At 48.7% G+C, this 140,318-nt stretch overlaps 12 protein-coding genes and 2 long non-coding RNA genes across 17 annotated transcripts in view; 10 read left to right on the top strand and 4 right to left on the bottom strand.

Annotated features, from left to right (window-relative positions):
- Positions 1-2,747, bottom strand: part of LOC120702487 (arginine decarboxylase 1-like) — a 3,131-nt gene extending 384 nt beyond the window's left edge. The window contains exon 1 of the mRNA XM_039986304.1: positions 1-2,747. This exon is cut by the window's left edge and continues 384 nt beyond it. Coding sequence (XP_039842238.1) covers positions 1-2,066 — 2,066 coding nt within the window. The 5' untranslated portion in view covers positions 2,067-2,747.
- A 9,853-nt stretch (positions 2,748-12,600) lies between these two features.
- On the top strand, positions 12,601-15,009 carry LOC120702488. Of its 2 annotated transcripts, XM_039986305.1 has the most exons (8): positions 12,601-12,801; positions 12,892-12,981; positions 13,088-13,242; positions 13,674-13,794; positions 13,890-14,009; positions 14,090-14,160; positions 14,237-14,373; positions 14,717-15,009. In XM_039986305.1, the coding sequence occupies exons 1-8, from the start codon at positions 12,688-12,690 to the stop codon at positions 14,929-14,931; spliced, it is 1,023 nt and encodes a 340-aa protein (XP_039842239.1). In that variant the 5' UTR covers positions 12,601-12,687; the 3' UTR covers positions 14,932-15,009. The 2 variants fall into 2 exon arrangements, with proteins under 2 accessions (XP_039842239.1, XP_039842240.1); XM_039986306.1 differs by lacking the exon at positions 14,717-15,009 and having other exon boundaries at positions 14,237-14,711.
- Positions 15,010-27,888: 12,879 nt separating this feature from the next.
- On the bottom strand, positions 27,889-28,892 carry LOC120702489. The gene is made up of 2 exons (XR_005686418.1): positions 28,851-28,892; positions 27,889-28,331 (listed from the first exon to the last, which is right to left on the bottom strand). It is a non-coding gene; the product is annotated as an uncharacterized LOC120702489 (long non-coding RNA).
- Positions 28,893-35,331: 6,439 nt separating this feature from the next.
- LOC120702490 (probable lysophospholipase BODYGUARD 3) lies at positions 35,332-39,256 on the top strand. Of its 3 annotated transcripts, none has more exons than XM_039986308.1 (4): positions 35,332-36,613; positions 36,869-37,074; positions 38,580-38,946; positions 39,021-39,256. In XM_039986308.1, the coding sequence occupies exons 1-3, from the start codon at positions 35,657-35,659 to the stop codon at positions 38,905-38,907; spliced, it is 1,491 nt and encodes a 496-aa protein (XP_039842242.1). In that variant the 5' UTR covers positions 35,332-35,656; the 3' UTR covers positions 38,908-38,946; positions 39,021-39,256. The 3 variants fall into 3 exon arrangements, with proteins under 3 accessions (XP_039842242.1, XP_039842243.1, XP_039842241.1); XM_039986309.1 differs by having other exon boundaries at positions 38,580-38,910; XM_039986307.1 differs by having other exon boundaries at positions 38,580-39,256.
- A 2,315-nt stretch (positions 39,257-41,571) lies between these two features.
- LOC120702491 (magnesium protoporphyrin IX methyltransferase, chloroplastic-like) lies at positions 41,572-42,893 on the top strand. The gene has a single exon (XM_039986310.1). It carries the CDS (start codon positions 41,639-41,641, stop codon positions 42,617-42,619), a length of 981 nt encoding a protein of 326 aa, XP_039842244.1. The 5' UTR covers positions 41,572-41,638; the 3' UTR covers positions 42,620-42,893.
- Positions 42,894-43,001: 108 nt separating this feature from the next.
- On the top strand, positions 43,002-43,801 carry LOC120702493. Its single transcript, XM_039986311.1, has one exon. It carries the CDS (start codon positions 43,029-43,031, stop codon positions 43,569-43,571), a length of 543 nt encoding a protein of 180 aa, XP_039842245.1. The 5' UTR covers positions 43,002-43,028; the 3' UTR covers positions 43,572-43,801.
- Positions 43,802-46,969: 3,168 nt separating this feature from the next.
- On the top strand, positions 46,970-48,879 carry LOC120702494 (protein CANDIDATE G-PROTEIN COUPLED RECEPTOR 7-like). Its single transcript, XM_039986312.1, has one exon. It carries the CDS (start codon positions 47,145-47,147, stop codon positions 48,522-48,524), a length of 1,380 nt encoding a protein of 459 aa, XP_039842246.1. The 5' UTR covers positions 46,970-47,144; the 3' UTR covers positions 48,525-48,879.
- A 2,542-nt stretch (positions 48,880-51,421) lies between these two features.
- Positions 51,422-53,480, top strand: LOC120702495. Its single transcript, XR_005686419.1, has 3 exons — positions 51,422-51,510; positions 51,841-52,816; positions 52,933-53,480. It is a non-coding gene; the product is annotated as an uncharacterized LOC120702495 (long non-coding RNA).
- A 7,911-nt stretch (positions 53,481-61,391) lies between these two features.
- On the top strand, positions 61,392-65,048 carry LOC120702496 (NAC domain-containing protein 43-like). The gene is made up of 3 exons (XM_039986313.1): positions 61,392-62,040; positions 62,173-62,492; positions 63,822-65,048. The coding sequence occupies exons 1-3, from the start codon at positions 61,869-61,871 to the stop codon at positions 64,551-64,553; spliced, it is 1,224 nt and encodes a 407-aa protein (XP_039842247.1). The 5' UTR covers positions 61,392-61,868; the 3' UTR covers positions 64,554-65,048.
- Positions 65,049-70,470: 5,422 nt separating this feature from the next.
- Positions 70,471-72,449, bottom strand: LOC120702497 (glucan endo-1,3-beta-glucosidase 14-like). The gene is made up of 2 exons (XM_039986314.1): positions 71,095-72,449; positions 70,471-70,735 (listed from the first exon to the last, which is right to left on the bottom strand). The coding sequence occupies exons 1-2, from the start codon at positions 72,337-72,339 to the stop codon at positions 70,655-70,657; spliced, it is 1,326 nt and encodes a 441-aa protein (XP_039842248.1). The 5' UTR covers positions 72,340-72,449; the 3' UTR covers positions 70,471-70,654.
- A 3,762-nt stretch (positions 72,450-76,211) lies between these two features.
- Positions 76,212-80,770, top strand: LOC120702498 (granule-bound starch synthase 1, chloroplastic/amyloplastic). The gene is made up of 14 exons (XM_039986315.1): positions 76,212-76,406; positions 77,412-77,777; positions 77,913-77,993; positions 78,088-78,186; positions 78,301-78,390; positions 78,500-78,563; positions 78,653-78,753; positions 78,841-78,950; positions 79,054-79,297; positions 79,399-79,575; positions 79,685-79,876; positions 80,004-80,090; positions 80,218-80,346; positions 80,453-80,770. The coding sequence occupies exons 2-14, from the start codon at positions 77,451-77,453 to the stop codon at positions 80,567-80,569; spliced, it is 1,818 nt and encodes a 605-aa protein (XP_039842249.1). The 5' UTR covers positions 76,212-76,406; positions 77,412-77,450; the 3' UTR covers positions 80,570-80,770.
- Positions 80,771-84,319: 3,549 nt separating this feature from the next.
- On the top strand, positions 84,320-85,004 carry LOC120702499. Its single transcript, XM_039986316.1, has one exon. It carries the CDS (start codon positions 84,571-84,573, stop codon positions 84,823-84,825), a length of 255 nt encoding a protein of 84 aa, XP_039842250.1. The 5' UTR covers positions 84,320-84,570; the 3' UTR covers positions 84,826-85,004.
- Positions 85,005-87,933: 2,929 nt separating this feature from the next.
- On the bottom strand, positions 87,934-89,068 carry LOC120704986. Its single transcript, XM_039989536.1, has one exon. The coding sequence runs from the start codon at positions 88,672-88,674 to the stop codon at positions 88,210-88,212; it is 465 nt and encodes a 154-aa protein (XP_039845470.1). The 5' UTR covers positions 88,675-89,068; the 3' UTR covers positions 87,934-88,209.
- Positions 89,069-93,207: 4,139 nt separating this feature from the next.
- LOC120702500 (protein EXORDIUM-like 3) lies at positions 93,208-94,913 on the top strand. The gene has a single exon (XM_039986317.1). The coding sequence runs from the start codon at positions 93,475-93,477 to the stop codon at positions 94,507-94,509; it is 1,035 nt and encodes a 344-aa protein (XP_039842251.1). The 5' UTR covers positions 93,208-93,474; the 3' UTR covers positions 94,510-94,913.
- The last annotated feature ends 45,405 nt before the right edge of the window (positions 94,914-140,318 follow it).

Raw genomic sequence — 140,318 nt, forward strand, 5'->3', positions numbered from 1 at the left:
AACTCCCACTCCTCATCATCTTCCTCGGCGGCGCCGGCGGCCGACCCCTCCGAGTCGCTGCTCATGCCGCTGCTCTCCCCGCTGGACATCACCGCGGCCTCGGGGTCGAACACCAGGTACGGCATTGCGCCGAACGCCCTGGCGAGCGACGCGGCCGTGGCGTCGTCGGTCCTCCGCTTGAGCACCTCGAACATCACCTCGGGCTCGTGCTGCATCGCGCGGAGCACGTCGGCGCACGACGGCCCCGCCGCCGCGCGCGTCACCGCGAAGCAGTGCGGCCCGTCGCTCTGCGACACGCGCACCACGCTCGGCCCGCCGAAGAGGTTGTGCAGCCCGCCGAGGGCCTCCTGGTAGGCGCCCCCGAGGAACATGCCCAGGTAGTAGCCGCGGGTCGCGTGGGTGGGCAGCTCGTGCAGCGGCAGGCTGTGCCTCCCGCCGATGAACTCGCACACCTTGCCGTCGCTGTCGCAGGTGAGGTCCGAGAGCACGCCGTCGACGGCCGGGCGCTCCTGCAGGCGCTGGATCGGGAGGATGGGGAACTGCTGCCCGATGGCCCACATGTCCGGCAGGGAGGTGAAGACGGACAGGTTGATGTGGTAGGTGCGCGGCGGCTCGGGCGCGCCCATGCCGCGGGCCACGAACTCGCACAGGGCGTCCACCGCGGCGAGGTGCTCCAGGCCCAGGACCCCCTCCTTGAACTGCTCGGCGGAGCGCCGCTTCAGCTGGTCGGCGTAGAGGCCGCAGGTGTCGGAGTCGCCGCGCACGGCGGCGGCCATGACGTTGCGGTAGTCGGCGCGGCAGTCGTCGGTGAGCTCGTCGAGCAGGTAGGCCGCGGCGGCGTCAAGCTGCCCTGGCGCCGTGGCCGAGAAGGCCTCGAACACCAGGACGGAGTGGTGCGACACGAGCGCGCGGCCGCTCTCGCTGCAGACGATGGGGTGCGGCACCCCCTTGCGGTCGCAGACGCGGCCGACGGCGGCCACCACGGCCACCGCGTACTCCTCGAGGCTGTAGGCCACGGACATGTCGGTCTGCGCCGAGTGGGTCCCGTCGTAGTCGATACCGAGGCCGCCGCCGACGTCGATGACGCGCATGCCGGCGCCGAGGCGGGCGAGCTCGCAGTAGATCTGCGCGGCCTCGCCGACGCCGTCGGAGAGCAGGGCGGTGGTGGGGACCTGGGAGCCAATGTGGAAGTGCAGGAGCTGGAGGCAGTCGAGCATGCCGATGGCCTTGAGCTTGGTGACCACGGACAGTATCTGGGCGGCGTTGAGGCCGAACTTGCCCTTCTCCCCGGACGTGGAGCCGAAGTGGCCGGCGTGCTTGGTGCGCAGCTTGGCGCGCAAGCCGACGACGGGGCGCACGCCGAGGCGGCGGCTGGCGTCGATGACAATGTCGAGCTCCTCCTCCTGCTCGAGCACGATGACGGTGTTGAGGCCCATGGTGCGCGCCATGAGCGCGAGGGAGACGTAGCCGTCGTCCTTGTAGCCGTTGCAGACGAGGAGGGCGTCGGGGTTGCCACGCGCGACGAGGCAGCTCATGGCGAGCAGCAGCTCGGGCTTGGAGCCGGCCTCGAGGCCGAAGCGGAAGGGCTCGCCGAACTCGACAATGTCCTCGACGACGTACCTGTCCTGGTTGCACTTGACCGGGTACACGCCCTGGTACCTGGAGCCGTAGCCGGTGGAGCGGACGGCGTAGTCGAAGGCGGCGTTGAGGGTCTCGACGCGGTGGCGCAGCACGTCGGGGAAGCGCACGAGCAGGGGCATGGGCAGGCCGAGGCCGCCGGCCTCGCGCGGGCCCGCGGCCTTGGCGACGACCTTGGCCAGGTCGATCTCCTGGCCGGGCAGCGTGGCGGCGCCGTGCGGGCGCACGGCGACGTCGCCGTCGTCGTTGACGAAGAAGTAGGGGGCGCCCCAGCCGTCGACGTTGTAGAGCGCGGCGGAGAGGTCGGGCGACCACGCGGCCGCCTCGGGCTTGTCGGCCATGAGCGGGGCGGCCGGGAAGCGCGCCGCGTCGCAGGACGCGAAGGCGTGCGCCACAGGTGTCGCGGCGTCGACGGCGAGCGCAGGCATCTCGTCAAATCAAATCAAACAACCGGAGAGTCCACTGGGGGGAAAAATTAGCCTTTTCTTTTTGGGAGATTTTGGTTGGCTGGTTGGTTTTATGTGCTGTAAAATTGTTATCTGGATGGTGGTGGTGTTAGCTGCGAATGAAGAGAAATCGGATGAACAAAAGGAAATGGAACTGGAAATGGATGAGGGGTCGATCGACGAGCTAGCGAGATAAGGTTAGGAAAATGAATGAATCAAAGAAGAAGAAGAAAGCAATCGAAATCGAAGGGGATCGAGATCGATTGTGGGGGATGCCAAAAGAGGAAGTTCTGGAAGGGGAGGTAGAAGAAGTCTAGGACGGGATTTTGGATCCTGTTGTGAGGAAGGGGGCTTTGCAAGCCGCCGAGGCCGGAGCCCCGGCTACCCCCGCAAACGGAGCAGGTGGTGGGTGCGCGCGCGGCGGGGAGGGTGGCGTCGCCGGTGGTGGAGCCCGGGCACCCCACGCCGGCGGTCAGGAGGCGGCGGAGGACGGGGGCGGGACGGCGAGGTGCTCCCGGCGGCGAGGGCCCGCGGGTTCGTCGGGGGGTGGTGCGGCGGCCTGGCCTGGCGCTGCGACGAGGAGGCGGAGGCGGGGGCGGCGGCCAATCGGAGGCCGGGAGGGCGAGATGCGGAATGGGCGGGCGACTGCGCGTCGTGACCGAGGCGAGGGTTACGGCCGGGCGCGGAGGCCCCTTTTATAGCGGGCCGCGCCTCCCGTGGGCCCACCCGCCCCCTGCGCCGTTCGCTGTTGCTGGTGGTGGCCTGGTTGCCCTGGCTCCGTGGCTGGCTGGCGTCTGCGCAGCAGAGGCGTGCGAGACCTCGCGTCGTCCCTCCTCCCTCTACTGCCGGGGTAGGTGCGTCGCGTAGGTGCGTCGCGGTGAGGTTGGCCCGGACGTCAGTGACCGTGAACCAGCGAGGGTTCGAGCCTTCAGGGGGAGGGAGGAAGCCTCGTGGCTGGGCGCTGGCTTGACTGGGGGAGGGTGGTTGCGCCCGTGAAATGCGACCGGGCCGCTTGGGTGGCTGGCTCGGTCCGGTCCGGTCCCCGGTCGCGGCGGCCGAGCGAGCGCGAGGCGCAGCAGCCACATGCCGCCCAGCTCCGTCCGTCAGTGGCGGTTGTTGGACTGGACGCGGGTGGGTGCGCGCGGCTCGCCGGCTCGGGGGGGTCACGTTCTTTGATCCCTCCCTTGTTCAGTTGCGTGCCGGGCGAGGGACACGTGAGCGGCAGGGTTTTTATTCTTTCTTTTTTCTCAGATCGGTCTACCGAGGAACATTCCATCTTTTGGTTGGTGGACGGATGGCAATTTTGATGAAGAGGGGAGGCGGGGTGGAACAACAAGGGGTGTAGTGCTGCTCATGTGGAGTACAGTATACCATTCCAACTAAAATCAAGGGGTCGAAACAAGATATTTTGTTTGCAAAAAAAGATAGCATTGCTGCCAAACAAGATTATTGGCTCACGTTTGGCACGATATTGTTCTCACGATGCCATTTGCCTCAAATGCGAAGTTGCTTGGATATTCCAAAAATATGCCTTATCCAACAACTTTGGTGGTGTCACCGGTCTTTAGCACCTTACTTTTGCACCAACTCTCATGTCATACCACCCTACAATGCATAGCAACTCCCACCATCGATCAACCGATCTCATGACCATCATGTTTGTCGCTCCGTTCTTTCGCTAAGGTGGGCATGCGTGTAGACATACTACCTTATTCATAATCTTTTGGTAGTGTCATGGGCCTTCACCACCTCAACACCATTGTTCCTCATTGCCACGACACCCTCCATGATCGCTTTACTGACGTTGGACACCGCTCTCCGCCATCGGCCAGATCACGCCATGAACTGCACTCCACCACCGATCAACCAACGCAGTGAACCACGAGGGAATAAATTTGCTCAACGATCGCATCATTATCCATTTATCCATTCAGAAAAGTGAATTGAAGAGCACACGCGACGAGATTCAGTGCCTTGACGAAGCCCCACCGCATGAGATTGAAGCTTATGTAATACAAGTCCATTCGACTACGTTATCGATCTTTAATTTGTCGCTAGGCATAATATCATCAATACACGCCATAATACCTTACTCATGAACTTTGGTGGTGTCACCGCTCTCTGCCACCTCACGTGCATTCATCCTCTCGTCGCCACGCCACGCCATGCCATGGCACCCTCTACCGCTCGACAATCCTCGCATGTCTGCGCACGACGTGGCGTGGTGTTGCGTTGCTCGGACGCGCCAAAAATACCTACCGTCCACTCGCCATTGTCATCCTACCGCCGATCGGCTTATGTTTGCGTACTGACACGTGTTCTACCACTACCTTCTTCTAGGAACTAGCAAGGTGGCCCGCGCTAATAGCACGGGTAGCTAGTTTTTTATTTAATTCTTTAAAAATATTTACATTGACAGAAGAGATGTATTTTGTAATTTATTTACCTCTCATTTGTTTTTGTTGAATATTATACTACTTGCAGCTTTCTATGCATAGGAGTTCATATCAATCATCACTTTTTATGTTGCTTTATTCTATATTATAGTTGCATATTTTAATACTTAAACCTGCAAAATCTAAATTTGAGGATTGAATTCAATTTTGGATCACCTTGAATACGGAGCAAATTGTACATAATTGTATTCATATAAAGTTTTTTATAATTATGAAATATATTTATATGTATTTGATAGTTATGTTTGCCAACAATCTGTAACTTAGATGTTGGAGTTCGATTTGTATCTTGCAATATTTTGATTAATATTTAGCAAAAATATATCTAGTGTAGATGTTAGAGCACTTAAGTAGCATCTAGCAGATCTAGACCTGACTCATCATCGGAGCGAAATTAAAATAATCATGGATTAGACAAAAAAAAGTTATGTTAAAAAATAAGTTGAGGCCTCCTGCTGGTTTTGGTAAATAAATGTTATGCAAAACTTATATATATGCGTGATATGTTAATGCATATATGTTTTAATTTTTTTATTTAACCAAACCTATTATTATTTTCCCCACTTTGCTTACTGCACAATTTATTTGTTTTTAGCCCATATGACTGCATATATTGGTCTACTTTAGAGTTTTGTCATCTCGGTGATAGATAGTTCCATATATATATCTTTGATGTTGTTTCTAACTCTTTTCTTTATTTTTCATTTTATCTAGCAATTTTTATTGATTTCTCTATCTTCTATTTTGTTCCTCGGTATATTTGAAATCGATTAGTGTGTATCGCATCTGATGCATATAATGGAGAAGTTTCCTGTTTAGTATTGTGCCTCAGGGTTTTTTTTTCTGAGCGAAGAGGAGCATCGACAACGTATATTTGTTTGAATCATTTAATTTTGTACTGTAGGCAATCGATTTTGAGATAGATTAGCAGGGTTTCAGGCCTGTATCTGTGGCTAAAATAACTTCAGTTGTGGCTTCTTTGATGGAGCAGTTTTTTTATGGTTATAGAGCCGTTTTGAAAATCATTCGGCAGAACCGCTTCTTCTATTTTTTCATGAATATATGAAAGATGTCAAATGTCCAACATGACATGGCTATAATTTAATATTTTTCTCATTCTAATGATATTATTTATAGACTAAACCAATAAATTTACTTTTGTCCTTTTCTTTTGCCCTCATTTTCTCATTTTTTCTGCCTTCTTTTTCTATTCTCTTTTTTCTACTTTCCTTACCCGTTCAATCTTGGTGCTTCTTTATCTTTTTCTCTTCTCTTTCTCTATACTTCTTTAGAGGTATCGATCACATTTGTGTTCCATGCCTAGTGTGTACTTATAGAAGATTAGATGGGGATAACAGTGTTAATAATTATCTATGCTATTTGATTCCTCACATGACTAACTCCCTGATTTTTCCCATGCATCTATTTAGATTGAGCTAATAATAGTCACATTTATTTGTAGGTTTCGGTGCTTTACCCTTTATCCCAGTGATTATTACTTGTATGGAACTATTTATATGCCCATAGAATCATAATTATTTGTTGACCACCATCAGATTAGTTTGTATAACTAAAGTTGTTCAAGAATATGCAATATTTATGATGATAATCCTTGTTTGGAGAAAACATTGATTCTTTAGCGGATATTTCTCTCACATTAATTCGTCTGCGTATTCATTGGCCCACACTTACAATCATAAGTTGCCAATGGTCTTGCAATAGATTGCAATATGTGAAACTCTGCGCATCATCATTATTTTTTGTCCCTATCTTGACGTTTGGTTGCTCCAGAAGAAATGGATTGATTGAGTTCGGCAATGATTTTGAGTAGAATCCAGTGTGCTTCATGCAGCTGCATGTACTGCAGGACGTTCTTGAGACTCAAAAAGTTGTGATTCGGAATCTCGGGCAAAGACTATGGTCGCGTCGTAGTGCAGGGCGTTCCAAAGATTTTTCAAAGCAATTATCTCTTTCAATAGTACCAATACATACAACTATGGTCGTGTTGTCACGCTTATGCTGCTGCCATTTTTTTGCATATTTAAGGAAGGTTAATGCGAGACATAGATGATAACATGAGTTTTTATGTCATGCGGACCCTGTATTTAACTTTAATTGGATACAGACACTTTTTGGTAGTTTAAAATATTGCATCGCATTAAATTGGACATAGACTCTTTTGTCCAGTTTAGATCGTTAGATCTTCATTAAATCAAATGGTGTAAATCCTATACACAAATACTATTTAGATCTTTGTTAATTTGGAGTATTTATTAACTTTATTTGCCATGAAACTCAAACTTGGATTTTTATTATTGCATTTGATACTATTTATTTAGCTATTTTTCTTCTTAATATGATTCATAATCACTACACATATCAACAATAATTTTTTTATTCTAGTTCTTGCATTTATCTATTTATTAATCATATTTGATGCCAATTTTTTTATACTTTTAATTTTTAATTTAGCTATTTGGCTAATGCTAATTTTTTTTTATTTTATAATTCCGAATTTTCCTATTTAGTAATTGTATTCAATATGTACTCCTTGGTTAAGTCCTAATTTCCTTATTTTTTTAATTCCAAATTAAGCTATATTTACTAATCGTATTTGGTATGGACTTTTTGTCATGTCCTTTTTTTAAATTTTTTAAATTCGAAATTAGCTATTTATTAATCACGTTTCTTTACTCCATCATCATCACGGAATTGTCCGTCCATCCATCTTCAACATCTCTTCAGTGCCACGACACCGGGGGCACATCGCATCAGAGGCTCCCTCTGCCAGCCTGGTTGCCTCCAGTAGTTGCTAGGAATTCAAGTCAATATTATCTCTTTGCAAAGAGGTATTAACAGTCCAGATTAATTCTAAAACATATGTTTTTCCATCAAGCTCGCATATTACCCATGCCCCCCTCTTCTTCAATAGTACATAACGCATAATTCGTTTGCAAAAATTTTAACAGGTACTAACAATATGACATACTAAAAAATTAGTCAACTGACAATAGTTGGACAGGTACTAACAATATGACATACTAAAAAAATTAGTCAACTGACAATAGTTGGACAGTCATAGAATAACGTAGGAATTTCTAGACCCTCTCGACGAACATAGTGGCTTGTTTTAACACTCCCTTAATAATATAATAGAATTTATACTTTTAATTTTAAATTTAGCTATTCAGCTAATATTAATTTTTATGTAGTGGTAATGCTATTTTTTTAATTTGATAATTCAGAATTTTCCTATTTAATAATTGTATTCAACATGGACTCTTTAATTAAGCCCTAATTTCCTTATTTTTTTAATTCCGAATTAAACTATTTACTAATAGTATTCAACATGGACTCTTTGCCATGTCTTAATTTTCCTTAATTTTTTAAATCCGAAATTAGCTATTTATTTATTGTATTTGATATGAACTCTTGAGTTAGTTTGAACCGTTAGATCTTCATAAAATCCAACGGTGCAAATTCTTCTTTTTTTAGATTAATGTGGGAATTTCTAGACCCCCTCGACGAATGTGGTGGCTTCTTTTAACACTCCTTTAATAATATAATAGATGGGCATGCGTGGAGAGCGTAAACCGAACTGTTTCGTAAAGAGAAATAAGAGAAATTCAAGCCAACCACAAAAATTATTTTTCTTTGTTATAGGAATTCACATGCATCTTGAAAAATACTCTATCCGTTCTAAATTGTAGGTTATTTTGGCAAATTTAGATACATAACTTTTATCATGTATTTAGACATAGTGTTTATCTAGATGCATAGCAGAAATTATACATCTAGATTTGCTAAAACGACTTATAATTTAGAACGAAGGGAGTATAGTTTTGCTAAAACTAAACAATGACGCGCGGACGCCTTGGCCCTGGGAGGAGGTAAGGAACGTGCAATCCGCATGGCATGGGAGAGGCATGCGGGTTGCGCATGAGCAAGGGAAAACAAAAAGGGCCCCGGATTGAAATAGTAGTGGTGCCGAAAGTGTCGAAGCGAAGGGAGGGCCCCGGCAGGCAGAGAGGCCTAGGCAGGTGGTGGCTAGGCGGGGGCCCAAAGGCCCGCCGGGCCCCTGCGGCTGGCCCCTGATCCTGAAGCCTGTACGCATGGGCTCGCGCGCGCGTCATTGGAATGGGGGGAATTGGAATCCACGCGGGATCCGCGGCCGGACCGCGTCGGGTAGCCGCGTGGCTGCAGGTGGGGCCGGGCCCCACCGCCCGATCTCGTCCGGTGGTCCGTCTCTTTGCTCGCGTGCCGTGCCGTCGTTCTAGCCGAGGAGGCGAGATGCGTCGGCCCTGACCTCACCTCACCCCGGGTGTGTGTGTGGTGGGTCATCAGGCAGGAGGACTCGAAACATTTCCCCCCTTCCTTTTGATAGCGCGGCGACGCGTCCGGAAATATCGAGCCAGACAGAGTCGGGGCCGTCGGCGAGCCCGTGCCCGGTGTCATGTGTGGCGTACGTCCTCGAGAGATTCTGCGCCGCGCTAGGGAACGTCCTGGATCCTGCTGCCGAACTGATGGGGTCGGTCGATAGCCCGCCCAATCCCATGCAGGACACAGGAGCGTGGTCCTTGGCCGGGATCGGGGAATCTAGTCATGGGGCCCGGCCGGACAGGTGGATGGACCAGGCCGGGGAGCACGGAGCCAGACACCTCGCCTGCCTGGCCGGCCGGGTCGTCGAGCGTGCCGTGGCGTGCCGGCCGCGGCTAGGCCTGGCCGGGGGAGGCCGCAACCCACCCGGGGCGGGGGAGGAAGATGCGCGCGCCCACGGGCAGATGCGATCTCATCTGGGGCAGGCCGGCCGGGCCTGGCACCGGCAGCAAAGTCCCGCGAGTCCACACGCGCGTGCGCACGGGGTCTCTCCACGTACGTTATCCCGTGGACTGGAGGAGGTTGCCGGCCTCGATCGCGCCCGCCATTTTCTTTGCTTGGCGGCGTCTCGGCGCTTGCATTGGTTTCTCTTCCCTCCTCCTCATAGATCTCCACGCACGCAGGGGCGTCATCCCTTACCTCGCCCGGGACCACGTTGCACCACGGCCTCCTTGTTCCTCCCGTTCGTTGTCCACGACCGAGCTAGGTCCTTCTCCGTCCATCCTCTCAAAAAAAAAAAAAAACTCATCCTGCTACTGCAGGTGCTGTCCGGTAGATCAGATCATCAGCACGCACCCCTATCGCTCACTCGATCGATCAAGCCAAAGTTTTTGGCGAAATAAAGTACCCGTCGGTGGCTAGCGGCGCGGCTAAGTACCTCTTTTCCCAATAATGTTGACAGCGACATGCTTTGCTCGGTGAACGAAAGATCTCCTCAAGCAAAATTAACGTACAGTGCCGACGCTAGCTAGCTCTTTTCCTCGTTGCGAGATGCATGCTCTGTACAAGGTTTTTTTTTCGCGAATCTAATGGACTACTCCCTCCGTTCCAAATTATAAAACATTCCAACAATTTTGAAGAGTTAAATTTTTTTTAAGGAAGATGGAGACACGCAAGTAGTGCATAGGTATGTTGGCGGGGGTACTTTTAATTGTTACGCGCTACCGATGGTTAAGATTATTATGAGTATAACAAGTTAAGCAAGCAGGACAATGCGCAGCCGCTCGATGCTATTAGTATTTCAAACCAAATTAAACCATTTCTCTCGTAAAACCAGACCAAATCGGATTGATTGATAGAGCAACTATTTCCACCAAATTGAAGTAAGACCAATGCGAAATCTAAATCACTGCAACCGATTTCCTTCCAAACCGTTGGGAGCTTGAGTGGTCGGGACACGACGGCTACTAGCTAGCGCGCCGTTGTGGGCCGGGGTCATGGCACAGCAGGTATACGACACGAGGCAGGAAGACATGATGGGAACGAAGAAGACGGACACGTGCAGCCAGAGACACGGGGCCGTGCCCTCTGCATCGTCTCCGCCCCGCGGCATCACACACACACACAAACACAGATGCGTGATTCACTGAACATGCCATGTGCCCACGCGGGCCTCGAGCATGCATGAACCACGCGTAGGGTAGGAGAGGGGACAGACGACAGGGCGCCGTCCGTTGTGGCCGTTACAGGAATCTTTGGCGCTCTGAATCTCTGATAGATGGAGCCCTCGACAGGACACGAGAATAGATTCGTTTCAGCGACCGGTTCGTCGCGCCCGGCGCCGGCAGCGGCCGGACTGCACGTTGCCATGTTGCGATGGCATGGCACCAGGCCAGGCAGGGTGACGGCCAGGAGCGCCCCGCCCCGCGTGCCTCCAACGAACCGCGCGGCAAGGCCAGCGCGGGCTAGTACGTAGTAGCCTCTCTTTCTTTTCTCCTTTTTGTGTGGCGAGGCGAGGTGTTCCGATCCGTTGGTGTTGGACCTGATGATGAATCTCTGCGGAACTGTTGCTGTCTGATTCTGTGATTCCGATTATTAATCCAAGAGACGATGATTGCGAGCCCCAGGGCCGCTGCGCCATCGACAGGGTTTTTTTATTATAAATAAACAGATTTGCAAAGAGCAGTAGCGAACGATGACGACACGATGCACACAAGCAAGCTTATGGAGACGATGGAGGTTGCTGTCTTTCAAAAAAAAATCAATTTGGTTTGGACACATGGAGCTCCATTATCTGCTGTAATTTTCCAGGAAGGTCCTTGGAAAAGAAAAAGGGTAAGTACTATACTTATCAGCACGATCGCAGCCCTAATTAAATCTGGTCGCGGTTACAGACGTACTATGTACCTAAACTAATCCGGCCAGACGGGGGGAGGCATGCATCTAGCCCGGCGGCTTGCTGAGTGACTGTGCTCTCGGCCGGTAGACACATAGAGACTTGGCTTGCATTGGGTGCATGCTTGCTTAATGCTAGCTTGTGGAGGAGGTGTGCCAAGTGGCGAATTATCGTTTCGTCCTTTTCAATTTGGCATCCCAAGTGGCGATTGGTGTGCCATCTGATCTTTTGGCGATGATATAGATATAGAACAAGTAACGCCAAAAAGAGCGTCCAGAGTGACCTACTCCATAGATAGTCCTCGATACCTAATTCCAATCAACGAACACAGCTCCTTTTCCTTTCCCTGTACATACCGAACTTGTTGGCTCATCAGAAAGCTCTGATGAAAAAGAGGCGATTGATACAAGTGACCGGCCGAGGATGCTAGCTAGCTGGTGTGACGCAGTCATAAACAACCGATCCGTGTAAAGGTCAGTGACGTCGCCGGAAGAAGGGAATCCTTTGGGACGCGCGGCCGCAAATCTCAACGTGTCGAATCATGGACGCGCGGCCGTTACCACGACGCCTCCGCTGGTCTGGCCACGAAGCGAGCAGCGCTGGCAACGACGTGTACGTACGTTGTCCTGGGCTTCTGCGCTGCCGAGTGCCGACGACGTGCGGCGCGGCGCGCGTGGAGGTTCAGGTGAAGCCCGCCCGTTCACCGGCCGGCGTGCGTGGGCGTGCAGTAGCTGCCATTGAGAACGGCGACGAGACGAGCTCTGGAGGCTGGGCCGGCGAGTCGTCGGAGCAGGCAAGCGACCGGGCCGACGAGCTAGCGGTCCAGCTCCAGCGCCGCGTATGCCGGCCCCACCCAGATCCGCGGGTCCCGGAGCGCAGTGCTGTGTGCTCGGCCTCACATGCACCGGACCGGAGCCCCCCGGTCCCACGAGAAACATCGCGTACGGTACCAACGTCCCTGTCAGCTGTGACACACAGGCACCGTGTCTCACGCCAAGAATTCGACCAAAAGAGAAAAAAAAACGCTGCAAAAACCTGCGCTGAGCCCATGCCGCTACTGTAGTACAAACAACAAGCGTGACGAGTTGCTAGTAGTACTGTAGTAGTAGGCTACAACAAAAAAATGCACCAAGGTTTTTGCTGCTGTCCAGTAGCGCTACGCTAGGCCCCCGTCCGAAACCGACGAGACAGCTCGCGGCAAATTTGTTGGGCCCATGCACCGGCACCTCGATCCAAAAGGAAAAGAAAATCGTCGGCCAATGAACCGTCGACAGGCGCGCGCGTGTTTGGGCCCAACAAAGAAGCCCGGGGCCCGGGACTTTTTTTTTTTTTACTTCGCTCGCGCGGGAGAAGTGAGAACCGAGCGGGAGGGCAGGCGACAAGCCGCGCGAAAAGCAAACTGGGACGGCGCGCCGCAACTCGGTCGGTGCCGGGGATGAGCTCGTCGACGTCCGCCCGCGACGATGACGCGCCGGACCTCGTGTGCCAGATCGACTGCGTCCACGGCATGGTCGACGCGCTCTCCTCCGTCCGCTGGAAGCGCCACCAGGTCAGCCCATGCCCATCGATCGCTCGCTTCGCTTCCGCCCCCTTCCCGCCTGCTCCGCCGCTAAACGCAGACCCCTCCCATTCCCCCCAGGACGCGGTGATGGAGCTGTCGGCGCACGGGATCGTGCTCACCGTCGAGGAGAGCGGCTGCCTCCAGGCCAAGGTCTTCCTCAAGCGCGAGGTGACCCACCCTCGTTACGACGCCTCAGGTGTTTGCGTTTATGCCTAGGCGCGCCCGGGGTCTGCCTGACTTGTTTGGAGATTTTTATTTCCTGTTCTTATTGCAGCTGTTCGTGGAGTACGAGTATGCGGGGGAAGGGCGGGAGCGCTTCGGGCTTAGCTTGGGGCTCTTCGTCGACTGCCTCAACATCTTCTCAGCACCGGGGCATGCGTCCGCGGTCGAGATCCGGTACCCTGGACCTGACATGCAGCTTCTCCTCAAGTACGTATCACGCCCTCTGCTGCTGATGTTGTGCTCGTATACCTGACCAAAGTTGTTGCACGCGTGGCCCGACCTAGTCCCATTTAGGCCTGATGAAGTGAGCCTGTTTAGATTCCAGAATTGATCACATGGAACATTAGTCATGGAAATTCTTAGGATAACTGAGTAGCTGGTTCTCCACGCTTGTAACATTTAAGAGCTCGCATGTTTGTTCAGACGAACTGCTGAAAGTTATCGGTGTGTAACTCGCTCTGTGGCAGATGAATGACTCAATTTTTCAGTTTTTATCTTATGGCCATCTTAACTTCAACGCAAATCAGAACTCCTCTGTTCACTTTAAGATGTTTTATTTGCTGCAGAGATGACAACTTAAGCAGATTAGTACATTTTTAATTTTACTCATTTGAGGGACTCTGGTAATGATAATGCAGATCAGTGGATTCCCAAGATGCATGTCTATATGCAGAAATCAGAACCCGAATTCCAGATACAATCTCCTGGGATTACAATTTTGAGCATGAGGGAAATACTCCAGTCACCTTTACCGTTAAGGTAGCTCAATGCATCCCTATTTATTTGTTCACAGTATGCACAAACTGTTTGTTTCAGCTCACCAGGAATATATGATTAACTGCCTGAAATTGCAGTCTGCTGTCCTGAAAGAAGCGCTCGATGATCTTGAGTGGCCAGGTTCCAGCATTCAGATTCGAATGCAACCAGATCCTCCAACAGTTGTATTCAAAGGTGAAGGTCATGGTGACTTGCAGGTTTGCTACAAGTTGGTCTGTATCATTCAATTTGCTTCCAATTGTTCTTATAACTCAGTGTCACTTTCGCCATTTGGCAGGTCGAATTCCCCTATTATGCAAACACCGACCTTCTAATTGTGTTCCAATGTGACCGTGAAGTGTCATACAGGTAAATTTCTTGTTTCTAGAGGCTCAGATGGTATGCTGTTTTGTGCTAATTTGCAGACCGTACTGTTTTCTTCAAGGTACAAATACAAATTTCTTCGAGCAACTACCTCGAATATCCCCAGTAGTGTCATGAAGGAGAATCGTAGGACTAAGGTCACAATTGGGAGGGGAGGGATGCTGAAAATCCAACACCTGGTTTCACTTGCCAGGCCAGGTATGCCATACTTCCGTAATATTGGTGGAGGAACTGAACAGACAAGCCGAATCGCTCATATAGAATTCTTTGTGAAGCCAGAAGAAAATGATAATGATGCCTAGCATTTGTAGAGTGTGTTATTGGTCTGTATCATCTAGTAGAGCTAGTTTGTCGTCACATTAATTACTAATTTCAGCTCTTGTTTGAGAAACACCTTGTTTGAGTGTGAGGTCTTAGTTTCTGAACTTGCTACTGTCAGACAGGCATCCTGTTACTAGTCATGTGAATCCTGTTACAATCAGACATACAACATGTTGTTCCGAATCATGTGAATCACAAGTTTCTGTTTTTTGATTCGCAGAGATATCCTTTTATCCTGAAGTTTTTTTTAACAAAATGGAGCAAAATCTTCAGCAATCAATAACGGTTAGAATCGTATTTTTACTAGAAATGCTCGCGGCGTTGCCGCGCATGACCATCGTTAGCTTTTCTTTCTTTTATTTTTCTTTATACTTGGATGAGTATGAACAAATGCTTTGGAGTCTACGGCGATGGCGACGGGTGGTCTTTTTTTGAGAGAGATAGGGGCGACGGGTGGATTTGCTACCGGACTGACCTCGATGTAATTTATATTTCTTATAGGGTCCTTTATGCAAAAGGGGATGAACTGTGCTTTATTAATATAGTATAATCTACCCTATTTTGCAAAAAAGAAAAAAGATGAATTGCTCTTTGTACAGTTATTGAACTTTTTTTTAGGATGAGTAGCGGAAATGTACAAGAGTTTTTAATATTTTGAGCAGAGTATGTAACAACGGATGTTATTGATATGTATTTTGAAAAACCTTTAGGTTGTGCCGTTGTGGCACGAACAGTTGAAAATTATCATCTGTGCCTCTCGCAGTATATCTTGTATCTCACAACATTGGGCATATTCAGTTCCACAGATATGTACGAGGATACCTGAGTTGCATTCAGTTCCACAAATATGTAGAAGGATATCAGAGTTTCAGTGCCTTTGGAAAACATAGCTTGCAAGAAATCTGCGCACCTGGTTGCAAGAACAGTAGGGTCAATGCCTATAGATCACACATTTGAGAAACAGGATCCCAAAATTGAAAGGCGCGGCAGAGCAAGGAGGAGTAACCCATAGAGTGGCCAAAGACATGCGCTTTCTTCCACTGCAGATGTACAAGTTGTATTGTGCTATGACTCGAGTGAATGTGAATCTTCATACAAGCCTGAAGCCATGTAAAAGATAGGAAAACTTGGCATATGATCAACAAACACAATTAGTTGTTGGGCGTTTTAGTTGTGTTATCCATTAGTATATCAGAAATAAGCAACTTGAAAGGAAATCACTGAAAACAACGAATTTGTCTATTTTTTAAGGGAAGAACAGTTAGGTTACCCGAAGGTTTCTCTAAATCAAACACACGCACATCACACAACTCTTCTACATAACCAGGAAGAAATGTCTATCTGACATTTGATCGAGCACTTAGTGAGCACAGAAAGAAGAGCTTACAGCACCAACCAGTGTAGTGCATTACCTTAGTTGCTTTGTCAAACTGAAGATAGAAATTGATGCTAGCAGGGAGGAGCCCCGTTGTGTTCTCCCCAAACCAACCATGGCTGGCTCCTAATCGTTCCCTTGTCCTTCACGTGGCTGCATCCTTCTGAGCTCATCAACGTGAGGGTCTGAAGCCGCTGCAGCAGCCTCACGTCCCCGTCGCCAGTCAGTGTGGCTTCTCGTGCAATCGCGTTAGGCCGTGGAAATGCCTTCTTGCTGCTCCTCTTCATCCTTGGTACCACGGGGGAGGACGCAACCGTGTAGGCGAAAACGCAGCAAGCAAAGTTGCCTCTGCTACCTGTTGCCTCTCTATTCCTCATCTCTTCATTTGGTCAAGCATAGAGCAGAGGAAGCGGCAGTGGCGCTGCAGTCTGCAGAAACAGAATGGAAGCTGCAAAAATTTAGGTTGCTAGAGAAACCATTTTGATGTTGTCAAGAACTGAACTTGCGACATGCGAACTCTGTTTTTGACATCTTATTAGAATCAATTTGGGTTGGAAAAAATAAATGCTCCTAAAATTGAATCAAATGGAAAGCTTACAATATTATCTCAGTAATTGATTCTTCTTCGAAGCAAAAGACCTTACTTTGCAGATATTGGGATTTGCTAAACCACATTCATGCTCAGGACTCAGAGAGCTGGTTTGCCTGCGGGCAAGGCATTCCGTCGAGCGAGCCCTGGGCGGGAGAGGTTACAGGTGTGCAGCGTCTGTTCACCACCAGGGCGTCCATGCAGCTCTTGGAGTCCGTCGTCGTAGTTGTAGCCGTGATCTGATGCTGAGGCGCGCGGGCATGGTCTCCCTTTGGTGCTCGCCTCCTTCAACACGGGTAGTGGGTGGCCGGCTTGCCACGCAGGGCCAGTCGCGCGTGGCGCAGCGGCCAGGGCGCAGTTGACGGCCAAGTGGAGGGCGAGTCGCGCCCCAGTCGCCCAAGCGCGGCAGCCTCCGGCGGCGCATCGCGGCCGAGGGAGGCCCAATCGGCTCTTGTGGCTGTTTGAGGTCCAGCAGGCGTCCATCGAAGTGGCGAGGCAGAGGGGACGAAGATCGTGTAGGCAGTCCCACTTCAGGATGCGGCGATGGCAGAAGGGTTCCAGAAGCCGTGCGGTACCACGAGCATCTGCGCGGGCTCTGGTTGGAGAGCGACTCGCAGGACGGGCCGAGGTGGCCGCCGGGGACGTGTCGGCGAGCGGGAAGGCGTCGGCCCCGCAGTGGCGAATGAAGCCGGCATTGAAGCGAGGGTGCATGTGGTGGATGTGGATCCGACGGTCCGGGCAAGGGCGGCCCCGTTGAAGAGGAAGAGGAAGAGAGGACTGCAGGTTGATTTCGGTAAAGATTGAGGGCTCTTTTGTAAAACGACTGGAATTTGTTTGATCTGGACCGTCTGTCTGCCCGATCGGACGACCGGGAAAAGCGAGTGGCGTGGCCACGCTAGCTGGCCAATTTTGGTGCAAGAATAGTGTTGCGGCCCATAAATACATGGATCAGCAAGCCTAGTGATATCAATATGGGCCTGAACCACTGGTGATCCACCTATGAAAGTAAATGCCTCTGTTATGGCATGCCATATTTTCCAAAGTAAGCCCGTACTTTAGTAGAAGGAGTTCTGCTCTTGTCTCTGTCTTGTCATAATTACCTCCCATTGCCATCAACGGGCCCTCAATTAATCTAGCTCTGTACTACAAAAGCCCTGTCTTTAAATGTCCTGTAGAGCAATTTTAACCCATTCTAGAACTGTGCACCGTCTTCCTGGGTCCCCTTGCCAATGCTGCCTGCATTTGTTTTTTTAGAGAAAGCCTGCGTTTGTTTTGCCGCTCATATGGCATGCTACTTGCTCAAGTCATTCTTGCACAGTTGCACATCGTAACAACTGCTTAAACAACAAGCACTTAACTATGCAAAACGTGTGGACTAGAAATTGTTAACCATGAGAACAATGACAAATAAGATTTATTATAGCCAAAATCTCAAAGCAAAAGTCGGCAGCATGGCTTGCTTGTATCACTGAACAATCTTTTTTAACCGGTGAAAGGTCCATGGAAAACGACTGCTCCTTTCTGTTGGAATCCTGTTTCTTGTAGCTTGTTAGAGGAAATATGTATCTAGTCCTTGTTACCTTAACTTGGCAACAAAGGAGAAGTGGCAGCTCCAGCAAACCGAATTTATCAATGCCACAAGTGCGAAAACTCCACCTTCCGAGAGTGGAAGTCTGGTTGCGGTCTGCGCCAATCAATCTCCTTTGCTTCTCAGCTTGCCAGTCTCAATGCCAGTCTCAATCCATTCAAGGTAAAGAAAACAAACCTTCTCCTGGCATCTACTCTTCCTGCCATGTGACAACCCACACTTGTTTCTCTGCACTCTGATGCTAGAAGATTGCCAGTAGCTGCCTGAGGTAAGAGCTGATTGGATCCATAAGATTGTTTTTTTTTGTGTGTGTGTGTGACTGGATCTATAAGACAGTTAAGGCAGCAGAGGGTACATGCTCTTGTGCTTTCTTGTGAAACGGCCGTCCCAGTTGAGTGACCCAACCGAAGAGATGAATCTTTCAGAGGGCTGCGCTGTGACGCATGTTCCTGTTTGAGCATTGAGTTGGATGTACCTTTCGTTTTAGATTATTAAGGAGTTGGACAGGGGCGGATCTAGCGTGGGGGCTGGGGGTGCGCCAGCTCTCCCTACGTGCTTGCACATCAAGAAAAAATAGGGGAGGAATGAGGGGAAGAAGAAGAGAAGAAAGAAGGAGAGGGGGTGCTGGAGGAGGAAGAAGGATGTCAGCCCCCTGTCCATGAATTCTGGATCCGCCACTGGAGTTGGATGTACTACCTAATGGCCTTTGCCCATTCCTGTGACCGCGAAATGGCATCTGATGTCATACAAGGTATCCACCCAACCTTGAGGAGCATATTAGATATTAGGAAAGGTCCCCAATTCTGTCGAGCGAATGAGCACATCGCGGTCGTGGGGCGCCTTAAATCCAAGTAATGTGACATGCCTCCCCCGTGCAGAACCTTTGAGCTAGCACAACAGTGTCATCAAAAACAAAAAGAGAAAACCTTTGAGCATAGTAAGCTCATTTCCCCTCTGGTTTGGATTGCTTGACGCTTCCAACAGTAAGATGTACTGAGCACTGATTCTCTTCTGAACAATAGATACATTGGCAGGGGTATTTTTGACCATGATCAAGGTAGGCACTTTTCAGCAGTGGGCAAGTAGAAGTGTACATACAGCAGGTCGGTCCAGGGTCCACATCATCATCATGGGCATGAAGAAGGCCAGGTGCCGGTACCATCTTGGTCTTTGGATGCAACCAAGCGCTAGGAATAGTAAACTTTGACCACTAATTACGGTGTAAAACAAAGTCAGTTTACAAAACCAACTTCATAACCCCCGCGCTAGTGACCCTGAAGAATCTAATGAGGCTTTTGACCGCGCGATTATATGATGGTTACTGTAGCATCACTGTAGCAATCATCGATTAATTACCGTCATTAGATTCGCCACGAAAAGTTACACCCATCCCTAAAAAAATTTTGCAAATAGACTTCATTTAGTGCTTCAATGCATGTGAGATTCTTTTTTCGAGATGCGTGCGTGCTAGTTTTCTAGCACAGCCACCTTTGTGTCCCGGTGTTCCTGCGGGCATGACGTTGTAGCAGCTAGCAGCAGGTGCCCGGCCGGCGTACTTCCTCGGCTGAAGATGGAGGAGAGGGGAGTCAGAACAGCGGCAGGCAGGCCCCAACCTCTTCGGGTGCCATTAATGGCCGCCCCGTGCGAGCGCAATCATCGCGCGCGCTCGATCGCACTCGCAGCAGCCTCCGATGGATCCTCCTCCAATGGCGTCGCGTCGACCGGCGGAGGAACGTAACAGCTCGGCAGGCGCTTCGCCTCGCCTGCCCGGCCGGCTAGGGCCCATCGCCGACGATCGATCCATAGATGCATGATGGCCTCTCGTCGCTCATTCGACGGGCCGGCTGTAATGTTGTCATGTCGATTCTGCTGGACGTCTTGTCAGAACTATTCCATGTTATTGTTATCTTGCCGCCAGTTTTCTAGGTGGCAACAACAAGCTGCAGCGGCGCGCTTGTGGGTTGTGCTTGTGCCTGCCCTTCCCTAGACACACAGTGCACGCTTCTAATAACAATTTCACCTGCTCTGCTCCCCCGTATTTTTTCTGCACATCTTTTGTTAAGGAACTTTCTATTCTTCATCGCAAATCTAATGGTTAGACCTAGTATGTACAGACAATTCAAGTAGTGAGGTTTGTGGTTAATGTACACGATGAGCAGTCCAGCATGGTACTTAATCCAAACAGTAGCAGCAGAAACGGAACAGTCATCTCCACCAACCACCACACTTGGAGGAAATTGAACAGCAACAGTACCAGAAGTGCAAGCAACAAGGAACGCGATCCGAGCTACTTGCTAGGAGCAGGTCGATGATCGATATGACGACGCAAAAAATGGGAGCAACCTTGGAACCCTAACCACACCCCACTCTACGATTCATTCATCCGAGACGGGACGTGACACAATATATAGATGGTGCAATTCATAGGCTTGCTACCTCATTGCTGTAGAGCAACTCCGGCTATAATATAGCCTTTAATTCATGTCCCTACTTTATTGAGTAATGGCTCCTACTACTTTATAGTTCCTTGATTTCTGCTATCAACTCCAGCAACAAGCCTCTACAACCAAACCTCTACTTTATTCTAATAGATGGGGCCCATCAGTCGGTGTCTATTTTTTCTCTTATGACTTGTGGGCCTGCACTCCCCCCTTCTTTTTCCCAACCGATGGCTAGAGATCAGGGCGACAGTAGTAAGGAGCCTGAGCTCCAGCTCCCGCGTGGCGGCGCTGAGGAGTAGAGACGGCGCTGCCAGCCTCAACCCCCTACCACGGCGCGGAGGTGTAGGAGCACAGGGGGTGGCTCCGATGGCGGCCAGTGCGGCGGAGTGAAGAAGCAGTGGCCCGATGGCGCGGCGGCATGAAAGAGCAGCTGGCTCCACTGCGTACGTGCAGCTCCGGCCGGTCGTGCGGGCAGGAGCTCCGCCGCATGTGAGCATCTCCGACCGGCCGTGCGGGCGGGAGCTCCGCCGTGGGTGGTCAAGCGAGTGCACATGGCTTGCAAGCGGAGGCGGGAGACAGAGCTATGTTGGGATGGAGGAGGAGCTGTGTGAGAGGAGTAGGGGCCTCCCTACCGGTCTGTGAGAGAAAGGGCTCCGGAGCGGGAAGTAGGGGCCTCCCTACAGTAGGGATCGGAGTAGGATCTCTGCTAGAGCAAGTTTTTTCATATCTGACCCTACGTTTTGAGTAGAAACTTAATTATGGGCTTTGCCGGAGACGTTCTTAGAGTCATTATTCAGTGTGTTTAATATAATAATCATGGTATCGATACAAACAAAGTGATCTTAAAATTTACGAAATGCCCCTGTAAAATCTATCGGTCTCGCTGTCAAGAGCTACGACGCCACATATATATCGCCAGAAGAACATACTGTATATATTTTTGTTGAGGCATTGATGCGGTTAATTGCGGGGGATGATCAGTTGGCCGGGGCATAATGCATGGTGAAATTAGCGTAAACGTCGCTATGATCCAAAGAGTGGCGACACCGGCCGGCAGGCCAGTACGCTAGCTTGCCAATAATTGTACTTGGCACCTACAGATGCAGCCCTCACTCACATATCGATCATGCTGTCACGTGTACTAGTAGTGTGCGCACCACAGCAGCCGGCACTAATGGCGCTTCAATTCGCCGGCCGGCCGGCAGGCAGCCAGTGCCCTCGCGCCACCGCGCGGCGGACCCTCAGCTCGTCGGCGAGAGGCGGCGCCCACTGCGTCGTCCGCTGTACGAGAGATCCAAGAGAGATGACGCACAAGGCGTCGGTGCAAAAAGCTAAGGACGGCGATGGCTTCTCCTCTCCTTGTTTGTGAGGAACTTATATTAGGCCTTCTGCAGTGGTGAGTGCGATATCGTGGTAAAAAGCGTGCCACATTTTTTTTTTTGAAAAGGACCAGGTCCTGCTTTTATAGAAAGCAATAAAACGTTTTGCGCGACAAGAAAATGCTGGGATTACCAGCTTACACGTCAACTCAGACAAAGTAAATACATAAAACACTTCCAGCTCCCAGAATAAGCAAAACTAGGCGTATAGCCCGCTTATTTGCGCGGCTAGTATTGAAATTCAAAAATTTACATGTCGTTGTATTCTTACTTAAAAGTTATACTATTTTTTTTACCATACATCATCATGTTCATTATCGTAAATTATGTCTTATTGTTGATTAAAACAATTCAACTATGATCTACCTATAGTAATAATTTGATTTGTTGAGCTTTAATAATATTATGCAGATAATTATTTTTATTTTTATTTTATTTTGATTGATTGTTGTTAGCTTTAAGTTTTATTGATAGTATATATTTGTAACTGATACATAGCTAAATGATATTTTATATTTAATTTTCATAATGGCATTGGTGGGTGATTTTTAATTAGACACAGGGGTATTTTAGGCTAATTTTTATCGTAATGGCAGTGGTGGGTAATTTTATTTTATTTTTATTTTTCTCCGATTAACGTGGGAATTTCTATGCCTTGAGAGTGAACGTGGAGGCTCCGTTTGTTGGCCATTTTATTTTGATTGATTGTTGTTAGCTTTAGTTTTTATTAATAGTATATATTTGTAACTGATACATAGCTAAATGATATTTTATATTTAATTTTTCATAATGGCATTGGTGAGTGATTTTTAATTAAGCACAGGGGTATTTTAGGCTAATTTTTATCGTAATGGCAGTGGTGGGTAATTTTTATTTTTCTCCGATTAATGTGGGAATTTTTAGGCCTTGAAAGCGAATGTGGAGGCTCCGTTTATTGGTCAAATAATAAGATAACTAGCAAGGTGGCCCGCGCTAATAGTGCGGGTAGCTAGTTTCTTATTTAATTCTTTAAAAATATTTACATTGACAGAAGAGATGTATTTTACAATTTATTTACCTCTCATTTGCTCTTGTTGAATATTATAATACTTGCAGCTTTCTATGCATAGGAGTTCATATCAATCATCACTTTTTATGTTGCTTTATTCTATATTATAGTTGCATATTTTAGTACTTAAACCTGCAAAATCTAAATTTGAGGATTGAATTCAATTTTGGATCACCTTGAATACGGAGCAAATTGTACATAATTGTATTCATATAAAGTTTTTTATAATTATGAAATATATTTATATGTATTTGATAGTTATGTTTGCCAACAATCTGTAACTTAGATGTTGGAGTTCGATTTGTATCTTGCAATATTTTGATTAATATTTAGCGAAAATATATCTAGTGTAGTTGTTAGAGCACTTAAGTAGCATCTAGCAGATCTAGACCTGACTCATCATCGGAGTGAAATAAAAATGATCATGGATTAGACAAAAAAAAGTTATGTTAAAAAATAAGTTGAGGCCTCCTGCTGGCTTTGGTAAATAAATGTTATACAAAACTTATATATATGCGTGCTATGTTAATGCATATATGTTTCAAATTTTTTATTTAATCGAACCTATTATTATTTTTCCCACTTTGGTTACTGCACAATTTATTTGTTTTTAGCCCATATGACTGTATATATTGGTCTACTTTAGAGTTTTGTCATCTCGGTGATAGATAGTTCCATATATATCTTTGTTGTTGTTTCTAACTCTTTTCTTTATTTTTCATTTTCTCTAGCAATTTTTATTGATTTCTCTGTCTTCTATTTTGTTCCTCGGTATATTTGAAATCGATTAGTGTGTATCGCATCCGATGCATCTAATGGAGAAGTTTCCTGTTTAGTATTGTGCCTCAGGGTTTTTTTTTTCTGAGCGAAGAGGAGCATCGATAACGTACATTTGTTTGAATCATTTGATTTTGTACTGTAGACAATCGACTTTGAGATAGATTAGCAGGGCTTCAGGCCTGTATCTGTGGCTAAAATAATTTCAGTTGTGGCTTTTTTGATGGAGCAGCTTTTTTTATGGATATAGAGCTGTTTTGAAAACCGTTCGGTAGAACCGCTTCTTCTATTTTTTCATGAATATATGAAAAATGTCAAATGTCCAACAGGACATGGCTATAATTTAATATTTTTCTCATTCTAATGATATTATTTATAGACTAAACCAATAAATTCACTTTTGTCCTTTTCTTTTGCCCTCATTTTCTCATTTTTCCTGCCTTCTTTTTCTATTCTCCTTTTTCTACTTTCCTTACCCGTTCAATCTTGGTGCTTCTTTATCTTTTTCTCTTCTCTTTCTCTATACTTCTTTAGAGGTATCGATCACATTTGTGTTCCATGCCTAGTGTGTACTTATAGAAGATTAGATGGGGGAAATAATGTTAATAATTATCTATGCTATTTGATTCCTCACATGACTAACTCCCTGATTTTTCCCATGCATCTATTTAGATTGAGCTAATAATAGTCACATTTATTTGTAGGTTTTGGTGTTTTACCCTTTATCCCAGTGATTATTACTTGTATGTAACTATTATATGCCCATAGAATCATAATTCTTTGTTGACCACCATCAGATTAGTTTGTATAACTAAAGTTGTTCAAGAATATACAATATTTATGATGATAATTCTTGTTTGGAGAAAGCATTGGTTCTTTAGCGGATATTTCTCTCACATTAATTCGTCTGCGTATTCATTGGCCCACACTTACAATCATAAGGTGCCAATGGTCTTGCAATAGATTGCAATATGTGAAACTCTGCGCATCATCATTATTTTTTCGTCCCTATCTTGACGTTTGGTTGCTCCAGAAGAAATGGATTGATTGAGTTCGGCAATGATTTTGAGTAGAATCCAGTGTGCTTCATGCAGCTGCATGTACTGCATGACGTTCTTGAGACTCAAAAAGTTGTGATTCGGAATCTCGGGCAAAGACTATGGTCGCGTCGTAGTGCAGGGCGTTCCAAAGATTTTTCAAAGCAATTATCTCTTTCAATAGTACCAATACAATACAACTATGGTCGTGTTGTCACGCTTATGCTGCTGCCATTTTTTTTGCATCTTTAAGGAAGGTTAATGCGAGACATAGATGGTAACATGAGTTTTTATGTCATGCGGACCCTGTATTTAACTTTAATTGGATAAAGACACTTTTTGGTAGTTTAAAATATTGCATCTCATTAAATTGGACATGGACTCTTTTGTCCAATTTAGATCATTAGATCATCATTAAATCGAATGCTGTAAATCCTATACACAAATATTATTTAGATCTTTGTTAATTTGGAGTATTTATTAACTTTATTTGCCATGAAACTCAAACTTGGATTTTTATTATTGCATTTGATACTATTTATTTAGCTATTTTTCTTTTTAATATGATTCATAATCACTACACGTATCAACAATAATTTTTTTATTCTAGTTCTTGCATTTATCTATTTATTAATCATATTTGATGCCAATTTTTTTATACTTTTAATTTTTAATTTAGCTATTTGGCTAATAATAATTTTTTGTCGTGTGCCAATGCTAATTTTTATAATTTTATAATTCCGAATTTGCTTATTTAGTAATTGTATTCAACATGGACTCTTTGGTTAAGTCCTAATTTCCTTATTTTTTTAATTACAAATTAAGCTATATTTACTAATCGTATTTGGTATGGACTCTTTGTCATGTCTTTTTTTTTTAATTTTTTTAATTCGAAATTAGCTATTTATTAATCGTATTTGACATCTCATCGCGTTTATTTACTCCATCATCATCACGAAATTGTTCGTCCATCCATCTTCGACATCCCTTCACGTCGGGGCAGTGCCACGACACCGGGGGCACATCGCGTCGGAGGCTCCCTCTGCCAGCCTGTTGCCTGCGACCACCGTGCTGCTAGCTACCAGTAGTTGCTAGGAATTCAAGTCAACATTATCTCTTTGCAAAGAGGTATTAACAGTCCAGATTAATTCTAAAACATATGTTTTTCCATCAAGCTCACGTATTACCCATGCCCCCCTCTTCTTCAATCGTCCAGAACGCATAATCCGTTTCCAAACTTTTAACAGGTACTAACAATATGACATACTAAAAAATTAGTCAACTGACAACAGTTGGACAGTCATAGAATAACGTAGGAATTTCTAGACCCTCTCTACGAACGTGGTGGTTTGTTTTAACACTCCCTTAATAATATAATAGAATTTATATTTTTAATTTTAAATTTAGCTATTCAGCTATTATTAATTTTTATCTAGTGGTAATGCTATTTTTTAATCTGATAATTCAGAATTTTCCTATTTAGTAATTGTATTCAACATGGACTCTTTGATTAAGCCCTAATTTCCTTATTTTTTTAATTCCGAATTAAACTATTTACTAATAGTATTCAGCATGTACTCTTTGCCATGTCTTAATTTTCCTTAATTTTTTAAATCTGAAATTAGCTATTTATTAATCGTATTTGATATGAACTCTTGAGTTAGTTTGAATCGTTAGATCTTCATAAAATCCAACGGTGCAAATTTTTCTCTTTTTTAGATTAATGTGGGAATTTCTAGACCCTCTCGGCGAACGTGGTGGCTTCTTTTAACACTCCTTTAATAATTTAATAATATAATAGATAGATTAGAAAAAAGCTCTTGCAGCATGTTGACTTGTCTTGAGAGCGAAGTCCTGCGTCCAGCTCGCCAAAAGCTCTCTTATTTCACCCAGCTTCCGTCGATCTTGTTCATGTAGTATCCCCCATTTCTGCAAGAGCATATTAGATTATTTGTACATAATGTCAATAGCAGAAGAAGGGAACTTTTTTCTATGGACATCTTGTTTCTACACACCTACATAGCCCAAGTAGCAATGGCAAACATGAACAATTTTAAGTCGTAGTCAGCACCGCCTAGAGGGAGCCAGCCTCGTAGAAAGTCGTTCATATTATTAGGAGTCCTATCTCAACCCAAAGCCTCTTTGAAGCAGCTCCAAATGCATGAGGAGATTGCACATCCAAAGAAAATGTGGTCGACCGTTTCCTCTACCCCGCACAAGATGCATCTGCTGTCTCCCTTCCATCCCCTCTTTTTCAGAGCCTCGCCAGTTCGCAGTCTGTTCCGTAGGGCTAGCCATAGGAACACCTTCAGTTTCAGTGGCATTCTGTTCTTCCAGAGCTTCTTCAATCGACTATCAATGAGCCCCTCGAAGGCCTCGAATCCAAAATGAGCTTCGGTTCTTCTCTCCTCTCCAGTGGGCAGTGGTTGCTCCGGTTCCTGGTAGTGACACATGGGATGAGGAGGGTGGGGGTCACCGGAGAAGGCCATGTGCGTGCGAGTCGCCGTCCGTGGACCAGAAAAGGCCGGCTAAAGCCAAGCCATCCGGACACCGGTGGATGACTGACCAGTGACCACGACCAGAGCTCCTTTGCTGTGCAGAGGAAACAAAAGTCCCAGGGGCCTGGCCATTGGGCGGCATGGTGGGCGCCACCAGAGGCCACCCATTGGGCGGCATAGGGCAGAAGAAAGGCGCGCTTCGCCGCGGCCGCGTGTGCTGTTCTTGCCAGTCCCTTTTCAGTATTCAGTAGTAGCGTTGTTTCGTTGTGGTTGCAGTAAATGGAAAGGCTTAATGTTACAACACAACTCATGACATTAGCGTTTGGCTGGTTAATAACAAATAATTAACGTCGCTAGCTGCTCTCGTGTCCAAATCCAAATTAGTGGTGATAGCTGCTATGTTTAGAGAACACATGCAATTATCTTCAGTCCCACTTTTTCTTTAAAATATCCTTTTTCATCTCCTATTTCTCTGCTGCAAAGAGACATGATACTCAGGTACATATAGAAACATTTGGTACTTTACTGGAAAGATGACATTAGTAAGACATGGTTGTTCAGGTTTACTAACTTGGTTCACTTCAAAAGGGAGGCACCCCACAAATCATGAGAACTATATTTTCTCTAATCAAAGTGTGCAATAGATGGAGGCAGCAAGAATTGAACAAAAAACACAGAAGACTTGAGATAAATATGCCTAGGCCGCATTACAAATGAGTACAACTTTCATTGCCAAACATAAACCAATTATCTTTCGACTGTGCATTTGGTACACCAGCCATAAGGGCAACCGAATGCGCAGAAAATTTAGCATGTTTACACAAAAGCTGAATGAGAAGCACCATGAAGAAAGTAAACATCCAGATTACTACAATTTGCACCCTAAAGTTGAATGCTTGTTTGCTCTACACTACTACAGATAAAGTAAATCACCATCAATTTTAAAGGTAAATTTTAGATTGTTCCTATCATTCTAACATGTGGAAAATAGAATCCATAGCAAAACATCATCCAATTAGATCTGGCGAGTGACTCACAGAGCACTCTGACAGAAGCTGAGCTTACAATGCAAGAACTCAAAAGTGAAGCCTTGGAGTCACATTCTACAACCAAAGAAGTATATGTTAATACATTGTGTGCATACTTTGACATTTATGCTTTGGGGTGTGGACCTATAGACGTGCGTGGATATGTCTTTTTAATTTTGTTTTTGCTATATTGTAAGCAACCATACATTAATGCACAAAAGATGGCCCTGAAAGTATGATGATGCAAGAAAACCATCCATATTGTTAGGAATTAAGAATTTAAGATACAAGTAATGTTGTATCATAAAAGATTGACAAAATGGACGACAGAATCTTTGCAGGGAGTTTGTAGGGAGAATTTTTCAGAAAGGCTATATTGTTTCCTATCTCATCTGTTTGAACAGGGCTTGCTTGGTACGATTAACATGAAACTCGAACCTAAGGCAAAAATAGTAGCCTGTAACTCAAATCTGAATGGGACCAAAAAGTGGTGCCATGAATATTATATGATTGTGTACCCGTTTTACTATGGTTTGTAAATGGAACAGTCCAAGTTGGGAGCAGGACATCTATTTAAGCATCAGATATTCTTACCATCCTAGAATGCCTTATCAATCTTCTCACTTCTCAGTGGATCCTACATTCCTACTGTCATCTATAGTAGCAGAAGTTCCGAAATTACTTGAAAAACAAACATGCAAAGTAATGACAAAACTCAAAAAATTGTAAAGTGCTAATTTTCACAATAATTAAAGATAATACAGGGTGCTGCAATTAATAGAGAAGGCACACAGAATGTGGGCACGAAGACTTCTGACACATGAATTCTATTTGCCCAAAAATCATTCACGGAACTACGAAGATACTGCACATATGAATTGCGTTGTTAGAAACCTGTCCCAACTTTCAAAACAATGGCTCAGATTGTCCCAACTTTCACCACCAGAGAGGAATGTTGCCCTTCCACACGCACAAATCTATTGCTAGCTCCATGACGGGCTACACGCTGCACAACTGCAGGCATGGCGTATTGGAAATGTGGTGGACGCGAATGGACATCGTGCGGTGACGCCAACTTGAAACAGCGGCCCAAAGCCGGAAGACCGACGGAGGACCGTCGCTGTATCGCCATCATGGAATACGGCAGGCCTTGCTGTGGCAGCATCTAGACCAGAAGCAGGTAAACCAACAGAAAAAATGGACAGATTGGAGATTACTTGAAGCAGAGCTCCAGCGCCGGGGCAGGGCAGCGGGGATTAAGGCGGTCATTTCTCAGAGGGAGGGAGGAGGCGAACCTGGAGGTGTGGCTACGACGGTGGAAGAGGTCGTCTAGGAGGCTGATGGTTTGGTGCTTGAGCTAGGTGAATACAACGGTTGGGGTTTTATCGAAGGCCGTCGTCTATTGCATCTCCATCTTAACCGGCGACGACATCGAGGAGGAACCGAGCGTCGACGTCAGCTCTCCTCCGCATAGAGGGAGCTGATGCGCAAGGGCAACAACGCTCGGCGCCGGCGTCAGCTCTCCCCCCTCGACACCTTCGGCGTGCAGCCCGCAAAGCGCAAATGCTATGTCAGCGCGCCACCAGACCCGGTCAACAGGTTGCGGCGGAGGATTGCTGCAGGAGGAGGAGACATCCATTGCCGCGCCTTCCAGGACATGGACAGAGAAGAAGACAGGATAGCAAGGGAGGGGGGGGGGGGGAGGAGGTGGGCCAGGCGGTGGCGGTGAGCCGGTGAGCATGCGATGCAGGAAAAAATCGCTAGGCAAGGACGCTCGAGCTACCTCTTGCGTACGAAGAACGCGACCTTGTCCAAAGCACGACGGTTTTGCCACGCGCCATGCCTCAGGTGGTGACCTTTTTTTTTTATCTCTCTCGCCACAAGAGGTACACCGTACACGCGTTGCAATCGTACAGGCGGAATAGGCCAGAGGCTCCCACAGGCCTCCGTTTGGTGCGGCCATATAGATGTACATATTTGTATATATGAATGTATATGTATTATATATAAAGAAAACTCTGATGCATGCAATGCAATCTCTCTCTCTCTCTCTCTCTCTCTCTCTCTCTCTCTCTCTCTCTCTCTCTCTCTCTCATCAGAGCTCAAAGTTCATCTGCAATGTCGGCATCTTTAATGGGAGGGGAGGTGTTAAGCATGTGGCAATGAGAATGAAGAGAGACACGGAAGAAGGTTGAAAGCTAATGGTCAATCGTCCCGGAGACACGGGTGGTTAAGCAGCACATCAGGCCGACCTTGCTTTCGGCGCTCATGCCGGCATCGCTAGCCTCTCTCTAGTCTGTACTCCTCGCTAACCCTCTGTCCCTGTGCCCTACCGGCATTCCACCATGCCTGCCCAGGCAACAGCTAGCTGCGCTCTGCCGCCCGGGCCGGCTACTTCAACCAAACACTAGCCTCTTGTTACCCCTCATCTCGGCAACCGAATCACAACTCTGCAGGAAAGCATTGGATTTTCAATTTTGGGGGAAAATCATAGATAGGGTCATAGGGAGATGCAGTGTTTATAGCCTTTACAGGAGTGTAGCCGACAATGTGGCAGGTTCTAACCTCGCCGCCGGTGAACAGCAGCATACGGAGTACACTCATACAGGAGATCATGGCACTTGTTCTAACGTGTAGGTAAGGTAACTGCCGCCACCTCTCCCGGTTTCCCCACTTGGGCATAGCCATGGCCAATGGATGTGTGGATATTAGGTGTATTCGGTTCACTTTTTTGTATGCAGAGGAATCTTGTAGGATTTTGATTCTTGTATCCTGCAAACTGAGATCGTCTTCAAGCATGCATGTTGCTCTGCTCTTTGGTTTGGCGGAAAGCCCTGCAGCAGCATGGCGGGCATGCCAATGCATCTAAAAACCTCCTTTTGTTTGGTTCTACACATCATTATACTCGAGCAGCTCTGTTCAGCACTTCAGCCTGTTGGGCTTTTTTTTTTAAAAAAAAAGAAGAGACCTGATGAACATAATAACTTTCTATTGAGTTTTGCATCAGTTTATTGGTTGTATAGTTGGACAGCTAATGATGGCGTGCTTACAATAAACAGAGGCATGGATGATGCTTTGCTGAAAAGATATGATCATGCTGGTGATCGGCGATACCCAGTGACCCAAATTAAATGCCGCCACCAACGAACAAGAACCCGTTACGACATGCTACTGCTGCTGCTATACATGGTTGATAATTGGTTTCCCTTTCGAGATTAATCTGAACGCAAGGTCTACCTGATCTGGCTGCTCTTGATGAATATAATTGCAAGGAGATGTCAGCATCAGTGAGTGAGCTGAGCACCCCAAGTAACAGTGCTGCCAATAAATGGCCCAGATTATCATCAGCACGGGAACAATTCAAAGATGCCATTTTTATTCTTTACTTGCACCGGAAAGTCAGACCATCTTCCATCACAAGATACTACTACTGTAGAGTTAGCAAATAAAAACAATATTTTTCCTTCTTTAAGAAACTACTACTTTTTTTTCTGAACAATTTTAGTTGGTGAAGCTGGGGGGAAAACAGGACAATGAGAAGAAAAGTGCATATAAATAGTGGTGTGCTGCTTTTTCAGTCACCAACAAGTTCACCGGATGCCTCTGCTGCTGCCTCAATTTTGGTTCAAGAAGCCCTGCTGGCCACCGGACATGATAATGTTCTTCCACCGTTCTGTGCTATCTCACACCAGCAACAATCTTGATTATCCTTCTCGTACTATTCCGAATAGTCTAATGAGCACAAACATCATCCCTAACAGTGTCCTAACAGTTTGCAGTTATGCAAAGCGAGGATCTCACAAGACGACACCGGTCAGCAGTCGCAACATTTATCCATGCATGGCGCTACATGATGTTTGAATTCAAGGCGTGGATCGATCAGACTGCTCGTGGCAACGGGAAGCACCGGATCAATGCAGCCGATTAAGTCTGACGAAGAGATGAAGAGTACCTTGCAGCCATGCTCATGCTATTAATCCGCTCATGGGTTTCAGCAGGGAGGAGCAGAGCTTCTTCTCCACACGCCCATGCCGTGTCAACGACGTCGATCTACCCCCATCATCTTCAGAATCTCCGAGACACGGCGTCCTCTTCAGAACTGCTGTAGCTTTCGGATAACAGCGTCTTAGTCTGCTTTCATCGATTGATTGTTGCGTATTATTCCTGATCATCCTGTTCGGCCGACCACGCTCTCTTCTTCCATCCACAGATACGGATCCAGAAAATGGTTCCGGCAATCAGGTCGGTCTCTGTGGACCATCAAAGTTTCTGGCAGCACTCGATCGGTCGGCTGCCCCATGCTAGCTGAAGATGGCATCGGCCCACGGCTCAGTTGCTGTCAAGCATGCTTCCAGATTCTTTCTAGCAATGTTTTTCGAACGAGAAGGTTTCAGCAATGTATCTGTCTGTCAGTAGTTTATCTTCTGCTTTCTGTTTCTGGCTTCTGAGCGGTGGATATGCTCCGTGTGCAGTTGCAGCTCAAATCCTTTCTAGCACAGAGGGAACACTTCCTGCCTGCCTGCAGCTGAGGCCTCAGAATCAGCCCCATCTCCGAAACGCATGTGGCGTACCAACTTTTATCGGCGAACAGGTGGCCGTGGCCGCATCAAGCATAAAGGCAGCAGGCAAAACTCTGGAGTCTAGTAGGCATGGACACGACGGCCGTGTCAGAACGGTGAACAGGGCGAGAGTACAAACTCGAGAGTTCGGTTCTTCAATCAGCAGCAGCAACTCCTCAGGCAGGACGGAGCTCACAACCTTCCCGTCCTGTCACTAGCTAGGAAGCTTCAATGCCGGTCCACATTTTTTTTCTCCCCCCAAATCAACCGACGGCCCGATGTTGAACCAAAAACAAACGACTAGAAATCAAAGAAACCTGCTGCGTGGCCATTTCTTCAGTGATCGCATTCCTATTTCCTTCTCGATCGACAGGAGAAAGACTAGCTGAATTTCCATGGCGCCGTACGTACCATCTGATAGTTCATCCGTCCTACTAGCAGCCGGCCATGGCGTGGTCCTTTGACCGAGCCGGAGATCATACTAGCAAGTCTAACACCAATACCATGAGATAGATCAACCTTACCGACAGCGACTAACCGAGGCCCCCCGTACGTAGCCGTGGCGATTTCTTCTTCCACGGCGGGCCAACCACCGGTTCTCCGTGCTCGATCAACCCCGGCGTCGTGCCCAACCCGATCGACGGAAGGTCCAGGTCCCCGCCGGCGGCTGCGTGCGCCGGATGCCACTCGATCGCCGCCGGGCGCGGCGCCCTTAATTGGAATTATTATGAAGAGAGCCGAGACGATCACAACTAGTCATAACGATGGCAGTTCCCAGATCGGAACGGAGTCGCGACTTCCCAAATCTGGCCACTTGCATTGTGTTCCGTTAGGACGCTGCCACCGGATCCCCAAGTGATGAGTGACCACGCGAGCTGCTGACCTCCTCTCTGCACGATCTTGAACGTTCAGAACTGACGCACATTGCTACGAGGTTCCTCTCGCTCATTCAATTCTCTCTGCTTTCGTTGTTGTCCCGTCCTGTGTGTCGATCGTCATCTTCCCCGTCGTCCCTGGTGGCTGCTTCCTGCTTGTGGTAGGACTTGGGGGAGTGACTAACTCGTCAACCGTCTCCGGCCGGCGGCTCCTCGTCATCCACCGCCTGCAACTCATCAACCCAACAGTGATCGCATGACCTGCACAGACTGCGCTACCATTACCTCGTGCCACCACGATCAAACAGGCCGGGTTGGTCAACCTGCATTGCCTGCGAGGCACGGCGCGCCGGCAAGATAGTGCGAGCAGGCTGCACGCCACGGCGATTCAAGGTTGCCATGGCGACGCGGTGTTGGTTCGCAGGGGAGGCCATGCTACGCCCGGCCGACGCCGGCGACGACGGCATTGGCCGAGACCGCCAGGTCAACCTGCTGGTCGACGGGGAACGGGAAGACCCGGTCCACCTACCATGCGAATGCCCCGACTAGCCTGCAGCTGCATCAGGAGCTCACTCTCCCGCCTCCGGCACGGCGGCTCAACGGCCACCCGCCGCTCGCTCTGACGCGGCCGGAGTAACTTCACTTGGTCGTCGTCTCCGGTTAGGTACGGTGCTGCAGCCAAGATCCTCATCCATCCAACCCTGACAAAAAGAAAAGTTCCCAAAATGTCAACGGTGACCCTCCGGCAGTTCAGTCCACCTGCATTGGTCACATGAACTCCACTCATCAGCAGATGAAAAGGGGGCGCCGCTTGCAAGTGCATCTACACATGAAAAACAAGGAGGAGCGCAGTAAACAGCAGAGTACGTACGGTAAGCAGCGAGCATGCGTTTCCGTGTAGCTGACCTGACCATACCCTTTTGGCATGAATGTGCCCAAACTTCTACTGCTTTTGGTTTCTTCTTCCACTGGACTGGACAGGGGCAGCTACTAGTAGGTAGGGACAGTGAAGTGGAGTGCGAACTACTACTATTCTTCTAACGGCATGTGTTATTCTGATCTGATTTTTACACTAATTGCTACTTACTAGTAGTTGGTGATTCGAGGTGAAGGTTGATCAGCACAAGCCACTGTCTGGCGCAAGGTGTCGTCTGCCAGCAGATGTTACATGACCGCACTTTTTCCGCTCGGCCCACCTGCCGTGCGTGGTTTATTGCAAAAAGTTGGGCATGGCACCCTAACAACAACACCATTTCGATCCTCGAGTGCTAGCATGCAGAAGGTGTTAAAGTGTAGGATGAAAGTTACAGTCTGCGAAAAGTCGAAGGTCCGAATTACAATCAAAGTTCAAAATCTTTCTATTTCTATCAAGATTTTTCCAATTCTACCAAACGAGAGCTTTCAAATTACGAGATGCTGTCGAAACCCACCAAAGTTTAGCACTCCCCACACGCACCGACATGGATGATGCCATCATGTCAAAAAGCATGGTGAACCGTTAACCTGGCCAGGGAAGCCGCCATTAAATGCCGCTGGGCGATGCACATTGCTTTCAGCTGCGGCAGCCGGGTGGCGCGCGGTGCCAATTATCTGAGCTCCAACCTCAACACAAACCCTCCTCTCCTATTTAACCCAACCCAACCCAACCCAAAAGGGAGGAAGAAAAATTGGCGCAAGAAACCAAACCGAACCACCGGCCCGCCTCCAACCGCGCTTAAATGCGCGCCCTTTCTTCTTCCCCGGAGTTAAACCCTCGCGGACGCCTCCGTCAGTCGCTCGCTCTTACAAAAGGGAAGCTCCTCCGATCCCCCTGCGCCTCCTCAGCTACTAGCTTGCTAGCTGTACGCAGGCGGCTAGCCAGCTAGCTAGCTGCCTTTCCTCAGCCTGAGCGCGCGCCGTCGTCTGCTGTGTGCTTTGCCGCCGGCCACCCACGCCTGCCGCCGAGGTCAATCGGGAGCGGGGGGCAATGCACATTGCCACCTGCGTGTGGCAGGAGAAGGCGGCGGCGGCGGCGGGCATGGGGGAAGGAGGAGGAGGAGGCGGCGGTGTTGGCGGTGGTTGGAAGAAGAAGAAAGGGGAGTGGGCGTCGGTGGCGGCGGCGGCGGGGGGCGCGCTCAACTGCGCGGTGAGCTTCGTGGTGTTCTCGGCGCTGGACGTGCTGGACGTGGTGCTGTGCCTGGTGTACAAGCTAGTGGACTACGCCGTGGAGGCGGAGTGGAAGGCGTGCTACTGCACGGCGGCGGCGGCGCGCGGGGACGGCGGCCCGCGGGTCGTCGCGCCGTCGGGGCCCAAGGTGGTGCGGCTGTCGGCGTCGTCGGCCAAGCTGCAGCTGGAGGACGTGTCCGACACGCTGTACGTGCGCCCCTCGCTGCTGGCCGACGCCACCAAGAAGGGCGCCGGCCCCGCGCCGCCCGCGCTCACCGTCAGCCCCGCCGTCGCCGAGGCGATCCGCGGCAGGATCCACCGCCCTTCACGGCCGCCCCCGCCGGCGCCGTGCTGGTCCGACTGCGACTGCAAGGTCTGCCACGCCTGGAGCGCCGCGCCGCGCTCCGCCTCGCACCTCTACGTCCACGTCCAGGCGCCGCCGGCGCCGGCCGAAGCGGCGGAGGACGTGGTGTTCATCCACGGGTTCATCTCGTCGTCGGTGTTCTGGACGGAGACGGTGTTCCCGGCGTTCAGCGCGGCGGCGCGCGGGCGGTACCGGATGTTCGCGGTGGACCTGCTGGGGTTCGGGCGCAGCCCCAAGCCGGCGGAGTCGCTCTACACGCTGCGGGAGCACGTGGAGATGATCGAGCGCTCCGTGCTCCAGCGCTTCCGCCTCGGCTCCTTCCACGTCGTCGCCCACTCCCTCGGCTCCGTCCTCGCCCTCGCCCTCGCCGTCAAGTACCCCGCCGCCGTCAAGTCGCTCACCCTCCTCGCGCCGGTACGTGCCTTGCCTGCCCCGTACTTGGCTGCTGCTGCTGCTGCTGCCACTTGACCTGCATGTGCCCGTGAGTCAACAACACGCACGCACGCACCAACTGCATCCGCGGCGGCCGCATTAAGCTCCGACCGAGCGACCGCCGTCGTGGATGACAATGGGCACGATGATGAACTGCAACTGTAACCACCATGGGTGGTTGTCTGAATGACTGAACCTGACGATGATGGGGGAGTTTCTGCTCATTCGTGGGTGCAGCCTTACTTCCCGGTGCCGGAGTCGGAGGCCGGCGCGGCGACGCAGTACGTGATGCGGCGGGTGGCGCCGCGGCGGGTGTGGCCGCCGATCGCCTTCGGGGCGTCCATGGCGTGCTGGTACGAGCACGTCAGCCGCACCATCTGCCTCACCATCTGCCGGCACCACCGCGTCTGGGACCGACTCTTCAGGATCCTCACCAGGAACAGGTACGGTGCTCCCTCCCCCTCCTCCTCTTCACACTTCACACTAACTAACCGCTGCTGTACCTGTGCTCGCTTGCTTGGCTGCTCTTGTCTGCTGCGCCACGCCGCGCCGCGTAGGGCTGCTCTTGTCTGCTGCGCCACGCCGCGCCGCGTAGGACATGAACGCAACACAAACTGCTAGCTAAATCCCCTGTTCACAGACGAGTTCTTAATTAGTAGAGTAAAGAAAAAGAAACAGTTTTTAATCCAAAAGAAACACGTTGGCCACATTGATGAATCTGAGCTAACAAGGTAGCGTGGCCGCACCTGCCCCCCGTTGCGCATTCTGCACTAGTACCAGTCCTGGCGGCACCTGTTCTTGCTGTTGTACCCGGACCCGGGCTCTGCACGCATGACGAGAGGAGTAGTTCGGTCATCCCCGATCGATCGCTGTCGCCTCGCCTGCATTAAAACGGTGGCGCCCCGCCGGAAAATGCCGTTCTCCGGCGGCGGCTCCCCCGCGACCTCGCTGTCCACATCCACCGTCCTCTTCCTAGAAACACGGGGCCTAGGAATTGTGCTAGTTTAAGCCCACTAACCCGCGCGCGGCCTGAGCGGGCAGAGACCGGCGGCAGACAGCCCAGCGCGGCGGCGACGGCGACGGCGAGGCCGACCCCTGCCTGCCTTGCCTAAATCGGCGGCGCCACACGGCACGGCCCCCACGCCTTAACCCCTCCCCCCCATCACGCACGCCCCGCAATCATTCGGCGACGCCGCGACGGCGACCAGGCCGCTCCACACATGGCAAGCTCAGGAAACCCCCGGGGGCGAAGCGGTGGGCGGGTGCACGCGCCCGGGCGTGTGATCCGCGCGGGGGATGACAGGGCTTCCCGGCCGGCGCTGGGGTCGGGCTGCCGCGCCGTTTGGGGAGTAGATCCGGCGTGGCCGCGGAGTGGCGCCAGTGCGCGCCGTGTCGTCGTCGTCCCGATGATGGGCACGCGTTTGGTGGGTGCACCAGTTCGGTGAGGGTACCGTGCACTTGTCTCCGTTTGGCCAAAGCACGGTCAGGGATGGGGGAAGAAAGAAACGGGAGGTGGGTAACGCTGCTGGTACAGGCAGGGGGGCCCCGGGAACAAACCTACGTACGGGTCTGTCAGTGACTGCTTGTCCGGACGGCCAATGAACACTGCTCTGCTCTGTTCTGTTCGCAGAGCAGGTTCAGTGTGTAGACGCCAGGCAGGGATGACTAGCCCTGCGAGCAGAAGGTTCCCTGCAGGGTAGGGCGGCAGTCCGGCAGTGCAAGTGTGCGGGGTCCGTGTCCATCCATGTTGCATACATGTTGCATGTGCATCCACTGTGAGATCCTGGCAGTTAAGTACAAGCACACCCATGGCCCACTCCAGGCTGCGTCCAACGCCATGGCAGTGGCAAGTTCAGTTAAGAGTCATGGGCGGCCGCCGCCGTGGCCCGCACACTCGCAGTGCGATCGCTAGCTAACTAACACGGCTGGGCTGCTCACTGCGGTGCAGGGTCCGGACGTTCCTGATCGAGGCGTTCATGTGCCACACCCACAACGCGGCGTGGCACACGCTGCACAACATCATCTGCGGCAGCGCCGCCCGGATGGACGCCTACCTGGACGTGGTGGCGTCGCAGCTCTCGTGCAAGGTGGCCGTCTTCCACGGCCGCGACGACGAGCTGCTCCCCGTCGAGTGCGCGCTGGCCGTCGGCGCCCGCGTGCCGCGCGCCCGCGTCACCGTCTACGACCGCAAGGACCACATCACCATCATCGTCGGCCAGGAGGAGCGCTTCGCCGCCGAGCTCGAGGCCATCTGGAGGAGCGCCGCCGCCGACTAGCTGGTACACCTACTGATCGCCCGACAACAGCTCGCAGAGGTGGATGGAGACGACCCCTCCAAAATTTCATGGCCTGTAAAGAAGATGCAATAACCTCGATGCTTTCCCTGCAGATTGCAATGCAGCAAGGGAAAAAAAAAGAAAGAAAAAGAGTAAGCCCATGTACTATATCAGGATGAGCGAGCAAGCAATTGTACTGTAGTATCGATCCTGCCATCAACCATTTGCAAGAGTTTTTTTTTATTTCTTCGAAATACAAAGTAGTTGTATTCTCCTGTCTTTTTTTCTTCTCTTCCTCTTCGCCTTCTCTGGAGTATAAAGAAACTAAGAAAGTTTCCTGCTGGATTAATACGGAGCCTGCCTGCCTGTACTGGTTGTATGATTGGACCAACGAGTTGGTTGGTGAGGCGTTCTCCAAAGGTGCCCTCTATTTGCTCCCCCCACCCCACGTACCGCGCCAGTGCCCCCCCCCCCCCCCCAAAGCTCCGTCCCCCTACGTCCAGTGAGCGTCGCCGTCTCCGCATATGTGGGGGGAGCAGCTCGTCCCCCTATATCTCTAATTACACCGTTTTTTCGCGATATTAATCCCGTTTGAACCCCGTAACACGATGATAATACGTATTATGACAGTACAAATACTGTATGATTTTTTTAAAATTCAAAAACATTAAATAAATAGTTAGTTAATGAGTGATAGTATATAGGGAGAATAGATATGGGGGGAATGGTTGGAGAGAAAAAATTATAGGGGGAGGAATCTTTTAGAGGGAGGTAGTAAAATATAGTAAATAGTACGTTTGGGGGAGTTGGACGGGGGAATGGTTGGAGAAAACCTCATCAGCAGCTAGCTTGTCTTGTCACCAACTCAATCACCATCAATTTGTAACAGCAATATGTAATGGAATTGATTAAGCTGCAGAAGTTGGTTTCCAGAACCGGAACGGGCTCGTCGCGATTTCTTCGATTGATTCCCCATTCGCATCGCGTATATCGGCCCCTTAATGGGGGCGAAAGGGACTGCTTCCGTTCCGTCTCTCTGCCTGTGCCATCAGAATATCAGATGTCTGCATGGCTAGTGATTTTGCAGCAGTCAGTCCTTGTTTTGACTTCAGATTACTCCTTCTACTGAAACTCTGAAAGGATTAGAGATCGCGGTTTTGCCCTCTCAAACTCTGAAGAAACTGAGAGGGTAGCCCATGTTCAGAAAATTCAGTGTCCTGTGCTCTTGTTCAGAAAATTCAGCACGAAAACTGGGAGGATGGTTGCCTTGTTGGAGGGAAGATCTCAGCGTTATAAATTAGAAAAAAGTCATATTTACCTCCCTGAACTATAGATTGAGTTTACGTTTCCACCTTAAATTTGAAAACCGGATATTTTGCCTCCTCGAACTCGCGAAATCGGACATATGACCTCCCTAGGTGATTTTTTCTTAGTGGTTTTCGTTTTTTTTCTTTTATGTTTTATTTTGGATAATTTTTTGAAAAATTATAGTAAATCACAAAATAATCATAAAATGGAAAATAAAATTTTGTTGGACTCCACATGAGTAGGTCTATGCAGTAAACATATGATATGATATAATTTAGTAAAAATTGTATTTTTAATTTTAGATATATATATTTCTATAATTAAGTCATATTTACATTTTTCTTGGTCCAATTATGGCGAAATTTTTATGATGGTCTAGGTCTAGTAATTAAACGATCAGCTGTAGTAAAAATTTCATGCTCGTTGGATCATGTATGTCTGAGTTATAGATTCGGGAGTTTAATTCCAAGATATACCAGACTCTTCAGTTTGTCATCAAGAATAAATGATCCAATGGCTATGAAACTTTTACTTCAAATTAAGAATATTATTATTAGTTCACCATAAAAATTTCACCATAATTGGACCAAGGAAGATGTAGATATGAATTAATTACAGAAAATTATATATTTAAAATTGGAAATATAAGTTTTACTTAATGATATCATGCAATATGTTCAATGCATAGATCTACACTTGGGGAGTCCAACAAAATTTAGTTTTCTATTTTGTGATTTGTTTGTGATTTACTATGATTTTTTAAAGATTCATCCAAAATAAACATAAAAAAGAGGAAAACCACTAAGAAAAATCACCCAAAGCGGTTATATATCCGGTTTTGCGAGTTTGAGGAGGCAAAATACTTGATTTTCGAGTTCAAGGTGAAAACGTAAATTCAGCCCATAGTTTATGGAGGTAAATAAGACTTTTTTCTATAAATTAAGCCCAATCATGAGGCATTCAAGGTGAAAACGTAAATTCAGCCTATAGTTTATGGAGGTAAATAAGATTTTTTTTCCATAAATTAAGCTCAATCATGGGGCACGTCTGAAAGGTTCATTTGGGTCCTTTTCAAGCCCAAGGCAATTGTATCAAAGTCCACAGAAAACCTTACGGGCTGTGCTGGGCTGGGCTACTACCATCGTGACGCATCTTTTAGCCCGGTGTGTACCCGAAACCAAACACAATCAGGTCCACTTTGAAAAAAAGAGAAAACACAGTAATAAGCGTAATTACCTCTTACATCCCTACGCTAATATCCAATACCAAGGGCCTCCTCAACCACAAGCTCCCGCAGAAAATATCCGGACATACGAGGGGCGATCCGCAAATACCCTATCCCCAAAATCCCAACCCCATCCATCACCGGCAACCACTCGTAGCCGTCGAATTCCCTCGCCCGCCCTGCACACTCGCTCCGGCCATGGCGCGCGCCGGCGTCTCCACCGCGCCGCTCTCCCGCCTGCGCTCGCTGCCGCCTCCGCGCCCCGCGCTCCTACACCACTACCAGCAGCCCCACGTCGTCCTCCGCCCCCAGCGCCGGGCTCCCAGCAGCGCCGCCGCGGCGCTGCCCACGGCCGCGGACCTCACGCCGCTCTCCCTGCCCGCTGCCGCCGCCGCCGCCGCGGCGCTGGCGGCGGCGGTGTCGCTCTCTGACCCCGAGCGCAGGCGGCGCGCGCAGGCCGAGGCCGCGGGCGGCGGCGACAAGGAGGCCGTCCGCGCCTACTTCAACTCGACGGGGTTCGAGCGGTGGCGCAAGATCTACGGGTCGGCGACGGAGGGCGTGAACCGCGTGCAGCTGGACATCCGGGAGGGCCACGCGCAGACGGTGGCCAAGGCGCTGGCGATGCTCCGCGACTCGCCGCTGGAGCTGGCGGGCGCGACGGTGTGCGACGCCGGGTGCGGGACGGGGTCGCTGTCCATCCCGCTGGCGGCGGAGGGCGCCGACGTGCTGGCCTCCGACATCTCCGCGGCCATGGTGTCGGAGGCGCAGCGGCAGGCGCAGGCGGCGCTGGCGGCGCGGCCGGCGGGGTCCCCGTTCCGGATGCCGCGGTTCGAGGTGCGCGACCTGGAGAGCCTCGAGGGCCGCTACGACGTGGTGGTGTGCCTGGACGTGCTCATCCACTACCCGCGGGAGGAGGCGCGCGCCATGATCCGGCACCTCGCCTCGCTCGCCGGGGAGCGGCTGCTCATCAGCTTCGCGCCCAGGACGCTCTACTTCGACCTGCTCAAGCGCGTCGGCGAGCTGTTCCCGGGCCCGTCCAAGGCCACGCGCGCCTACCTGCACGCCGAGCGCGACATCGAGGACGCGCTCCGCGACGCCGGCTGGCGCGTCGCCAACCGCGGCTTCATCTCCACGCAGTTCTACTTCGCCAAGCTCTTCGACGCCGTGCCCGCCCGCTAGTACTCGTAGCCGCAGGCGTGCCTGACGCAAAACTGTTGATAGAAAATCGAGACGCCGCGGCATCGGTGGCAGCTTCTACTTGCAAATTTTGCTCTCGAGCTTGTAGATTATTATTGCAGGTTGAACAAGAGTTGCGCTCTGAAAGAAACATTCGTGATGCTCGTCTGCCATCCACCATCGCTGTTCACAATTGCAAAATCTGAACATCCAAAAGATGTACAAATGTTTCTGTGATCGCCATTGAAATTGAAATGAATTTTGGTATGCTTGGTAATTCTTCTTAGGCGAAAAATAAAAAAAAACTTTGGGGCATGTTCCCCAGCTGCCCCTTATAATCTTCTCTTGGGCTGGGCCTTGTGCCATACTTCGAGCCTTTGGGCCATCCACATTCGTCCACACGATCCATCCAATGTTCCCCGCCGCACGTTGCTTCGTCCCCCTCCACCCCCAGCCGCACGCCACAATCCCCTGCCGCCGCGCGCCGGCGCGCCCCACGGTGTCAGCCAAGCCGCGGCGCTGGACCAGAGGCCCCCGCCGCGACCGCTCATGGGACGATGACGGCGGCGGCGGCGGCGGCGGCTCCGATGCCGACGTCGACGACGGCTTCTTCGGGCAAGAGCAGGACGACGACGGCGACGAGGAGCCGGAGCGGGAGGAGGCAGCGTCCGGACGGCCCGCCTCGCCGGCGCCGGCGCCCGCGGGGGGCCAGCTGCGGGGGTCCGACGTGCTGCGCGCTATGCAGAGGGCCGCGGCGGCGAAGCAGGCGGCCAGGAGGAAGAGTGACAAGAAGCCGGTGGCGCAGCGGCGGGGCAGCAAGGGGAAGACGGAGGGAGGCGACGTGGAGGTCCGGGAGGTGAGGCCGGCGGTGATAAGGCCCGAGTGGGCGGCGAGGATCCGGGAGCTGGAGCTCAGGGTCCAGCAGCTCGCCGACAAGTACCATCACCACCAGTAGTAGGCTTGTGACTGCTCTGCTCTATCATGTCTTATGCCACGCACACTGCTAATCTCGATTAAGGATGCAACAGGGTTAACAAGCCAAAGTCATAATCTGACAGTTCGTAGTGAATGCGATTGCGCACTGCGGCATTTCATTCCCTGCCAATCTGTGCATGTGTTCGCGGTAAGATTTTCCATGTGTTTCAGGCACAAATTGTGCTACTAAGAAGCCTGAACTTTAGAAAATTGCCTATTTGACACTAGAAAAAAAAAGAGATTTGCTCATTTGACACCGAAAACTTAGATGTTACCTATATGTTCACAACTTTAGTTTTGTTTGCCAAAATGACACTCCCGTCATCTTCTGTTAGCAATATCCGTTAGATATGGCGGGGCCCACTCGTCAGCCACACCTGCTCCCGCCCGTGCTGCTCGCGCTCTTTGCTCTCCCTTCCTCTGTTCCTTCCATTCTTCCAACAGCACTAAGGGGCGGTTATAGGTGGTGGGCGGCGGCGGCCGCGCCGGCGGCGGGGCTAGCTCCGGGGAGGCCGCCGCGGCCTATGCGCACGCCAGTGTGGCGGAAGCGGGTCCAGGACCGCCCGTCCCCGCACACCGCCGCGACAGGGGCTGACAGGAACAGCGGCGCGGGCCACAAGCCGCCCGCAAGCCTCGGGTGAGCTTCGAAGCCCCACCGCCGCCGCGCATCTTGCCCTAGCAGCTCCCTCTCCCCCGTGTTGCCGGTGTGCAGGGAAGCCGCCGCAGCCACCATTGGAGTATCACCTCCCCGCCCCGAGAAATTCGTCCAAGCCACGAACCCTCGAGCCGATTACTTGCACCTGGGACACCGCCGCGACCCCGCGAATCCACCTTGCCTCTCGCCCAGATTCGCTGCAGTGCGAAGCAAGCCACCACCGTCGGCCTCGAGCCATCCCGCCACCGTCGCTAGGTGAGACCCCATGGCCGGCCATCTTCTTCTCCGATTGGTGAGTGGCTGAGCTCGCCGCGCTCTCGCGGAGCTCATGCGTGTGCTACCTCTTCGCAGGCATCACCGGCCTCGCCGGGAACGCCGCACCGCCGCCACCTTCTCCGGCTCGCCGCAGACCCGCTTCCGCCACACCGGCGCTCGCACAGGCCGCGCGTGGCCTCCCCTGACCTAACCCCGCGAAGGAGCTTGCTATGGCGAAGCCGCGGCTGCTGTCGGGGTTCCGGTTCTGGCCGACAGACGAGGTGCTGGTGGTGCACTACCTCCGGCGGCGCACGCTGGCATCCCCGCTCCCGGCGCATGACCTGTCGGACCTGCTGCCCCCAGGTGAGTGTGTCCCGCCCCGCTAGCCGCCGCTAAGCTCGCCGGATCTCGGAGCCTTAGCTAATTTGGTTGGGTGGCAAGGTGGAGCGAGAAGGAGCGTTACTTCTTCACGTGCAAGGAGACCAAGTACGTGAAGGGCGGTGCGCGAACGGGGACGGGTACTGGAAGGCCACGGGGCACGGGCAAGGAGAAGCCCGTGGCGGTGGCGGTCCCGGCAAGGGGCGGCGGCCAGGCACAGGCCCAGAGGGGGCACGCAGGCGTTCATCGACTTCGCACGCGCGGACGCGGTCGCGGCGGGGCAGCGCGAGCAGCAGCAGGGGCAGCAACGGCACGTGTCGTCGCCGGTGGTGTCGTCGAGCCACCCGACGGACACGTTGCACGAGCAGCACGGGCGGGAGCAGGTGTGGCCGACGAGTGGGCCCCACCATATCTAACGGAGATTGCTAATAGAAGGTGACGGGAGTGTCATTTTGGCAAACAAAACTGAAGTTATGAACATATAGGTAATATTTGAGTTTTCGGTGTCAAATGAGCAGACGCCATTTTTTTCTAGTGTCAAATAGACAATTTTCTCCAGCAGATTCAAGTGCTAGTGCTAGTTGTTGCAGCAGTAGTGATTCAGTGAGAACTAGAGCCATCTTAGGCCCTGTTTGGTTAGCGTTGCGCTACTCGCGCTAAAAAAGAATCTTGCATGCATGGAGTACTAAACGAAGTTTATTTGCAAATTTTTTTTACGGATGGACATAACTTTTCGCGGTGAATTTAATGACAGTAATTAATCGATAATTGGCTACAATAATGCTACAGTAACTAACCTCAAATCGTGCTGTCAAAGACCTCATTAGATTCGTCTCGCGAAGTAGCACAAGATTGTAGAGTTAGTTTTGAAAACTAACTTTATTTAATACCCATTATTATTGGTCAAAGTTTGTGCTACTCCATACCACAGGCAAACCAAACGGGCCCTTACATTTTCCCTACCCTCCCTGACGGCAGATTCTTGCGTGCATCTAGCAACGTTTCTCGTTGGATCATTCCAGATTCCTTACAACAAGGCTAACATGACAACATCTTCTTGGTCAGTAAAGTGGCAGGGACAATTGCAGAGTTGTCACCACTTGACAACAAGGCTAGATCTTGGAGTCTGGAAGGTGGCTAGAGGTCATCAAGCTTAAGCTTAAACAATCAACTTGCCAGCCACCAGCCGTGTAAACTAATAATCAGTCTGCTTGGAGACGGCGACTCAAGCATCACTCCCAACAAATCTCTTGATCTTTTTTTAGAGCCCTGCAGATCACCGATCTCAAAGCACCGATCTCAAAGCACCGCCGTGCCAACACCGACACTGAAACGTCAACCAACATCACCACCGAGAAAAAGAAAAGAAAAAGAAAAAACTACTGGTATGTCCCTATGTCACGTTTGAAAATTGCAGAAATTTTACCTAGAAACGCAATAAAAAAGGTAACTACAATTGGTCATAAGGTACGTCTAAACTCTAAAACAGTTGGATAATCCTCGAGGCTCAACACCTAGCAGCAAGGTCCGACTTTAACGTTGCCGATGAGGAAACCTCGTCGATAAGAAACTTAAGTGTCCAAGTGTATAGTTTCCAAGAAACCAGCGTGCAATTTTGTCCAAGTCCTTTGTCCCGTGTCTCGCATCAGCTCGATAATTTGGCCAAATTTCACATGAAAATTCTGCTAATCTTTGGCCATGTTTGGTTTAGGCGTGAAAAAGTTTTGATGAGAGAGAAATGATGCTTTGACTAGGGGTATTAAATAAAGTCTAATTACAAAATTACCTCCACAACTATGGTACTGTAGCAAGTACTCTAACTCATGAGGCATGTGACCGTACGATTGGTGAATAATTGAGCGCGGTCACTGTAGCATCACTGTAGCTAATCAAGACGGAACTTGAGTCATTAGATTCGTCTCGAAAAATTACACTCATCCCTAAAAAGGTTTTACAAATAAACTTCATTTAATTCCATGCGGACGTTTGTCTTTTTGTGCAAACTTGATTTAATTGGTATCCAAACATGCCCTTTGCTAGTTTGCTTGTGGCGAGGTTAAAGGGCCCTCTCCCAACGTGAAGTGCGACGTCGCGTTGTCTCGAGGCGGAGGAGCGGACCCGAAGAGAAGGTGTCAACTGCGGTTGTGCCTCCCTTTACCGACCCACCACGCCATCCCCTCCCAACGCCCACCCCTCCAAATCCCAAATCCCACCACCGCACCGCCGCCGCCGCGCCCTCCGCGCCCAGATCGCGCCGCCCGCCCAATGGCCGCCCCGCCGCCGCCGCGCGCCGCGGCGCTCCCGGGGGCCCTCCTCGCCCTCCTGCTCGCCGCCGCGGCGCTGGTTGCCCCCGCGGCGGCCGAGATCCGGGAGACCCTGATCCGGTCCGACCCGCGGAGCATCATCCCGCTGGACGAGTTCGGCTTCTCCCACTCGGGCGTGCTGGAGCTCAACGTCTCCGGCATCGCCTTCGACCCGCCGGCCTCCGCCGAGCTCGACCTCACCCAGCTCGGCTTCTTCCTCTCCACGCTCGACGCCTGGGTCCACGTCCTCCGCCAGCTCCAGGACCTCGACGTCACCTGCGCGCTCCAGTCCGAGCTCGTCAAGCTCGCCTTCTCCTTCGACCGCCTCCGCCCGCCCTCCAACCCCGCGGGGGTCGAGGTCGCGCGCTCCTCCTCCTTCTCCACCGCCTTTCGCGTCTCCGAGCCCGGCCAGTACACGCTCGTCTTCGCCAACTGCCTCGGCGGGGGGCTCAAGGTCGACATGGACGTCCGCTCCGCCATGTACAACGTCGACCCGGCCACCGGGGAACGCCAGTACCTCTCCGCGGGAGCCTCCTCGCTCCCCTCCGTCTACTTCCTCTTCTGCCTCGCCTACGCAGGCCTCGCCGCCGCCTGGGTCGCCATCCTGCTGCGCAAGCGCGCTGCGGTCTTCCGGATCCACTACTTCATGCTCGCCGTCCTCGTGCTCAAGGCGCTCAACCTCCTCGCCGAGGCCGAGGACAAGTCGTGCATCGAGCGCACCGGCACCGCCCACGGCTGGGACGTGCTCTTCTACATCTTCAGCTTCCTCAAGGGGATCTCGCTCTTCACCCTCATAGTGCTCATCGGCACCGGCTGGTCCTTCCTCAAGCCCTACCTGGCCGACAAGGAGAAGAAGGTGCTCATGGTGGTCATCCCCCTGCAAGTCGTGGCCAACATTGCGCAGGTGGTGATCGACGAATCTGGACCCTATGCTCGGGACTGGGTCACCTGGAAGCAAATTTTCTTGCTGGTCGATGTGGTCTGCTGCTGTGCCGTGCTCTTCCCGATTGTGTGGTCCATTAAGAACCTCCGGGAGGCTGCTCGCTCGGACGGGAAGGCGGCTGTGAACCTCATGAAGCTGACTCTCTTCCGCCAGTACTACGTGGTCGTCATTTGCTACATTTACTTCACCCGTGTCGTGGTGTATGCGCTACAGACCATCACCTCATACCGGTATCTGTGGACCAGCATCGTGGCTGCCGAGCTTGCAACACTCGCGTTCTATGTGTTCACTGGGTACAAGTTCCGGCCTGAGGTGCATAACCCATACTTCGCGATTGATGATGAGGAAGAAGAAGCTGCAGCAGAGGCACTCAAGCTGGATGATGAATTCGAGCTATAAGGGTTTAGCAATTGGCATACCTCCATGCCAGTGGTGATATTGGTGTTGTATGATGGGCCACCACAGGAAAAATGCCATAGACTGGTACCATAGTTCACATCCTTTTGCTTTTTTTTCTTCTTCTTTCGAGTTGGTTACATTTTGTCTTACTGTAATTGGGTATTGACAACCCTGTGTGTGTGCACGTGTGTGTGTGTGTTAAGCAATGCAGCTTGCCTTTGCCTTAATTTTTATCCATGATCATTAAGATGAGCTGTTTTTATCCTAGATGATTACTTTGTTTACATAGTAAACGAAATTGACCAATTGATTCTGAATGTACTCTGACTTGTTCAAGATTACTTGTATACTTCCATTTTGCTCCTGTGCTATAGGATCCCTTTCATTTTGACTTGAGTATTGAAGTGTTGCATTTTCTTTGTTTAGTACTTTAGTTGGAAAATAAAGATTGTGTTGCCACAAAAACACTACAGGGAGCTGCAGATGCTTTTTAGCTGTGTAATTTGTATTAGGACCTGTTTGGAACAAGGAATGCTCTAGAAAGTTTTAAGGTTCCCAAGGATTTGGATCCCAATTGCCCTGTCCAAACAGGCCCTTAGTGTCATGTCACCTAGTTCTGTGTCTCACGTGTGCATGCCCTTTTTTGCCCCCTTATTGTCGCATATGCTTTTATGGAAAATGAACGTTTCACATAGATGCGCTCGTTAAGTTTTTAAAATTGTAATGATGCACAATTCAAGCAGAATATGCTACTATGCGTTACTCCTCTCCATATTTGCCCCTTTCAGCTACAAACATCAATTAGAAGTTCTGAAATTTAATTTTGTTAGGATTTTGGGACCTTCCAATTTTTACATGCAAGTTCTGCTGTCCCAGCTTTTTTTTAGCCTGCCCTAGTCAAAACACTTATGGTAATTGAAATATGGTTGCTACGGTGTTTTCTATTGTTCCTTACTTTTCTTTATGAGCTATTGTTATCATTGAGGTTATTACTGACTCCATTGTGTTACATCTAATGGGCACTGAATGTTCAAATCAAAATTTTAATCTTTCTTTTCTTAACCTTCAGCCCGTTCGGTTGGCTGGCTCCAGCCAGCGCTGGCTGGAGCTTGAGCATCTGGCAGGTGGGGACCGTGGGAGGTCCGCTAGCTGCGTTGGCGACCAGCCCAGCCTCCAGCCCAGCCGGAACCGTCCATCCGAACAGAGCGCTTATCACCGTGCAGTTCCCCTTCCTCCTTTTTAGTGGCCTTGTATGTAGTAGCAGTCGGAATTTCGGGCATTGAGGACCCTTTCATACCCTATCATTTCATAGGTTGCCTCTGTTACAAGATCTGAGATTATAATTCACTACTCTTCTCACTTTGTAATTTTTAGTCTGTTCAAGTTTTGCATATTAGAAGAAAGAGACCAGGTTGTATTAATGTTTGAACTGCTTTTCTGTATGTGTTTTCAAAATGGAGTCAGAATTGTACTATTGTAGTACTTCTGGGAGAAAGAAAAGCAGGTGTTTTACTTGACAATGGTAAATTGTTATTAGACGGATATTCTGCCCAGTTAGTTTAAGCTAGGTAATCTTAGTCGGCATAATATACAAGACAGCTCTTTTCATCATCAAATATGCAGTGAAAATTCTGCCAGCTGCCAGCTTGAGAGTTCATGTACACTGAGAACCTTTGAACATCTTCCTGATTTGGTCTTCTCTTTAGGATATAATTTTGTTGATTAGTGAGAATGGCACAGTACCATATTGTAAGACTTGTATAATGTAAGTTTGGGCCCAGTGTTATCTGCACATAATTTATCAACTTTATTATGTAGCTGCAAGATCAACTTTGAAATTTTGTCCTTAAATATTAATTTCATAATGGAGTTTTGTGAAAATGAAACTTGGTGGTTACTATTAGATTTGTGTGGTTTTTCATTTCCCAGTGGTGATGCTGGGTTCAGTATTTAACTAAGGGCAAATGGGCAGTCAGTTTACTCCTTTCTCTGCATGGATTAAATGGGCCTAGGACTTGATGCCAATGGTACTGCCACAGGCCTGGCCCAGTCTTGGTCTTGGCTGCTTAATGTCAGATCTGATATTAAACTTGTACTGAAGTCTGATTGATAAGATATTAAGATATATTCCAGGCCAGTGTTCTTGGTTACTTTGAACAAGAGAATTGAGTTGTAAATTTGTAGGCTTGTAGCTTGTTTTTTTCGTATATGTTTCGGTTTTGTATTGCTAAGACTAGTTGCTGGGTGTGATGGTTAGACTGAAACACGTGTAGCTGCAAATGCTAATTATAAAATATATGTTTGTTTGGGTCTTGAATCTTGATCCAAGCCATATAGCTTTGGATCTACAAAAGAAGACTTAGGAATAAGAGAAGTCAAGAGTCATTGAGGTCAACTTAATAGTTCTTCAGTTCATATTCTATAGCACGAATTATAAGGTAATATTTTAATTTAAAATGACCTATAACCATATATCACAGTAACACGTCTAGTTTAGGGAGTGACTGTGTTATTATGGTTGAAAGGATGCTGATTTTAGTCTCAGGCAATTACTATGGAGCTGCAATGCTACATGTGAGCTTTTGTGCTTGCAGTAAAGTTTGATCTCATGGTGAATTCATCGGGTAAGTAATCTGTGGTTAGTTTATAATGAAACTTGGTTCTTGATTACTATTAGTCTATGATTATCGTGGTAATAAAGTATTTACATTGGTTTCTAACGGGAGGAAAGTAAGAGTGTCTCTATCATGCTTGTTGGCACGAACCTTACTATATCTTTGATTATAATAAAAGTTCGTTATGGCGTGTAAACAGGTCATAACGGTGGAAGCACTGAGGTTTGATCACTAACAAGGTGGAGCAACTTTGCGAGTGGATGGAACTATGCATGCTAAAAGGACAGCCTGTCATAGTTTGCCTAGTAAATGATTTCCTTTCGGTGTGTTGACATCAAATCTCCAGGGATGTCACTCACTCCCCCCTTCCGGTTAGTGCCTCGAGTTTTTTTGGTGTTGAAAATTTGCATGCTTACCTCTCGTGGAGAACCGTGTTGCTAAAATAAACTAGAAGTTTGTTAGTGCCATGTGGTTGGTTCTGTACGGGCACTCTAGTCCCTACCTGTCGGCTTGGCGCCTTGGCCGCTTGGCCATATATGTGTTGCATGGACAAATGGTAATCCTTGTCTGGGTTGCTCCTTTACCTTTTTCCTGTTGTGCTGCTGCTTGTGCAGGGAAGGCTTGGGGCTTAAAGACAACCCTTCCCCAGACCCTGCACAGTGCGGGAAGCCTACGCACTGGGTACGCTGCTGCTTGTGCAGGGCAGGATTTCATGCATCTTCGTCCATGAATGGCTCCGGTGACGAGTCGCAATCCGATTCCTAGATGGTGCTAGCTTGATCTGCACTTGTTGCTCAGGCATGCCTGCCTGTTTCCCCATCCTATGCATAGTGATAGTGCGTCTGCACTGGGAGTGGGAGTTGGTTTGAGCCCTGGGCTGCAAGTTGGATGATCTTGAGAGCCTGCACGTAGGCTTCTGCTGATGGAAGCCACCACTTCGCCTGCTCTGGGTCTCATGATCGGTAGTGAGCGACTACACACGCCAAAGGCGAACTGGAGAAGCCATGCAGTGGGAGCTGTCCGCTTCATGGGAAGAAAGGAAAAGGTGACCCTTCATGTTATGTCCCTGTAGCTACATTCTTGTAAAGTGGGCTACAGTGCCCTGGAATCTGATATCTGAATCCCCGGCCGCTGTCAGCTGCAGCACCTGTGGATTAGCTTGCAAGTGTCTGAGTCACTTCAGCATTCAGAAAAGCAAGCCAGTTTTGTTATCAAGGTGGCATGCTGGATTGCTGCAGATCAGTCTCCCTGTGTGGTGTGCCTTTGTCTTTGCTGCTCTGCCAAGCCAGATGGTTGTAGAACTCCTGGACTTCAGCATGGATTGTAGTCAGAGGAGCTTAAGCAGATAAGCACAGGTTTTATAGTGCAATTCCTATGCCATGAACTGTAACTGGTAACAGCAGCTTGCACGTGTGCAGGAGATACCAGGTTGCCCCCTGAAGCTTCAAGTTCAGGCATTACCTAGATCTGGGGCGACCGCTGATGAATAGCGGATGGACACCGTTGTGATGGCCCATGAATCCATGATCTTGTAGCATGGAGTATTCGGTATGGTGGACACCGTTTGGTGAGATGGGTTTGGAAAGGAAAGGCACATGGATATGGTTGGGCAGGATCGAGGAGTGAAGGTTGAGGCTGTTGATCTTTGCTTCTTTGTATTCAGACAGAGCCACAAAGGTATTGATCAGCAAGCAGAGCTAATTTTTGATGGATTTCGAATGAATCATCTGGAAATCAAAATGTTTACTATGAAATTCATTCATGTGACCTTCTGAACTGGAAACATTTTGCAGTGTCGTCGTTAGGTGCTGGTTTGAAGATGAAGCAGGGCAGGGAATAAGGTTCTTTTGCCCCCTCCCCTTTTCACTTTGGGCATGACTGAAAACTGAAAAAAGGTTCAAGCACATCAGCGAATCAACTGAAGAATGGATCATCAATCATTCCAGGAATATAATGCGAGATCTCGCTCGCTAATGCTCGCGTCCACGACCTACTACCTAGCAGAGGTAGTACTACTAGCTGGCCTGGTATGCATGGGCACACAAGAAAAAAGAAAGGAAGCGAGACGCCCGAGCTCCCGGGCAACTGCCATGGAGGCAACGGCAGCGGCGTCGACGCATGCAGCGAGCGAGCGCCGGTTGCTCGCCGCCGTGATGATTGCATGTCGAGAATCCGAGCCCTTTTCTTCCCCCCCCGGTGCGCCATGCACGAGTTGGGCCGTTAACGCGCATGATCGCCCGTGTAGGCCACACCGACGCATGATGCCATCCTGATGCCAAAACTTTGTCATAACTCGGAAAGATTACGCTAATTAATACTAAAATCGCTTGGGTTTGTTTAATGCTGCTGCTGCTGCTGCTCATGTGTGCTTTTGTGGCAGTGCTTTTGGTAGAGAAAAGTGGCAGCTGAATTAAAATTGGCAGTCAAAATGGCGAAGTACAAGAGGGGAAATGCATGGTGATCATCATGGCCATGGAAGATGGAACTGTTTCTATTTGAGGGGACACTGGATCTGTCTTGAGGGCCAATTGTTCTTTGCTGAAAGTACTATTGATCTCATACTATACTGCTGCAGCTACTCAAATGAACTGCCCCACAGAGGTTGAGCCCGTGCACACACATACTGGAAAACCGCCACAGTTGTGGAGTACCCGCCTGTGCAGTCACTTTTCAGCTACCTAATTTGCTAAAGCATCGGACTTGCTGATCATATCTGATGCCTGATGGAGTAGATGAGATTTTGATGTCCGTGTAAAAGCAATTCCCCACGGCTTTGGAGGGACAGAATGAATCAAGGGTGTCCCAGACCCATGGCAATGCATGATGCTCCTGAAGATCGCACGCAGCAGTACTGGCCGGATCAGTGAGTGAGCCCAGTAGATCTTTGTGAAAACGAAGAAAAGGCAAATCACCACTGCTCGTTGTTCTTAGTAGTACTAAACTAAGCACTAGATCAAAGTACATTATCATGGATCTTGTAAAGCGATGGTTAGTGAGCCGAGCCTATACAAAAAAGGCCGTCCTGCTGCTCCATGCTCCATGCAGGGTAGTGCAGTTAATTGGGAACGAAACAAGCGTCGGTAACCGTAACACACGACACTAGCTAATAGGAGTAGCACACAACACAACACGTCCCTTTTCCAATCCATTACAGCATGGTAGCTAGTGTTAGCTCGTACGTACGTTGCCGTTGCCGACTTGTGTCGTACGCCTTCCGACACGTACACTCGCCGAGGATGCAGCAAGGAGGTGTGGTCGTCGTCGCCTATCCATATCCATCAATGCTTGGGCATTGCAGTGGCTGACCTCCTCCCTCCTCTCATCAGGTGGATCACCACTAACGTTGGTGTCAGATTATTCCCTACGTTAATTCCGAACCCCACCACCCAAGCCGCGCACCTCGCCGCCCCTCTCCCTTTCCCTGCCCTTCTTTCGCCCCTGTCACGATGGAAACCCACGCACACTCGCCACCACCACCTGCAACACCATCACTCGCTCACTGGCACCAGCTAGTAGCTCGATCACTCTACCAGTACTACTGTGCCGGGGTGTCTCGCTGGAGTAACGGAATTCGCGTGGCGCCGTCGGAAAGCAGGCCGTGACACGGAAATGCCTCCACCCACGGAGCGTGTAACGGAGGAGAGAGCCCTGAGCCCCACATGCATGAGTAGCTAGCTACGGGCACTAGCGCGTGTCAGCCGCCACGCGTTCCGCCGATCGGGGCCAGCGTGCCGTCGCCGCCGTTGCTGCGTCGAGCTCGGGCGGCGACCCGCGGCCCCGGCCGACGAAGGGCGCGGCAATCATTGCGCGCCCGGAAAAGGAGGGGGGTTATTAGCGCGCTAATACCCGGCATAATTGCGATCTAGAAGAAGGCCTCCTCCACTAATCCAACCCAACTCCCTCTCCCGGCAAAAGAAAAAACAAGAAGGAACAACAACCATGGTTCATGTGTGCGACAAGTCAGTTTTAACGGTGCGCGCACTAAGCAGCTAACCACGGCATCACGAGCCTTCGGATGCCGCGTTCGCGTCTGGGATCCAGCTAGCCGGGCCGGCCGTCGGTAACCGGAGATCCCCATCACCCCAACTGTTTCTCCGCCCAATTTGCAGGATATATGATGTTCACACCCAGCCTTTTGATTTGATTTTTTTTTTGTTTCGGGCGCTTTCCTCTTCCGACGGCTCTTGTGCTAGCAACTTGTTAATTACTCCTTCAAAACAAAAACAAAAACTTGCTACTCGATGTGGCGGCAACGTTCGTCGTCGATCGGAAATCCTGCAGATTAGATTTCTTTTTTGTTTTGGGAACATGTTGTGGCAGGATCAGCCGGCAGAATTCAGAGGTTCCAAATTGGGTTCCGAAACTTGTGTGGGGCTCCAAATGTTTCTTTTTTTTTTGAGAAGTCACCTGAATAATTTTCCACAGATACCAGCAAAGCTGGGAATGAATCTTGCCGTACACGTACCGTACGTGCCGACTAGAGACGCGATCAATGGACGATCACGATGGACGGATGTAACCGCCGAGTAAATTAAAATATATACTGGGAGAAACCGTAACTTTCCGGCCGCGTCGGATCATCCACCGGCCGGCGGGTAGCCGAGACGATCACCGGTCGAATCATCGAATCCATCCTCACCTTTCTGGATTTTTTTTTTAAAAAAGCCCCGTCGTCGGATCCTCCACACAGGCAGTGAGGCAGAGACTGGAGTGCATTTTTAACTAAACTACCCTAGTGAAACCTATCCAGCTACCCTGCGTCCACATGTCACCTCTCGTTCACCTGATCCAGAGACTTTGCTTTTACACCCTCCATCACCCGTCTCCACACGGCTGCCAATAAAAAAAAATGCCGCAACTACTAGTCAAGTACGATCAATCAACACGTCCGTCCTCCCAGAGAAACAGAGCAGTAAAATTTATTATCAACTTGGACTTGTTGGACGAGAAAGTACCCCATTAAACTAAATAAATGCGCGTTCAGCGAGGGGTTTCCGGGTCGCCAGAGACTGAAGAATGTTCTTTTGTTTATTGCCCGTGTCAGTGAAACCAGTCAAGCCGTTGGATCGAGATTCACATCGACGGGAGAGATCCATCGGCGCCCGCAGCAGTGGCGGAGTCAGGATTGAAATATAGGAGGGCCAATTTAGATTAGGGGGGTCACACCTTGTTAATGAGCAACATTAGCAATGAGCAACATCCGCCCCTGGCCCACAGGGTCCCTAGGCCATCTCCAGTGGCCTTTACAAAACGATGCATGGTCCGAGCTGGAGGCAATGAATCGGTTCATAACTACCGAAAGTAGTTGATTCATGGAAGAGAGAAAGATTTAACTCATATTCTTGCATCAACTCATACTGAATAAATAAAGTTGTACAAGGATAGAAGGTACACCTTATGTGAGCGAGCAACCGAGAACAATTTTTTTTATATATTTCACGGTGGGCTCACTACCGAAGCAACCACCGAGAAAAATATCAATCGAATGATCAGTATATGCCTAACTATTTTTTTATTCTCATGACACCACTGTGGAAGGCCTTAGCTTGCGTTGTGAGGCCCGCAGCGGGCCACATCGGCGGCCATCGCCAGCCTAGTCGACACAGCTCGCTCGCCCGTACACTCCCCCGTGTTCAATCGGATACTGTAATAATTAAGATGCAAATAGTTGGTCAGATTATTCAGAGCGTTCCTTAATTATTGGAACGGCCGGTGGTGCTGTACAGAAGAAGTTGGTGCGAGGAGGAGCATTATCCCCGAAACAGAAACCGATGGATCGAGCTCTGACGACGAAGACGGTAGCGGTCAGCAGCAGGCAGGGTAATGTAATGTGGTGGCTTCGTGCATCATGGATCGACCGTGTGGTCAGATCAGACAGGCGGCGGCGAGCTAACCCCGATCGAGGGGGGGATGAGATCACCTCGCCGGACCGGACTCGATCGAGCTTCTCGGGGAAGCCGCCCGCCAGCGCCAGCCCAGCCAGACGAGAGCTTAGCTAGCAGCAACGACCTCGTCGGGATCCTTCGTGCCGCGCCATGCCGACGCGGGCGCGTCCGGTCGAGCTGGTCGCGGCGACGACTTGCTGCGCGAGCGCGCGCGGCCGGGCAACTGTTTGATCCGCGCGATCTCGCCGGAAAGCGACGGGCGGCCGGGATATGGGAGCGCGAAAGGCGAAAGCGACCGCCGGGGGGGGATCGTCGACGGAGGAGGGAGAGCTTTGGGGCGGGCGGCGCGTGCACGGGCGCGGTGGGAGGGATCGGAGGCGGGACGGCGACGCGCGCTCTCGCTGACGGCCGGGCCCGGGCAGTCGGGCGTGGTGCCAGCAGCTCGGAGATCGGGCGCTTGTTGTCAGCATGCTTGTAGGGGATCGATGGATGCCGCAGCCCGCAGACGTACATGCATGCATGGGGGCGGCGAATCAGACCCCCCACCCCCAGCATGTGTTTTCTTTCTCATCAGAAAAAAGAAGAATGGTCAGAAAAGCTTAAAAATCCAAAGTAGCCAACTAGAGAATTTAAAGGGCATCATTGGTTAGGATAGCAGTAATCTACCAAATATAATTTTATGGTGGAACTCCAACAAGCATGCATTTTCATAATAGAAAAAATTGAATATTACTAGTACCATCTCTTCTCCTTATTTAAATCATAGAGTCTATCCCAAAGTCTAATCAGATACACTTGTGCATCTGTTTATGTATAAAGTGAGTTGCCATCTTTTTTTTATCTAAGATGGATCTGGGCTTACCAGCGCATTAATCATGATTTTGATGTGTCCAAGTTAAAGCATATTTACTTGCAAAAGAGTGAAAATATATTTAAATTCTATGTATTATAATGTATAAATAAAAACTCTATTTGCTTAAACCCTTCATTCCAAACTATAAGTTATTTTAGTTTTGTTCTAAGTCAAACTTCTCTTTGTTTGATGAAGTTTATAGGAAAAAATTCATAAATACCTACCATATTAAACTAAGTTTACTAGATAGACTAAATATGTCTCGGTCTATGTTTTTCATAGATTTAGTCAAAATTGGATGAATTTTTAGGATAAAGATAAATTAAACTATAATTTAAAATAGATGGAGTGTTAACTAGGAATATATAACTGAAAATTACTTGCCCGTGTAGTCGCACGGGTTGATAGGCTAGTAGCATTTAATTGCGATGTACAGGACTGGATGGAATTCGACAAATGAAACCCTCTAGCCGCCGATGCTAGTTTTAACAGGTTCCATAGTCCTCAAAGTAGTGTATATACCTAGTTTCATAAGGGCAAGTACAATCGTGCAGACATCTGCCGTTTTTTTGTCACAAACAGACAACAGAACAGACAGCTTTTACAATAGGTTGTCTGTTTGGCTGTCTGCAGGGTGATTAATTCATCTTTTTACACACAAACTCATGGTGATTTAGTGCATACTTGATCTTTGTAGCCATTTTGTTGCATACATGAGAGAATGCATAATACATTCAAATATTTTGTATGACTCTTAAAACAACCATGATGGCCGAGTTTCTGTAACACCTCTAGTGTTAAACAAATAGAATTAGGCTAATTAACTTCTGATCTTGAGAATTAGCATTTCATGAAGGCAACCTTTTCTTTTTGATTTTATTCCCAACCAAAACATAAACTAACTATGTGAACAAACGGCATGAATGTGTAAAGCTATTCTCATAGAGTCAAGAATAGTTGGATTTGTCATTTTAGCAGTGTTCTATGATTTGTTATGATTTTTCAAATTTCACAACAATTAATTATAAAACAATAACGAAAAAGAAAAAACGCTTTCACAACTGGAACCCTGAAACAGTGACACTTTTCAATCTTCATAAGCAGAACCTTTTCTCACGAATAGGTCCTCAGATCTATCAATGACCCCCTTGGAACTTTCCCACCTTTAGACTTAAACCCAAATCTTTTATCAAACACCCCCTACATTTCTTTGTCCTTCACCAACCAACTCCCCCTTCTTCTTCCTCCGGTCAGCAACGACGCCAGCACCAGATCGGGTCTTGAGTAGCGCCGGCGAACCCTCCCGGTACGGGCGGACTAGCCTAGGGGCAACCCCTCCTCCCCATGCACCATCTCTCCCACTTCTCCCCCTCCGAACACTACCCCAGCAGCGTGGCTACGGCGGCAACAGATGGCCGATGAAGATGGTGTATGGCGGCGGCTCTCGAGTGGCAGTTTTGATGTGTAAAAGGGTTGAGGAGACTCAGTGTGAAGAGGGGGTTCAATTTTGGTTGTCGACAGAGGATGGGAACTCAGTAGTGAGGCAGAAGGACGGCCATGGCGACACCAGAACTTGCAGGGCACAGGTCCGAACCTTTGCCGGCAATTAAATCCACCTCCGCGCGCGCACGGGATCCATGCCTCTGCTGTTTCCTTGCAGCGCGCCATACAACGGGAACCTCCACCATCTCTTGGCCTGGGAGCACGCGTCGCGTCTCGAAGACGAACGAGACGCCGACTCGGGCGTAGTCGCGGGTCGCGAGGGGGCTTCTTGCAAAATTACGGTGCATGTCGACGGATCTCGACAGGCCGTTGTACGTGCCCTAAATTCTTGGCCATATTATCCCATTACTTCACGCTCTTCATAAATTTGTGGCCATGTTATCCCTTTTAGCTATGTGGCAGCTCATTTAATGAGATTGAAACCCCATAAAACCTCCACTAAAAATGGCATGAAACCTGCCTCAATGAGAATTTCATGGGTATTAAATTTTATGCCACATCAACAAAATTGCTGACTTGGCGAGATCATTGGAAGGGGAAAGAAGGGAGTAGTTTCATCATATGAGAGAGAAATTTCATCCCCATAACACTCAGCAGGCACAGTTACCAAGTCTGAATCTTAGTAACAGTGCAATAAAACACAAGACACTTTTAATGACTGGCATAACATTTGAGAAAGTCAATTAAAGTATTATTCATATCTAAGAAACATAAATGCACGTACGGGCAACCAGACCAATTTGTCAAAAAAAATAGCTCAACCAATATTTTCATATATAGATTGCTGGTGTTAGTTTTGAGATAGTATATATTATGTATCTTGCCTACATATTAGTTCAGCATGGAAGCATGGCCATGAGGATTCAATCTATCATTAAACAGCTAGGCTGTCTAGCTAATTGAAGCCTAAATGAGCACACGTGTTCCAATCTCAAGCAGTACTTCATTCCCATTTTCCACAAAGCAATAAACCAACAACTTTTAACAAATAAACACTATGCATGGAAAGTCAGTGCAAGGATATATAATCTGCCTCTGTGTTCTTTCATCACCATTAATTGGTGTTTATTAACTAGATAATAATTGGAAGTAAAAGTCAGCAGCTGTAGTTCTCATGTGTGATGACTAATATGGGGCAGTTACTGTCAAAGATAACTATTATTTCTCTTTATTGATTGGTGGCTGCTGTCCCCATCCATCTCCCTCGTGCTCTCTTTTGCTCATCAGGGAAAGATAGAAGAGGGGAGACAAATTTGCACAAAAATATTATTAAGTATTGAACACTACAACTGAACTGCAACAACAACAAATTATCTTTAAAAAAACATGCTCGTCAGGTCATTTGTTAGTATCGTTTTCCGATCCTGAACAAGTCAAAAAAGTATTGGCTTTGCTTGCTGGCTTCTATAATACTAGCCCAGTACTTACAATGTTTTTGTCCATCAAGTGTAACCAAAACTAGCTAAATATCTTTATTATAACCCTCTTCTTCAACAGCAACAAGTGCAACCGAAACCCGTTTTAATATTTCATTATTATTCATGACTCGTCACTACTGAAAAAAAATCAAAGCCTGAAAGTTGAAACATCCTGATGAACCAGGCCGTGCATCTGGAAAAGAGAAGAAAAGAGCTCACAGCAGCATCACCAATCCTTTTCCGTTGCTGTTGCCGCCGTTGCTGTTATTGTTGTTGTTGTTGCTGCGGCAGCAGCGGTGGTTGCTTTGCTGCCGCGGCGCGGTGGTTATGCTGGCCATGCCCGACATGCCACTCCGATTTTACCCCGGCCAGCCGGCGTGACGCCAAGGCGGTTCGGGCTCCGCACGCACGCCGGGCCGGCCGTGCTTTTCCCGGAGATTTTTAAGGTCGCGCGTCACGGCTGCCGATGGCGGCCGCTCGCCTTTCGTTCCCCGCTCCCTGATGCTGCCGGTTGCGGTGACCCTCCTCGATCGATCTCCCCTCTCCTGCAGGCCCCGGCGGCCAGGCCCAGGCCTCTCTCTCTCTCTCTCTCTCTCTCTCTCTCTCTCTCTCTCTCTCTCTCTCTCTCTCTCTCTCTCTCTCTCTCCGGGGTCCACAGCTTTGGATTGGTTGCCCTCTCTCTCATGGTTGGTGCCACTTCCCTTGCCTGGGCGAAACTAATCCCACTAGCCGGTGTCAGGAGCTATATATAACCACCTCCATTGTAGCTTGCTTCCTTGTACCCCATCACCGGCCGGCCTCGATCAATTCTGATCCCTTTGCATGCCTAGCTGCTGCCGCTGCTTGCTTTCTTCTCCGATCCGATCTGATCCGATCCTTCTCAATGGTGGTCGACGTCTGAAGAATCATATATACATCTGATTATAGTAGTACACCCGTGTTCCTTGCTCCTGCTATAGATAGATTATTATCATTATATTGGCCGTTGCAGCAGCTAGATAGTAGCTACACACACTGCTAGCAGCTTGTGGCTTGTACTTTGAGCTAGTAGCAGTGATCGATCATCGATCATGAGCATCTCGGTGAACGGGCAGTCCGTGGTGCCGCCGGGGTTCCGGTTCCACCCCACGGAGGAGGAGCTGCTCACCTACTACCTCAAGAAGAAGGTGGCCTCGGAGCGCATCGACCTCGACGTCATCCGCGACGTCGACCTCAACAAGCTCGAGCCATGGGACATCCAAGGTCAGTTGGAGTGAGCTAGCATTCTTCTTCTTCTTCTTCCTCCGATATATCCTCCATTCCTTAGCGATCGATGAGATTCGGATGAGCAGCTAGCAAAATGAGTATATAATTAAATGGGATTATTGCGTGCAGAGAAGTGCCGCATCGGGTCGGGCCCCCAGAACGACTGGTACTTCTTCAGCCACAAGGACAAGAAGTACCCGACGGGGACGCGCACGAACCGCGCCACGGCGGCGGGGTTCTGGAAGGCCACCGGCCGCGACAAGGCCATCCACACCTCCGCCCGCCGCATCGGCATGCGCAAGACGCTCGTCTTCTACAAGGGCCGCGCCCCGCACGGCCAGAAGTCCGACTGGATCATGCACGAGTACCGCCTCGAGCTTGACGACGCCGCCCACCCCGCCACCGCCGCCGGCGACCCCTACTACCCCTCGCCGCCGCCGTCCGCCGCAGTACGTACACAAATACAAATACACACACTACTACTCGTACGTACGTACACACGTACCTGCATGCAAATGTTCAAGTGACGACGACGACGACGAAGACTGTCATCTTCTTCTCGTACGCGTCGTCGTGGCGTGGGTGACCGAATTGAATGAATCATTTGATTAGGAGCGCAGGCTAGGGAGGGGGTCTCTGTCTCTGTCTCTGTCTCGATCCATCCATCCATCCATTGCTGGCGCTGGCGCTGGCGACCTCGCTCATTGGTTATTTGGTTGTTGGAAATGGGGCATACATGACCCCTCGCTCGCTGTCACCAAAGCAAGCAGGGACGACGACGACCAATGCAAGGCCTAGCTGTGGGGTGGGTAGGTTGGTTCAGTGCTCTTCAAGGAACGCCCAGCCATTCGCAGCCTGCAGCAGGCAGCAGCTACCTAGCTAGCTAGGCTGGCCTCGGCCAGTCGGCCTGGGGGTGGTTGGCCACGGGCCTCTCCCTCTTGTGGTCGGCGAGGCTGCCCGTCCGTCCGGCCGGCCACGCACACAATCTCCTCGCCACCAGCAAGATCAGACACCGGCCCGGCCGGCGAGCCAACCAAACACGGCCGCCCCAACCCGGGACACGGCACAGAAATGGAATGCTGTAGCTGCTGCAGCAGCAGGCTAGCTGCAGCTTCTCTAACAAACGGACAAGTACAAGCTGCCACTACCAGAGTACTCCAATAATCATGTGTAGGAGACTTGGGATCGGAGTAGGTAGCCATCAACACAGTACACATGGGTGCATGCATGGTCGTCTCGTCTCCAGTGGCGATCGAGGATGTACGGGAGAGTGAGTGGTGGACTCGCGCACGCGTCGACACGGGCGTAGGACAAGCCAGCCACTCTCTGTCTCTGCTCCACCTGCTGTAGCCTTTTTTCCCGGAGGTCAACTGAGTGAGGGGCAGCTTTTTATTTTGAGCTGGCTCTCTGATCATGGCAATAATCTTGCATGTGATTCTAGGCTAGCTGCTTATTAGGTGGTCTGGTACCAGTGGGAGCAGCTCAGCTCGCTCCCCCTTTTTGCAGAAATGGGGCTGCACTGACCGACCACCTTTGGATGCTTCGGAACAATTTACCACTATATATTAACCTAGCTACAAGGAAGTAAAACTTACCATGTATGCATGCACCTTCATGGTAGACATAGATTAATCTAGCAGCTACTAGACACACATCAATTCAATTCACTGCTGTTAATCCTACTTGTAATCACTTGATTTGTCTTGTTCTATTTTTACTATTTTTTTGTCATGAAAATTGGACTCATACATGTTGTTTGCTCATGAATGAACGTGCAGATCCGCGCCGGAGACCAGGCGGCGGCGCAGGAGCAGGAGGGGTGGGTCATCTGCCGGGTGTTCAAGAAGAAGAACCTCCTGCACCACGGCCAGAGCAGCGGCGGCGGTGGCGCCACCGCGTCGGCGACAGACGGCGCCCACGCGGCGGCCTCCAAGATGGCGGCGCCCATGGAGGGCAGCCCGAGCAACTGCTCGTCGGTGACGGTCAGCGACCACGCCAAGGCGCCGCAGGTGCTCCACCACTCCGCCAGCGACGACGCGCTCGACCACATCCTCCAGTACATGGGCACCTGCAGGCTCTGCAGCAGCAGCAAGCACCACCAGGCCGACACCAAGCCCGCGCTGCTGGATCACCACCACCTGGCCGCAACTACTACGGCGGCGGCGTGCCACGGCAGCAGCCTCTACGGGAGGTTCATGAAACTCCCGCCCCTCGAGCACGCCGGCGGCGGCGGCGCCCTGCTCCCGAGCCCGGGCGAGTACGGCCCCGCCGACGCATCGGGGATCGCCGACTGGGACACGCTGGATCGGCTGGCCGCGTCGTACGAGCTCAACGGCCTCTCCGACGCGTCCAAGACCATGGCCGCCTTCTTCGACGATCCCACCGGCACCGCCGGCGCCGCGGCCTTCTCCGCCGCCGCGCACGCGACCGTCGCCGGCGACGGCGACCTTTGGAGCCTCGCACGGTCGGTGTCGTCGTCGTTGCACGCGGACTTGATGAACAACGTGTAGCCCAGACACGACACAGCATACATGCATTGCCACCGCTAACTCCATCTACACGCGTGCGTTGGCCGTCGTATCGCACGCACGTGTGTACACAGTACACGTACCTACGTGAATAATCCCTAGGGAGACAGAGCCGGTTGCTGATGATGTCGTGTGTCCAAGGGATGGAGCTCGATCGAGAGGTGTGGTCATCGACGATCTGTGAGCTCATAGAAAAAACAAGGAGAAACTAAAAGACATCAACAGAAGGACAGAGTGGCAGAGCTAGGAGAACACATGTATTATTATCTATCTATCATTTGTACCTATATATAGCTTAATTGCTACTATTATAATTAAACTGCTTTTGGTTTTCTAGTGCAGTGAGGTGTGACATCACTTCCTTTCTAGTGCTAGCTCGTGTGTGTTGGCGTGTTGCACTATGTTAATTATAACTGTGTGGTCGTCATCTTCTTCTTTTTTAATTACAAAATAAGAATACTTTTTTCAGTGTGTTAATCATTTGGATGGAGCAAGCTGAGCACAGCTGGTAAGGTTTCTTGTTGTTGATGAACCTACTGTCCACCTGGATGCTCGCATTATTCTGCATTCATCACTTCAAGATTTATTAATCAGCGTCGTTCTTTTAAGCGGTACGGTAGGCGGCATCATGCTTTTCGATAATGAGACTCATGTGTGGGCGGCAATTCCACGACTTGACATGGGTGCTCCTATTTTTCTGAATTTATTCATGATATTTATCGGCATTATTCTTTTTAGTGGTAGGTGACATGCTCGTCAACAGTGAGGCTCGTGCGGTGACTTTGTTAATTTCAAAATTTAGAGGTAGGGTTGCATGCATATTTTCATAGAGATGGGCATGCGTGTGTGTGCGCGCCGCATCTGTGTCGGTATGTGTCTAGCAAAAAAATAATTTGATTGAAATCGCTGTCTCTCGTGTCATGACAAGGGGAAAATAGTCCGGGAAAAAGGCTGGTTCCTTTGGCCCCTCTAGCTGTTTTATAGAGATTTTTGGGGCGAGATCAGAGAGCGAGTGCAAAAAAAGGGAGACGGTGAAGCTAAGGCAGAGCACCACCAAGCAGCGTTGCTTTAGGCTTGTTGAAATATTGTCGCAGATGCATGTTTCGACGGCAGCCTCGTGCCACATGGCTGGCTGGACGGGCACTTTTATCGCCTTGTCGCGGTCAATCCGTGGCGTTAAAATCTCGCGCGATCCGGGGTTTTGTTTCTTACTCTCTGGTTACTTACTGCCGGCCGGTGGTTTCAAATATATACCTTGGCCATTTATATATCGCCATCTCAGGTTTCAGAACTATCTACATCGAATCTTCTGAAATTCTGATAGCAGTGCACGTTTCTTATTACATTTAAAATCAAAGTAAAAAAGTTCATCACTAATTTGCTGGAAATAAGAAGCTAAGTGAACCTTTTCCCTATATACTGCTGACCAACTAACGCTGTCTTATTAGTGTCTCAATACTGCTTCTGCACCTTCAGATCGATCATCCCGGCCATTGCGGCGCAAATAGACAGATTAGTACACAGATTGTTTGTGCAAGGAACCAAAGAGACCATTGCACATGACATGGCGCTTGTCGCGATTGAATTTTGGATGAGACATTTTGTGAGGAGATATGCATCGATAAACCTGCAGCTACTAGTTAGTTTCGTGTTAGCAGTACACAAGCAGACAGAGAGGACCAACAGATTGGCACACGTGCGTAGTCACTACTCCGATCCTTCAGACTTTCAGAGAAGAACGCACAAAAACCCAAGAATAAGACTAGACGAGAAAGAGCCAAGAATAAGCGAAAAACAGCATCGTAATAACCTTTTTTTTACGCAACAGTAGTAGTTGTATACAATTACATGCTGATCTGTTTCCTTGTTGCATGTAGCACGACGTTAGATTCGACAGCGACGACGAGGGCACCGATCGGTTTCATCAGCTACCAAAAGTGACAATGAGTTATGTTCTAAACTCCCATCTCACGTGAAAAACGTACTTGCTGCATTATTGGTTGCAGTAGTGGAATCAAGCAGGACACCAAGTGTGTTCCTGACGATTACACTACTCTCTGTGGTCAGGTCCAGCAGCTTAATGATTGGTGAAAGGACGACGATGCAGCAAAAGCCTGCTTGCCTGCTTTACCTATTTCTCCTGCTGCAGTCAAGGACAGCAAAAATGCATGTTAAATACTGTGCCAGCCAGCCAGATGGTAAGAGCTGCTGAGCACAATTGACTCGACTTGCAGATGTGCTAGAATTTCTGATGGCCTATTTTCTTCACACTACGAACCAACTTCATCATTGTTCGGATCAATCACTTGTTGTACTAAGCTACTCATCGTAGGCCATCTTGTCCACCTAATCCTGGCTTGGGCCAGCCCACATCTCAAGTCAAGGCAAAGAGGATTTTTATTGGGCTCGGATCTCGACGGTTCAACGCACACACTGCTGCCTTCTTTCTTTGTCGTTCAGCTCATCTATCTCGGATTCTCAGCACAATGCAAGGTCGTCGATCACCTTCAGTATCCTGCTGAGAAGATGCATGGATACAAAGGATAGCTAGATAGACAGCAGTTCACACACTGCTACAGGCTACAGCCTGTGAAGCGTGGTGGACAGTTCGTGCTAGGATGGTGTGCGTGCAGTGCAGCAGGGAGTAACGCCAGCGATGGTGGCGAGTCTTGTCGCCGCACCAACCTAACTGAAGTCTAAATTTGAGAGGGCAGGCAGATACAGATAGGCGATTGCGAGCGCATGGGCAGAGCACAGGCGAGAGAAGGCGAGTGACGCAGCGTCTTTTGGGGGCGAAAGGGAACAAAGCGAGCCGAGCGACCCGCCGGCGATGGGACGGACGGAGCTGGTGGGAGGTCAGCTCAGCTTCGTGGAGGAGGGAAAGCGACCGGTGGAGGCCAGGAAAGATAACGAAACGATCGAACCCGCGGCGGCGACGACGACGAGGAGGAGCCTTATCGGCGGCTGCCGTGTCCTTTTCCCCCGTCTACCAAAAAAGAATCCCGACGACCACCTGCTTCCTTGCGGTGGAGCTCTAGAAGGCGGAGAGGGTAAGGCGCGTCGTCGATCAATGTGGAACACGGCCTAGCCGCCACATACAGTAACCAACATCCACTGCCAACAGCCATTATGATGAACAATAGATAAAAACATGTGCAGTTAGTAATGTGCTTGATAATTGCTTACTACTAGTCTCTCAAGTCTCAATCCGTGCTAATTAGAATTAATATAAAAACAAGCTTATAGCTAATGATTACAATTATCTATCCCACGCACTCTTTCATCTATTAATATTTTAAAACATACTCTAAAATACATATTTATCATTATCATTATCGATTTGCAATAGATTTCATTTAGCATCACACTTTCATGTTTGTTTGATACATATTTAATTGAATCATTTGTTTATGAGTTGGCACTCTTATTTTTTTTCATCATACATGAATGTATGGTGGCATATATCATAGGTAGTATTTTATATAAAAAATAAAATTAATAATATATTAATAGAAATTGTAATTTAGAATTTTATATTAGTGCACTTTAATATTTTGTTATAACTATATAATTTAGATTCAGATTTAGGGTTACTTCAACTATTATAATGATATAATTGAATAATTTATATGCAAATTTAGGGGTTACTTGCATTATTTTTATAATGACACCGGTGGATAATTTACACAAAAATTAGAGAATTACTTTATATTTTTATGTAAGGGCAGAGTTGGGTAATTTAGATACTAGAGGTAGGTAATTTATTAGAAAAGCTAACAGATTCAATGACTATAACATAATTAGAGTCGTCAGATGGCCGGATGTTTTTGGTTTTTATAAGAATTTCTAATATTTTTCTATTTTTTGAGAGAGTCCACCTAGAATTCTAGGTGACTTCACATGGTGACTTAAAAGTAACCTCCGATTAGTAACAGTACGAAGATGATAAGTTTATGTTAGGATAGTTGTTGGTGTACTTGTTCTCCGAGTATCATCAGAAGCTTGCCTATAAGTTGATGCCCAACAAAGCTAGCTGTACGATTAATGGAGGCAGGCTTACGAAGGTGAATGAACAGTGGAGATCTAGCGGCTAGTTCCTGGTTGCTCGGGGCATGCTCATTCAGAGAGAATCGAATGGTCTCAAGTAGGGTGCAAATTGGTGATTCTTAAATGCACCTTCAACTCTTTTAGTTTAAATATAAATATTTATATTATTTTTAAAAATAGAGTTTCAATTTGTAGAAGTAGTATAAATATTTAAACTAAAAAAAGTTTGAGATGTGGTCACCAATTTACATCTCTAGTCTGAACACAAGTAACATCGGCCGCTGAGAAGAGGTGCTGCCGTGGGGAGTTCGAACAGCAGCTGACTCTGCAAGTGCACCAGAGATGATTTATTTGAGGAGTGTTGCGCAGTTTGCGCTCAATTGTTCTGCGAAGCCATTGGGACAACGAAAAAAACAACAGCTATAGTGATATATATTAGGAAAAAATCTATTTTACCTCCCTCAACTATTACAAAAGTTTGATTTTTATCTTTCAACTATAAAACTGGGTAAGTACTCTCCTCCAACTATCAAAACCGTTTGTTTTACCTCCCTAGACGGTTTCACGGGCGGTTTTGGCATTTTTTTCATAGATTTTTCCTTATCTCCTTTTTCACTCAATTGAGGCAGAACGTGGATAAAAAATTATGAAAAATTAGCATAATGGTAGAGGAACCCAATTTCACAACTTTTGAATTTGAATCTAAAAATTAAATTTGAAATTTCAAAATTTGAAGAAAGAAAGAAATCAAACTTCATTGAATTTTTAAAGAATCAAGATGAGCTCCATATTTGAAAAAAATTGAATTGTGTGATACATATTAGAGGCGCATCGTTAGGGAACTTTTGTGTGTATACGTTTTATACCAGAATTTAAGTTTTTTAGGAAGGGTCAAATTTGAGCTAAATTTGATTCCTTTTCATTTATTTTCATAAAAATTAAAATCTACTCAAGCAATTGCTTATTTGGTTTATAAATATTAATATTCTTGAGTAGATTTTAAGTTATGTGAAAATACAAGAAAATATAAAATATTGGCTCAAATTTGACCCTTCATAATAAAGTACAATAGAACTTATACTCACAAAAATTTCCTAATGATGTAACTATAATATATGTCACACATTTTAAATTTTATCAAATATGAAGCTCATCTTGATGCCTTAAAAATTCATTGAAGTTTGAATTCTTTCTTTCTTTAAAATTTGAAGTTTTAAATTTCTTTTGGGTTTAAACTTCAAAATTTTTAAAAAAATTGGATTATTTGTACTCTCATCTGTTACTACGATAATTTTTATGATTTTGCAGCCATGTTTTCTACCTCAATTGATTAATAAAAGAGAGAAGGGAGAAAAAATCTATGAAAAAGTAATGTCAAACAGCTTGTAAAATCGCTGAAGGATGTAAAATAAACTTTTTTATAGTTGGGGGGAGACTAGATACCCAATTTTATAGTCGAGGAACAAAAGTCAGACTTTTGCAATAGTTTAGGGAGGCAAATTAAATATTTTTTCCTATATATTATTTGACAACAAAACAAAATTCATTTATCGGGCTGAATCCACACCACCAACGACATGTGATGGTTTTGTAGCCCAAGCGACATGTAGTTGCTACTACGGCCCGCAGTGCGCCTCTCCTTGGCGGATTTGTGTCGGCCTGGTCGACGACATAGTAGGGCCTGGGATGTGCGGCCCATGAGCTGAGATCCGTCGAGTGTTGGATTACATTGCTGAAAGTGGCCCATTAGGGAGCCCAGAGGAAGTGCTTAAACGACTGATGGTTTGTGACTGTCCATCACCTGCGCTGTAAAACTGAATTCCGCTGCCATTTGGAAGCTTAAGACCGGGGCAGAGTCCCTAAAACTGTGAATCTGAACACTAGCATCGAATGTGTATACAGGCATATCTTCCTTTGCGTAGCTACAAGACATACATATGAATCATACACTGTATCTGGACCCAAAAACAATGATGAATCAACCAATGGCGCGCCTCAGTTCAGTAGTTTCTTCTCAATTTTGCATCGCTTCCAAGTCATGACCACCAGAGCCCAGACTCCATGGCCAGGACGGCAGCCGCCACCAAGCTCTCCACGCACCGCCGCCGCCTCTTCACCTACGAAATAGTACATAATTCAAAAGGGGAAGACAAAAGCATTGCTTGTAAAGGAGGGCTAAGTATAAATCACAGTGCACTCACGTATGCTGCAACACTCAAGCAGCTTTACCAGCTAGTGCCGTGCATGATTACTCACTTGATGACCAAATCTACCAATTTTTTTAGATTTTTTTCGGACTAAAGAGAGGAGCATGATCTTAGAGCATGGCATCTTTAGCTCCTTTTGCAGTCAAGAACGCTACCAGTGCCATTGCCATGTCAAATTTGTGTTGCAAACTGGTTATCTTCTTGTACCAAGCTCAATGGAACCACCATGGATATAATCAATTCTTAGTGCAGCCGCAAATTGGTGTTACCTTGCTCGCCGCTGCCGACACGGTGTAGTACCCGGTGCCCGGCCCTACGCCGTCGGCGCCGCCGGGCCCTTGCGACACCACCAGCCCGGCGCCGCCGCCCGTGCCATTATTGCCGCTCCCCTTCCAGCCGCTGATGGTCGGCGCCCTGACGCCGACGTCGTACGCCGGCGTGCCGTCGGGCTTGAACAGCCCGTAGTGCCTCTCCGACGCCGGCCCGGGCTTCTGGTCCTCGTTGAAGAGCGCGAACAAGTACACCTGCAGCGGCTCGCCGGGCGCGGCCGGGGTGCCCTTCCCCTGCGCCACCAGCCGCATCAGGTTGCCGTTGTACCTCGCCGCGTTCTCGGGCGTCGCGCCGGCCTCGTCCTCGTCGCCCTGCGACGGCCACCCGGTCTCCGACACCCGGATCTCCAGGGCCTTGCCGTAGTTGGCCCGGCAGATGGCCGCGCGCACGGCGTCCACCTGCGCGTGCAGCATGTTGCCGTAGCGCAGCCCCGTGGCGGCGTCGGGCACGCCGGCGTTGGGCTCGAACAGCACGTAGCTGAGATCCACCCGGTCCGGGTCCGCCTTGTACGCGAAGTAGGGGTACGCGTTGACGAGGAACGGCGCGCCGGTCTTGGCGAGGAAGCCCAAGAGCGGAGACATGTACGGGAGCACGTCGCGCCGGAACGCGGCGGCCGACGGCGGGAACGACGACGACAGCACGGCGAGGGAGTGCGCCGTGGTGACCGCCACGCGGGAGGTCAGGTTGCACGCGGCGAGCGCCGCGTGGAGGGCCTGCATGGCCGGGAGCAGGGACCGGAGCATCGTGGCGTCGGTGCCCGTGAGCACCTCGTTGCCGACGGTGACCGCGGTGATCGACGTCGCGGGGAGGTGCGGCAGGATGTTGGCGCGTACCCACGCGGAGGCCGCGGAGGGGTCCGACGCCAGCCGCGGGACGAGGCGGTCGGGCAGGCTGACGGTGAAGTCGGCGCCGGAGCCCGCGAAGGCGCTGAGCACGCGTGAGTCCGCGTCGTAGAGCTTGACCCTGGTGGCGTTGAGCGCGCGGAGGAGCACCGCCGCCGCCTGCGGCGGCGGCAGGTTGTCCGCGACCTGGCCGTAGTTGATCCCCAGCGCCGGGGCGCCCGCCGCCGCCAGATCCGGTGCGAGGACGGCGAATGCGGCGGCGAGCACGAGCCGGAGCGCCATCGCAGCGGCGGCTTCCTGGAGAGGTGGAGTGGAGCGGAGTGGGAGCAGAGGCCTTGGCATCGTTGGAAATGGGCAGCATCCATATAAAGCGCGTGCATGTGGACGCCGAAACCGAAACGGCAGCACCGCAGCAGCCAGCAGGCCTGCTTTAGCAACAAAGCCTTGCTGTGTTTGCCGTGCTTTGGGGCGGTGCAGTCGTGTCCACAGGTGGTAGGGTTACTACTTATTAGGTCGTGCCTTTGACAACAATCGTACAGTGCTGTATACAAGAAGAAGAAGAATGCTTTTGATAATCACCAGGGACAGCTACATTTGGAGATGGACAGGTCAAGAATGGAAGAAGTAAGAACGAGACACATAATGGGATAAATTGCAGGATCTGCTTACCTATTCGAGTATTCGTTTTCGATGCCATTTCAGGGAAGCTATGAGCCTATAAGGCAATGATATTATTTTTCTTCTGCATTCACACGAGAACTTGGTGATGTTCCCATGAACACAAGTCATGGATTGAAGCTTCTTCTTTATCTATATTTAAGTTTCAGGTGGAACAGAAAGAAGGATGTTTCTCTTTAGTATATGTTCTTTTCTTGTGGCGATCATCAGACTATCTAAACAAAGAAACGGCTCAACAATGGTGTTCAGATTGTTTTAAGTTACAAAGGAGACTAAAAAGAGGGTATGTTCATGATCGTGAGTGCAGGGTATAAAAACTACTCGCCCATTTGCCACTTCAATATGACTAGAAAAAACTTAATTGCCGGATCATCATTCATCAATACAATAAGACGAACGCAGAATATCAGAAAAGAGCAGGGAACAAAACCATGTCATGCTAATGGCAGCCAATCTCATTCTGGGTACAAGCTTTTCAGAGCAACGATATCTGCTGTACAGAATTCAGTTACATCTCTGAAAGAATCAAGCACGTCACCGGTCACCCCATGTTGAGGTGATCAGCTGAAGCCTGAAGGGCCACCTCGCCGACGTGAGAAAATACCTTGCGATCCAAGTTGGCAAAACACAAAATATCAAAGGGGCGAGTAGTTGTTCTTTCACCGCTTTTCTCCCTCCCTGCTCTGCTCGGCCTCTTCCTTTTCCAGCTGCTGGCTGCTGCCCATACCACTATACCACAGAGAGAGAGAGAGAGAGAGAGAGAGAGAGAGAGAGAGAGAGAGAGAGAGAGAGAGAGAGAGAGCAGGTGAAAAGGCAAAGGAGGACGAAGGCGAAGGGAAGCAAAGGGGTGGTCGATGGATGGCTCCAAAAGAAGGTAAAGCATCTATCTCGAACAGTGGCTATCCCAGCTTTAAAGTGACGGTGTGCGTTGCATTTGACGAACGCCGGTCGATCCGGTTCGTCTGCTTGGCTCCCCGTCCATCTGCCGACCGTCTCGATTCCGCGTGCAGAACAGGACGAAACCGTATGGGATACAGTATGAACGAGACGGCATCAATGCCTTGAGCTGCAGCTACTTCTGAACTTGGCCTGCGTAGTATACAGCATCAATGACGATTCAGAGCAACGAATATATTTTTTTTACGCAAAAGAAGTCTTTCCTGTAACAGTAGATTATTGACGTACGATGCCCCGTAGCTCTACACCACATTTTTTTTTTGCTGCATGCAATGGTCAGTATGGGCTGATAACTTGGTAATTTTTGGGCCGGCCGTGGCTTAACCAGACCCAGCAGATTCTGACCTTTTCCGGCACGTACGCTGGGCAGTTTGTGGACAGGCCGTGATCATTCCCGGCCCATACAACAAGGGATCAAGCCAGGACGGATTGGGCCCGAATACTTGTGTCACCGGTATCGTATCATTCACAGCCGGCCCATTAAATGCTTGTCCCACCCAGCCTAGCCTTGCCTCATCAATCCTTCTAGAAACAAAATGGTTGAACCCGCCACCACCACCATCGGATATTCGAAAGAAATTCGTGGCGTGAACATGACGTGATCGTCCTACCTTTGCTTGAATTAATCAATTTCGTTGCGTTTCTACCTGAAGAAGAAAAAAACACAGTTGCATCCTCGCGTTCGTCCCTGGTGCTGCTACTACCCACAGAGGCCACAGGCGGGCATGTCACGGTCATGGAATACAAAATCGCTCGATAATCGCAATTATCGGTGAAATTTACCGTTACCGATGTTGACTGATAAACGTTATCAATTGATTTTTCGATGGATTTCAATCCAAATTTCAAAAATTCAAAAAAATTTATAACTAGTGTGGAAAAAATTATATAAAAAACTAGAGTCTCTCTATAGTCTAGAATGATGTCACATATTAAAAACAACCACCGTTTGCTTAGACAAAAAAATGTTTCCAATACTAAAGCCTGATAATTGATGCAAATCCATCGATAATCAATGCAAATCAGTTGATATTCAACAATTTTGGTTGATTTTCTATTTCCTTTCACCAACTTGACCAAATATGCATGGGGTATTTACTATATTGTTGTATATTATGCTACAAATGGATGGTTATACTGATAATTTGCAATGTAGACTAGTGTTAAATATTAGTGGTGGGAAGAAAGACTTCAATGTTGACTTGTTGTTAAATCGGTTAGGATACAATAGGCTTCAATGTTGACTATAATATGTATGCTTATACTAAAAAAAACTATATCTAAATGTCTAATTGGTTTACATAATTATTATATAAAAAAGTGTCATTTATGAAAAATGGATGTTTTAAGTGTCTTTCTGTATGAATTATGGATGTGGTCATATGAGTCTGTTACCAATTTGCATAAAACTTGTGTCAATTTATGCTAATATGGACAATGTGGTTTGTATGGACTATGTACTTTTTTGTATTTATGTGCAATTTCATTTGGTGTATGTCTATTTATATGGTTTGCATAATTATACATAACATGGATATATGTAATATGTATCTATAGTTTATTCAATTTATGTCCAAAATATATGTACATGTTTATTTCTAATGCAATTCTATCGTAAGCTATGTATGTATGTATAATTTACCTTATAAAATACCATACATAACAAACCAAATAAAAATACTATAAAAATTTCTATTTTCCATCTGCTAAATAGATTTCTCAGCCGAATTTTCGATAAATCGACCGATTTGCATCGATTATCAATGATAAATCATTGATTATCGATATTTGAATTTGATCTTCCTTATCAGTCGATTTTAGCGATATTTCACCGATTTTCAATCGATTATCGATACCGGAGGGCACTGATAAACCATGTATCAGTGATAACGTAAACCCTGGTCACGGTACGCAGACTCTGGGCTGTCACGCGGTCTGACGCCACGTGGCGCCGCCCGTGCTCGGTGTTCGTCAGCGCAGAAGCATGCCTGCGGTAACTGGCACCCAACAACGCCGCCGTGTCGTGTCGTGTTGCGGGGGGCATCACGCCGCCCATCTGGCCCGCAGGCTGACGCGGAAGCGTCTCCTCCTCCTCCTCCAAAGCGTGCACGGGACACCGGCCGATGAGCAAGCCGTACGTGCGCGCGCGCGCTGGAAAGCTCGCCGCCGGAGCTGGCTGCTAGCGGGGCCCCGATCGATCGATCGGCGCCCGTGCACGCCACGCACGAAAGCCGCGGGCAGACGACGCCACGACACGCGCACACGGGCCGCGCGGCGCAGGCGTGCGCAGTAGCATTGCATGCCCCGGGCGAGGGGAGCGCGCGCGCATCGGCAAGAAGCCAAGGCCCCAATGCAAAGCGAGCGGTAGGCGCGCCCGCCTTTGCCCGGGCGGTGGCGTCCGGGTCAGGTCAGCCCCCCAGGCCGGGCGCGCGCGCGCGGTGCGCGGCGGGGTGTCGTTTCCCCGGCCCGCGCGCGCGGGGAGCGGGTCCGGCGGGCGGGGGTGGCGGAGGGGAGAGCGCCTCGACCCCGAGAGCGGCGCGCGGGGCACGCAACGGCGCTAGAAATACCCCCACCCCCACCCCCGGGCCCGGACCCATCCCACCGCCACACCACACACACCCAGCAGCATCTCTCTCTTCCCTTCCTCCCAGCAACACCCAAGAAATAAGAAATAAACCACTGCCGGCCACTGACGCCGCCACCCCTCCTCCCCGGCCGGCTACTGCGCCCCGATCCATCCATCGCCCGATCGACCGGTCTCCCGATCTCGTCAGGTACGGTACTCCCTGAATCCTTCTGATGGCGTGTCCTTGAGATGTTGATGCGTATGCGTCGTCTGTGGTGATCGGATCACGAGCAGATCCTTATTGATTTGTGTTACTGTGTTTCAGTCGATAGAAGGAACTGCATGCAAGCCTTTTTTTCTTCTAGATAATCAGTTAGGTTTCTTAGATCCAGTACGTTTATCATCATCAATGTGTTTTCGTTTATATTCTGTCTGAATCTACGTCTCTGATGGATCAAGTTATTAGGTTTAATTTCTTTCATGGAAAATGTTACTAGAATCCTATCCGTATTAGCTAGATAGCCATGCAGTCGCACACACCGGAAATGTCAATTCGTCAGTTCTTACTGATCATACTGCTTACAGTAGTAATAAGTCAGAAAGCGCCCCGTAATAATAATAATAATCCGTCCGGATTTGATCTGACCTCCAGTAGTAACTGTAACATGAATAATCCATTCTTAACTATTTTATACGACTTTTATTAATTGTCCTTTTGTGCAGTCAAATTTCAAAATCTTCAATTTGGGTAATGTCGTGCGTCGTCTCTGTATTGTTGCGTTTCAGTCGGCAGGATGTGCGATTGCGCATATGCCTCTTGTTTAGGTCCAGCTCCTTCGATCCACTCTACTATACTTGTTTACTAATCTGTCTGATGGATCAAGTTGGCTTTTCTCTCATAAAAACTGTTAGAAATTCATGCTCCTGATGCGACCACACACTGCAAATACAAATTCTTCAGTTCTTACCCACAGTCAGAAGCACCAGTGGTAACTGTAACACCAGTCCACACCTAGTAGATCCCATCCCACATGTATTTATTTGTCCTTTTCGTGGATCAGTTTGTCACTTCAAAACCTCCTGAATTCCGCCCTCAAAAAAGGAAACAAACTCCTGAATTCCCACAATTCAAAACCACCGTTTGTTACTGACTCAGAAGTGCATCTGCCAACCCCCACCCCCCCCCCCCCCCCCCCCCCCCCCCCCCCCGCATGCCGCAGGTAGCTAGTCCGCCTCCACGCTGATCGTCGGCATGGCGGCTCTGGCAACGTCCCAGCTCGCCACCACTCACGCCGGCTTCGGCCTCGGCGGCGACACCTCCATGTTCCGCCGCGGCGTCCAGGGCCTGAGGGCCCCCCGGACAGCCTCGGCGGGAGCGCTCAGCGTGCGGACCAGCGCGCGCGCGGCGCCCCGGCAGCCGCAGTCCCGCCGCCCGCAGCGCGGCGGGGGCAGGTTCCCCTCCCTCGTCGTCTGCGCCGCCGCCGGCATGAACGTCGTCTTCGTCGGCGCCGAGATGGCGCCCTGGAGCAAGACCGGAGGCCTCGGCGACGTCCTCGGCGGCCTCCCGCCGGCCATGGCCGTGAGTACCCATCATCGATATGATCGTCATCTGTTCCGTCCTGTCCCGGAACCGATGCTCTCATCATCGTGTCTTCTTCCTACCTACATGCGTCTGTCATCAACTGTCACGTGTGTGTTGCATTGGCTTGTGCAGGCGAACGGGCACCGCGTCATGGTCATCTCCCCCCGCTACGACCAGTACAAGGACGCCTGGGACACCAGCGTCGTGTCCGAGGTACTAGCTAGACTGCTGACACCACACCGCACCATCAGATGAAGGTGCGACCTCGCTGAGATCTGAACTTTCTATTACTGTGATGTGCATGCAGATCAAGGTGGGGGACAGGGACGAGACGGTGAGGTTTTTCCACTGCTACAAGCGCGGAGTTGACCGTGTGTTCATCGACCACCCGTCCTTTCTGGAGAGGGTGAGATTTCATCACTTGTTACTTGTTGCTGGAGATGATATATAGGTAGTCCAAAAAAATTAGTACCATATATTAGCAGATTCAGCGAGCCTTTCTTTTGGGTGGTGATTTCAGGTTTGGGGAAAGACCGGTGAGAAGATCTACGGGCCAGACGCTGGAGTGGACTACAAGGACAACCAGCTGCGTTTCAGCCTGCTTTGCCAGGTCAGTTACATGCAGTTGTACTACTGAGTACTAAATTCTGATCGATCAGTACGCACTGCCATCAGTTGTGCTAACTCTTGGAAATGTTTGAATGAACTACTGAATGCAGGCAGCACTTGAAGCTCCTAGGATCCTGAGCCTCAACAACAACCCCTACTTCTCAGGACCGTACGGTGAGAACATATAAGTTGTGCTCTATGATCAGATGAACTTGATAGTTTCAGACTGCAACAATCACACCGATTACTCTGCATTCATTCAGGGGAGGATGTCGTATTCGTCTGCAACGACTGGCACACCGGCCCTCTGTCGAGCTACCTCAAGAGTAACTACCAGTCCAATGGCATCTACAGGAACGCAAAGGTTTTCTTCTTCTCCTTCTTGCCATGGTTTGATGTTCGTATGCGCCATTTGGTCCCGGAACTGACCGTTTGCCCCTTCACGTTCTAGACTGCTTTCTGCATCCACAACATCTCCTACCAGGGCCGGTTCGCATTCTCTGACTACCCGGAGCTGAACCTCCCTGAGAGATTCAGGTCATCCTTCGATTTCATCGACGGGTATGTGTGCAAGATGCAATGCAATCCTTCTTTCAACTGCTTTTCATCGATGCTGTTGGCTCCTTAATATAAGTTCGCTTTGTCCAACCAACCTGGTTTGCAGGTACGAGAAGCCTGTGGAGGGCAGGAAGATCAACTGGATGAAGGGCGGGATCCTGGAGGCCGACAAGGTCCTCACCGTGAGCCCCTACTACGCCGAGGAGCTCATCTCCGGCATCGCCAGGGGCTGCGAGCTCGACAACATCATGCGCCTCACCGGCATCACCGGGATCGTCAACGGCATGGACGTCAGCGAGTGGGACCCCAGCAAGGACAAGTACATCGCCACCAAGTACGACGTGTCGACGGTGAGCTGCTCTTGCTTAATCTGCCGAAGAACAGTTAATCGTCTGCAGATCAAATCGTGCAAGCGTTGAGCGCGTCGTCGTCGTCCGACCCGCCGTTTCAGGCCATCGCCGCCAAGGCGCTGAACAAGGAGGCGCTGCAGGCCGCGGCGGGCCTCCCCGTGGACCGGAAGATCCCGCTGGTGGCGTTCGTCGGCAGGCTGGAGGAGCAGAAGGGCCCCGACGTCATGGCCGCCGCCATCCCGCAGCTCATGGAGGAGGACGTCCAGATCGTCCTTCTGGTGCGTAGAGCTTTTATTCCATCATGTGTGGCGACTATGGTGACAGTTCGTTGGGAGCTAGTACTAGCAGTGTGCCTGATTCGATTGCTCGAATGGTGACTGGTTGCAGGGCACCGGGAAGAAGAAGTTCGAGCGCATGCTGATGGGCGCGGAGGAAAAGTACCCCGACAAGGTGCGCGCCGTGGTGAAGTTCAACGCGGCGCTGGCGCACCACATCATGGCCGGCGCCGACCTGCTCGCCGTCACCAGCCGCTTCGAGCCCTGCGGCCTCATCCAGCTGCAGGGGATGCGATACGGCACGGTACTATACTAATGCTGCTGCCCTTGAACTTTGCTGCATCTTTCAATGACATCCTGCCGCAATCCTGAAACGATGATGGGCAATGGATGCCTCGACTGATGATCTCTCTCGCGATTGCTCTTTGCAGCCGTGCGTGTGCGCGTCCACCGGTGGGCTCGTGGACACCGTCATCGAAGGCAAGACCGGATTCCACATGGGCCGCCTCAGCGTCGACGTAAGGCTCTTCATTTCTTTTCTTTTGGGGTTGCAATATTATAGTGTAGATTCAGGTACCTTGTACGCCTATGTGAATGGTGTGATGAACAACTCAAACGAATCCATGTTTCGTCCCTCCCATCCAGTGTAAGGTTGTGGAGCCGGCCGACGTCCAGAAGGTGGCGAGCACCCTGAAGCGCGCCATCAGGGTCGTGGGCACGCCGGCGTACGAGGAGATGGTCAGGAACTGCATGATCCAGGACCTCTCATGGAAGGTATGGCGCCGCAGCACTGCAGCACCAAGATCATAAGCTCAAAATAACCAAGCCCTTGCATCCGTCCGTTCCTGAATTTAATCTGCGAAAAAATGCATCTGCGCAGGGCCCTGCCAAGAACTGGGAGAAGGTGCTGCTGAGCCTGGGGGTCGCCGGCAGCCAGCCGGGGATCGAAGGCGAGGAGATCGCGCCGCTCGCCAAGGAGAACGTGGCCGCGCCCTGAACAAGAATATCAGACATCTACATCTACCTATCGTATATCAGACATGAAGACTATTACATATAGTTTCTTATTTGTGGTAGTGTATTGTAGTAGTGGCCAGCGGCACTCCTAATAAGTATGAACCATATATATTATATTATATTATATTATATTATATATATATATTATATTGAGAATGAATAAAAAAGGATTTGCTAGACAGGATTTGTTGGAAATGGACGTCAGCCAAAATCTTCTCTACCTCCTCAGCGTATTTGGCTTTCTTCATTGGGCAGCACCCGATCGAAGGTGCAAAATTGCTCCGTAAAGCCCGCGCTCCGGCCAAGTGCAAATTCTTCATCTGGCTTGTGCTCCATGACCGATGTTAGACGGCCGCGCGACGAAAAAAGCATGGCTTGCAGGACGATGACTCTTGTGTGCTTTGTGCTCAGCTGCCAGAGACAATTGATCATCTTCTAACTAACTGCCCGTTCTCCCGTGAAGTTTGGTTCAAAGTTCTACGCAAGGTGCTTTGTGCTCAGCTGCCAGAGACAATTGATCATCTTCTAACTAACTGCCCGTTCTCCCGTGAAGTTTGGTTCAAAGTTCTACGCAAGGTTGGGTGGGAGAGAGTCATGCCCAACACACACACATATACAGCCTTGTTTCCTGGTGGTCTGAGGCACGAAAGCAGCTTCCCAAGGTCGACAGATGCGGCTTCGACTCTTTGGTTATCTTAGTATCTTGGCTACTGTGGAAAGAAAGAAATGACAGAACTTTTGATCGTCGGGTTAGAATGGTAGATGAGGTTGTGCTAAGTGTGTGCGATGAGGTCGTAGCTTGGTCCCATGCAGGCTATAGACAGCTAGAGTTGGCTTTAGTAACTACTGGTGTTTTTTCAGGTCATGCTTTTGTTACCGAGTAATCGGGTCCTGAGTTTCGGGCTGGTTCCACTTCTCTGGACCCAGCCTTCTGTAACGTAACTTTTCTTTCTTCTCTTAATAAAAAACGTGCCCAGGATCGTGAAAAAAAAGTAGTAGTAGAAGAATAATCTCTGCTCTTCTGCTGTCAGATGCTAGGAGATTGTCTCTCTGCGTGTACGTGCGATGACTTATGAAGTTTTTTTTTTTCGCGACCACATCTGAGCATGTTTTTTATCAAGACGAGAGATTGACTGATGAAGTGATGGGTGGCCATCAGAATTCAGAAGCGGATCGGAGCAAACTTGTACAATGTTGTGGGATGGGTGGACGGGTCGGACTCTCTAGACCAGACTTGTTCAGTGGCCAATATAGACGGCCGTCGTTGACTAGTCGGAGTCTATCCGAGTGCGAAAGGACACGCCCCCGAGCCTGGCGGCGGAGCGTGATCCGGTTCGGTCTCACCACCGCGCCTGTACATATATATACGGTACATGTCAGGCCGCGACGGGCATCGTTCGTTTCAATTCCCCGGCCGTCCCGTCCCGTCCCGTCGCGTACGTGCTGCACACAACACAACAGCAACCGCCGCGTCCGCGTCGTGTGGGAAGTTTAGGCAGCGCCGGCGACGGACATGGACAGGATCCTGGCGCTGTCCCTCGTCGGCGCGGGGCCCGGCAACGTCTTCGGCCCGGGGATGAGCGCCGGCGCGCTCGAGAGCTTCTTCGCCCGCGGCAAGGCGGAGCGCGGCAACGGCAGGGGCGCGGCGGGCGAGGGGGCAGGATCGGCGGCAGCGGCTGGGGGTGGCGGCCGGAAGACCGCGGACGAGAGCGCGACCGAGGCGGAGGCGAAGGTGGTCGGTGGCCAGGAGAGCGGCGGCGCCGACTCGAACGCGGGGTTCCACCGGGCGCTAGATGGGATGTTCCTCTTCGAGGTCGTCGCTCCGCATTGACACGCTCTCCTCTGTTCTTGTCATGATCTTTTGGTTGGTTGAGCGCTCGGACACGTGACGTCAGATGTCTAAAATAAGTGCCATGTACTAGTAGTATTTTTTTTATCCTTCTAATCTAATAACTCGAGAAAGCCAGAAAGGTAAGGTCTTGTAATTAACAGGTGGTCATGAGGAAAAAAAACTCCTAATTTTGCCTATTTATTTACGACCAGTAACATTTAGACGTTGATTTCTGTTATGCAGTTTCGTAGCGTCCAATTTTAAACTTTTGATTCCACGCGCATGCGCGTCTCTACATACGTGGCACCAGCACCAAGTAACAATAGCAGCTAGGTACTGAAATCTCAGTTGAATTAAGCAGCCTGGACTTCTGGCCGGGCCCAGGCCGAGACGACGCGGCGCGGCGCCGTCAAGCCGCCGGCGTTCGACGGCCTCCACTGCTTGGAGACCGTCGTCATGCCGGCCCGGTCGAGCCATTGATCGATGCATGCACCACCCTGCCGCCGCTAGGGGCGCGCTTCCGTTTTGCTGATCCGCAGTAGGAACACTTGTCTCCGTTTTATTCGTTCGATTATTGTAACTGCATACAGTATACGTGTCGCTGGTACAGAAACTATAGCTTCCATAAATTCAAGCGGAAAATACAAGGAAACGAACGCCGTCGTGTTGGTCGACGCGGTTCGCCGGAATTGTGTGCGTTTGAGTGTTTGTGCTCGGCTTGCCGAGGCCCGGGACGGGGGAGCTGCGCGGTGGGCCCGGTTGTTGATTCTTCTTCTCCTTGAAACTTTATCCGTTGTGCTCGCGTTCGTCAGGGAGCACGCATGGACTATGGAGGAAGGAAAAGTAACGTGAGAAAAAGGCAGCAGCCGTCGAACCGAACAGGAAGCAGAGCACTAGCAGACCCTGAACCCAGCTGACCAGCGTACTACGCCATACCACGCCGTCGTCGTCTTCGCTTCCTTTCGGCGCGGCAGCGAAATCCGACCGCTGACCGGGCCTCTTGTGCAAGTCTTGTTGCCTTGGACGACGATGCGCCATCGCGTGTCGAAACCGGACGACGGGGCTGTGGTCACCGCACGTGGCTCTGGATAAACAAGGAACACGACGGCGTCGCCATGCCATGCGCGCGCGCCCCTGATGTTTCCTGGCTTGCAGGCAAGGACACATCTCGTGCGCCGACTTGTTGTGGCTGGCAAGAGAACATCACAGCGTTGGGTACGGGTGTATGAGCAGAGCCTGAAACTAACATGGTTGGATATGAGCAGTAGGCCGGCTGATGTACTCCTCTCCTCCTTTAGCGCACGAGGAGACAAGGGGGCACGGCGAGGCATGGGCTCGGGTGCTCCGCTGCACAAAGACAGGCACCGAGGCACGTTCTCATTCCCCGCCGAGGGAGACACAACAAGGTGCTGCAGCACCAATAATGCAGGGACACACGTCCGCATCCAAGAGCTAGCGGATGAGGCGAGGAGGAGATAAACACAACACGGGCGGCTGCTGACTGCGTCAGGTGATCGGCGCGTCATCCTCCACCGGCGGCAGGCACCGGGCGGTGGCCTGCCGGCCTTCCCCACCCAGGGGCAGTGCCACGGCTCGCCACGTTTGCTGCTGCTGCTGCACCGTCCGGCTCCAAGTGTCGCGTCGCCCAGGTCCCCAACTGCCCGCCGCGTCAGCCCCCGGCGGCTTTAATTTTCTTTCTTTCTGGTCAGAATCGGAAGGAACGGGCTTGACCGGCTCGCCGTGGCGGCAAGGGGAGGTCGCGTTGGGGGGTCAGCGCCTCAGCGCGCGGGGCGGGGACCGACCGCGTCGTGCCGAGTCAGGGTCGCCGCCTCATCCGCCAGGTTGCTTGCCGTGCGCGAGTCGCCGAGGGCTCCGAGCCTCGGATCGCGTCCGCTCGGGAACTTTCCCTGCCGCGCGCGCCACGGCTCCCCCACCTCCCTTTCCTCTCCCCTTCTCCGACGCGGGCACGGCGGCCTATATAAGCCCGGCCGCCGGGGCGGGCAGCAAGCACACAACCAAACTGAACACCTGCAAGAGCGCACAAAGAGAAGAGAGGTCAAGGAAGAGGAAGGAGTCAAAATTCCCAACAAGCAAAGGAGACAAACCTGCGAGCTGATTTGAGCCGCTGCTACTCCTACCTGCCTGCGACCATGGACAAGATCCTGGCCTTCTCGATCCTGAGCTCGTCGCCGGCGGACATCTCCGCGAGCGGCTTCTCCACGCGGCTGTCGTGGAGGACCTCCGCCTCCGCCGGGAGCCAGAAGCAGCAGCGGCAGCCGGAGCAGGCGCCGAAGCAGCAGGAGGGGAGGAAGGCCGCGGAGCAGCGCCCGGCGCCGGAGAGGAAGGCGCGATTCGCGCCGGAGTTCGACGGGATCAACTGCTTCGAGTCCATAGTCTCCTTCTGAGCCCGCCGGGGGGCGCACCGCGGCTCCCCCTTCCTGGTTCAATTAATTCATCGCCTCGCTAATTTTTTGGGTTTTGTTGCCGAGTGAAGCGGCGAGTGAGTAATCTGTACAGAAGCTGTGTACCGCGCGCAAAGTCGATCAATGAATGATCATACAAAGTTCCCTTGATTCGATACAAATTCTGATGATGTCCGCTCGTCTCGCAACCGCAATTTCTCTCAAGCAAGCAGAGCTTGGGAGCCTGAATTTGGGGGCTCCAATGACTTTGACCGCGACAACAAGCTTGCTCTGCTCTGTGCTTGCTCAAACTTGTACGCGGAATCCGAAGGATCCTTGCCCTGTGCTCGTTCGGGGACACGTGGGGGATGATAGTAGACGCTGGCGCGTCGCTAGCGAACGGTCTCCTGTTCTTCTTCCTCTTCCTCACCCCATCCACTCCGTCCCGGCCCGCCCCCACCGCCGACCACCGCCGCCACCCGCCACCCGCGGCCGGCGGCGACTCGCCGCCGCACCGCTCCGCCCGCCACTCGCCCCCGCCGGCCTCCCCCACCGCCACTGCCGCCAGTGCCGTTCGCCCCCGCCGCCGGCACAAGCCCACCGGTTGTTCGGCCTGGCCCGGCCGGCGGCGCTCCCGCGCCGCCGCGCCCTCCGCCGGCCGAACCACCGCCGCCGCCCCCGACCCCTCCTCTAAGGCCGGCGGACATGGGAGCCGCCCCCACCCCCGGCAACCTGAAATCTAAGGCCGCCGTCTCCCGCCGCCACCCCGGCCGCCGGCGGCCGCTCCGCCCACTTCCCACCCTCTCTGGCCGCCCCCTCCCCCTCCCCTCAAACCCTAGCTCGCGGCCGCAGCCGCGGCGCGAGGTTGAAGACACCCGTGTGCCGCTTACGCTAGCGGCGCACGTGCGCCCAATAAGAATTTCGGGGACACGTCGGTCGCCCACATGGTCCGGGTTATCCATTCCAGCACGGCGAGAACCCGTTGCCTAATCGTACTCGCTTGGTCGTAAAACAAACATGTGCCAGCGCGTACACGCTACCTTGGAGCCTGAATTGGGGTTTCCCACGATTGGGACGCCAAACTTGCTCTGCTCTTGCGGTCCTACCCTTCCCCGACCCTTTTCCATGTCATCAGCAGCCACAGAGTTTGCTCTGTTCTGATCCCAACTCAAGTCATCACATGGACCAGAATACCCCATTTGAATAAGAAAGAAACCTGCTACTAGTAAATTACTACCCACTTAACAGGCTTCGTCGTGAACAAACTTGTTCTTTTTTGAGGGGGTGTAAACAAACTTGAGCCAGCCGCGTACACGTTACCTCCCAGCTTTTGCAATCCACGCATCACGTGCCGTCCGATTGCCACCCAGACACCTAGCCAGGTGCCCGAACAGTTTCAGTTTGGTTTGGGCTCGTCCAGGCTGTGTTTGGTTTGGGGTGGAAAAATTTTCATGGAAATTTTTCTCTTTGACCACTAATTAGAGGGTATTAAATGAAGTCTAATTATAAAACCACCTCCACACTCCCCGTGTAAATCGCGAGACGAATCTAATGAGACCGTTGACGCGTGATTAGAGGATGATTACTGTAGCATCACGGTAGCAAATCAATATTTAGATACCGTCATTAGATTCGTCTCGAAAAGTTACACCCATTCGTGAAAAAGTTTTGCAAATAGACTTTATTTAGTCATTTAGTACTCCATGCGGACATTCGTCTTTTTGTGTAAATTTAACGTGATATCAAACCAAACAGGGCCGTTGATATCCACTCCAGCCACGCCAATCCTTTTCTGGGTCATAATTCTGCGGTTGCGAAGTTCATTAACACAGAGCAATTCGTATGCTATCCACATTGCATAGAATGAAACCAGCATGCTAGCGATCCAAATCCAACATAAGTAGTCAGGAGGAGCCCGCTCATTGGGAACCAAAAATTGACATACCAAAATATGAATAAACAATAAATTGACATACCAAAATATGAATATATCAATCTCTTTTATCCATACCTTTGCAATTCTAGAATGATATTTAACTAGATATGTTATTCTTTAGATTCCAACTAAATGAGTATTAGCAAAAATCTAGTACTTACAAGAGTCTCGGTAGCACCTGAGGTCCTGGGTTTGACGCCCCATGATTTAAGGACATTGTCCATAGGCGACGTTCTCGTCGACAGCGAGACGCCTGTGGTGACTTCGTCAATCTCTGTGGTGACTTCGTCAATCTCGAAGATTTGCTGATGCCTGTGGTGACTTCGTCAATCTCTGTGGCGACTTCGTCAATCTCGAAGATTTGCCGGCTCAGTCTTCGAAGATGGTCATAGGAGTAGAATTTGCGTACGTGTATTCATAAAGATGTGAGTGTGCGTGTATTGTGAGTGTCTTAGTTGTACTGTATAATTAAAAAAACTAAATGAGTACTAAAATTTATAAATTTTTGGCCGGAAAGATTTGGCCCGTGTTTAGTTACAAAATTAAAAATTCCAAAAAAAATTTCCGGCACCTGCATGGAGACTTAAATCTAGACGAAATAAAAAACGCATTGCGACTGCTGTCTGTAAATGGCGAGACGAATCTAATGAACTTAATTAGACTGTAATCAGACGCTAAATTGCTACAGTAACGATACAGTAACAACCTCTAATGACGGATTAATTAGGCTCATTAGATTCGTCTCGCGATTTACAGACGAGTTCTGTAATTATTTTTGTGATTAGTCTATATTTAATACTTTAAATGTAAAAAAATGCTTTTTTTTCAAAAAATTTACGGAGCGCAACTAAACACCCCTTTACCAACCGCTCAAAGGGAGGCCCTCAAGGTGACCCGGAGTTACGGACCCGGACACAGGAAACAATCCATTTTCTTACTTATTGTACAAACTAATTTTTTTTAAATTTCAATTTTAATATGGGTCACCGGATCAACATTCAAGAAATATGAAAGAGAATTGAATAATTTAACAATTAATTGCTCGCCTTAGATTGTGTAATTACACATTTAAAAATCTCCTCTCCCATCTCATGCGCCCCTCCTCTTCAATTTGATCCGATGGTTGAAGTTTGCATGATTTGTATTTGCACTGATGATATGTTCAAAAGAGAAAGAAAAAGAAAACAGAATGTGGACATTCCGTTAAAATAAATAGAATCGTCTCTGTTAATGCCTGTACAACCCGTGGTCTCAATCAGCAGAGATTGCCGAGACAATTAGCAACAAACTCAACACACGCACGCACGCAAACACAAGCGCCGATCGATCGGCGAATCACCGTCGCCGCCGGAGGCTGTATAGCAGCCTCGCAGGGCGGCGAAAAGAATGGTCACGCGGCCAATTTACCGGCGGCGCCACACCTCCGCCCGCGGGGAGGGGGAGGGAGGGGCCTAGTGCGACACGATGGTCTCGAAGCAGTCGATCCCGTCGAACTCCGGCGCGAACCGCGGGAGCGAGGCCTTGCCGCTGCCGTGGCGGCGCGGCGGCGAGCCCGGCTTCTCCTCCCTGTCCCGCTGCTGCTGCCGCTGCGCCTGCGCCTGCCCCTGGTCGTCCGTGCCGCCCCGCCACGACAGCCGCGTCCAGCGCCCGCCGACGCCGGCGGCGACGTCGGCCGGCGACGCGCTGAGGATCGAGAAGGCCAGCACCTTGTCCATGGCGGCCGATCGACGGACGGAGGAACCTCCTCTAGCGGTTGTGCTGCCGCCGCTCGGTTTCGCCTCTGGGTGGTGGTGGATGCTTCGCTTGCTCGGGTGGGTTTGGGCGGATGTGGTCGGTTGCTCGACGGAGGGAGGCGGGCGGGGGGCGGGGGTTATATACCGGCGGGCGGCGGGGCGCGGGAAGAAAACAAAAGGCATGGCGGAATTGGGTTGCGGGGGTTGCTTGGCCGGAAGGGTCCAGAAGATTCGCGCGCCCAGCGGAAGCCGGCGGGCCGGACGCGAGCCTCCGCGACTCCTCCCCCTCTCTCTGGCGCGCTCGTGACGCACGCGATCGCGTGGAAGTTACAACCGCCTCGCCCCCGCGCATGTTTTTTTTTCCCCCCACCCTACCTCCGCTTCCGCCGCGCCGCCCGCGTCTCCGGCAAGTCCGGCGGCCAAAATTAGGCGGGCGAGGCAAGGGGCATCGATCACATGGCTGGTGGGGCCCCCGGGCGGGGCCCGGCTGGGCGTGTCTCGCGTCTGAACTGGCTCGGTCGGCGCGGGGCCGGAGCTTGGTCTGAGTTCGGCGGCTTCATAGCGTGTCGTGGTCAACTAGTCGTACGCGGTCAATACGGGCGTGGGTTTTTCATTTTTGATAGTCGGGCGTGGGTATTTTTATTCATATTATTTGTCACGTTGAGAGATATACTCCTATAACAAGTTAACAACTCGGCTGGTACGTACAGTAGCCGTGAAGCAATCCTACTGTTGTCTGCTTGGGCTGCCACGTTCCTCGGCCCATCTGGGCTGTACATGTGGGCCCAGTTGGGCTTGGGCTTTCGTCTGTTCCTTTCTTTATTCGGGCTGCTGCGTGGTGTGAGAACGCCCCCCCCCCCTCCTGTATCTGGGCTACTGGGCTAGCACCTTGCTCGGCCCAGTTTTGCGCTCTTCTTTTGCGATTGGAGAAGGGCCGAACCGAATTGAACAGCTTGCCCCAGTCATCGGTCACGCATTGGTCCCTCCATCGTCCCTCCATCGGTCCTTCCCGTGTCGTAGAGTCGTCGTTGCGGCAGGCTGCCACAAGTCAGGTGCTCAGGCAGTTCGTCAAACGTGCCCGTGTTTGGTTACGAAATTCAAAATTCCAAAAAAATTTTCCGGCACTTGCATGGAGACTTAAATCTAGACGAAATAAAAAACGCATCGCGACTGCTGTCTGTAAATGGCGAGGCGAATCTAATGAACCTAAGTAGGCTGTAATCAGATGCTAAAATCGCTACAGTAATGCTACAGTAAACAACCTCTAATGACGAATTAATTAGGCTCATTAGATTCGTCTCGCGATTTACGGACGAGTTCTGTAATTATTTTTGTGATTAATTTATGTTTAGTACTTCAAATGTAGAAAGATGTTTTTTAAAAAAATTTACGGGACGCAACGGGCCGTGTTGAAAAGAGGCAACGCTGCTGCGGCAGCAGTGCCCCTGCAGACGCTCAGAGGAGCTGACGCAACGGGGAGGCACAGCTCCGCAAGCTGAAAATAGAAGAGTCGAACGTGACGCCATCAGCAATACTCAGTACCGTGGTGAGTGCTCCGCAGCGAGATCAGCAGTCGGCCTTCTCAACTCCGAAATGCAGAGGTGAGCAAAGATTTTCGTTTTGGTTTCTCGAAAGCGTGCACACCCGCGCTTGAAATGGTTTTGCCCAGGTTGCGAGGAAGATCTGGAGGCCTACTAGGGCCGTCATTAGACGACCACGTTTCACCGGGGGCCCAGTCCATTCAAGCCTTGGAACCTCTCCACCACGAACAGTTGCTGCAAGCTGCAGCAGTATTCTACTGTCGAAACTCTGAAGTTACTGTGGTCGCTGCGCCTGCACGCAGGCGGGGACATTTTAGCAGCGGCGTGGGCGCAAAGCACCAGCCCACGGCGTCCTCTCTTCTATCAATGCGCTCCGCCGCTGGTACTCGCCGTCGCTCCCCTCCGCGGGGAATTTAAAGTTTTGCCACCGTTATCAGTGTCACTCGTCCAGTTGCCACTTTTTTCTTGCACCAAAGGCTTGCTCCAAGGGCACACCGTATAACGCACCCCACCCTACGTAGGGGGGCTTGGGGGGGAGCGAGCGCTCCAACGGCTCCCCCCACAACTCCCCCTATATAGGGGGGAGTTTCAACTCCCCTCACGTGTATAGGGTGAGTTCCAACTCCCCCTATATTTCTAATCACACCGTTTCTTCGTGATATTAATTTCGTTTGAGTCCCGTAACACGATGATAATGCGTATTATGACAGTATAAATACTGTATGATTTTTTTAAAATTCAAAAACGTTAAATAAATAGTTAGTTAATGAGTGATAGTATATATGGGGAATAGATATGGGGGGAATGGTTGGAGAGAAGCACCGTGTTCGGCTGGTTGCTTGCGGACTGGTTCCGTCTGTTGCGGGCTGCTGCTGCCGTTCGGCGGGCTGCTTCCTGCTGGCTGCGAGGCTGCTGCTGCCTGCTGCTGCCGCCGCCAAGAGCTGCCTGCTGCTGCTGCCGCCAAGACCAGCCGAACATGGTGAAGGAGTTATAGGGGGAGAAATCTTTTGGAGGGAGGTAGTAAAATATAGTAAATAGTACGTTTGGGGGGAGTTGGATGGGGGAATGGTTGGAGAAAGCCTAACAAAATTGCCACCGTCACAGTTCCAAACGTCTAATTTTTGCCACTTTCAGCCCCGTGGCCGGCCACCTCAGCGTGCCAGCGTGGCCGAGCCATGGTAAAAGACACTGTTGCCCTCTCCAGTTATTGCTTATCTCTCCCTCCATTCCCTGACATGTGGTCCCCACTAAGGATGGATTCGGATGTCTATTCGGATGTCAGATTTTTGATCATTTTTCTTCAATTATAGACAAATAAGATATAGAATTTACTATATAAATTCATAGCCTTGTATTTAACATTGATCTTGTAAAGATTCATAAAAACTAAACCTCAAATTTATCATATATATTCTCAAATAATAGATATAAAAATTCGAATACGGATCGGATACGGATACGAATCTTTTTTCACCTTTTTAATTGTAGGGAGCAAATAATACATAAAAAAATTTATACAAAATTTTATTCTTATGTGTAATAATATGCTTGATAATATAAAAAAAATATTAGCATAAAATTTTAAGCATATCTATTTTAAAATATCAAATTTGTTCTAAGAATTCGGATGTTTAGATCCATCCTTAGTCCCCACAATTCAGGGCCTTCTTCAACCTCCTGCCAGCAAAATGCAAGGGTGGCTGCGGTGGCTTGGTCGGGGTCCAGCGAGCGCATGGCCATGGCGGGTAGGGGCGCATGTTGCTCAGGGTGCACGTGGCCATGCCGGCCGGACCTCGCGGGACAGGGGGCGAGCTGCCCTGCGCCGTCGCCTCCGTTCCTTCTCCGATCCCTCCCGCGCGCTGCCGCCATTGCACCGCCCACAGCCGCCGTCGCCGCATCTCCTCCAACCCAGCTACTCCGTCCCTACCTACCCCGCCACGTCCCCTGCTCCGCCGCCGCCATCTAGCCCACGCCCCCGGGGCCGCACCACACGGGCTCCCTCCCGGAGTTCGTCGCCTCCCGCGCGCGCCGCGGTGCGCGCCGACCGGGGCCCATAGGCGGGGGCCGAGGCGGGCGTTGCCGCAGGACGCGACGGGATGGGAGGGGGCGAAGGCGGGCAGCTGCCTGGCGGTGACGACGATGGCCGGCGCGCGCGGGCGGTAGAACAGGAACAGCGCGACCGCGGCGCCGCCGGCAGCCAGGAGGAGGAAGAAGAGGGCCACGATGCAGGACGGCGCGGGGGAGGAGCGGTGGACGTAGCGCGCCGCCGTCGCCGTCGTCCGCGGGATGGAACTGACGGTCTGGGCCCGTCGAGCAGTGATGTAGGGAAGAGCAGTGATGTAGGCACAGTGGTCTTTTCTGTGTTCAGGCCACGCTGGCATGCTGATATGGTGTGTCACGAAGGACAAAGTGGCAAAAATCAAGCTTCTGAACCGTAACAATGGCAAATATGTTAAGATTGGCAAAATTTTAAAATTCCCCGCTCCGCGCTTTGAACGCTTTCCCCCGCTTCCGCCGGGCCCACCCGACCCGCCCTTGTCCGCTTCACAAACTCTCCGCCTCAGCAACGGGCTTCACTGACTAGTTGGGCCCGCATTAACCCGGGCCCTGGTACCAGTGTAGCGGCTGGGCTCCGCCGGCGTCTGCTCGCCCCGAGCAAACGGGACAATCAACGGCGACGCAGCCGACGATCTCGGCCGTCGATGACACTTGACGAGCACCGAGAACCGAGCGCGCTCCCCAGTGGGCCCGCGCCAGAATATCTCCGTCGGTGGGCCCGCGTGCCAGGCACCCACAACAGCGACGCGTGTACGGCCGCGGGCGGGCGCTGGCTGGCTGCCATTTGAGAGCGGACGGGGAGAGACACGCGGGATCTGGCAGCCGGGCCCCGCCGACAGCGCGGCAATAACGATGCCTCACGTACTGTGTGCTCCCTCCAAGATTACCCGCGCTTTTTACCCGCCCCTTCCTTGGCGGGGAGCGGAGTAAAAAAAAATGGTGTCACCGCTCACCCGGTAACCGCAGCGGGTGCCGCTGTTCTTCGCTGCACGTACTACGTGGAGAATTTGAATTGGATGCACCCGGACTCCGGTGTTCAAATTCTTCCTTCTCAAACCAAATGAAATTTGCATTTGACCCGATCGCACTTGCAAAAGTGAGCAGAAGCAAACCCACATTCCAATATTCCACACAGCCCCATAGGAAACAAGGCAACACGAATCGCCAGGAAAAAGCTGGGAGCTCCAAGTCCAAAGAGCACCGAGCCCCCAAGCCAAGAACAGTAGTGTAGTGTGCCCCTGCCTCCTCTCCTCTCCACTCACTCTCGCTCACTCTGTCACTCACAACTCCATGCCTCCATTTCCCCCTTTCTTCCTATAAAGCGTCTCGGTCCCGGGCCGAGAAACCCGCCATAAACCGCCGCCGCCGCCGCCTCCTCGCCGCAATGCAGATGCGGCGCCTCGCCGCGCTCCTCGTCGCGGCCCTCCTCGCCGCGCCGCCCGCCGTCGCGGCGTGGCGCCCGTGGCCTCCGCCGCGCAACGGCACGGCGGTGGAGGGGCTCGGCGCGTCCAAGAAGTTCGAGGGGTCGTCCGAGTTCGTGAAGCTGCAGTACCACATGGGCCCCGTCCTGGCGGCGTCCATCACGGTGCACCCGATCTGGTACGGCCCCTGGCCGGCGCCGCAGAAGCGCACCATCCGCGCCTTCCTCCGCTCCCTCGCGCCGCCGCCGGCGGAGGAGGCCCGGATCCCGCGCCCCTCCGTGGCGGCGTGGTGGCGCACCGTGCGGCTGTACACGGACCAGACCGGCGCCAACGTGTCGGCGGCGGTGTCCCTGGGCGCCGAGAAGTCGGACGCGCGCATGTCCCGCGGCGCGCGCCTGTCGCGGATGGACATCCAGGCCGTGGTCCGCGACGCCGTGGCCGCGCGCACTCGCCCGCTCCCCGTCGACGCCGGCGGCGTCTACCTCGTGCTCACCTCGCCGGAGGTGCTGGTGGAGGACTTCTGCGGGCAGGTCTGCGGCTTCCACTACTTCACCTTCCCGTCCGTGGTGGGCTACACGCTCCCGTACGCGTGGGTGGGGAACTCGGCGCGGCGGTGCCCGGAGGTGTGCGCGTACCCGTTCGCCATCCCGGCGTACGTGCCGGGGCGGAGGCCCGAGTCGCCGCCCAACGCCGACGTCGGCGTCGACGGGATGGTGAGCGTCATCGCGCACGAGCTGGCGGAGCTGGCGTCCAACCCGCTGGCCAACGCGTGGTACGCGGGGACGGACCCGTCGTTCCCGACGGAGATCGCCGACCTCTGCGAGGGCATCTACGGCACCGGCGGCGGCGGCGCGTACACGGGGCAGCTGCTGACGGACGCGCGCTCCGGCGCCGCGTACAACGTCAACGGCGCCGGCGGCCGCAGGTTCCTCGTGCAGTGGGTGTGGAACCCCGTGCTCAGCTACTGCTCCGGCCCCAACGCGCTCGACCAGGACTAGGCGGAGTTGCATCGCATCCACTGTCCAAGGATTGATGGTTTGCTGGCCGATGCATCATCATCCATCGTCGTCTAGCACGTACTAGTTTTCTTTCTCCAAGGATTCGGTTTCCTTTCTCGGGAAAATCCATGGAATGTTTTTGTATAGAGTTCGTCAGTGGAGTGTGAAGGAAGGTGGCGAGAGCCGCGAGCAGGAAGAGTGGATCAGTGGACGATGGCATGTTTGAGGAGACTTTTTAAATTTGGGATTTTATTGAACTTTTGCGTTTTTCATTTGGCCTGGGTTCGTTTGAATTTGGGTTGGGGTTGAACTTCTCACGGAGAGCTGGGGCATGACTGTCAGTGTTACAACAAACATATCTGTACTGGAAGATTATTGCGCACAGTAGCTGCATCATAGGCTCATGGCTTTTGCATTGGAGTGTCTTCAGAGCGGTTGGCTTTGCTGTCTGCTCCATGCCATGCCCTCGAATGATGGCGATAACTACTGCATCGCAGATCTTTAGTTCCCCCGGAAAAAAACACTGTAGTGCTGAAAAACGCTGTAGCACACTGTATCATTTTTTGTTTGTTTGTGGTAAATATTATCCTACCATGACTTAACTAGGCTCAAAAGATTCGTCTCGCAACATACATTAAAATTATGTAATTAGTTTTTTTATTTACCAATATTTAGTACTCTATGCATGTATCATTTGCTATATTTAATGTTTTGATGGGATGGAGATGTGATGAAAAATTTGGAAAGTTTGGAAATTTGGTGGGAACTGAACACAGCCAGCATCGCAGGACAGGCCAGCAATGGCCGGCACTGCAGAAAGTCCCTGTGCTTAACATAGGCGATGGCCACTAATCACGGGATCAGATTGAGGAGCTCGGGTACTGATGAGTGAGGCCAGATCACGGGTGTCAATGTGTCATGACTCATGAGCAGAGCAAGAGCAGGTTGGCCGATGGCCATTGCGTGCAGTGCAACAGTAAACAGTGGCCGTAGTACTCTCCGGCCGGCGCAATGATTCCCGGGACGAGAGAGAGAGAGAGAGGGTGATTTGTTGGGTAGTGACTGCACTAGGCTTTCAGCTAGGCGTCCTTTTTCTTGTGGCTTTGTGCAGGGCAGGGGCGGTTATCAGGCACGCATTATTGGCCTCCGAACAGAGATACAGGGAAGAAGAAGACTATTGCGGCCGGGGGCGTCCAACCAGATCCATTCATGCCCGCCCGTGCCCGTGTCACCCGGCGGCGGCCGGATTGCTCCTGCTCGCGCGCTCACACCGTTCACCGGAGGACCACACGCCAGGACCAGTGTAACGCAGGCAGGAATGCAGGATTGGCTTGGCTTCAGTGGTTTGGATGAATTTTCACCCTGCTTGCCTGCTTGGATTGGCATCTTCAGAAGTGTGCTGGCCATACGAAAGAAAAAGGAAGCTCCGGTCGGGCAAACTTGCTCCATGAAATGCAGGTTCCTCCAGTACATGTGCCATCCGGCAGCCATGATGCATGGAATCGCAACCCCGATCCCGTTGGGTGTTCGGTTCGGCGTGCCTGGCGATGGCGACGCCGGACGAAAGCTAGCGAGGACTGTGCCCTGTTTAGTTTCCAAAAAATTTCTTACAGTATTTATCACATCGAATTTTTAGACACATACATAAAATATTAAATATAGTTAAAAAAATAATTAATTACACAGTCTAACTGATTAGCACGAGATGAATCTTTTAAGTCTAATTAGTCTATGATTAAATATTATTTATCAAATAACAACGAAATGTACTACAGTATCAAAACCTAAACTTTTTCGCAAACTAAACACAGCCGATTCGATGAGATTCCGAGCGGTCATGTGATGCTACCGTATGGTGGGATAGCGCTACTGCACTAGCGCTAGCGTAGCACGGCGGCTGGCTCATCAATCATCGTGGTAGATTGGTAGTGGAGGGCGCTCCATCCTGCATTGTGAGGCGTACCCAGGCCGGTGACTCGCCATCACCTGCATCACCCGATCCCAATCCACCAGGCCATCCGGCGGCCGTCCCGCCGGCGAGTGTCGTCGAGTCTGCAGCCGGCGTGGCTGATGGCTGCACTGCATCCGTCGCCGTCTCCGCTAGCGAGCACCAGCGGGGTCGACAGCAATAGCAGCCTTGCCGGTGTCCGTGTCCCGTGTCCGTGTGCAGAGCAGGGTGGCGCGCGCGCGCGTGTGGTGTCCAGCTAGCTAGCTATCTAGCTTGTCTCCCTGAACGATTGGGTTCGGGGATGCTTCGTTTTTGCATTGCTTCCTCTCAACGTGTTGGTCCAGGGCTTCAGGACGAGCTAGCCTACGATCGATCAATCAGCCGCTGAATGTCATTAACGACAAGTGATTCGTGATGACAAATGAATACAGTATCTCGAACGTGAACGGAACTGGAATGTCTGGCAAATGCGGTGGGCAATTTTCAGGTGGCGTAGAGGTAAAGCCTCGCCGCTGCACGCACTATCCAGCATCTTGATCGATCGCCATCGCCTGAAGCGTGGCCCTGCGCTGGATCAAATGGTGAGGCAAAGCCTGCTGCTGCCCAGGAGATGCGATTGTTGCCGTTCCTCCCCTGCCTCTCTCTCTCGCAAGTCTGGACTTGAGCACTACCGCAGCGTCCGCCGCTACCACCACTAAGGCACTCACCACCGCCCGCTCATCATCTCACTGCCATCACGAGGCTGGTGGAAGGAAAAGCGCGAGGCATTCGTGGTCGCCTCTTCAGATGTTCCCGGTTGGTCTGCCCAAACTGACCAAGTCGTCACGTCATCACCTTGCTCTCCTTTACCTTTCTTTCTTGTCTCCACTACTCGACAGCCTATCACATTTTATCAACATCTAGGCCTTGTTTAGTTGCGGCCATAAAGTTTTTGAAATATTTTTTTTCACATTTGAAATATTAAATATAAATTAATCACAAAACTAATTACAGAACTCGTCTGTAAACTACGAGATGAATTTATTAAGACTAATTAATCCGTCACTAGCACATGTTTATTGTAGAAATTAATGTAGCAATTTAGTGTCTAATTATGGTCTAATTAAGATCATTAGATTCGTCTCGTAATTTACAAACAAACTATATAATTAGTTTTTTATTTAATCTAGATTTAATACTCCATGCATATAAAATTCTCATTCGATGCGATAGTTTTGGAATTTCGAAGTTTGCAACTAAACAAGGCCCTACTGTGCTACCCATCAGCCCGTCTTGGGGACAATCAACTCTATTTCTATCCCTGCACGAGGCGATGAAGTTCAGGACAGCTCTTTGATCGATCTTGACCGGAAGATCAAACTGTCCAGGTAGAACGGGCAAATGTGGAGACATTCTGTTCAGTTAGTATTAGCCTCAGGATCAGTAGCCTACCTAGTACTACTAGGATTAGCACGGTAAGACTTGTTCAGACACACTTCCTTTTCCTTTCGAGGTTGTTGCAGGCACCATGTTCTGATTTTTTTTTTGCAAGATACGTACACACACCATTTACAACCTTTGCCCTATGGCCCTCGCAAAACCATGTGTCCAACTGCATTGACCAACACGTTCAGTTTCTTTAATTTGAATCCTTTGATGTCTGAGTATATCACAATGTTCCTCAACAGTCATCAATGAATATGACACAAATTTGTTCAAGTCTAAATCTGACCCACTGATTGCTGTGGAAGCAAAACAGGCTCTAATATCTGGTCAACATTCTCCTATGAATCCCAGCCTTGAAACCAAACAAGATCTGAATGACATTCAGGAGGATCACTTGCCAGATGCAGATGATGAGTCCTCAGGAAAAGTCTCAATCCCAAGTCCCTATAACAGTACACAGGAGACTGTAGAGTGGTCAAGTCAAGAACTGTCCGCACAAGATCAACCTATACTGAGAGAGAACCAGCCATTCAAGAATGGACAGAGGCAAAGTGTCAGATTAAGGGATCAAGAAAATGAAAACAGGAAGATTGCTGAGAAGGCAGAGGTTCATCTCGCAAGAAAGAACTTGGAAGGTAACTCTCTTTCCTCAAAAAACTCTTTTGCTGTGCTAGACAATAATGATATTATTATTAAAGCTGGCAAGTTAGGAATTGATTCTCACAATTTAAGCTATGAAAAAATAGATATGTTGAGGGAGCTTGAGAAGGCCAGAGCAGGCCTGCTAGAGAAAAAGAAAGAAAGTGTAGAAATTCTAGAAGCAGACAATAGGACTTCTCTCCCCTCTGAGGAGATGAGGTTTCTGGAATGGCAGTCTGAAAACTCTAAAGGTGATGGATTCCAATTGGTCTCTAATAGAAAGGCCAAAAGAAAAAAAAGAGTCCTCTGGTCAGATTGAAAAAGAAGGTTGAGAGTAGTAAGCCCCCACCTCTTGAGGGGAATACACTCTTGAGGAGGGGACATCCAAGATTAGCTCTGGATACAACCAGTAGTAAGCCCCCACCTCTTGAGGGGAATACACTCTTGGGGAGGGGACATCCAAGATTAGCTCTGGATACAACCTCAGAGAGAAAAGAGTTCCAAATTATAAACGCTTTCCATGATAGGTCTCTTATGGAATTGTAGGGGAGTGTCCAAAAAGGGCATGTCCAGTATGGTGAAGGACCTTCTGTCTGAAAATGAAGTAGATTTTGTGGGTTTGCAGGAAACTATGAGGAAAAATTATTCTGACAAATTTTTCAAGAAAATAGATTATGGGAAAAAGTTTGCTTGGCATTGGATCCCATCAAATGGGAAATCTGGTGGTATCTTGTGTGGTGTGAACCTAGATAGGTTCGAAGTGATAAAGTTTATAGAGGGGACTTTCACAGTGAATGCCTTGGTTCTTGACAAAAAAGAGAAAATGATGATTTCCCTTGTTACAGTGTATGGGCCAGCACATGAGGCCAACAGAGAAAATTTTCTAGCTGAACTGGCACAAATCTGTTCTTCCAACAAAAACCCCATGATTCTAGGGGGGATTTTAATATACTGAGGTTTAGTTCAGAGAAAAACAAAAAGTTTACTGGAGGCAAGGATACTGATATTTTTAACTGGATAATTAATACCCATGAACTAAGAGACCTCCCTTTGAATGGTGGTTCCTACACATGGAGTAATAATCAACAGGACCCTACCTTGGTAAGGTTGGACAGAGTTCTGATTTCAGAAAGCTGGGAAAAACTTTTCCCCTTATCCAGTCTGAGAAAATTCCCAAGAGAACTGTCAGACCATAACCCTTTGCTGTTATGCACTGACCAAAACAAAATAAGAAATTCCAAAGCCTTTTGCTTTGAAACTTCATGGTTGAAACACCAAGACTTCATTCCTAAAATTAGTGAGATTTGGAAGAAAAGAGTGGTGGGAAAGGATGCTGTCGATAAATGGTGCATCAAGATTAACAGAGTTAATTTTTTTTGAAAGGTTGGGGTCCAAGCTTGAAAGGTCACAATAAAAAATACAAACAATGTCTGAGGGAGGAATTACTAGCTCTGGAAAAACTAGAGGAAGAGAGTCCACTACCAGCTCACCTCCTAAAGAGTAAAGCTTTCATCTTCTCAGAAAACAGCAGATTACTGGAAGAGGAAGAATTATACTGGCACAAGAGATCAAATAATAAGTGGTTGTGGAGATCTGAATACAGATTTTTTTCATAGAGTTGCAAATGGAAAGAAAAGGAAAAATACCATATTTAGTATCCAGAAAGATGGAGTAGAAATAGAGGAAACAGAAGAGATTCTCAAGCTGGCGACAGATTATTACAAAGACCTCTTTGGCCACTCAATTAACACAGACATAAAATTAAATCAAGACCGCTGGACTACCAAGGAAAAAGTCACAAGTGCAGAGGGGGAGGAACTGTGTAGGAAATTTGAATTGGATGAAATCAAGCATGCCATTTTTGACATGGAGAAAAATACTGCTCCTGGCCCTGACTACATGCCAGTTGAGTTCTTCCAGGTCTGCTGGGCGGTTATAAAGGAAGACCTTTTGGAAATGTTTGAGGAATTCCATGAACACAATTTGGAGATTGATAGGCTGAACTATGGTACAATAACACTGATTCCCAAATTAAAAGAGGCCAACCAGATTCAACAATATAGATCAATATGTCTGCTCAATGTGGTTTTCAAAATTTTTTCCAAGACTCTCATGCTCAGGCTTGAATCAGTTCTGGAGAGAATTATCAACAAAGAGCAGACTGCCTTTCTAAAAGGAAGAAGCATAATGGAGGGAACAATGTGTCTTCATGAAATCATTCATGACACAAAAGTCAAAAAGAAAGATGGATTAGTGTTGAAATTGGACTTTGAAAAAGCTTATGACAAAATCAGTTGCAATTTCTATTTGACTGCATCAAGCAAAGAGGTTTTCCAGAAAAGTGGTGTAACTGGATAAAGAGACTGGTGACCAGTGGCACACTTAGTGTTAAAATAAATGACATTATGGGTCCTTACTTCACTAGTGGAAAAGGAGTTAGACAAGGTGACCCCTTGTCACCCCTGCTTTTCAATTTACCAGCTGATGCATTAGCTAAGATGATACATATGGGCCAGGAATCCCAGCTAATCAGAGGTCTGATACCAGAGTACATTGAAGGGGGAGTAGCCTTGCTACAGTATGCTGACGACACAATCTTGTGCTTACAAGACGATGTGGAAGTTGCACAAAACATGAAGCTCCTTTTATATTTTTATGAAAATATGTCAGGTTTGAAAATTAATTTCACCAAAAGTGAAGTAATCATGATATCACAAGATAATGAGCAAAGCTTGAGATATGCTGAGATGTTTAATTGTGCAACTGGGAGCTGGCCAATTAAATATCTGGGAGTTCCAGTAGCTGGGAGTAGAATTCAAATCTCCGATTGGATACCCCTTGTGGAAAAAATCAACAAAAGATTAGATGGCTGGAAAGGAAGTGCTCTATCCCTTGGAGGTAGACTAACTCTGTTGAATGCCTGCCTTAGCAGCATTCCTATTTATAGCTTGCCATTGTACCTTCTTCCCAAAACAATTCTTGAAAAGATAGACAGTATCAGGAAGAGATTCTTCTGGCAAGGAGGCAGTCTGAAAAAGAAATACTATTTGGTCAAGTGGATAAGGATCTGCCAACTAAAGAACAAAGGTGGTTTGGGGGTGAAGAATCTCCAAAAAATGAATATCAGCCTTTTATGCAAATGGTGGTGGAAATTAGAACAAAAAGATGGTCTCTGGCAAGAAATTGTGAAAAAGAAATATGTGAAGAATAATTTGCTAACTGGCCTAAAAAGAAAACAGTCTAATTCCCCTGTGTGGAATCAACTCCTTTCTGTAAAAGACATCTACATGAAAGGGAGGAAGATGATTGTAGGAAAAGGAGATACCACTAGCTTCTGGACAGATACCTGGGTATGTGAGGCCCCTCTGAAAGACACTTGCTCCCAGCTTTTTGAGATCTGCAATGAGCCTAAGATCTCTGTTGCAGAGGCAGCAAGAAGGGGCTCGCAATTGTCCTTCAGAAGATGGCTTAATGAGAGGCTCCATGCCCAGTTTAGAAATCTAAGAGACTTGCTCACTGCTTTTGCTGTAAACATAGAGAATGACAAACCCAAATGGAGATGGGAGAATAATGGACTTTTTTCTGTTAGATCTACTTATGAGCATCTCTGTATCAATGAAGTAGGAGCTCAATACAACATAATCTGGAAAGCAAAACTCCCTTTAAAAATCAAGATTTGGCTTTGGCTGATCGAACATGATGCTATTCTTACAAAAGACAACTTGGCAAAAAGGAACTGGTCAGGAGACATGCATTGCCTGTTCTGCAATGAAATGGAATCCATTGACCATCTATTCTTTGAATGCAATACTACTAAATATATTTGGAGCCTGGTGGCCTTTGTTTTTGGAGCAGGTCACAGACCCACATCTTTTGAGCAATTCTGGCATTGGGTAGCAACAATCTTGCCCAACAGGAAACAATTCCATATAGTTGGCTTGGCAGCCATCTGCTGGGCGATCTGGACTACTCGAAATAAATGTTGCTTTGAAAAAAATCAATCAGATCACCAACAGAGATTGTTTGCTCAGCTAGCTCCTTTCTGAAATACTGGGCAGGTCTTCAATCGGGGCAGAACAAGGAGGAACTGGAGACCGGTGCGGCGGCTCTTCTGAAGACGGTGCTGCACTTCCACTCACATGGCGTCGGCGACGATACAAGGATGGTGCTACTCCACTGATGAAAGCGACTTTCTCCTTCAGTTTTAGTATCAACTTGCTTTTGTCGGTTGTCTAGTTTCGTTCGGTTCTGCTACTTGTCTGAATCTCGTAGCCTCTGGGCCAGTTACCTCAAAAGAGTCTGTAGTTGGTTAAAGTCTGTTTTAGCTCGTTTGCACTGATTATGGAAAAGACTTTGTAATTTCGTTACCCAAAAAGTAATGAAATTCGGGCTATGCCCCTCTTGGAAAAAACATAGGGAGACAATGAGAAAAGAACCAAAGATTGAGATGCATGGGAAAAAAAGGGGAATGGGTGGGATTAGGAAAGCAGCTGAAACTCTAGCCTTAGAGCATGGCTTATAGGTGCGCCCGCAGCAGGCTGCAACGTGTGCTGATATGGCACACTACAGTAATGGACACCACAAACATTTAATGCAGTGCAGGAACTCCAACCAATAGCAGCCTATGCATTTTTCTCCGCCGGCTTGAGGCGGGCGCGTCGCCAGGCGCCCGTTTCACTCTCTCTCTTCATTTCTCTCTCTGCCATGTCACATCTCACCGGCTCTTAGCCAGTTACTATACCAGCTCTTAGGGCGTCTCCATGGGAGCCGGCGACTTGGCCAACATGCGTGGCAGAGAGAGATGATGAGCGCGCATTATGAGATTGTTTGGGCCCGCTTTCTTCAGCTAGACACAAATCGATCGGCGATTTATTCATGGCTATCGAGTCCTCTCTCTCTGCTCCTTTTTCCTTCGAACATCAGCACAAAAGATAAGGCTAATCCCAATCAGTCTAGTCGGCAATATATAGGACAGAAGTTTAGTTCTCAGACGACCGTAGGAACAAAAGATGAGGCTAATCACATCGTGATATATGTAATAATTGATATACTTGCTGTACTGTACTGTTTTGTATATTGTAAATCCGAGTGTAGAGATCAAATCATTCAGCAAAAAATTTCTCTCTTTCGACTGTCATGTCTCTCTAGAATCCGCCCACATTTGCAATGTGCTCAAGTCGTTAAGCACTGTGAGTGGCAGCCGACATCCAAAAAGAAAAGAAAAGAAAAATCCTTCACATATTCCAAAACGTATTTCACCATGCCGAGAAAAAATCGTACTTCACATGGGGCTCAGTATGCTCTCATTGCTCACCATGCCGAGCTGGAGCTAACCGCAACAGCAGTAATGAATAATAGCCTTGTGAAAGTGAAACCATGTATTCAAAACATTTTGATCATGCATAAATAAACCAGCATTAAAATTGCCTTGAACCCTCTAATACATGAGCTGTATGGGAAATATGTTCATAGTTTATTGTAACACTTAAGAATAGTACACATGTCGACAGGGGCGAAGCCACGTTGGGTTTCCCTGGTGCCCGTGCACCAGGGTAAACTTCTTTTTATCACTAACTAAATTTTGTTTCACCATATTATCATAGGAAAGTTTGTCAGTTCTTTAGGGTGTGCACCACGGTCGATCTCGCCGTGGCTTCGCCCCTGCATATCGAAACAACACCTACCTACCATGAGCCACATGTGTTCAGGAGGCATTCCCTACACGTATACTCTTGATACTATACACCGTGGAGAGTGAGAGCTGTGAGCAAACGAGCGTTCCTGAGACGACACGTGTCGTGCCATGGAGAGATAGCCCGACGCGGACCGTCTGATCTGTCGCGGACGGTCGATCCACACCGCTCCTTTGTTTTTTTGCAAATAGACCCTTCAAGCTTTTTTATTCAAACCCGCAATCCACAATTTTTTGCAAACACCCCCCCACACACCCTCCCAGCATCCCCACTCCCCGCGCCCCCTGGGCCTCCCCTCCCCTAACCCTAACCCTAGCGTGCCCGCCGGTCGCCGCCCTCCGCCCCCGCTGCTGGTCGCCGCCCTCGGCCGCCGCCCCTCCCGGGCTCCGCACCTCTCGACCCCCGCCGTCGCCACCGCTCCGATCCCCATCGTTCGCTCCGCCACGCCGTGGCGTGGGGGATCCGACCGGCGGCGTCCCGGTGGCGGATCTGGACCGCTTCACCCTCCGGCACCGTCGTCCACCGAGGTCCCCGCCCCCTTCCCCCTCTCGCTCCATCCCGGTTGCCGCTGGCTTCCACGCGCCCTGGCGGATCCCGGTGGCGGATCTGGCCGGCGGTGCGGAGGTGTCGTTTCCACGTAGCGGAGCGCGTCGCCTGAAGGGGTGTGAGGCGGCGGCGGCCTCCTCCATGCGCAGGTCGCAGGCCATCCATGGCCGCTGCGCGCGGGGGCTGCCTGCTCCAGGCGATCCCTCTTTGCCGCCGCCGTCGCCCACAGGCACGCGACCGCCCCCGCCGACACGCCCGGTACATGCGGCATTCTGCTTTGCCCTATTTGCTTGGTCGCCATCATCGGGAGCCATGTAGTGGCTCGCGATTAGCCGGGATAGTAGGTCTGTACTCATTCGTTCGTCCGAATTGGCAAATTGGGCAGTTTGCTTTGGGATAGCACAGAAGCTTTTCCTCCGTTATCATAACAACCCTGACAATGACTTGCCATATACTGATCCTGCCTGCAAAAAGCATCATGCAACAGTGCACTCCCACTGCAAATCTAAAGCACTCACTGTAGTGTGCAACAAGCATTGAGCTGTCCTGAAATCAGATCACTCTGGATAACATGTCTGGTAAATGCAACCAACACTTTATCTTTGCTTTGCTTGAATACTGCTGTATGTGAAAGAAACTCTCAGCATAAAGCAAGAGAATATTGATGGATGGGATGAACACTAAGGCTTGCTGCCAGATGCCAGGACCAGAACAAGGCCAGTAGCAACAAATCCATTTCAGTAACTCAGGACCCGGGAACAGGGAAGATGATAGAACTGAATGTAAGTAGGCTTTGTTGTTATCTCGGTGCTTAGGTTTAGAGGAATGGTGTCGGTTTTATTCATTATGCTATTTACCATTCATCTTTAGTGATTGCCTTCTACTTTATTGGTGAACCACCGTGTAAATGTATGGTTCAATAGTTGAGAATTTCCTTATTATTATCTAATTTATTAACGGTGCAAACTGACTTGACCCAGTTACCTGTTAAGTTATGTTTTATTCTATGATGATATCAGGTGAGCAATGGAGCGCAGGGAGCTCCTCAGCAACAGAAATATGTCTTTTATTGTTTAACTACACTGGGCTCCTCTTTTCTTCAGATATGCAGAAGGCCAGATAGGAAATGGTGCGTACTTGCAGGCTGCATAAAAGACACTAAAACGAGATTATTATGGGTTCACAAAGCCGTTTCTAAGCTGAACCTTTTTATCTATACTCATATATTGATTTCACACATATGTTTACATTTCTCAACAAATTCTCGGTGTATAACATAGATAGGAAAGAACCTGATTCACACTTAATACATCTTATCTATATTAGCTTCAATTCACCAGAATAGTAGTGGTTAGTTATTTGTCAATGTGTACTTTCACAGATTTGTGCAGACAAGTTTTAATGCTTCCATTTAAGCACCCTACCTGATTTTTTTTGGCGAGAAGCACCCTACCTGATTTTGTTACTATGATGACAGTCTCACTGTATGAATGTTATCTCAACTGAACTCTTAACTGTGTTGCAGGTTTAAATTGGCATGCTTCTTTATCTCTAAAAGATCTTTTTTTGATACAACCTGATAATTTTAGAATAGTAGTCGGCTGTACTTTATTGGTGATGATGAGCCAAACTGATTGCAATGAAATTAACTTGTGTAGTGCTGGTTCTTCCATTTGGTGACCAAGGGTGGCTTCGTTCAAATAGCTAGCTGCATCTATGGAGGGATTGTTTGCAAGATTCAGCCAGCAGCTTGGGTAGTAACTCTGATTTCTTTCCCCTTTTGCTGGCATAACTGATGACCCGTGAAGGTTGAGTTTATATGATTCACTGCCATGCCTTCAATATGTAACTATGGCATCATTATGTATCATTTATCATGGTTTGTCTGTTATTGTGTTGTAGGTTAAGGCTAAAACAAGCTGTAATGGGTGTGCTTTAAGTGGCATGTGTTCATATTGTGAGATTAGTTGAAGCCCAACGATGACCAATGGGACAAGGTAAGTGGACACGAATATGTTCATCAAAATGTAGTGACTGGCTATTCAACTCTGTCTTGGCAACTAGATATTTTATCTACAGATTTTTCTTTACATGGCATACAATTAATATTGGAACTTGCATTGTCCTTCCTTATATCCAGGTGAAGATTTATCTACATTGAAGCATTCACATGGATGAGGGGCCATGATTGTCCTGAGGTTGCTTTTAAACCACTACCGAGCTGCCTTACATGGAAAGAGAAAACATTTTGCCAACCTTTTTCCTACTGTTACCTCATCTTGCAAATTTCTTATCTCTAACTTGAAATACAAGTAGTAGGAGGGGTTTAGTCATGAGTCCTTCAATATTTTCAATATTGCAGAGCCTTATCATGGAGAGTTGTGACATAACAGAGGCCTCCTTAAAACTATTAAGAATTATTCATAGTAATAATGGATATGGTGATTTATTAGTCATATTTATGATGCTTCTTGCCAATTCTGTATTGGCTCATCTTTCGACCGGAAGAGTAATGATAATGCTAAAAATATATAAATTTAATATATGTACATCCTTGAAATCAGTATTCAAGTTTACATAGAGGAGATTTAGTGTTCTGCACTGCATTGTTTTTATTTGTTCTTTTGTTTGGTGACCATGCTCTGTCGATTGTATCTGTACATATTGAGGAATCATTCCTATTGTGTTATAAAACTAAGCTAACAGCATTTCAAAAGAAAAAAAAGCTAACAGCCTCCCATCGGCTTATCATTTTTACTATGCACGGCAGCACAGCCAGAACGAGCGCGGCGAAGCGCGCTATCCTTCCTAGTCTATATATACGACTCCTAAGCCCAGTAGACAAGGAGCAACAAGAAAAGACTATTTGGAAAGGCTTCTCCGAAAACAGGTTCGCCGGTGAAGAAAAAATAAACTAGCTTCATCTAGCTTCTACCTTCTAGCTAGTTCATTTTTGCCTTGCTTTGCCAAACGGCTACACGCCACAGCACCTCGGCTTGTGCAAAACAATCGAAACTGGTATAAGTCCTCCCAAATGGTTTCAAAATGAACTCAAGATCGAGATGCAATACAACAATACATGAATAGGAATGGGAAACATGAGGAAAGCAGCCAAAACAATATGGTGGGAACCAACTTCAATTTGGTACTAAATTCTTGAGCAGAGTGAGGGAACTAGAACAGTGACACATTGTTGGATGCCACTTGGCCTTCTGTACGCCGGACTAGCATCACCTCGGCTTGCGCTCGATCATGGACATGATGCAAGTACGCAACGGTACTCATCATCTCACTGCCATCGCGAGGCTGGTGGGAAGAAAAGCGCGAGGCATTCGTGGTCGCCTCTTCAGATGTTCCTGGTTGGTTGGTCTGCCCAAACTGGCCTTGATCTCCTTTACCTTTCTTTCTTCTTTTCTCCACTCCGCAACCTATCGCATTTTATCAACATCTACTGTGCTGCTCATCAGCCCGTCTTGGGGACGGACAATCAAGCTCCATTTCTATCCCTGCACGATGCGATAAAGTTCAGAACAGCTCTTTGATTATCGATCTTAACCGGAAGGCCAGTCTCCTAAAAAAAAGGCGTTATTCATGTTCAAGTCAGTTTTAGACCCACAGGGTCGGTGGTTTTCTGATCCTCCGCAGGTACTTGTGTATTCAAAAGCTCAAGAAAAGCATCATCCTACACTGGTCAAAGAACAACAGTAGATGCTATTTGTACAATGGGTTTGCAACTAGCAGAAGTTATGATAAAAAGTGCTGGTAGCGGAAAAGATGCCACATTATATTGTGAGCCATTGCTAAAAGTGGTGTACGGTTAAGTTGTATATGCAATTTAACACCTATGCCCCATAATGGATGTCGACCTCCTAAAAAAAGACGTCTGTAAAAAAATTAAACCACTTTCAAGAGAAATAAAAGATTTACAAGGGCATGTACGATGGTTAGACGGCCGCCGTTTGTATGTGTCTAGAATACCGCACGTAGATGATAGAGCAAATAATCTATACATTGGTGTGTCTGTGTGGTTGTCTGTAAGCTATTTAATACATGTCTAGACACATGAAACATAGTGATCAAACATGTGAAATGGTTTTTTGTGTATTGTTTTGTGGCATACATGAAAGAATCATTTGTAGATGCAAATAAATCACATGTATATTTTAAGAGACGATAGTATATTTATATGCAAATAAATCATTTGTGCCCAACATAATCTAGTATATTTATATTAATAAATAGAATATATGATAGTATTTGAATATAGTTGAATTGCACCATGAGAACTAATTTTCTTTATTTTCTTTGCGCTGTCATATGTGCTCCACTAAATCTTCCCAAAGTTTAACATGTGTTGAGCGAGCTCGAATAGCAGAATTTCTCCTCAGTACATTGGCGACTACGGGATTAGTAGTAGTAGAAGTACCGACTTCTGGTGGTAGCGTAATTGATGCATTAGGATTCTCATTCAAATCCAATGGAACTCTGACCAATTTCTTCTCATCTTCTCTATCATATTGCGACAAATTACACAAGCCTACATAATGTTAATAACATCATCCCGTTTCCAAAAACGTGCTGGCTGTCGAACAATAGCAAAATGTGATTGCAAGACGCCAAATGCACACTCGACATCCTTCCTTGCCGATTGTTGTTCTTTTGCATATAATTTATCTTTCTATGTTTGAGGTTTTGGTATAGTCTTCATGAAGACCACCCAATCTTGGGGTGACCAGGAAGATTGGCGGTCGATCTTGGGAGGGGGGGGGGGTGCATGTTTGGGCCCGTGCTTGATCTTCCGGCAAGATTTGGGGCGGCAAACCTTTCCTCTTCGGGCAGCCGAGATCCTGATAATCGCTGCTGCACCACCGTCGCAGCCTTCTCGCCCCGCACCGCCGTCGCCCTGAGCTTTAGAGCCCGTGCCCGAGCCCGAGCCGCGAGATCCTTCCACTCGCGCGCCGCGGCCGAAGCCAGGACCTCACGCGCCGCCACTCTAGAGTGCTGCTCCATCCCCATTGCGCCGCTGCTGCTCCTGAACAAATCAAATGACTCCTCGTGCTGGGGTTGCTCCCGGAAGGAAGGAAATAGAGGGGGGAGGGGGTTTTCAATTTGCACTCGGACAACGAGCCCGTGCCGTCATCTCGCGAGACGACGACCACGTGCGGCAGCAATAACCCAGCTTCAGGGAACGAAATTAGCCGCTCGTAGACAAGTCATTGACTCCCGTTGTACATGCCCTAAATGGGCAAAGGAGGAGGCATATCTTTTTAGTTATTAGAGCATCCGCAGTGCGTCGCACCGAGTATGGTTCGATAATGGGGTCCATAGATGAAATGACGAGTCGTAGTACCGATCTCACAGTGTATAGAAATGGATGAGGTTCGATAAGAGGACCCACAGCCAGACAAGGGAAGAGACGGAGCATTCCTTCCCGCAATATCTTTGTCGGTCTTCTTTCCCCATTCTTCTTCCCCTGCGGCTCCCGTCCGAGTTCGTCGATCCAGCTGCTACCTCGCCAAATCCGGCCGCTGCCTCGCCAAATCCACCGCTGCACTTCCCAATCCGCCGCACCCCTGCGCTTCCCCATCCGCTGCGGCCCCTGCGCTTCCCCATCTGCTGTGGGCTGCCCAAGTCGGCGCAGGAGAGCCCCAACGGCGGAGCATCCAAGGGCACGTCTCCGCCGTCGTCACCATTGGAGCAGAAGCCGGCCGACCCGTGCAGGCTAGGTACGAGGCGGCAGGCCAGGTCGTCCTATACGAGGTGGCCGTCCTGTACGAGGTAGCTGTCATCACCACTGGACTAGTGGCCGGCCGTCCTGTACGAGCAGAAGCCGGCCGTCCTGTACGAGCACCAGGTGTATCTTTCCTCAGCACCGAGAGCACCAGGCATGGTTTGTCTCTGCTTGTCTAATAGATTTGGAATGGTGTGATAGTTTAGGGCATTGCATTATTGTTTCTGCATCTAACCGAAGTTGCAAATAGAATTTTTCATTGATTTGGGTTTACAACAACAATACAAAAAAATAAAAATAACAAAAGATACATGAAAAGGACATCTACAGAATACATGTTCTAAGGTTGTCGGCCACTAAACTTTTGCCATATATGTTCCACTAGATCTGCCTGAAGATGTTTATGAGTCTCTCTGTCATGAATCATATCATTGATCTCTAGAATTTTGGTAAATCCATTAATTGGTCCATGGTCCAGTCCTTCAATTGGTCTGGTAGCTCGACCCTCTTCGTATGTGGTGTCAATATGCAACTGATAGGAGTCCTCTCATCCTCAACTATCATATTATGCAAAATAATACATGCCATCATAATATCTTCTAGCTCTTGCCTATCCCATAGACGTGCTGGATGACATATAATGGCCCATCGTTTCTGTAGAATCCCAAAAGCACACTCCACATCTTTTCTTGCTGCCTCTTGATGCTGAGCGAATAGTTTATCCTTTTCAGTAAGAGGTAAAGTAATTGTTTTTACAAATGTTGCCCACTCAGGATAAATTCCATCAGCTAGGTAGTAACCCATATTATACTCTGAACCATTAATTGTAAATTTAACTTCTGGGGCTCTCCCTTGTAGCACTTGTGTGAACAATGGAGATTGGTTCAACACATTTAGATCATTGTTGGAACCAGGTGTGCCAAAAAAGGCATGCCAAATCTAACGGTCATAGGAGGCAACAGCTTCGAGCATGATAGTGGGTACCTTGTAGTCACCACGGGTAAATTGTCCCTTCCATGCAACTGGGTAATTTCCCCATCGCCAATGCATGCAATCTAGACTTCCCAACATCCCTGGAAACCCTCGTGCCTCTCCAACTTGCAGTAATCGTTGGATATCCTCATCTTTAGGTTTTCTAAGATATTTCTCCCCATATACGTGTCTAATACCTTGAACAAACTTGATTAGACACTCTAAAGCTGTGGTTTCAGCAATTCCAAATGATTCATCCATAAGGTCGGCCGGTGATCCATATGCTAACTTTCGGAGGGCAGCCGTGCATTTCTGCAGCGGTGAAAGACCCATCTTACCGAATGAATCTCTCCTTAACTGAAAATATGGGGACCAATTTTCTAATGCTTCCACAATTTGCAAAAAAATGTGCTTTCTCATCCAAAACCTTCTACGAAATTGGTAATCAGTGTACAAAGGATTTTCAGCAAAGTATTCAGCAACTAATTTTGCATGGCCAGCTTCATGATCCCTATTAATGTACCTTCGCGAGTTGACGCTAGTGCCTGACTGAGCTTGAAGTTTAGCTTCAATCCGAGCTTGCATTTTTGCTTCAACACGAGCCACCATTGGGTCATTGATTTCCTCCAACATTAGTTTTTGGAGGTCCTCACTAGTGATGGACTGGTTTTCAGAGTCTTCAGCCATTTGTTGGTAGAGATCTGGTTTGGTGGATGGAGTAGAAGGAATTGTAGCATATGAGAATGAATGAGTTGTGTGTTACCTGTCCTTCATAGTATTTATAGATGGCTTCTCCAAGAGCTGGCTTTTCTAACGGCTAGTTTTTCCAACAACTAGATTCTCCAACAGCTATTTCTGATTTTCATGTCTCCTTTTTTTCAGATAATGAGAACAAGGAGAGCAGGTTGCACATTGCAAAAACAGGTACAAACCAATATTGATATTATCAATAATGAAAAATAATACATAAAGGTAGTGCCACATACATTTACTACAGCACAAATTCCACACACTAATACACAAAGGTAGTGCCACATACATTTAGTACAACACAAATTCCACACACTATTACATAATAGTAGTGCTACATACATTTACTACAACACATATAGGACACACTAATTCATAATGATCTGCTTAGTTGTCTGAAGATGGAAATAGTTCCTTGGCTAAACCCTGTAAGAGTTGTTCATGGAGCTTCAGAATTGCTGGACTCATGTTCGAAGTATCCTTATCCAACTGTTGCATATAGTTTTTTAACTTGTCCATTCTAACCTGTTCCTTAGACGCTTCTGTTGTTTTCTCTAGTGCACTTGCTCTCTTCAACATAGCATTGTGAAACAAAACCATGTCTTCATCTAGTTGTGACCCTAGGGGAGACTGTGGTATGGCCTTTCCCTTCCCTCTCATCCTAGCCTTTGCTTTCTTCTGCCCCTCTGGCCGCACTTCTTTGAATGTCTCCGCCTCGTCTGTGTCTTCGTTGGAAGATGAAGTGTATGCTCCAGATTCATCTAATTTTGTCCTTTTGTTCTTCTCTGAACAATCCATGCCAGGAGTTCTATACCATTTGGGTTCCTTCCTCAGAATCTTCCAGACATATTCAAGTGTAAATGGCTTTTTCTTGTTTTCTCTTTTGAATGTAGCACGTGCTTTGTCCATCAGCATGTCCTCAGATTCCCCACTACAATAGGTCATTCGACCATAGACCCCATTGAACTTGGTAACAGCTGCATTAATTCTTACCCAATGGCTTTTGAGCTGTCCCTTTGTCCTTCTTCGTGCACCTTCAGGCATGCCTGAATTGAACGCATCTGCTATCTTGCTCCAGTAGGCCTCTCTGCTCTGATCTGTGCCACGAATTGGATCTACTGAATGCTTAATCCAAAGACTTACAAGGCGTAGGTTATCCTCCTCAGAGTAATTAATTCTCACAGCCCTCTTTCCTTCATTCGGGCTGCTGTCGCTTGAATCTGCCTTCTCTTCATCTTGCTCCGGCTCTCTCATTTGTGACTGCAGGGTTGCGGAATCTGACCCATGTGAAGATGCACCACCAACAGCACCTGCAAACATTCCACCTAGGAAGCCAAAGTTGGGTACTGGTTGAAAACCTTGAAAACTTGGTGAAAACTGGCCATACTGTTGGAGGTTGCCTACACCACCATAGAGATTCATGTTGTGCATGGCATGAGTAGGTTGACTATGTTGATGGGAGTAATTGAATGGTGGTTGGGTGGGGACCTGAGTTTGGTTGAAAGTGTTGGGTGTGAAATTTAGCATATGCTGGTAGTTTGTGTTAGCTCTTGGATTTCTAGGATCAGTGCCAAGCAACCTACCAAAACTTACCTCTGTGGGCTCCATGTGAACTAAGAAATATGAGTATTGAGTTGTTTTGATTTTGCTTCTCTATTTTTGTGTAGCCTGCTGGGAACAATGAGGCAGAGAAAAATTGCTAGGAGCAGAGGAGGAGGCCGCTGGGAACAAGGAGGCAGCAGAGGATTGTTGGGAGGAAGGAAGCAAGCTGGGGCTCCTTTTGTAGAAGCGTCGTGTTGTAGGAAGCAGCAAGGAACATTTTTTTTGAAGGCAACGGTCAAGTGACCTGCATTTCACTTCTCTGTGCATTTCACATGACCGTTGAAAATCTGAAATCTGAATGCTCGGCGGTTGGAGCCGTTGGAGCTATGTCACCTGTGTCAGTGTTATAGTCTTTTTTAATGCACAGTGCTTGATTCTTTCCATGGGACTTGTTTCTCTATAGAAGCAAGCTCACAGTGTCTCGTACCCGGTCCTATAGCTGAATTTAATGCATCGAACCAACTAGGAAACGAACACTGCAGACACTCTTATCATCCTCGGGATCAGTACCAACCTGATACTACTAGCTTTGTAGGATTTAGGTAAGCCTTGTTAATACACACCTTTTATTTTCTGTCGAAGTTGTTGAAGGTAGCATGTTCCGTAATTCAAGACACACACACACCCCATTTGGAACCTTTGCACTATGGCCCTCGTGAAACCATGTGTCCACACGGCGTGTTCAGTCGCTTTAATTTGAATCTTTTGATGTCTGTGTGCTATAGGAAATATTTAAAAAAAAATAAATATCACTGCACCAAGAGCCACCAACCATCACATGCGTCATCATTTGGCAAGTCTCCTATATACCGCTCCGACTTCTTCGCTTGAATAGGCAAAGGAACCAGACAATGAGAAGCCAGCCAAAGATATTGAGACGCGAAAAAAGGAAAAAGTCCAAATTACTACCCTGAACTATGACCAAAGTCCAAATAAACCCCTAAACTATGTTTTAGTTTATTTTACCCCCTAAACTATATCATTTGGTACAATTTACCCCTTGATGGAATTTCTCTTTATTGTTTCTCCACACACAAGTGAAATCTTAAGTTGGTTTTACAGGATGATAGCGGACATCATAACATATTTTAGAAAAATATATTATCATTTTTTTCATCATTATTTGATAGAGTAAGATATTTACAAATAAATTCATTCTTGAAATTCAAATTATATAAAACATATTGATGAAAATTCATAATACATTTTATTAAAATGCATTGTGATATCCACTACCACCATGCAAAATTTTAAATTAAGATTGAACTTATATATGGTGGAATAAAAAGAACAAATTTCATTAAGTGGTAAAATGAACCAAATGACATAGTTTAAGGGGTAAAACGAACCAAAACATAGTTTATGGGGTTATTCAGACTTTGGTTATGCTTGAGGGGAGTAATTTGGACTTTTTTCAAAAAAAAACATGGGAATGAGTGGCATGAGGAAAGCAGAGGAAACTCCGGATCTTCATATTGCAAACCAGCCTAAGTCGGCAATAGAGCAGCAGTTCGTTGCCGATATTGCCGTCGGAATGGACTGTGCGACGGTGCTGTACTGGTGTTGTCTTGCTATATATACTTGCCCTGGCGTTTGTATTAGTATAAATTAGCGTGTGTAGATGAAATCATTCAGCAAGTTGTACAGTAATATCTCTAGATTTTCCCCACGTTTGCAATGTGCTCAAGTCGTTAAGCATTTCAATAGGCAACAGAGCAGCAGTTCGCTCCTTTGTTTGTTTTGCCTGCCTTACTAGACACGCTGGTTTTCCAATTAAGATCAATCAATTCAAGACTGGGTCCTTCCTATATAATATGTAATACTATTCCAGCTTCTTCATTTCAATAGGCAACAAGCCCCGTAGAACGGGGAGACTTGTGAGAGAAATGAAGCAAAGATTAACACGCGGGAATAGGAAACATGGGGAAAGTGGCCACCTTGTTTTTGGGTAGCGATTCCAAACTTTTGGATATTAAGGTGGCCCTAATACCCACTAAGTTGAGGATCTACCCCTATGACACACCAACTCACTCCAGAGTCGGTCAGCTTCTAGTTATTTAGTGTACCGGGTCCTTTTGACGGCAGAGCCGTCTTTTGCTTCCGGGAGGCAGAGCCTACCAACAGATGAAGCTGGCTTCTGGGTGACAGAGCCAACCTTTGATGAAGTCCAGACCCTTTTGTGATTCCGGGTAACAGAGCCAACCTTCGATGAATCACAACTTATACACTAAGTACTTAGGCTTAACCGGGAGACCAACACTTATAAAGACACTTATTTTATTGGAGCAACAAAGTTATAAAGGAACACACACCTTTAAGTGGCTAGCCTAGCACTCACCATTCTAGCCCTACCACAACTCATCTACCTTGCTCATTGATGGATGCCATGATAAGGAGGAAGGCTATATTTATAGGTCAAGGGGAACCATGGTATTAGAATAAGTGTCCCCCTTCTAGAGAATTCCAAAAATATTCTAACATTTTCAAAATTTTACTTATTACTAATTCTATAGTACTTCATGGAAAATATCTCATTCTTACTTAGTGCAGAATGTTCTGGAGGGTTGCCTTGCATTCCTTTCAATACAAACGATTACACTTGGAGAATCTGCCAAACAAGCGTAGACAGTAGTATTAATCTGGCTTGTTCTTAATCCGAAGACTTTAGAGCAAGGTAGATGAGGCAAAGGGAGGGACACCTTTTCCGGTTATTATTAGCCTCGATATCACTAAACCTACCAAACTAACTAATGTTCATGAGCAGTAGTACTACTAGCACTTCGAGATATGAGGTCTTTTAATTTCCTTTAAAAGGTTACTTCGCTTTTGTAATGAGGAAACGTACTTCACACTTGATGGGGCTCAGTATGCCTTTATTGCTCACTGCTCCTTCCGTCCCAAAAAAATAAGTCATTCTAAAAATTCTGGGAGAAATTAATATGAAGATAAAATGACCATGTTTACCCCTGTTTGGCACTAATTACCTATATTGGCACTAATTGGTTCTTACATGTACCTCCACTTTCTAAATAGGGTAAGCATTTTTTAAATAGGGTAAGATGACTTATTTTTTGAGATAAATTTTGAATCCTAGGATGAATTATTTTTTTCGGGACAGCGGGAGTATGCCAAGCCGGAGCTTTGTGGACAAACGCCTTAAGACGCAACAGCAGTATTGCATAATAGACTTGTGAAACTATATATTCAAAACATTTTGGTCATGCATAAACCAGCATTCAAATTGCTTTGAATCCTCTAATACATGAGCTGTATGGCAAATGCATTTACTAAAGTTTATAGTAACACTTGAAAATAGTACACATTTCCATACAACACCTGCCATGCACCACATGTGTTGAGGAGGCATTCCCTAGACGTATCTATATATACGACTCCAACTTATTCACCTGAGCATGCAAGCCCAGTAGACAAGGAGCAATACGAAGAGACTATTTGGAAAGGCTTCTCCAAAAACAGGTTCACCGGTGAAGGCAAAGCCGGTGAAGAAAAAAAAACTAGCTTCATCTAGCTTCTACCTTCTAGTTCGTTCTTGCCTTGCTTTGCCAAACTGCCTCACGCCACAGCACCTCGGCTTGCGCAAAACAATCGAAGCCTGTATAAGTCCTCCCAAATGGGCTCAAAATGAACTCAAGATCGAGATGAGATACAACAATATACATGACTAGGAATGGGAAACATGAGGAAAGCAGCAAAAACTCTATGGTTGGAACCAGCTTCAATTTGGTACTAAATTCCTGACCAGAATGAAGGATATAGAGCATTGGTCCACTGTTGTATGCCGGTTGCTCTCCTTTTAACTTGACCTGATTCTAACGAAATGAGCTAGTAACCATATGATTCTTGTTTGGTGGGGATATCAACTCTGAAGTCTGAACGATTAGCAAATCTACTTACAACAAGAATGTTAGGAAATTGGAGATGTTGATTTCTGCACATGCACGGCGTTCCAGCATCCCTCGCTCGATCTCACGCAGCTGCTACAGGGGCATTCTTATTGCATCCTCGTGGCGTGTTGGTTCAAGGCTTTTTTGATACCAGTACGACAATCTTTTTTGATATTCAGATGGAGATGCTGACATCTCTGTTTTTTTTTTCCCGAAAGACCGGCCGGGATGTTGATATCTGCTGGGGTGGAGTAGGGGCCAAGATCGGCGGTTGCACGCCATCCAGCATCGTCGTGGCGCCGTGCAGTCCCTTGCATTGCTGCAACTGCCTTTTCTCCTCTCTGAACTGAACGTCTCGACTGAATCATGGTCTCATGGAGACGGGCTAATGAGCCTTCCCCATCATGACATCCACTGCTATCACTGCCTCACTGGTCACCAACTCACCACCATCCAGCCATCGTTATCGTGGTGGGGTGGGGAGACTGAAGAAAAGTGAGAAATTAAACATCTGTGGTCGCTTCTGAATGCGCGCACCGCTGCAGCTGCCCGGCTGGTCTGGTCTTGCCAAACTGACCAAGCCGTCGTGTCACTATCTTGCTTCAGAGCTGATTCACTTTTGATCTTTCAACTCTACTAGTACGGTTCGCCCATCTTGGGAACAATCTGCTCAGCTTATGTGCTTCCACGAGGCGATCGTCATGATTCGTCTTAGTTGGGAGACAACAATGCCCCACTGAACCAGGTGAAACAGGCAAAGGTGAACACCTTTTCAGTTATTAAAACTACTCTGAAGCTGGAAACCGTTCCTTTGCAGTATAACAGAGCCACTGAGGGCGTGTTTGGAAGGGTTTCAAAAGCAGCTCCAACTCCGACTTCAGCTGAAGTCCAAACAGATTTTTTGGACTGGCTTCAGTCGTGAAGCTGGCCATGAAGCTATTTTCGGCTTTCACTGGTGTGGTGAAGTCATAAAATCGTGGCTTTCACTGGCGTGATGAAGCCGGAATGAAGAAGCTGTTTTGCCAAATATTTTTTTAAAACAACTTTGGCTCCACTAGTAAAGCCGCTCCACCAACGAAATTAGAGCCGGAGCCATTTTTAAAGGAGCCGGAGTCCTTCCAAATAGATCCTCACTCTCACTAGTGCATGGGCCGAAGCATAGTCGAACCCAGATGTCCAACCAGTGGGACGTAATGCAGAGGGACTCGTTAACTCAAGTTAAGTGAACTATCTATCTACTATTACGGACTAGGAGTATTATTAGGTGTTAGCATGTAATATGATATTATGTGATTACTTTATTTTATTTTTCATAATTGTAGATATGTTTAGGAAGTATGCATTTAGAGGTGGCTTTATTTTTATTTTTTAGATTACTCACTCCAACCATAATAAAAAAATTAAAAAAGTAAATCAACCTGCAGATGATGGCTCCGACGGGGAGGACGCAGGCGGCGTGACCGCAGGTCCGCGACGTCTTGATGGCTCGAATGATAAGGGGTGTGGCCGCCGGACTCTCGGTCCGTAGCCGAAGGCGCCCCTGACACGTGCCCAGCCCGGTTTAGTTTGTTTGCGCTAGAAACTAGAAAGTATGTAAATTTTGACTAATAATTAGAGGTATTAAATAAAGTCAATTTATAAAATTAACTCCACAACCCTTTAGTGTTTCGCGAGACGAATTTAATGAAATCTTTAACCGCACGATTAGAGATTAGTTATTGTAATATTACTTAGTCAATCATTAATTAATTACCGTCATTAGATTCGTCGCGAAAAATTACATCCATTCGTAAAAAAGTTCTGCAAATAAATTTTATTTAATACACCATACACAAAAGAGTCTCTTCTATAATAGGTGCGATAGGAGTGATCGAAACGAGCCCCAGCGGCTGCCCGCTGACCGGGCTATCTTGCTGCGCGGGACGGCGCAGTGTGCGCGTCCGGCTTAGCAAGCTGTCGGGTGTGGTCCTAGGGCCGTCCGGTTACGGTCTAGCCCGTGGGTGCAGTTTTTTGGGATACCCATGGTACTTGACCCCCCCCCCCCCCCCCCCCCCGAGGTGCGAGCTGACTCATGAAACTATGTGTTTAGAACATTTAGTACATGTTCAGATCATGGCTTGGTTGCTTTGACTCCTACTAATGCTAGAAAATAGTGCATGTCAATAATACACGAGGAAATTTATTTTGTGTACTAATGCTAGACAATAGTACATGCATTTAGTACCGGTTAGTGTTTTGACTAGGTACTAAAATGGCGCAACCATTTAGTACCGACCAGGCCCGTATCTAAGCACGTGCGGACCGTGCGACCGCACAGGGCCCCCGAATTTGAAGGGCCCCCAAAATATTATATATACATTAGATATAGTCATGTAAATTCTTTAATTTAGTTAATTATTGATTCAATTTGTAGCAAAATATGGCCCAAATTGCTCCTAAAAGATAAATCATTATAGGCGTATCACTTATCACTTCCTTTTACATGGGTGCTACTCGGGGTCAGGTGTGTGATCTCGAGTGGACCTATCACAGCACCACAACCTCTCCAGGATTCCATATTTTGAACCTAAAATCGGCCTAATAAACTAGGCCCCTCAATGCTTTGTTGCTAAAACAAACTTTTTTTAGAAATTTTTTTTGTTGCTCAAGCAATAACAATTGTTCCAGCAATAAAAGAAATTATTCCAGAACAAAAAAAATAGTTATTAGACCTTTTGTGATGATTTAACTGTCAGTCACACGTGTGACTTCTAACATTTGTGCTTTCACACAGCACATCGCGCTTATCGCGCTTGCCGACTGCTATCACTTGGTATTCACGATCCTGCACTAGGCCACTAGGGCCCAGTCCATTGTTTCGCACAGGGCCCTCGAATTTGCCGGTACGGCCCTGGTACCGACCAGTGACACCGACCGGTACTAAAGGGTGACATTTAGTATCGGTCGGTGTCTTGACCCGGTACTAAATGTCTTCACGGGTTATGACGGTGGGTGAGTACCGCAAGCAGGGTTTCGTGAGAACCTCCATTTAGAGATTCGGCTAGGGGTGTAACATGCAGCGAAAGCTCTCTCATGAGAAGCGATGCGACTGTGATCTTTTGACAGGTTCAGACCACCCGAAGGCGTAATACTCTATGTCCTGTGAGCTTGTGTCTGATTATTGCCCTTTGTGTTCGGAGGATCAGATCCCCTTTTCAGTTCTAGGACCTTGCTATTTATAGAAAACAAACAATGCTAGGATATTCCTCTTCTGGTGTGAACGCTCCACGTCGGGTGCAGGCGCCGTCCTTCAACTTGTAATGCTCCTTGTCAGTCGCGCGATCATTGGGTCGGGCCCACCGCGAGGTGCCCGCGATGAGGGGCGGGGCACCCCGGGAGGTCCCGGGGTGCGCCACGAGGTGTCTCGGAGTGATACGGAATGGTCTTGCCCGTCTAGGTGGACCCACGCCCCGCCCCGGGTGACCCTAGTCAACCCCGGGAAGGCAGCCGGGGTCAGGATGGAGTTACCGTGATGGGACAGCGGTAAATGGGGGCGGGCCCAGCCACCGTCCATTTACCCTCTGATGGGACACGACCCAGGGATAAGTGTAACACTCCGGTGTTAATTTTGATGCTAATATCGTGCTTAACTGCTAACTAAGGCTAATCAATGTCATTAGCGTTAATCGAGTTCGCATAGTAAACATCGACTTAGCTACGTTCGATCTCGTTTTTCTTCCTAATCCAAGCCTCAAATCAAATTTCGCCCAAAACAAAAGTTGTAGATCTTCTCTTCCTCTACAACTTTTATTTTGGCCAAATTTCAAGTTTCTATATCAAAGTTTGAGTTTCGGACGGTCAAACGCGAGCAAAAATCAGTCAAAATTCATTGAACTCCACTGTTTTGCTCCTGTGCTCGCCACTGTGTCGCCCCGCCGCCCATGCCGGCAACTGTGGCCATTGGCGCGCCTCCTCCACGCGTCGGCCGTCGCGACGATCGACCGCCGAGTGAGCCCGAGCTTATCCAGTCTCGGTGCCGTCTCCGTTTTTCCTCCCTTCCATCCTCTTCCTCGCGCTCACGCCGAGCCGAGACGAGCAGAGCCCGCCGCCGACGTTCCTCCGACCAAACCCGCCACCCCTGCTTCGATTCAGAGCGCCCTAGCCTCCATCGCCTCACCCCGCAGCTACGCCGCCCCATCCCGTGCTGTTCGAGCCGCTCCCCGACCGAATCGGCCTCCAGACCGCCGGCCGCCATTGCCGTCCCCGTCGAAGCTCCGCCCCTCACGCCGACACCCCTCTCCGGCCATCCTCTGCCCAAATCGAGTGCGCGGTGAGCTTCCCCGTGCTCTCCTCCACCTCCCCCACCTTTTTCCCCTTGGCCCCTTGCGCCACCGACACTGGAGCGCCGACGCGCCGCCGTGGCCGCTCGGCCCCACCGCCGCCCGGCCACCCTAGTCGCGGGCCCGCTCCGCCGCGCCGTCGCCCTACCGCGCGCCCCGCGCCGGCGAGAACGCCGCGCGCCACGCCATGCGCGCCCCTGCACAGCCGCAGGCTGCGCCGCACGCGGGCCCTGCCGCGCCGCTGCATGCGCCGGCCCTGCCGGAGTGCCCTGCCTGCGGGCTGGCCAGGCCGCGCCGCCGGCAGGCCGCAGGCCTGCGGCAACGCCGCCGCCGCCGCCGTGCCTGGCTGCGCGCCGGCCATGGCGTGCGCGAGCCGAGCAAGCAAAACAAGGGAGCTGGTGGCTGGGCTCCCACTGACATGTGGGGCCCAGTCGTCAGCCCTTTTTAAGTTTTGTTTTGTTTTCCAAAATCATTTATTTTGGATGAAATTTCGTAAATGCATAACAAATCACAAAAAAAATGCTAAAAATGCAAACTAAATTTTATTGGGTTGCTTAGATCAAGATCTTCAGAGAAAAAAATACTCATGCATGTAAAATGTCACTTTTACCCCTGCTAAAATTTTGGTTTGTGTTAAAGCTAGTTTATTTTGTATCTGTTGTTATGTTTGTCTAAAAATCTTGAAAATTTTGTGGTAGCCTACTCTTTATATGTGTAGTTCACTGAAAAATTTTCAGGGGCATAGTCTATGTGCGTGTTTGTGGATCTATTATGTGGATCAATAATTGTTGGTAAATTTTTTTGTTGCATGTTCTCTCGATATCTTGTCTTGTTGGTAATTTTTGGGTGGCTCAATTAAGTCTGTAAGCTATGTTTTGCATTTATTCGTTCCTAGCTACAACTTTTCTTTTTGTTGTTAAGTAAATCCTTTTATGCGTTTGTGCTTTTCCGTATTTTGTGATCAGTGGTAATTGAGGCTAGTCGTGTTTTTCTTTTTAGTTACCTCGCATTGCATCATGAACACTTGTATCATTTCATGCACCATTTTAACTTTTGCAAGACATCTTTTTCCTACGTGTAGACGCCGCGAACGAAGCCGTCTACGAGCTAGTTGCTGAGCCGGTCCAGGAGCCGCAAGCAGGGGAACCGCAAGCCGTCGACGCAGTCGAGCACGCTCCTGAAGAAGACGCTAACCCCGCTGATCTGCAAGGCAAGCCCTGGAGCATAACCCTAATTTAAGTATTCAATGGTTTATTTAAGTAATTGTGCATTTACGTTCTAGGAGTTGAATGGAACGCTAGCGTGCATGTTCTCCATAGGTACCCGTGAGTCTATACTAGTTTCAGGTGTCGTTAGAAATGCTTTGCTAAGTAGGATCTCGGTAGAAGTCAAGTGATTCCTGTCACTCGCGAGGTTTAAGATTTTGTTTCTGATGGCAAGTGGCTAGAAATGAATCAATAAGGAAAGAGAAATGGAAACCGGGCAGAGATGAGTTGGTTTGAGATAAGAAATGGATGTCAAGTAAGCCTCCGCCTGTGTCGATTGAGGACCGTACCATTGTTGGCATTGTTGATTGAGGATTGAACAGTACTAACCACATGCCGGGAGTAGGAGGTAGTCGAAACCGGTAAGCTCATTACTTGATTCACAACGATACTTTGAATCGCGACTTGCTACTCTGGGAGTGGGATGATGGCAGGTGTTGTAGTCGCTCTCGTGTCCACTGGGTGTTCGCCGTGTGGGGCTCCTCACCCGGGTTTTGGCAGGCGTGATTCAGACGTCGGGGTGATGATTGGAACAGTTGACAGGTGTGCCCCGACGGGGTTGCGCGTGTCGTGTGAGTTAGGTCCACCTTGCAAGGTTAAATCGGATCGATTCGCCGTGACTCGCGGATATGAGAGCCTTGGTCACTGTGTCGCATTGTAGTAAAGATGTGGAAATGAGAATGGAATGGAAATGTTCGGTTGTATGTTATTGAAAGATAATCTGATCCACCATGTGTGCTCTAGATACTTAAGCGAATTTAGTTAATACTCGATATACTAAATGGAGCTAAAATATTGAAAGTAAGGATTCACCGCTAGCAGCCTTTCAGCAAAAGAACTCCAGAGCCAAAAAGCTTTGCATGTCTAAATAATGGGCTAAGCATACCCATAGTCGGGTAAGCCTTGCTGAGTATTAGTATACTCAGGGTTGTTGTTGTAACCCTTCTGAACAAGTTGTGTCCCCGCTGACTTCGAGGAGGTCTGTGCGTCCTGGATTGGATAACCGCTTCCTCCGGGTTGGACCGTCAAGTGGGTCCCGTCTTCCCCGTGAAGCTCGGGTAGGTTGGCATCACATCGGTGGGCAGGATGTGGAGCTCACTTTATATTGTCGTTGTAGTTATCTTATTGTATTTCAAACTCGGTTTTAAGCTTCCGCTGTATGTTTGAACTCTGTGGTTTGTATTCAAAACCTGTATGTAAAACCTGGGTTGTAAATTAATTTGAAATCTCTGTATGCTTGTATCACCTGTGCTCGTGTTCGTGCGAGACTTCTAGTGCAAATGTGATCATGGAGTACAGTAGTTTAATCGGGAATTACCCGACGGACTGCCGGATTACACCGTTTTAAGTGCGTAGTAACTTGATTATTCATTAAGATGATAGTTAGCGCACTTAAGCCAGTTTAAATTGGGCGGATTTGCTACAGCTGGCATCAGAGCTCTAAATTACACTTTGGTGATTACTGGCGTGCTTAATTAAGTTAAGTAACTCTTACCTTGCAAAGATTTCGGGTTTTTTTTTCGAAAAGTTGACGCTAGATGCACTAAGGAATAGGATAGATAGTTCGTATGCCCTAATTATGTTACATGAGTTAGGTGACATCTAAGTATCTATTTTATTCCAGCATTTACAGCTTTTGTTTTGTTAAACCTTATTTCTTGCACTACTGGTATCTATATTTTGTAACAACGCACCTACGCTAAGGTAAGCATTCTTGGTAGTCCTTTAGAATAGCCCACGTGTTTCATACGTGCGCGGGTTCCGTATGGTGAGCATACGAGAAGGTGATAAGGCTCAATTCAAACGCGCATGTCGCTATCTGCTGCCTGATATGGAGCGCGGATTTCCTACCGTGTGATTGTAATCACGGCCATCTCGTAAGTCAATGTTACGAGATGTAGACCTGTCATGCGGTTGGCCATGACCGTGACCCTTGGGGCACGTCTACCCTTGGATGTCCCGTAAGTCGAGTGTACGGGAAGTGAATACGTTGTTATGACATATGCAGCGCTGCCCATTCAGCGTCGAACGTCAGGGTGCCATCTCTATAGTGGATGGTAATGTATTTGTGAATATGTGAGAAACTGCATATGCGTTACCCGTGTGGCGTAGGACACATGGGGGGCGTTCGTGAGTGCTAGCATGAAGGGTCCAGAAGTGGTTATATATACTCTGTGTTCTTTTGCAGGAAACTAACCACGTTAAGCCCGTTATGAAATCCTTGATCGTAGGAACGACTAGTCTATATATAGGGAGGGTACGTAATTGTGCCACCGGTCGTCCTCGTATACCATATTTTAGTACTTGTTTGGTGAGAAACGATAGAACGTGCATGCATCTTGCATATTTGAGTTTGGGTTTGATCGCCTTGTTGTTTATTGTTGTGCTTCAGTAAAATTTATTTATGTTTTTGTACAAAAATTTATTCTGCGGGTACTTGAAAATTTTGGATCTCCAATGATGAGCTGTAAATTAGAGGTCTGCGAATCTGAAAGTCTATTTGAGCAATGTTCAGTACCACCTACGTTAGAGATACTCTGGGCGGAACTTGTGCAACCCGAGTTACCAATCTGCAGTTCAAGTTGAAAAGATGTGGTTTCAACCGAAGCAAGTCATTTTATTTCCCTTGGTGAACCATATCGCGAGAGAAATGATTCATGCCGTGTGTTCATATTAGATATGCACATTCTTTATTTGCATGAATTAGTCCTGATGGCGAAATGGCTAACCAGGGGATGGTTATTTTGCAGATGGGTGATAACCTCGCTGCCAACCATGACAATGAGAATCACGGGGCACAGCCACAACCACCTCCTTCTTTGGCTCAGGCTATTGCGGCACCTATCGCCGATCGCAATGAGCAGACTGAGTTGATGAGGCAACTGGTGCAAGCCAATGCCGGCAGAGATCGACAAGCTTCCCCACCGCCACCAACAGAAACTGACTATGTCGGTTTTCTTGCCACCCAACCACCTCTGTTTCACAAGGCAGATGATCCCCTTGAGGCAGATGCTTGGATTCGCACCATTGAGGATAAGTTCAGCATTCTCAATTACACCGAGGTGAACAAGACTGCATTTGCAGCGGAACAACTAAGAGGTCCTACAAAGATATGGTGGGTTAATCACAAGGCCCTACTCCCCGCCAATGCGCGTACCACCTGGAATGAGTTTGTGGCAGCTTTCAAAGCTCACCACATCCCTACTAGCTTGATGAGGAGAAAGATGGCGGAATTCCTAGCACTGAAGCAAAGAAATAACACGGTCCTTCAATATGCACAAACTTTCAATCAGTTAGCCCAATATGGTGGTTTTCATGTGGATACTGATGAGAAGAGGCAGGATTGCTTTAAGAGAGGGCTCAACACCAAGCTTCAGGACAAACTAGCTCTAGTGACTTGTAACAACTTTACTGAACTAGTCAATAAGGCCATCACTCAGGAAGATGCCACATTAGCGCACAAAGCTGACAAGAAAAGGAAGGCACCTACTGGATCCTCCATCAATGCACCTCAGAAGTACAAGCTGGTTCAGACAGGGACTCAGCAAGCTTCAAACCGCCCTCCGCAGTAGGGTCGTTGGGTCGCTAGGCCACCAAAGCAGCATTGGGCACCACGTCCCTCGACACAACAACAAGGGCAGCAAGCTACACGCCCCAGCAACTAACCCTGTTACAATTGTGTCAACTATGGGCACTTTGCATGTGACTGCCGTATGCCACCTAAGCAGAGCAACTACCAGACCCCAACACCGGTTCAAGGTTCTATCCAGCAGACTCAGAAGAAGAAAGTTGCACCTGTTAAGACTGGATGTGTGAACTACACCACTCTGGAGAATGTTCCTGAGGATACTCAAGTGATGGTGGGTATATTTTCCATTCACCACTGCCCTGCTACTATGTTATTTGACTCTGGAGCATCTCATACATTCATCAGTCAAGCATGTGTAGCACGACTTAACTTGCAAGTAACCCACATGATAAGACCTTATATCATTCATGCACCAGGCGCACACTTAAGTACCAGCCAATTAGTTCGAGGTGTGCCCCTTGACTTGAGCGGGATGAATTTTCAGACCACACCCGTTGTCCTTCCAAGCCCGGGGATAGATATCATACTTGGGATGAATTGAATGAAGGAACATTGTGTTATCCTCGATACCTCTTCTTGTGTCATCTGGCTTAACTCTCCCACATATGGTCCTATGGATATTCATCTTTATCAGCATGAGATCCCAATAGAAGGAGTATTCCATCTCGAGGCGAAGGCCTTAGAAGAAATTCCTGTGGTTTGTGAATACCCCGATGTGTTTCCGGAGGACTTGCCAGGCACGCCTCCCGATCGGGATATTGAATTTGTCATTGAGTTACAGCCTGGCACAGCACCCATATCCCGAAGGCCATATAGAATGACACCAAGTGAGTTAGCTGAACTAAAAGACCAGTTGCAAGAGTTGCAAGATAAAAGTTTCATTCGACCGAGCACCTCACCTTGGGGATGCCCGGCTCTGTTTGTAAAGAAGAAAGACCAAGGGTTAAGGTTATGTGTGGATTATCGACCTCTGAATGCGGTCACCATCAAAAACAAATACCCACTTCCTCGTATTGATCTTCTTTTTGATCAATTAGCTGGAGCGAAAGTATTCTCAAAAAATAGATCTTCGATCTGGCTATCATCAAATCAAAATCAAACCAGCAGTTATACCAAAAACAGCTTTCTCCACTCGTTATGGTCTTTACGAGTATTTGGTGATGTCCTTCGGATTAACCAATGCTCTCGCTTACTTCATGTACCTCATGAATTCGGTATTCATGCCGGAATTAGATAAGTTCGTCGTGGTATTCATTGATGATATCTTGATCTACTCCAAGAATGAGAAAGAACATTCTCATCATCTTCACATAATACTTCAGCGTCTTAGAGAACACCAGCTTTATGCCAAATTCAGCAAGTGTGACTTCTGGCTGAAGAAAGTTCCATTGCTAAGTGTGACTTAGAAATGCATTGCTAAGTAGGATCTCGGTAGAAGTCAAGTGATTCCTGTCGCTCGTGAGGTTTAAGATTTTGTTTTTGATGGCAAGTGGCTAGAAATGAATCAATAAGGAAAGAGAAATGGAGACCGGGCGGAGATGAGTTGGTTTGAAATAAGAAATGGATGGCAAGTAAGCCTCCGCCTGTGTCGATTGAGGACCGTACCATTGTTGGCATTGTTGATCGAGGATTGAACAGTACTAACCACATGCCGGGAGTAGGAGGTAGTCGAAACCGGTAAGCTCATTACTTGATTCACAACGATACTTTGAATCGCGACTTGCTACTCTGGGAGTGGGATGATGGCGGGTGTTGTATTCGCCCTCATGTCCACTGGGTGTTCGCCGTGTGGGGCTCCTCACCCGGGTTTTGGCAGGCGTGATTGAGACGTCGGGGTGATGATGGGAATAGTTGATGGGTGTGGCCCGACGGGGTTGCGCGTGTCTTGTGTGTTAGATCCACCTTGCAAGGTTAAATCGGATCGATTCGCCGTGACTCGTGGATATGAGAGCCTTGGTCACTGTGTCGCATCGTAGTAAAGAAGTGGAAATGAGAATGGAATGGAAATGTTCGGTTGTATGTTATTGAAAGATAATCTGATCCACCATGTGTGCTCTAGATACTTAAGCAAATTTAGTTAATACTCGATATACTAAATGGAGCTAAAATATTGAAAGTAAGGATTCACCGCTAGCAGCCTTTCAGCAAAAGAACTCCAGAGCCAAAAAGCTTTGTATGTATAGATAATGGGCTAAGTATACCCATAGTCGGGTAAGCCTTGCTGAGTATTAGTATACTCAGGGTTGTTGTTGTAACACTTCTGAGCAGGTTGTGTCCCCGCTGACTTCGAGGAGGTCTGTGCGTCCTGGATTGGACAACCGCTTCCTCCGGGTTGGACCGTCGAGTGGATCCCGTCTTCTCCGTGAAGCTCGGGCAGGTTGGCATCACATCGGTAGGCAGGATGTGGAGCTCACCTTATATCGTCGATGTAGTTATCCTATTGTATTTCGAACTCAGTTTTAAGCTTCCGCTGTATGTTTGAACTCTGTGGTTTGTATTCAAAACCTGTATGTAAAACCTGTGTTGTAAATTAATTTGAAATCTCTATATGCTTGTATCACCTGTGCTCATCTTCGTGCGAGACTTCTAGTGCAAATGTGATCATGGAGTACAGTAGTTTAATCGGGAATTACCCGACGGACTGCCGGATTACACCGTTTTAAGTGCGTGGTAACTTGATTATTCATTAAGATGATAGTTAGCGCACTTAAGCCGGTTTAATTTGTGCGGATCTGCTACAATAAGCCCCCCTAGCCGGTGTTGGCGCCTACCAGCGTCACCACTGAAAAAACAGCGATGACGCCCGCAGACGCCAATTGGGGTGGCAGGTATTTCATGAACCACGAATAAATCCGCAAGCGCACGGAATACCGCTGTAGTACCCAGGAGTATACCAGGGTGTCATTTATATTTCTGCAGGGAAGGTGGTGAATGAAGAGATATAGACCAGTTGATGAACTTTATCTAAATTGAATATTTTCTTGCATAAACAGGGGTAAGATAGATAACATGGTAGGAGATAGTGTGACACACACACAAACTACCCTCTGGATAAATAAATAAAAGAAAAGAAAAGATGCTTTAGGCCGGGAACAAGCAAGGTAGAAGTTAGAGCTCGAGGCAACTGTGCTAGGCTAGCTATATCTATGCCATCTTATGGTTAGATCGTCAGAGATTAAACTACACAATAGGGAGACCGCTTTCGAAGCAACGGGAGGAGCCCGTACACCCCGGCGGCTTTATGCACCTTCTACCCCCCATACCGAACGTGGAGGATTACTAGGGCTCGAACAGGGCTGTCACCACCTGCCGGCTACCTCTACAAACCGTGGGTATAGTTGACATCCAGTAACTCTTAGCTAATCTAGACATTATGTCTACACTAATAAGCGATACTCTAGTGTCCCGCGTGGAGCCCCCACCCTCCGGATGGACAGTCATCACATTAGAGCAAACATACGAATACTGGAGCAGTTGATAGAGTTCTAAGGCCGGTATGTTAACCATCGCAAGCACAGGGCGATCATGCAATGTAAGCATTGAACATTAACACAATCAGATCAAGAAGCATATATCTGATAACTCAGAACATACTTCGAGCAGATATCGGTAACCATAGTCTAATTCTATTACAAACAACCGAATATTACAAGAGAGAGCTAGAGATGAACCCATACCAGAACTCTCGAGCAACTCCGGCGACTCGATGACTTCTACACTTCTCCTAAACTCCACTAAGCCTAAAGACTATGTAAGATGAGCAAGAGAGGAGAGGTAAGTGTGGTGTGTGTGTGTGTGTCTCTTCTAATCTCTACCCCCCTTATATTTATAGCAGGGAGCCACAGGGTGAGACTCTCCAAACCGACCTAAAGGACCAACCAGGAGGCGACACATGACTAGGTTAAGGCGGTGGGGCCCACGGGCCTGGTCGGCCGACCAGGATGGTTGGCCGGCCTGCCCGAGGCTCCAACCGACCCCAACTTCCTTTGGTGGGCTGTCCTGGGCTGCCTTGTCTAATCCACGCTGGTCTTGGCCTGTCTTGAGTGGATTTGGCTGGGTTCTTGGGCTACACTTGGTCCGTTTGAGCCTGAATCGGTGCTCTGATAATTTCTGTGATTTTATGTCGGGCCAAAGTGTGCTTGCAACCTGCATATTAGCTCAAAAACCCCACTTGCATTTTCTAGAAGGTGAAGTGTGGTTTAGAAACTTTATTGGATAAAGATGCGTGTAAGAAATGTAAACTCTCATGATTTTCTGATCAAGTTGACGCCTGAAAATAGTTGTTAGTGAGCGTCAACAGCCGGTTCTCCGCCGTCTGAGCACACGGCTCTCCTGTAATCATGATGTTCTTATGGGGAAGCGGCGCCCTCTCCTGCGCTCAGCGCGGCCCCCTGCAGGGCGGCGTGGTAAACTTTGGGATTCCCCGCCCGATAAAATCCCTTTCTACCGGGCGGGTGTCTTCGCCGAGAAGGAAAAAGACCTTCCGGCCCGCCGTGAGTGGCCCGAGCCCGGCTCGGTCTCGGCGGGCGCAGGGCCCACCGAACGGAGCCCACCTGGTCCGTTTGGGCCCCCGGGTGGAGCGGACGGGTGGTTTGCCGTCCCCCGCACATTTATACGGGGGAGTGGGGCCCCGTCCCCACTACGCTGACAGGTTACTTCAAAAAGAAAGCATCTCCTATGCACTCACATGTGTTGTGTGGGTGGGATGGTAGAAGGTACTTCGCGCGAGGCTGCAGGTCACAGGTTCGAATCCAACGAGCACACACGCATTTATCCTGACGCATTTTTTTCTAAGAGGTGATGCATTTAGTACCGAGCATTATGACCGGTACTAAATGGTGCACTATTTATTACCGACGGCTGCAGCCGGTACTAATAGATGTTTTTCTACTAGTGATGTCAATAATACACCACCAATCATGACATGTTAGAAAACAGTATATATAGATAGATGTCACACATGTTCCTGGGAAATATTGTGTGTATATTTGTAATATTGGAGCCCAATTGATATATATTATCTGCCTTCATTTCCAGTAGCCAAAAGCATTGGGTCCTTATTAGAAGCCAAGTCCTTACTCCTTACTCCTTACGCCCGTCACCTCCTCGCCTGCAGCGAGGCCCTAGACGCCGTCGACGCCCGTCGCCTCCGTCAGTCCCGAGACCGACGCCCGTGCCTCCACGACTTGGCGTCTTCAACCGCCGTCCGCCTCCTTGGTTTTGTGGCGCAAACCAAGAAACCCGTCTTCCGTCGCCGCTTGCGCCCTCGATCCAGGAGTGGACGCCACAGCTGCCGCCCGGTCCGAGCTCCGGTCCCGGCTGCCCTTTACCGCCGTCCACCGCACGGTCCATCGGCCACAGCACCTCCACGGTAGCTCCCCGTCGACACTCGACGCCCGTGTACCTGCAATCCAAAGACCAAGCGCACGATCACACCGCACGGTTGACAATTCACTCATCACAAGCAGAATAGAGTACTCAACATTCCTCACATGCTCTAGTACTCATATGAATACACAACCAACCATCTATATGCTAATGAGCCGTTTATTCGTAGATATATCTATACATACCACCCCAACTTTCTTCACCTAGATAGGCAGCAAGCTAGCCCCGCAGATGTCGAGACAATGCGAAATGAACCAATTAAGATAGAGATGCAAGAATATATGGGAATAGGTGACACGAGGAAAGCAACTGAAACTCCAGGTACGGGCAACTACCATGTGGTACTCAAATCCTAGCTAGCCTATTGCTAGAAGAGAAAGAATTCCTGATATTTCCGTGATCACTGGTCAGTTAGGAGTAGACGATGAGGCTGATAATGTTCTGATCTGTTACCGGTGTATTTGCATCGAAGTTATGAGCTAATGCAGTATTGTAAATCCTTCCGATCTTAGAACATGCACCTGCAATTTTGAAAGAAAAAAAACCATGTATATATATTTCTCATGCAAGCATTATAGTGTTGGAAGCTCGGTACTACTCAATTCTGAGCATCCAATATTCTTGGCACTCGGAAATGAAGAGCTCCAGGTGAAATAATTTCTCATTACAAGTTTACAACAGACGCATACTGCAACAGTTGATTGAGTTGAGTTTGTTTTCCTGTTTTTATTTTTCCTTTTCTTGCTGGCCGCTGTTGTATCCAGTTCGTTGTTTTTCGTCTAATAAAAATTTGACAAGGTTTTTATTGTCTGTTAAAAAAACAAACAGAGGCGTCCTACTAAAGAAATAAAGCCATCCAATAATCTCCTATCATGTGCTAATAGTACCGGTCGATTGCTTTATTGGGATCCTCTTCTCTTGAATGAAGTTGTACATGAAAGATTGTGTGTATGTGTGTATTAATGGTAGAAAAGAGTTGTCAATATGCCACTAACCATGACTTGTGTCAATGACGCATCCCCTGATGGCCTGATATATATCTATATATACTGCTCTAGCTTCACTTGATCGAGCCCCTCATTAGATAGGGAAAGACAATGAGATGCTAACGAAAGAACGAGATGTATACATAGGAATAGGATGCATGAGGAAAGCAGTAGGAACTGCAAAGTGGAAACTAGGAACTGGAACTCGTTGAACGTCTACACTGCATCAGATGACTAGAACGACTGTTCCCTGATCACTAGCTATTCCCGTGCTCCCGGCTGGTCTGCCGAAACTGACCAAGACACTGTTTCATCATCTTGGATACCTGAGCTTATTCCAGAGTACTGATTCACTTTTGCTCTTCATTTGTAACTCTGCTGCTGCTGCTGCTGATCAATGTGTATGTATTGCTCGGTCGAGACTGCGAGACACATAGGTAGCACTGGAGTTCTATGTGCAGAGCTGATTTCCACTAAAACTTAGCTTTTAGGGCCTACTATGTCTCATGAAGCAACTGTAAATGTGTTTAAAACATTTGGTTCATGTGCAAAACCACTGCTTGGTTGCTTTGACTCCCCCCGTGTGTATGTTATAAGGTAGAAATTATGTGTACTAATGCTAAAAAATAGTACAATACAATGATGCAAATTCACCAGCAACCATGACATGTGTCGAGGAAATTAATGTATACCCTAGACATATCTATATATACTGCTCCAGCTTCACTTGAGGACCACAACTTGCTAGGATGAATGAACACATCCATCGCTGAATGGCGTTGGCATTTAGCAAGGAATTAGATCTCACAGCTAAACACTAGTACACCAACCTTTGGAGTTTGAACGAAATTAAACTGTAGTCTATCTGGCAAATCTGTTGGGACCAGGTGGCTTTCGATTTAAGGGAATAGGTTCATCGCCTCTGCAGCTGGAACAGGGCAGAGGAAGATTCCAACCAAGTGCAGGCAAAACGGGAAAAGTTGGAAACACCTTTTTTTCAGTTACCATTAGCCATTTAGCATCTAAGATAACAAGTAGCCTAGCTCATCAGGTGTGAATTGCTCTGTTGCTTCCTTTAGATTGTAATTAAAAGAGTTATATATTACTACACCAATGTATTGAGAAAAGGTAGTTAACGGGATGCCAACCTTTGTAACACTAAGAACTACTCATGGGTTTCTTTCTTTTGAAATTGTAGATACTTGTTCTAAAAATCACCCCTCAGCTGCTTTCAATACTTGTATCGTCGAGTTGGCCATCAAAAGATTGTACATATAGTAATGATGGAAAATAAAAACTCATCAATATGCCACCAACCACGTGTGTCGACAAAGTAATAATAATCCCTATATAATGTAGTGCTCCAACTTCATCTGAAAAGGTACCCGTGCCCTGCTGTTCCATTTCACTCTTCAGTAGTATCACTACGTCGCTCGCACTTTCACCAAACAAACAAGTTAGGATCAGGCATCAAATGATAGCCACGTGGATAAGGGAGACGATGAGAGATGCACCGGAGATCAAGAAGGTGCGTAGAAGTAAAAACAGGGAATAGGAGACATAAGGAAAGCAGCTGGAACTGATGGGCAGAAAGAGCCTGCCAGACGGGTGATGACCGAGGCCGCAATCAATAATGCGCTTCCGAGGATTCCAATAGCTGGCGGCGAATATAGATATCTTCCCACGCGCATGCCCCTCAGGCCTTCTCCAACAGAGGTGCGACGTAGCTGGAGGAAGTGGAGGCAGTGGCGAAGCCAGGAAAAAATTTAGGAGGGGCTGAAAAAAACGCCACAACGACGTAGCCATAGTTATTAGAACCGGACCGGCGGTTCGACCGGTAAAAGACCGAACCAGAGAGCGGCTCAGTTCGTTTCACGGACCGTTCATGCAATCGGATCGGTAAAACCAGTTAAACCGTTCGGTTTTTTATGGAACCGATGAACCGGACGGTTTCAATTGAACCGGGCTGTTTTTAATAGGGGCTTCCTATGAGCTCCAAATTAGACAAATAATATGTCTATTTTGATTAATTCGACGAGCTCGTTGCAATGGTGAACTTCATTCTAGCATTTGAGATTATTTGCAATGGTAAATATTTAAATTAAACCTTTTCTAATTCATTAATGTTACATATATTATCTTTTCATGCATATTTATTTTTAATATATCCTTAAAACAACTATATAGTACCAAAACTTATAAAATTTATTAAATTAAGACACATCTTTTGTGGACTTGGGTTGAATTCTTTTATACGATTATGTTATTTGATAGTTTATTTGTACATATGGTGAACTATATATTGCTAATTATACATATTATGATATTGCACCAGTTTGAAAGCATTTGCGGGCGGTTCAATTCATCGGAAAAAGCAATCTACATAATAACATAAATAGATATAATTGATTAGTCAAACATATATGGACCTCCAAATTTTCAATCTACATAAATTTTTGGCAGGCTGAAGTCTGTCATACCAATCAAATATTGAATCATTGAAAAATGAAAATAGAAATTCAATCATAGATTCACGGACAAATAGCAATAGAAATTGAATGATTGAATCACAGAAAATTAGAAATTGAATAGTACATTCGAACCAGCAGGCAGCACCGCAGTCCTCCTGCCCCCCTGCGGCCCTGCAGCTGCAGCACGGCAGCGCCGCACCGCTGCCGCGCCGCGCGGGTGTGCAAGTGCAGCGGCCGGGCGGCGCAGGGAGGCGCAGCCGCGCGCCTGGCCGCGGGCTGCCTGCCGCTCGCCGCGCCGGGCCCGGGCTAGCTGCCTGCTCGGCGATGCGTGCGCGGTATGCCCGTGCGCCCGTGCCTGCCGTCGCTCGCCCCGACCCCTGGTCCTGGTCGCCCGCCGTTCGCCGCCGCCCCCCCTGCGAGCTTGATGTGCTGCTGCCTCTGGAATAGGGTTTGTTCTGTCCCAGCTCTTCTGCGATTGGGCTTGGGCCTTGACTGGAGACCTTGAGTGGTGGAAGTCTCGAAGTTTATTTAGTGGGCTGCCATATTCTATTACTGCCCAACTCATTAGCGGCCCGACACAGAGTTGTCTTCTACCTCCAGCCTCCTCTAGAGCTTGCATCTTGCACCAAAAATCCATGGAGGGGCTCCAGGGGGGCTTCATGGCTCCAGCGGTGGTAGGGGAGGCTCAAGCCCCCCCCCCCCTGACCCACCGCTGGCTCCGCCCCTGACTGGAGGTGAGAGATGCTGGAAAGAGAAACATGCAAGTACTATGAAAACGTGCACGGAGAGTGAGCTGCATTGAAACAAAACCTTCGAGACTAGTGCTTATGCTTTTAGCACTGTTTACTGATTAAAATAATATTTTAACTAGCGATGTCGCTATTCTAATGGAGGTGGCCTCACCACCGCTCACCATTTCTCCTTTCCAATGTCTACCTTCTCGCGGTATTTTATTTTCTGCATGCCCTTAGATGTAGACACCCTCAGGATGCTCTCTCAACCAGCCATAAATCTCGACAAGCTTTCCTCCCATGAGAGTTTTTTTTTCCCGCTATTCCTTGTTTTTCCTCGTTGAAAATTGTGACATCCGGTCCAATTTGAATATGGTCCAGTCGTGGCCCATGAGTACTGTGTGTATATGTTTAGTACCACTTTGCTAGTTGAGTAAGGGTGGAACCAACTTATAATCCTTTGTCCTCCAGCTATATCACCTTCGGGTTAATCCTTTTACGCGAAGCGAGGACGAAAACGTAAATGAGGTGTTATGTGTAAACGCGCTCGCCCCTCGGAAGGGCTGGGCTGTGCGGTGTTGGAGGGCGAGGGTGTTACAAATAGTATCAGAGCCGACCCGCAGATATATGGCGCATGACGCGTGTGCCCGGGTAGGGACACACGTCATGGCATATGGCGCCGGCACTGGACGTGCGGGCGTGCGCCAAGGGGGAACGTTTCTGGACATTTACCCAGTGTGGGTGAGTTGGACCGACGAGGACGTCGGGTTCTTTTTTGGAGGGGGGGTGTGTGTGACATCTGGCCCAATTTGGATGTGGTCTAGTTGTGGCCCATGAGTGCTGTGTGCATATATTTAGTACCACCTTACTAGTTGAGTAAGGGTGGAGCTAACTTATAAGCCTTTGTCCTTCAGCCATAGCACCTTCGGATTAACCCTTTTACGCGAAGCGAGGACGAAAGCGTAAGTGAGGTGCTATGTGTAAGCGGGCTCGCCCCTCGAAAAAGCTGGGCTGTGCGGTGTTGGGGGACGGGGTGTTACAAAAATGTAGAGAATTCTTCCCCCTCCGGGGCCAGGTCTTGGCTCCCTCTGCTTTGCTGGTCTTCTGATCTTTCAACTCAGCTACGAGTAATTGATCCATCTTGGGAGCAAACTGCTCTATTACAACACCTGCACAGGCCTTGAATTATCTTATTAGAAGCCCACTGTGTCCAGGCAAAGGTGTAGACACCTTTTCAGTTCTCACAAACATCTTCATTCAAATAAATCTAATAGTTTGCATGTATAAAAACATCTTCACTCAAATAAGAGTTCAAATAAATCTGGACCGTTAATTATATAAATATAAAACAAATATCATCTAAAATGGTTGTTCTTTTCTTAACCAAGACTTTTTAAAAAAAATTAGGGCAGGAGCTTCTTAACCAAGACTAGACGCGTTCTTGAGGACGGATCGACGACGACACATAACCAGCTGCGGCATATGCTTCATGCAGGACATGCTGCCTAGGGGTGGTGGGCCCATTACAGTAGGCAATAGCTATGGAAAGTCCACAATATTCATTGTAAAAGTTGGTAGTAGTGAGGTGACATAGAGAAAGAAAAGGAGAGAGAGAGGGAGAGAAAGAGGTGGTAGGAGTGAGATAAATTGATAATTTATTTCTTATGGGCAGTCCAAGTATTATATTGTATATTTATTATTTCAAACTTGTCACCGTTTACAATTTGAGGTTTACATAAATCTTTATTATTTTTCAAGTCTTGTCACGCATTTGTCGTGTTACACCATGTTAGGCCTGTTCTAGATCTAATAGTAGGTTGATTTTTCTCTATTTATCATATTTTCTAAAATAAAGAATATTATAAATATAAAATTTATATTTACCTAATACCTTCTAGAAGGTAATATGTTATTAAATGAACGGTCCTTAATTACTCCGGAGTATCGTAGCAAATCCCCATCCTACATATATACAGTGCTCCAGCTTCACATGGACAGGTAACGAGTCCTGTATCCCGCTTCAATTCGCCCTCTGCATCCAACATGCATGCTTAGCAAATCATGCATGTGGTGACCATCTAGACATGAGGAGGTAATGAGAGTGAAGCGCATATAGGCCGATAGAAACTATTGGTAAGTTTTAGTGATTAATGACAATTATATGCGACTAAAGTGTGTTTTGAAGGAAAAATTAATGATTGGCTTAGTCACATATGAAATATGAAAGGAGACCCCACAATTCGAAACAAACATGCGTGCCAAGGACTCATTTTCAAAGATTAAGGACCTTTCTAATCTCAAGTGTCACAAGGAGATGTTGATTTAGTTAGGGTTTCATAGTTTTAAGTTCTTGACCGTACTATTAAGAGGGGTTCTTGAGTTAGTAGCTTGACCGAAATTGAATTGGCCTTAGAAATCTTGCACACTCGCTCAAATACAACTCAAGACAGTCAAAAGAGGCCAATACAACACTTGGAAGAAGAAACAATCGAAGAAGAAAAATCAAATCCAAGTCAATTCAACTGCAAAACAAGAAAAACAGCAGCACCGGTTTAACCGATGCTTGAGCATCGGTGCATCCGACGCTTAGCGGAAGAACCGATGCCTCTGTCGGCGTATTTCTTTTGATGCAAAATGGAATCAAGTCAAGATACTCGTGGTCACCGGTTGAACCGACGGTTCAAATATAAGCATCGGTGTAATGGACGTACTATTGCCTCGAGAGCATGTATGGGTGGCTGAGAATTTGCCTTCAGCACCGGTTTAACCGACGCATTCTAGGAAGGCACGGTGCATTGGACGTACTATTGACCAGAGATGTTGTTTTGGTGGAACCAAAACACCCTTCAGCATCGGTTTAACCGATGCCTTGTCGGAGCATGCACTGATGTAATGACGCAGGCCTGTGCACAGTGTCAGAACTTCCAACGGCTACTATTTGGACATAAAGAAACCGGTTTAACCGACGCTACCTCAATGCCACCCATCGTTTCTTCCGATTGTCCCGATTTTTCTGCAGTGCGCTTGTAACGGCTATGGGGGCTTCTCCACTCTATATAAGGTCACCTCTTGCTCATTTATGATGCCTTTGACGCATTGAATACCTGATGCCACCCAAGAGAAGAGAAGAGAGTGCTTTGAGCCAAGAAATGATGATCTAGAGCTTGATTGTGTTCCAAACTTGAAGAATCCAACCAATGCAAGTGTAGCAAGTGTGCTTGAGCTTAGGGCCAACTGAGTGTAGGTCAAGTGAAGGCTTAGGAGCTTGTTATTTTTAGTGTTTGACGGCACCTAGACGGTCTTGGTGATCGGGAGATTCTTGGTGAGCTCTTGGAGTTTGTGGGAGCCCCAAGAAGAGAAGTTTGTACACGGTGTGAAGCTCGTCGTTCCGAAGATAGAGAAGGAGCATTTTTAGTTTATCACTTGCTCCTTGGTGAAGCAAGGGAGCAATACCCTTGTGTGGGTGCTCCAACGTGGATTAGGGGGAGCGTCAACTCCTCGATACCACGGAAAAAATTCCGATTGTCTCGTGTCTCTTGCAATTACTTTCAAGCAATTAAGTTTCTTTGTTTGTGATCTTGCTTTTAATTGTTTGTTACTTGACTAGGACAATTGCATGATAGTGTGACTTTTTGCTTAAGGCTTGATCTTGCTAGTGTGTCTCTCCGTAGGCAAAGATGAGCATGTTAGTGTGTTTACCCACCGAAGGATCTTTTGTTAGTGTGCTCTAGTTGATATGTTTCAAATTTATAGATTGGACAATACTCGTTTAGGCTAAGGACTAGTTAGAAATTTTAAAAAGTCCCAATTCAACCCTTTCTTCTTGGGCCTCGATACTTTCAGAGAGAC

This window comes from Panicum virgatum, chromosome 4K (assembly GCF_016808335.1).
Source record: "Panicum virgatum strain AP13 chromosome 4K, P.virgatum_v5, whole genome shotgun sequence".
NCBI lineage: Eukaryota > Viridiplantae > Streptophyta > Magnoliopsida > Poales > Poaceae > Panicum > Panicum virgatum.

Coding starts and splice junctions, on each gene's coding strand:
- LOC120702494 (XM_039986312.1), top strand. CDS start 47,145: ATGGCCGCCCCGCCGCCGCCGCGCGCCGCGGCGCTCCCGGGGGCCCTC.
- LOC120702493 (XM_039986311.1), top strand. CDS start 43,029: ATGTTCCCCGCCGCACGTTGCTTCGTCCCCCTCCACCCCCAGCCGCAC.
- LOC120702491 (XM_039986310.1), top strand. CDS start 41,639: ATGGCGCGCGCCGGCGTCTCCACCGCGCCGCTCTCCCGCCTGCGCTCG.
- LOC120704986 (XM_039989536.1), bottom strand. CDS start 88,674: ATGCCTTTTGTTTTCTTCCCGCGCCCCGCCGCCCGCCGGTATATAACC.
- LOC120702496 (XM_039986313.1), top strand. CDS start 61,869: ATGAGCATCTCGGTGAACGGGCAGTCCGTGGTGCCGCCGGGGTTCCGG. Junction 62,041..62,172: donor CGAGCCATGGGACATCCAAG/GTCAGTTGGAGT, acceptor TATTGCGTGCAG/AGAAGTGCCGCATCGGGTCG. Junction 62,493..63,821: donor CGCCGCCGCCGTCCGCCGCA/GTACGTACACAA, acceptor ATGAACGTGCAG/ATCCGCGCCGGAGACCAGGC.
- LOC120702498 (XM_039986315.1), top strand. CDS start 77,451: ATGGCGGCTCTGGCAACGTCCCAGCTCGCCACCACTCACGCCGGCTTC. Junction 77,994..78,087: donor ACACCAGCGTCGTGTCCGAG/GTACTAGCTAGA, acceptor ATGTGCATGCAG/ATCAAGGTGGGGGACAGGGA. Junction 80,347..80,452: donor TCCAGGACCTCTCATGGAAG/GTATGGCGCCGC, acceptor GCATCTGCGCAG/GGCCCTGCCAAGAACTGGGA.
- LOC120702497 (XM_039986314.1), bottom strand. CDS start 72,339: ATGCCAAGGCCTCTGCTCCCACTCCGCTCCACTCCACCTCTCCAGGAA. Junction 70,736..71,094: donor TGTCGGCAGCGGCGAGCAAG/GTAACACCAATT, acceptor ACTATTTCGTAG/GTGAAGAGGCGGCGGCGGTG.
- LOC120702490 (XM_039986307.1), top strand. CDS start 35,657: ATGCACATTGCCACCTGCGTGTGGCAGGAGAAGGCGGCGGCGGCGGCG. Junction 36,614..36,868: donor CGCTCACCCTCCTCGCGCCG/GTACGTGCCTTG, acceptor TCGTGGGTGCAG/CCTTACTTCCCGGTGCCGGA. Junction 37,075..38,579: donor AGGATCCTCACCAGGAACAG/GTACGGTGCTCC, acceptor ACTGCGGTGCAG/GGTCCGGACGTTCCTGATCG.
- LOC120702499 (XM_039986316.1), top strand. CDS start 84,571: ATGGACAAGATCCTGGCCTTCTCGATCCTGAGCTCGTCGCCGGCGGAC.
- LOC120702488 (XM_039986305.1), top strand. CDS start 12,688: ATGAGCTCGTCGACGTCCGCCCGCGACGATGACGCGCCGGACCTCGTG. Junction 12,802..12,891: donor TCCGCTGGAAGCGCCACCAG/GTCAGCCCATGC, acceptor CATTCCCCCCAG/GACGCGGTGATGGAGCTGTC. Junction 14,010..14,089: donor AAGGTCATGGTGACTTGCAG/GTTTGCTACAAG, acceptor GCCATTTGGCAG/GTCGAATTCCCCTATTATGC.
- LOC120702500 (XM_039986317.1), top strand. CDS start 93,475: ATGCAGATGCGGCGCCTCGCCGCGCTCCTCGTCGCGGCCCTCCTCGCC.